The sequence below is a fragment of the Seriola dumerili genome, unplaced genomic scaffold, assembly GCF_002260705.1.
Source record: "Seriola dumerili isolate Sdu_G_001 unplaced genomic scaffold, Sdu_1.0 BDQW01000874.1, whole genome shotgun sequence".
NCBI lineage: Eukaryota > Metazoa > Chordata > Actinopteri > Carangiformes > Carangidae > Seriola > Seriola dumerili.
The window spans coordinates 605,283-748,477 of NW_019175129.1; the positions used below are offsets into that span (position 1 = coordinate 605,283).

The following is a 143,195-nucleotide window of genomic DNA, read 5'->3' on the forward strand; positions in this document are numbered from 1 at the left end:
CAGTGATACTTATCTTTGAAACTCTTCTCTGGCCCAAGCCCCATCACTGCACACAAGTTTGATGCAAATCAGTTCAATACTTTATGTGTAATCCTGCTGACACGGGTGAAACCGTGACTTCCTTGGCAGAGGTAAAAATGCTATTGGATACAAGGTTAGGAGAGTGTTGTAGATCTCTATAGTAAATCCAGCGTTTGAAGGATGAGTCACTATGCATCTTGATCTTAAGCAGCCAAATTTACTACTAAATATTTGTCTGTTTTTGGCTTTTGCACCTAACATATTACTTCTACAGATTAGATTAGATTAGATTAGATTCATACTTTATATGTCATTGCACAGAGTACACGTACTAAGACAACGAAATGCATTAGTATCTAACCAGAAGTGCAAAAAGAGCAGTTAAAGTGCAAGTGTGTGCTTTACAGGTATGTAAGGTAGAGGTGTGCATAGTAAAAGTGGAGATGTGCATATGTAGGGTACAATAAATTACACTTGAATTACATAGTTGAACTACAATGATGAGGTAGCGAATTACAATGATGAGGTAGCGGGAATAAATACAGTGAGTGCTAGACAATGAGTAGAGATGGTTCAGAACAGTTCAGTGCAAGGTTAGGTGGCTGAGGGGGTTGGTGTGGCAGTCACAGTCTCTGGAAGCATGCACACATGCTACATATAACAGAGCATACAGCTACTGCAGTTTATGTCCTTGTGCAGGGTATATATGTTATTGTTATGGTGATCACACAGCCTCTGCCTCTGTGGTTCTGAATTTAAAGTCTAAAAGCCGTGTAGGTGTTGCAGATTGGGGGGGGGGGGGTAGCTGGTTTGAGTGATAACCAATGTGGTGTAACTGCAGCTCACCTTCAAGCTGAGAGTCTTAATCAACCATCGACAGGCAGTTTGAGTGATAAGTTGGAGTGATTGTCAGAGCCGCACCCATGAGGCAGGCAGAGAAAGGTGCAGTGACGCGTGAAGCAGACATGCTTCGCTAGTGCATTAATAGTTAATGTTCTAATTGGGGAAAATGAGACAGTGTGATTCAGCCGGTCTATCACAACCTATCTTTCCTTGTCTCTGTCTGTTTTCCTCTGTGCTGTGGGCTCATGCCCATCCTCTCTCTGGGCTGTCGACTGATTCAGCAGAAAGACAAGGCGGTATTTGTGGTCATGTAGAGTGCAGACACCACAATGGCAGATGGCCCATTCTCTGCTGCTATATATTACACACTCGGGGATGTCTTAAAGGGAGGAGATGCTAATGAATTAAGCATACCCAGTATCAAAGGGTGGCCACTCAGCGAGAGCATCAAATTAATGAATTCATATTTTTATTTTTGCAGTTATTGTTATGTTTTTGTCCCTCGTTTTAGACACTTTATGGACTGAAGGTAATTGTGAGTTACAGTCCTAAATCAAAGCTCACTAGGTCTCCTGTGTATTTATGCACTTGTGCAAGTTGAAGGTTATTCACAGAGCACAATTTCATACAAATGCAATTCAAAGTGAAACGGTATATAAAATATGAACAGGTCAGCATGAGGAAAAGATGAATCAAGGTGAATTGTGTCAGAAGCCTCACAAACACACTGGTCTGAACCAGACACTCAATCTGTGTGCTCTTGGAAATGTAGATACCACAACACTTCCTCTTCGGTTTATCAGCCTTCTGCTAATATCTATACACAACCGAGTGAGACTTTGGTATAACTCACAACAAGCACCTTTTTTTTTTTTCTTTTTTTTTTTTTACACATTGGGAATATTTTTTTCTCCATTCCATAAAAATGAAAGTACCAGAACATAAATTGTAAACTTTACATAAGAGGAGACGTGCAATAGTAAAATGATGACATTCAGAAAGAGCATAAAGAAGTGGTGATAATCAGAGTGGGCCTAGACATCTGCTTCTCATCTGTATCTCAGGATGAAAACCATTAAAAGCGTCCAGGGTATCTTGTAAATGCATGTGCTGATATATACGGACATGCATGTGATTTCCTCTCCCTCAATATAACAGCGACCCTGAGGGAATAAAAGAGAGAAAGAAATACAATTTTCTGGGCAAGAGATGCTCTGCATCTGCAGCATGTAGCCGTCATGAACAAGTTTAAGTCTTTAACAGGCAAAATTGTTCACCGCTTTGCTGTTACTTATCATGAAGCTGTTTGCAGCAACTGAAACAAGACACAAGAAAGTCCCCCCAATATACCATCAGCTTTAAAGGCTGTCAGTTCCTGTAGTCTTTGCAGTAAAATAAAACTGGCTGTAGCAGACTGAATAACTGAGATGCAGTCACATCTCTGAAAAAAAAAGGGAGAGCTGATACCTCATTAGCTGCTGAAAGCCACTGACTTCCAGAGATTGAGCCATCACCAACCTTTCTCCCTTTATAAATGCTTAGATTACAAGTTAAATTTAACACAAATTTTGTAATGGAAACATAAACATACATACATACTCAGCAGTGACAAGGACTGCAGTAGTCTAAACTGAGGAGCAAAGGATGCTGATGGTAAAGAAATATATGTTTTCTTATTTCTTAATAGCGTAAACTGTGCAGAAGACAGACAGGCAGTGTGACACACAGACACAGCTCACCCTCCCTCTGTTATGTTTAAAATATGAATGAGATGAAGGTCTGGCCGTCCTATATATGTGCGCACGCACACACATACACACACACACACAAACAGAGAGAGAGAGACACACAGACATACAGTCACTCAGTCTGCAGCAGAGGCCAGCCTTTACAAGATGTGTGGCTCTATCTTTGCGTTTCAGTTATTTTGGGGAGAATTGAAATGTGGGAGTACTAAGCTCAGTAAAGGCTGGCAAAAGACATGGACACATTAACATAGCATAACACAAACACTCACTCTGACTTATTTTCTTTGTCCATATTTGCTCATTCTCTCTGCCTCCTACTTACTTTTTGCATGTTGTTATATTTGTGTGTGTGTGTGCGTGTGTATTTTCCTGCTTTTGGTTCCACATCTGGAGGCCATTACCTCTGGGCTGGGATGTGGGGGAGGCGGGGCTGGGCTGGCTGTGCAGTGAGGTCATTGTGTCGTCGTGGCGATGCAGAGGAACAATGATGCTGTTGTCTCCAACGACAACCAACCAACGTAGCTGACACCAGAATTAAGGGGTTGGGGGTGGCAGCATTTTAGGGGAGTGAAGACAGAAGGGAGAGAGAGGAGATAAAATACATAATGTTTTCAAGAAGTAGAATAACCTTAAAGTCAGGAAGTGTGATTTGTAATGACAGTGTGAGCAGCCAACATAATGATGTGATTGGTGTAAATCCAGGTCAAACAGACGCTCTCAGAGAGGCCAGATATAAGTCATCGACTGGCTGTAAATTCAGACAGCTGCAAAACTGAGCCGGGTTTCATAAGCTTTATGTTACCTCAACTCCAAACAGGTCATGGTCTATAACCTGCATGTGCCCACATTAAAGATGCAGCGGTGTGTTGTAATGACGGTGGGATCCCGAGTGAAACAGCACAGTTTTTATTTTAGTATCATGAGGGTGAACCTCAACTAAACCTATGGTATGTTCAAATAGTGCTGAAGGTTTTATCCAACAGAATGTGTCGGACAAAAGAATGAAAAACTTCATTCACAGTAGGCTACTACAACATTACACAGGTAGCAAAACCTGCTGTTGTATGTTCAGACTATACCGACAGTAACAATGAAAAACGCATGCTAATGTCAAATGATGAACCTCCAAGAAATCATAACGAACTTAACCCCAGCGTGAATCGTTTGTTCTGGCCATTTCAGGGCAGCGCAACAAGCTCTAAACACAACACGACATTGACATATTATCCTATACAATTGTTGTGGTGAGCAAACGTTTGCCCATTTTTACATCCAGCAGAAACAAAGCAACATTAGTACTGATTTGTAAATTGGGTCTCTCGCCACCTAATGAATGTAAATTTAATATTCTCTTTCCTTTTAGCTCTGTTTTGCTCTCAACTCCGGACACATCAGCTCCTTAAGACACTAAATGCCTCACTATGTTCACCAGCTAGTTGCTCATTTAGTCTGTGTGCCCTTTGGTGCTGGGCTAACAAGACCTCCAACCTAAAAAAACGTGACTTGTCCCGGCCCTCTGGTACGACACGGGTTTCCTGAATCAGCGCCCCTACAGCTGCAGAAGATATGCTACAGATAAACCATTTTAATTCCAATGTTTTGCTGGCCCATCCCAACCTCCTCCTTACGTGGACTTTTTCGCCTGACTTCCTCCTTTGCTCACGCTGTAACTACAATGGCCTCTATAGGACTTTGTCGCTTGAATGTCAACATGTCAGTTTGGGGCTTTTGCTGAAAAGACTGATGCTGTCTAACATGAACCTCTAGAGGTCGCCTAACATTAAAATGTAACTATGGGTTGTAATACACTGCTTGTGCTTGGGGTTTTTTTGTGGGAGGGCAGTCTCTGCTGGGCAGAGTCACTAGACCTTTTTGGCTGAAAACAGCTGGCTGCTGCATCTGGAAAAGATACTGGAACAGCGAGGGTGAACCAAAACAGTGAAGTTGTGGGTCATAAAACCAAAAATAATCAGCTTATAGATGCTTAAACGGTCCGTAAACTGAGGGAATCTGTAGAATCAGGGATTAATTCTCTGTGGGTTTTTTCCGTATGAGTAACATTATTCACAGTCCTTTGGTGCATTGTTTTTTTTCAAAATTTTGATTAGTGCAGCTTTAAACAGTGTAATAGTGGTTTACCTCATCACACGATAATTTATAGAACACGAGTGCTGCACTGAAAAATATCAAAAGACTCATACACCAGAATAATAAGTTAGTCTCGCAATACGGCAAATGTGTAGCTGAAGGGTTAAATGCCCAAACAGCTGTTAGCAATAACTCAAATTCTGAAGAATAAACTGCTGAATGGATCTCATCTGACAGGTGTTAAATAAGACTGTTAAAGACAAATTAGAAACGTGCATCATATGCTGTTTGTTCTACTTTTGTTTGCATTGTACAGGACTTGTCGCAATCTTATACATGCAGTATGTGTTTATTTTAAAAAAAGACTATACTAGAATATACCACTCATATAAAATATCCAATAAGTAAAAACAGAAATAAATACTTCTTAAGAAGTTTCTCTATAATTTTGGCTCTGCACTTTAAAACGAAATTGAAGAGTAAAAGATATTTTTACTGTTCATGCACAAAAACCGCAAAACTCCAGAGAAGTGCAGCAAATAAAAACGTCAGCACTCCTGAATCGATGAATCTGCAAGAGACCTGTCTGTGTGCATTCGCTTGGAAACAATATGATAACACAAGTCAAGTCACCAAATGTGGTTGACTTGACAGTTAACAGCTCCCTAATGCCGCTACGCATAAAAAAAAAAAAAAAAAAAAAAAACCCTGTAAATGTTTAATAGTTCACATGCAGATATAGAAGCTATAGCTGACGGCTGAATATTCAAGTCCTGCAGCTGCACAGTGCCTTTACAGGACAGATACTCTCCAGCTGCACTTATTTATTTTACACTTTTTTCTCTCGGAGTAACGCAGTGGCTGTTGTGTCTGTGTCTGTGTGTGTGTGTGTGTGTGAGTGTGTGTGTGTTACATGCTTCTGTATTCCCCAAAGACTTGGCCGGGACTGCTGCTGCTGTTTCTCCTTATAAGGACGTCTGCTTGTGGAAGGAGGGATGGAGGAAAAGGAGAGAGAGAGAAAGGAGGAAAGGGGGGCAAAAGAAAGTGGGATGAAGAAATGGATAGATAGGAGGAGGGACAGGTGGAGTGGAGATGAGCAGGAATGGGGCCATGGGAAGTGAAGATGAGATGAAAGGAGATGAGAGCACAAGGAAGGGTAGAAAAGAAGGGGTGGAAAGAGGGACATAAAAGGAGGGATGGTGGGCAGAAATGCACCATGGAAGAGAGGTAGGAAAGGAAATGAAAGAGAGAACAAGAAGATACATGAAGGGGGAAAGAAAGGAGGGAGGAGAGGAAAAAATATTGGATATGGAAAAAGATATGCCACAAAGGAGAGAAGGAAGAGGAAGAGGGGTAAGGAAAAAAAAAGATTGGATGTAGGAAAAGAGAGAGTGAAAGAGAGGAGGAAAAGAAGTAAAGAAAAGGGGTGTAAGAGAGGAAAGAGAAGGTGAATGGATGGGACCCAGGTGAACCTAGAGAGTTAAAACAGGGAGGAAAGAAAATTAGGACACAGGTAACAGTGACCCATTTACTCAAACTCTGCTTTTATCTGTGTGTGTGTGTGTGTGTGTGTGTGTGTGTGTGTGTGTGTGTGTGTGTGTGTGTGTGTGTGTGTGTGTGTGTGTGTGTGTGTGTGTGTGAAGTTGTGTCGTGCCTTTTTAAGTGATGCCTTTGCGGTTTGTATTTCCACTGACGTTCATCTGCATATATCAATTCACAAAGTGACACAATTATCTTCCTCTTTCTATTCTTCCTCTCTCCTGATCCTTCTGAGGCGTCTGTTGACTTGACTTTGAAAGGCTCTGGAATAAATGTATGACCAGAGTGACCAGAAATAGAACCCGGAGAGTCAGCGGTAGGATTGTTTGTGTGTGGGCGGCATCATTGCCTGATGTGGTCTCTTAGAATTTTTTATTGAAACATTCGCAGTATCTTTAAATGCCTGTAACACGCACCGTGCAGGTTTTTGGCAAAGATATTGCGTGACCCCGACCATGAGCAGTGCATGTGTCTGTTTTCAGCCTGCAGTGCAGTGGTGGCCTGTGATTGGTTTGTTAGCAGCAGAAACAGCGCATAGTTACAGCAATAGCTCTAATAGCAGCAGCTATTCTTTAACCTTAATTACATATGGGTGAAGGCCAGTGATTTCACACACACCAACCCACAATGAATTCCCAAAACAAGGTTTCGTTTAAAGGTGTAAAACTGTCATTTTAATTTTCTATTATTGCTTAAAGAAGATTTGTGGTTGAGGAATGCAATTACATTACATCATTAGTGTCCAAAGCTCATGGAAGTATTCTTTGTCCCTGAGTTTAGACTTAATATTGTGACCAGTTTTCCAGTTGTGAGACAATGGAAACGCAGCCCAGAGAAGACATTATGGCTTAATTGATTAGCTTGTGTATCACAGTCCTGAAGATGCTTTCAAAAGAAATTTCAGATGTCACCAAACATCATAAGTAGCCATTAATATCAGTGAAAGTGTAAAAGAAAATGCAGTTACTGAGAGAGACAAAGTTTTTCTAGTATAGATTTTCAAGTAATTTTTACCTTCCATGTCAACGTTTATTTTAGATGATGCTCTGAACTGAGCGATCAATGTTTATGATAGGACCAGTGTGTATATTGATCTACTGATTTCTCTCAGTAATAGAAAGGAAAGAAGAGTAGAGAAGAAGAAAAAGTAAAGTTATTGGACAGAACATAAATATCAATGCAAAAGGAATGATTCGCTCTTCAAGCTGTTAATGTTCGATTTCTCTGTGTCTCCTCTTTTCTTCAGAACCCTCAGCTTTCAGATATGACAGATTACTCCTCTGCTTCCCTTTTCCTTACTTCTGCTTTTTATTTTGCTCTTCTTCTTTCTTTCTCTCTCATTCCTTTTTCTCTCTCCCTCTCTTCTCACCCACCCCCCACCCCTCACTACCTTCATGCCATGGCTCCTCTCTTCCTCCCCTTCCTCTTCTCTCTCTCTCTCTCTCTCTCTCAGCTGCTCCTCCCAGCTGTTTAATCACACATGGCTCATGCCTAAAAAAGAGAGGGAGGGAGGGGACAAATGGGAGGAGAGACAGGGAGCGCAAAAGAAAGAGTGGGTGATAGAGACGGAGAGAGAGAGAGAGAGAGAGAGAGAGAGAAAATGCGAGCAGCGGGCTGAGTGTGAGGCACATGGCCAGTGAATGAGAGATCTTTGCTTCCTCTCAGCGCGAGCTCCTTCTCCCACTGTCTCCTCTCTGTGGTTGGATTACTGCTGAGGAAGAACCTCATCTGGATACTCCTCCTCCTCCTCCTCCTCTTCTTCTCCTTCTCTTCCCTCTCTCCTCTGCTTTCCTCCCCTTCTCTTATCTCTCACTGAGGGACTCCGGCTCTCCGTCCTTCCCAGATCTCACCTCTCGTTCTCCTTTCACCCCCCACCCCCCCCTCTCCCCTGCTTCCCCCCTCAGGATGTCGTGTGAGGAGGCTCAGCTCCACAAAGAGAGGCTGCAGGCCTTGGCGGTAAGTCCAAGTGTGCTCTAACTGTCTGCTTTTTACGATCCGCTCATCTCTCCATGTTTCTGTCAACCGTCTGTCTGTTTGTCCTGCCGTCCGTTTGTCTGCGAGGGCTTTCGTGGCCGCCCTTGTCTCACCTTGACTTCATGTCTTTCTGTCAGTTGCAGCGCAATATCCCACCTAACTTTGTGGCACCTCAGAGTTACTGCTACTCTGTCCGTCTTACTCTCTTTCTCTCTCTCTCTCTCTCATTCTCTCTCGCTCTCTCTGCCTCGTCACATGACTCATTCATGTCCCATTCAGGTCAATTCAAACACACGTAGTGGGCGGGAAAACAGTATCTGCCTGTCTTTTTGTCTCTTTGCGCCAAACCAAAGTTCAAGTTTGTTTGACACATGAATTCATATGACGCAAACGCACCAGCAGAGGTGCTCAGCGTCACGGTGACCCCCCACCCCACCTCCCACCCCGGGCTGAAACATCAATACAAAAGAGCAGCGGTTATGGTTTTTCTTCAGCAAAATAACTTTATTACGTGTGAACCTAAACAGAAGCTGAACAGTCACCATTACAGCCAGTGTCCAGTGTGTATTTCTACATTTTCACATACGTAGTCATCTGCTTCTGTGGTGCGAGGCTAAATGCTAACCAAGGTAACAAAAGCTAAAATAAACATAAATCGTAATGTGCCTTCTGTCTTGCACCGCTGCTGTATTTGTCTCGCTGTTCATGTTTCATTTTATTCCATTAGCTTTTTTTTTTCTTTCTTTCTTTTTTTTTCTGGGGAAACCAACTCAGAGGAAAGTTGGTGGAAAATCAGCGATGTTTTTCTTCTTCTTCTTCTTCTTCTTCTTCTTGGCCAGATGTCTAAGGTTTCTTAGGTGTATCTGCTTTCCAGAGTAGAAAGATCGCAGCTGAGATGTGGTGTAGTTTGTGTTTCGATACTCGCTGTTATGTTTCATGATCAGGGAGGCATCTGTTCAAGTGTTTGGCTCGGTGCTGATAGGACTTAAGAGCAATATTGAGACCAGGGTTCACTGCCTGGGACTAAATTTGGCGCCAGCAAGGAACCACAGCATACCACACACACTCAACGCTCGATGCACAGAGGCACAGAAACACACACACATTCATACGCACAAGTGGTGGTGGTGGTGGTGGTGGGGGGGACAGCAGCAGCAGCAGATGGAGAAACTATTTTGGCCACGTTGAAACATGGCAGCCATACCAGGCTGCATGAACCAGTCAGGCACTTAAGTAAAGAAAGAGAGTGGAGGAAGTTCTCACGACATGAACAGAGAAGAACAAGCATTTCTGCCCCTTGCATCATTATTTCGTGTTTATTTGGTAAAACAATAGAAATTGACTGATTATGTTATCTTGTAAATGAGTTTGGGTTTGAGGCCAAGAAAAACTGAAACTTCAATCTGGGAAAGCTGCAGAATATTCTGTTGGCAGCCGTGGTCAATTTTACCTAATCATTACAAAGAGTGCTCTATGTGGTCTAATTCTATCCTTAAGTATTATTAAACATCCTACTGTAAGTACCAAGAGCTTTGACACGGAATAAGGTCAGCCATTCAATACAAGTATCATTTAAGCCTTTTCGTCTCGTCCAAATGAGCATCTGTCTTGTCTCAGCTGAGTGTGTGTGTGTGTGTGTGTGTGTGTGTGTATGTGTGTGTGTGCACTATATCAAAGACAATAACAGCACTAATAGCTTTTAAGCCCTACCAGGCACTTAAATATAGAAGGGTTAGCTACTATTACAGTAATAGTACTAACAACCCTGTGAGGCGGCTAAGCACCCTGTAAGAGACAGACACAGACACCACCAAGCAATGCATGTCCACTGTAAATACAGACGCTGGACAAAGTTTCCCAGAGTGTCTCAAGAGGGGCAGGGGGAAGGATTTTATAGCAACCTCTTCTGATGAGCGTTTTCTAATCTGGTGGTGGTTTCAGCAAAAAGCTAAAAGACCGACACCAAACCCTTTAAAAGTGGAGACAGCTGATATCTGACGTTTTCAGTGAGCTTTACTGAACCCCTGCGGAGAGGCGCACAGTGCATATGCACACACATTGACACGCTGTCTCCGGTCTGCAGCTGACATGTTAATGATTTCATCAATAATTGATACTCTGAGATTTCATTGTCATCACCATCAGTGACTGACTTCATCAATACTTTAGCAGATCTCCTGCCAAATTGAAAGCTTCCTCTAAAATCAGAGGCAAGTGTTCCACCAGTCTTTTTCTTCGGCCGAGCCGCCTGAGCACACAGCTCCTCGGTCTGGGTCTGACGCTGATTTGGATTAACATGTACTGTAATTTGGATCTAAAGCTTGGGCTCTTTGGCATGCTTTATCTTTTGAGACAGCACTAAAATCACTAAAAAGGGAGCAGACAGCTGTCATTATAATGTTCATTTACCGAAGCGACAGGTCTGTGTGCTGTATGGCTCATGAATAAAGCATGGCGCTAATGGCTGTGATTCACCAGGCCTTTATTGTAGCAAGGACGGCATACCTATCTGCTCCATCACAGCAGCTGGACTGAGACAGTGTAGAGAGAAATTACAGAATTTGACTCAGGACATTTGAGTCTTATTTAGAAATTGTTCAAAACACATTATAAAAGTAGTAGGGCTTTCAGAGAGCCCACAACTCCATGAAGGCAATGTCAAACAACATTCACCAGACTTCAGAGAAGAAAATTCCAATTCATAGTTAATGATCTGAATCTGCCACAAAATTCAATGGGTTCTTCCCTGGCCCATACTCCATCCCTCCACAAAGTTCAGTGCAAATAGGTTCAGTGTTTTTTGTGTAATCCTGACACAGTTGAAAACATAACCTCTTTGGCAGAGGAAATGATTTACTTCAAGTTTCAATTGTCAATATGTATGCTCTGACCAAAAAAATAAAGGCTGATTATCTTGAAGGCAAGTCATGAATTTTAATACATTTCTTAAGATGAGCTCATGATTTAAGAATGTATGTTTTAAGGTGTTCATGTACAACAGTTTACAGCTATTTTTGCTTGCCAGGTATCATCTACATTACTTTCTAAGTGGAAAAAATGTTCTGGCTAACATGGTTCTCTTTTGAGCTTCATCAGATGTAGTGCCATGCAAACTGGAAAAATGTGTTACTGATTGATTTATTATCTACATTCTACCTCGGAGCATTATCAATCACAACAAAGGACATTTGCCAATGTTTAATCTAAGAGTTGATTAGTCAATTGGCTCATTTGTCTGCCGCAAATACAAACAGGCAAAGATTCCCACAGTCTGATAGTGATTACGGCCTGTCAGATGCCAGCGGTGCTGGTTTCCGTGGTAACTAATTGGTCAGATTAGGGAATAGTTGTGATGTCATGTTGTTAAATCCAGACCTGTAATTGGTATATTATTAACATGTAATTATAGCAGTCGGATGGAGTGCAGCCTGGTGAGGGTTCCCCAAAAAAACTGATTATGCGTGTGTGTGTTTGTGTGTGTTTGTGTGTGTGTGTGTGAGAGTGTGTGTGTGTGTGTGTACGTGAGCACGTGCATATGTCCGAGTGTTTTTCTAAATGCGTGTGTGTTCACCAAAGCTCTGCATGTGGTTTTAAGATCAGCCAATGAATGGTTAGTGTTTCATCTTCCTAATTAGCTGTTGCCTGTGTGGCCTGTCAACCACAAGCGGCATGGCAAAATGTGTGCGTGCGTGTCTGTATGTGTGTGTATGTGTGTGTGATATGTTTACACAGATGACTTCAGCCCTTTGGACTCTTAGCTGCCCCCCCAACACACATTCAAACACACACAAGGCCGCAGATTGTCTGGGGCCGAGTCTAAGGGGAATTAGGAAGTGGTGCTTGAGGATTGAGATGATGGTGGTGTGTGTGTGTGTGTGTGTGTTTCTCTGCCTGTGGGAAAGACAGAGAATGAGGAACTTATGGCTGCTAGCTCTAGGAACTAGACAGAGACTGTCAGGGACCGGAGTTTTTTGATATGTTATTGCAAAAAGATCTTCAGCTCAAAATCTAAATCTCTTTACCTATTGTCTCTCTTGCTGCCTTATGAAACAACTCTGCATGACTAATGTGCAGTTATGAATCACTTTATCTCCTGGATTGGACCACAGATTGATCTGTAGGTGAGCTCTGCGATGTATTCTGTGTAAGCCAGGGTTGTCCTGGAAGCTGGACGGTCTTCTGGATCCACTTTGTGACGTCTAACAGAGTGAGCGTGGCAGGGGGAAGGTGAGGGGGTCGCTGTAAGCTAGACCTTGGCATACGCTGAGATTTGTGACTGTGGCATGCAGTGGAGGGCCGGGGGTAATGGGCTGCGTTAAGAGAGGTAAATAGTGTTGGGGGCTGGGCTGCCCGCAGGCGTGTGCAGTTTCAGCCTGTGAAGTTTGCTCTTAGATCAACTTATTGGCAGCTCTGAACCCTCGAAAACAACATAGAAAATATTAATTGAGGTTGCGAAAATGTAGTCAAGTGTTTTTCTCCCGGCTGTGCCCTACTGCTAATAACTTTAGCCTGTGATCACATTTTTAAAACACTTGCACCTTTTCCTGTTACTTACATTTTTCCACTGTGCTTACAGCATCACATCCAAGTCATGGGGCTCACACTGTGCCAATACAAAAGCAATTCACACATTTTGCATGTCATCAAGGAACGATGCAGTTCTTAGTTTCCCAGTAAATCATTTGTTACAGATTTGACTTTTTTCATTTGCTTTTATTTGCAGCAGTTTTATCTTAACTATGTAACTGTGATTAGCTAAACTGCTGCAAACTGTGTTGCAGAGCAACAAGAATATCTTAAAATAATCTCTGTAGGAGATTGTTTGTACCTGTGTCAGGTATTTGCTCCCAATCATCTGACTAACACATGGTTTTCACATGTTCTGTGTGAGTCGAGACGTAACACAACTTTCCAGGCTTGTATAAGTGCAGCTACATCAGATCTTTCTCACCTATAGAACAGATGTTTATTAACATTTGATCTGAGAAGACAAAAGTGGTTGTCAGATTCCCCCCATCTGTTCCATTAAATTGGAAATACTGGCTATACAGTCAGCACGGAGGCACAGCTGTTCGTCAGTGATAAGTCACTGAATCACTGCGTCAGTTTCAGTGTATGTTGAGGTCTGACTGTCCACATGTGATTGCTCAATAGGTCTACTGAATGAGTGCCTCAGGTTTTGGCAGAGTGGGTGTTGCAAACTACCAACAGAGCGGATTGGATCTTTGGATAGGTGGCCCAGGGAGGCTTAGTTTATGGACTTAAGCAGTTTATGGGGGTGGGGAGCATGCTTGGGGCAAAGTCATTTTGAGGGGGAAGGGGTTGTGTGTGTGTGTATGTGTGTGTGTATGCGGTTTGTTGGGAAGCAGGGGGTCTGGGGCACGCCAGGCATTACATGCCGGCTAAAATTAGCAGCAGCTGTCTTGGACCCACTGGACATTCTGGCGTGTTTGCATGTGTGTCTGTGTGTACATGCTTCTGTGTGCAAGTGTGGGGTGATGTTAACAGAGACTTGAGATAGGAGAGGCTGGAATGCAGCTCTAGTGGGCACTGCTGGTTTTAAAATTATTTTCATGACATCTGAGCTTAATTGGATAGTGAACAATGCAGAGTGACAGGACAGAGAAATACTTGGGAGGGCAGAGAGAGTGACATGCAGCAAAGGTCATTTTAGCAGCTACAGCTATGAATGCAACAGAATATTAGTCTCATTACTTACCTAATGACAGATGCACTCTGGGTTACTGGTAGCAGCGCATCGCTTGTTGACTCCAGAAGCAGGCGTCGGGAGGAGTTAAAAAAAACCCTTCCGTGTTTTGTTTCCCATGTTTTCTTCATCGTGTGTCTCTCCATTCAAATACAGAGACGCACGATGAAGAAAACATGGTGCATGCTCTTGTCTCTCCCCTTGATGGACATGATGAGTGTAGTCGCCACCTGCTGCCATCGCATGACAACGGCATGCAAGACATCTGAGCGATGTGCTAAGTTTGCATTTATCGACACCATCGCCGGCTAAGGAGTCACCAAGTTACAGCTTATGCACCTCTCTTCACCTACGGACTAACAAATTAGCATATACAAAAAACACTGATAGCGAAAAACACAGACCTGCAGGTGCTTATTACAATTAATTACTCTAATCTAGACAAAAAATGTTAAAAAAAATCCCTCAGCCTGAAGTAACATCTTAAAAATAGATTGTTTTGTGATAAGTATTGGCTCACGGTTTTGATAGTTTCGCTCACAGCAGAATCAGACCCATGACATTTAAGCCACAGGTCCAATTCAGTCTCTGTTCTCTAAGCGTTCAGGTATGGCCGCTCGCTGAATGGAAGATGATCTTCACTGCGAGATGTCTCCGCTGGGTGTGTGTGTGTCGGCATGTGCAGAATGTGACTCATCCGATCCGTAGCCCACTTCTGTTCACAATCTAAGCATCAGCAGGACTTTGAATCTAACAGAGTTACATCACCGCTTTACCGCATTATAATCCTGTCTGTGTGACCTCATGCTGGGTGTGTGTGTTTGTGTGTGTGTGTTGATGTGGAGCAGTAGTGCTGGATGTAAATTAAGTTCACAGTCAATCAACTTCGTACCTCTCCACTTATTCACACCAAAATGAAAGGAAAATGGCCAGTATTTGGTTTTTAAATGTGTACTATACATGTACGTATAACTACATGTAGTTAACCATCTTCTTCTTTGTTTTTAGACTCACCCTTTCCTTTCTATCAAACTTTCTTTACTTATATTCTGTTGGTTTACCTCCTGTGTTTCTCTTTTTAAGGGCTGACAACATCATACAAATCTACTACAGGACACCACCCAAACACTGAAGGGTCACTTCTATTAGGGTTAGGAGTGACATCAGACGTTGACTTTTACCCCCCCTTAAATTGAATCTTTTCTGGATGCTGAATACCACAGAAGAAGAATGAGAGTTCATTGTGCTAAACTGAAGTTTATAGGAACTGTAATTAGACGCTGTAAGTTTTGACCTCTTCTCCTCTGCCAAAAATCTTTAACCCTGTAGGATGAGAGGTTACTAAATTCTGTCCATGTGACTCGCGTTACAAACAAACCAGCAACAGTGTGACAAAGTAAGAGACCATACTGAACACAGACTTCTGCATTAGTGTTCTGCTTCTTGGATGGTATCAGCAGTAGTGGGAAAAGTGATGCCTTCTGTAATAAAAAGCTTGAGCGGTAAGCCAAGTGGGGCCAAACACTCGAGTGAGTCAGAGTGTGGGAAGTCATGAGTGTGTCACCAAGAATGTCAACATATTTTCCTGAGGAGGAGGATGTTTTTTCAAGGAGAAAATGCAGCGAACAGAGCGCGGTGCAGGGTCTCTCCTCCTATCAGGTCAACTGTACCAGAGCCGGGATTCATGTCATCTTTATTAACTTATAAGTTTCTGCCTCATTCAAGGCTTTTAATCCCGTCGTCTCAGACACTGACATTCCCTCCGGCTAATGAGTGCCCAGGGTCTGCTGTGAATGTTTGGACTGAGAAGTGTTAGTCAACCTTATGAACTGATCACTCTTTCAGAGGAACTCTGTGACCCCAGGGAGCTGACTAGTTGCACACTAAGACTCTTGGCACTGAACAGTCATCTAATGGTTGGAGTGTCGGTGAGTTAGACTGTGTTCAGGCACACATTAGCACTACTACAGCAATGCGATGGATGCCGTCGTAGTGCTAATCTGGCAATTGTGCTCCTGCTAAAGGTTAATTGATGCCAAGACAGCGCACAGTGGGTTTTTGTCGCTGGAGGCAGGATCGTACAACTCTAGAAAGTTTTCACAGCAGCAATAATTGTCTTCTCCATCTCTGCACTTGTGAGATGAAAGGTGAAGTGGAACAGCGCCGAAAAATACACCACAAGGTACAAGTACCTCAAGTGTACTGTACCTCTGTTTGGATGAGCAGCATTTGACTGGCCAGTGCAGTGCAGGAGAATTAGAGCCAAAGTAAACTTTTTCTTTTTTTTGGGCCAAAATACCCTCCGTTTGTTTGGTTTTTTTTTTCCACATCCCTCTTTGCCCGCCCTCCCTTTGCACTGCCTCATGAAATGAATGAGGAGTCTGTGTTATTGGAGGAGTGTAATTTGCCACAGAGCTATTGTCAGTCTGACAGGGCTTTCAGGCGAAGCCACTGATAATGTAAAGTACACAATATTTACAACACTTTAAACAGAGCATTGCTGTGGATGAATATGTCCGTTCTATTTCTGGAATGTGACAGAAAGCAAATGGTAACCAGACAGTCTTTGATGGGAAGATGTCAAGCATCTGTCTGTGTGTGTATGTGATTCAGCGCAGTCAAGGATTCTCCAGCACAGAATACACGCAACTTATCTGTGTGTACACATTTGTGCCTCTGAGTGTATTTACCTTTGTGTGCTTCTGTCGATTTGCGCTCTATTTGTGCGCGCGCGCGCGCGCGCGTGTGTGTGTGTGTGTGTGTTTTGGCCATTCCTCGACCACATGTCCTAACATTCCCTGACATCTGGTGACCATACCTCTGCTCAGGCTCTCTGACTGTACTCAGCAAGCCATGGGAACTGCTGCTGTGTAGGTTGCTGCGGTGTATGTGTGTGTGTGTGTGTGTGTGTGTGTGTGTGTGTGTGTGTGTGTGTGTGAGACGCAAAGAGAGAGAGAGCGAGAGATGACCTCAGGATCGGTGCAGATGTTTCCACAGCACTGTGTGCAACTTTGTGATGATTTCTCCCAACAAGCCTGATGAAGTGGAGTTGTTCTGTCCAGTTCTGTCCTTGTTTTTCTTTATTTTTTAAAAAAAGACAAGATCTCTGCACCAAAATGTTTTGTCCGCTCACCACACACGACCAGTGCTATAATTTTCTGGTGAGGACAGTCTGTTCCGGTAGAAAGTGAAAACAACAATGTGCAGAAACGAAATGAATGCAGTTACTTCACAAATAGTGATTGTGTACAAATCCTTCAACCCAAACTTGATGATTTGCCCTTCAATTTTCACCTCTTATCCTCGAACAACTATTTTATTCTATTCTGTTATGTTTTGATTCTGTGCCATTCATTACAGCTCCCTTCCTTTCTACTCTATATTCAGCTCCCTTTATTCTATTCCCTCGTCTCTCTTCACTCAATTTTGCTCTCTTTGAGACATTAATTCACATTTTTGGGGGTTTTTCCCTCATGGTTATATATTTAGCAAACAGGAAACGAACGTCCCAGAAATCCCCTCTCTGCTCCCGCTGAGAGAGAGAGAGAGAGAGAGAGAGAGAGAAGGGGAGAGAGATGAAGTCACATACACATCTCGTGCCCTTGAGCCCTAGACAGGGTTGTCGTGGGATCTGCTTTGTTTATATTCCCATGCATTTTCATGAAAGTAAATTCAAAGACAGTGCCTCCACATCGCCTCTCTATGTTCTGTATTTTTTGTCCTTCTCACTGTCCGCCCAACCCCGGCCTCCGTCCATCAGCCTCATTCATCTCCAACATGAAGTTAAGGACTGTTCTCCCCACCTCAGGTTCAATCTCAGTGCCATTTAGAGACTTCAAGGCCTAATCCCCGCTCTTTCGATAGCCTGTAGACCCTAACCCCTCTCAACCCTCGATAAGCCCTGACCTCTGACCCCTCTATTACTTCACTTCCTTCCTGCATGCACCCGGGGATAATTTTTCTCCCTGCCTCTCCAGAAGGAGAAGTTGAGTGGTACTTAAGTTGACAGCGTAGTGCGGATTTGCCGTTCCGCCGATAATTTTTATGTTTGGTCTTGATGTAGATATTTGTGTGGCGTTGGAGCCTGTTTACATCTGTTTACTTCTAATGTCCCACATTTGACATCTGTAATGTTGAAACCATACACTGAGGAAAATCTTGATTCCATGATATCACCCAACCAGTAGACTACACAAGACTGTATCATTTTAATGGAGTTGGATGATATACTAATGTACATAAGAAGCTATTAAGTGTCTGCTCAATTGAATGAGTGAATATCTTAAATGCCCCGCAGGGATCTCGTCTCGCAGATAATAAAACTTTAAGTCAATACAACAGCAAGCGTTAGTGCTCCCCATTCCAATTAAAAAAATGATAATAATAATAATAATAATAATAATGAAACTTGACTTTTAAATGACCTGTTATGAGTGGATAATAAATTTTCATCTCCTGTTTCTTTTCTTCTTCTTCTTCTTCTTTTTTTCGTCTCTCAGGAGAAGCGAAAACGGCAAGCTGAAATCGAAGACAAAAGAAGCCAGCTCGATGACCTGGTGCTACAGCTACAACATCTCAAGGTGGGTTTGCTTGCTTGAAAAACATTCTTGGTTGAGGGAAAAAAAATAAGTATCCTAACAATATTCTGTGTTGGTGAGAGGCAAGAAACCGCCATTTAGCCAGAGGAGGATGCTGGCCTGTAGCTGACCCTGATCTCTGACTTCTCTGTGGAATTTTATCAATAAAATGCTTTCACAAAAATAAAAACCATGTCAGCAAAGCAGCGGCGCATAGTTTGTTGTGTAAGGTAATTGACCAGTTGTTTCCTCTGAGAACCAGCCTGCTCTCTGCTCTTTCTCACGCTGTTTAACAGACTTTTCCATTTCCTGTTGAGCTCTGACAACAACCACTCCGAGCTGAACTCTTAAAGAGAAGGTGTGGAGCTTTCGCTAGTCATCAAACACCACCAAATAACCAATTTTACCGAACTGTCAGAGGTAAAATTGACTATAACTTGAGGAGACCAGTCCATAGCAGAAAACAATAGTTAGGGTTAACTTGGCTCTTAAATCGTCGTGATGTTTACGTGCTCCCAGGCTCAGATCAACGCCTCCTTTTTGAGAGGCTTGGATCATGCAGCACCAGAGGTCCTTATCAAATCTCTGGGCTCCAGTCTCCATTTCCTCTCCCAGGCCACTACGTCTCTGGAGATCAGACTACAAAGCCCGCTTCATGCTGCCTGGCTGTGTGGCACTCAGAGGTAATGGCCATTAAATGGGACTGTGTGACCAGATGCTGATTACATCTGGAGTTCAAGCCTGCTGGTGTTGTATGCAAGAAAACTAAACAGAGCAGCACACTGGCTCTGGAGATCAGAAGAGGCTTGATTTTTTTTTTTTTTTTTTTTTTTTAGATGGAGCAAAGCACTGACATCTTCAGGTTAGGATGGGTTGAGATATTTTTTGCTCTTTTTCATTTTTCCCTGAGGAGCATGGAAAATACACAGAATAGATGCAACTGGAATTAAATGGCTCTGCCAGCCAGTCAAGTTGCAGTGTTTTGTGAGGTCACAGTGACCTTGACCTTTGAGCTTTGGCCACCAAATTCTAATCAATTCATCCTTGAGTCCAAGTGGACATTTATGCCAAAGAAGATAATGCCTCCAGCTGGTGCTGAGGCATGACAAGCAGACCCCCTGACATTTTTCATAATAAATGAAGGAGATTTTTCTGGCAGACTCTTGAGTTTGCGCTAACCACACACCAGGTGGGTCACCCAGGTGGCCTAGTGGTCAAGGCCTCGACCATGAACCATGACATCCCTGGTCCAGCGGGGCACCACTGTTGCATTCGTAAAGTCCCCTTATTTCCTGTCATCTCTCTACTTCCAGCGATCTATCCGTTCATCCATAAAAGCACAAAATCAAATCATTAAAAACTGGACTATTGCCTGAATTATTATGAGTCAATAGTCCAGAGTAATAAAAAAACAAAAAAACAGTCATTTATGTGTATGAAAAAGCTGCATGTCCTTAGTTATTATAACCGCTGGCTTCCCTGTGGGTTTCTGCAATGCGGCACTGATTCAACAAAACAACACCGGCTAATAGTCCACAATGTAGTTCCTGCAGTAGACTGAAATGTCAGCAGTTAATGTCATGTGTAATTTGTTATAGTTATAATTTCCCATGCAGGTAGAGAGAAAAGAAATCAGACACTAGCAGGATGAAATGCAGCAGTACATTCTAGACACACACACAACTAAACAATACAAAATGATAAAACTTTTCAGGTTCAAATTCATGCAGTGCTGGGTCAGTTACACTAAAGTGCCCAGTAAGACTGAAATTAGTTTTAATGTATTTCTTGGAGCTGGGCCCAGACTGTAGAAATCCGGCCTCAAAGACTGAGATCAAACCCAGGTATAACAGTTGCGTGTCAGCTTAACCTTCATTAAGAACTGTACCGCATTGAACATAATGCTTTAAAGGCAGAACGCACACTGTGCACATGGCTTTAATTAATGTTTCTCTTTTGTCCATATTTCCATAAGTGGGGTTTAAAATGATGGAAAACACCAGTGTGTAGGAGTCAAACTTACTTCATAAAAGATTCATTCATGCTAAGTGTGTGTAAAGGCTCTAATTAGAGGATGGAATGTATTTTTATTGCAAATATTAAAACTGGCTGCCATACATATTTGTAGCGTAATGGGTAAACCCACACAGCCGTTTCCCTACCCACCAGGCATCTGTGCAGCATTTAGGACAGCAGGAGTTTTCAAACAATTCCCTTTGGAGGTGAAGCAACTATACATCACGAATTATATAGTTACAACCATATAGATACTGAAATAGATCTCTTTTAGAGTTCAACTTCTCTTTACCTATTTTTGTTCAACATTTATTCATGTAAACGTTGTAAAAATGCGATGAGGAAACAGAAGTCAAACACTGTCAAAAGCAGAAGCTTTAGCACAGTCTATTTTAAGAGATGTCACATGGCATATCACTGCTCAAAATGTATAGGATGTCTATATCTGGTGTGTGTCCACCTGACAGGGCTGGTCATGTGTTATCTGAACTTGTCCATGACGTCAAGTGACCAGTTTTTCTTTGGTTGAAAGCTTTAAGATTTCTGCTCATATGACTGATGCCTGGAAGCTGTTCAGTTTTTTTTTTTTTTTTTTCTCACAATCTGTCAACAGTTTGTTTCCCCATTTACGCAGCACTTATTATTTGAACATCAAATCTATGTTTACTCGAAACACACTCTTGGCTTACCAAGTGGTAGTGGCTGGCAGTCATCATTAGGGGGTCTGTTTATGTGTGTTTGGATTGGAGGGTTTTTCTGGAAAGAAGAAAACAGTCAGGCCTGTCCCGCTCAGCCAAAGGAAACAGGCCTGCACGCCGGGAGCTCTGAGATGGAAGTTAAGATGGAACGGACCGCTACCTGTCAGCTAGAGAGTGACTAACACATTCATCCGTGCACACGAGTAATCAAACACACATGCATGTACGTGTAAAAGCGGTAGAAGAAAACTGTTCAGGAAGGCACACGAGCCTACTACGTTCAGGGTCAAGGCAAGGAACTGTGTTTAGGAAAAAAAAGAAAGCAGGATTGAGTAGATTAAGAGAGATGAATGGGTGTAACACACACACACACACACACACACACACACATTTGTAAAGCTTTCATGTGAGCTTCATCATTGACTCCATTCATCATCTAACTTTTAACCCTCGCCTGAACTCAACTTAACTTCACCTTTAACCTTAAACTCAGTATCTGACCTTAAACCAACAGTTACCTCACGTCTTAAACGGAGCTTCATCTCCTATCGCTCACATACAGTAACCCACACTGTTTGTAGCCCAGTGGTAGATCAAACAGTAAATATCTGATCACATAATTCAGGCAATGAATAAACAGCTGAAGCAATGTGTAAGCAGCTACTGGCACTGTCCACACTGAATGAAGACAGTCTGTAGACGGAGCAGCTGTAACTTCACCAGCAGCACCTTCCATGTTTTAAATATACTGTAGCTCATTTGGTAGCCGGTTACAGTCACTGTCCCTGCGGCTGTTCAGCTGTTTATTTGTCCTCAGTTGCACTAACTTAGTTAAAACTGCCAACAGGAAATGTAACAGCAAGGATGGGAAATCTAGCTGTGTTAGAACTGTTAAGCTATATATGGCCTCGCAGACTTCAGAACCAGTCAGCTTAACATCCTCAGATTCAGTTATGAAAGTCACATTTCTGATCATGCACAGTCACTTGCGGAGGGTTCTTCTTTTGAATCTTCTCATCACAACGTGGTGCTCATGTGTGGATGCAGTGATCTGTCATCTTACCAAAGGGAAGGTGCGACGGGGAACACTAACCCATGTAAAATACAAACATCCGTGATTGCATTAGATTTCAGGAAAGCATCTTATTCGGGCGAGTTGACAAACAGGTCGCGCAACTTAAGAGACAGCTCCGGCTGACAACTCCGAATATGTGAAGTACGTGATGTATGAGGTTAGCTTGGCTGTGTGGGTGTGCGGCAACCAAACACACACACACACACACACACATAGACACACACAGACACAAACAAACAAATAGCCCAGTTGCCACATTCTGACAGCAGGTGGTAAAAAGCTTTGGAATCATTTCTGTGAGAGAGAGAGTGTGCATGTGCGTGCGTGCGTGCATGTGTGTGTGTGTGTGTGTGTGTGTGTTGGCACTCATACTGTTAATTGTCAGCTCTACGACCAAGAGCCGAGCAACAGTTTGACGGTAAACAGCCAAAGGTGAAGCTAAGTGTTCCCGCTCGACTCTGTTGTGGTAACAAAACAGAGCTCCAGACAGAGACGGACACATTAGCGGCATAAACACACAAGCTCTGGCATTCATCTTTAAAACATTTAAGGAGCCCAGCAGCCCGTGTATCAAGAGACGACTGGTGCTTTCACCCTGTGTGTTCAAATGTGTCTTGGAGACAAAGTTGCAGACAGATCTGCTTTAAAGACAGAAACAGAACAGAAACGGGATAATCTCATGAGTTTCGTTAAAGATCAATGTGCAGAACTAAAAGGCTGCAGTTTGTCTGACTTATCAACATCAGAGTCACATGACAACAGGAAAGAGATACTGGCTGATATTATACTTTATTCCTGTTGCGATGGACAGTTTGATGGCAGCTGGATAGCAGATCTACTTTCTTTTGGTCTCCCCTTTTTCTCATCACATGGCCATGAGATTATTAAAGAGCGTAACACTCGCATACAAGAATTTTCGCATATTGAAGTATAGTTAAAATAAAGTCTAATAGAAAAGCGTAAGTATCCCAACTGAAAGCACAAGGCAGATTCATTGCAATTTAAGAAAAAATGAAATTAATTTGTTAAAGTTCAAATAAAATGCGCAGGAATAAAGAAAAACAGTCGTATTTCTCTTCTGCATGAGAAATCTTTTTCTTTTATGCAGATGTGCAGGTAACAAATTAACTGTATATCATAGTACTCCGGTTTGATTTACCTTAAGTAAAGAGTGTTTAACTATGAGAAACAGCTGAGTTTAGAGTTCAAAACTCTGTACATGTGCAGGTTTACATGTTTATTTATTTGTTGAAGCCGTGCTTGGCAGTCATCTTACAAATTAGTCTCTGTGTGAAGCTCCACTGGCTGTTAATAATTTCTAAAAATACTGCATCACAAAGTGGTTCAGAAAGTCGAGCTATTTGAAGTGTTGCTGTACAGTCTGACTAGTCTGACGAAGTAAATGGTTTTCTTTTATTCCAAAACACGGTGAGAGTCCGTGCACAGACAATGAGAGTGTTATCAATCTTCTCACAAGAAAATGATTGAGCAATCCCCCTGAAATGTCAAAACTATTCCTTTATCTCATCTTCCCCCTGTAAGCACCTGACGTGTCCGTTTTTCCCTCCTCAGTCCAAAGCCATGCGTGAGCGATGGCTCCTCCAGGGAATGGGTGTGGAGGAAGAGGAGGCACGGCGGAAACAGCTGGAACAGGATGAAGAACAAGGGAAGAGGCTGGAAGACATGATACATAGGTAAGGTACATTCACTAACGCAGTTTGGACTTTGTTTAGTCTCCGTGCAGTGTTGCAGGTGTGTGTTGCAGTTGGTTGTAGGGTGTAATCCATTTACAGTACCAGCACGATCGGACTGATACTGACCAGATGCGAGCAGCAAGTTATCACATCTGTTTTTGTTAGCACACATCTGCTTTTCTTTTCCGCACTGTGTTTTTCAGTTTTGACCGAATTGAGATATTTCCTAAAATACCAAACATACCTTCTTCTACTTGGCTTTCTTTCTTTCCTTCCTTCCTTCTTTCCTTCCTTCCAGTCTTCTGTCCAGTCTTCAGTTCTGGCACAGATTTTTACATCCTACCCCACGTGCTCTTAATTAGAAATAGTAAACAACAATGTGACTGCGACCAGGTTTTTCCACCAATAAGAAAAACATTTGATGCCACAAATCAAGAACTGGAACATTTTTAACTGCAAAGTGATGACATGTAGTAGATCGCTATATGCTGCAGCTAAATCAACCTCTGAGAGCATCAACAATAGTATACTTCAGTTACATCAGCCATATTTAAAGCAGCAAACCAGAGTCCCAGTGCAGGGCTCAAATTTTGTGAGGCTACAAATGCCGCTCAACATAAACAAACTGATACTGCACAGTGGTTAAAATGAACACACACACACACACACACACACACATACACTGTAAGTTGAGAAGTGCTCTGGAATCTAGCAGCTCTGTAACCTTAGACCAAAATCTACATTTCTCTTACGCACTAATGTGAAAACAAATACCAAGAGCCACTGTATGGACTGAATACATAACTTCTCTAAAAGCAGATATGACAAGAGCTGACAAGGGAGGAATAACGAAAAGCATAGATCACAAGGAGGAAAAACACGAGGGAGGCATTACAGAAAATAAGAACTGGAGGGAGAGAAGAGGGAAACTCATAAAGCAGAGAGAGAAAGTTGCAAGATATAACATGCAAGTGAACGCAGGTTGGAATTGTTAGAGGAAGAGAGGGATTCGATTCTGTGTGCACTTCCTGCGTTTGTGTCTCTGGGAGGAGCTTCCTGATTCCCATCAAGCATTGCTGTGAGATAGTCACTTATTCCCCGGTGAAGTTGGGGCATGATGAGATCATCGACGCTATGAATAAAGTGCCAGGCAGGTCCTTGCCAGCGTGATGCTTTGCTACAGTCAGCCGTGAGTGTTTTCCGTTGGCAGGGTGTGAAAACTGGGCTGGGCGGCACCTTATTGTCTTCTGTGACACAGAACAAACACTTTAGGTTTAGAATCTTTTTTTAAAGGTGTTAAGGCGTGTTCTGAAGTGAAGACTTATTCAATTTGTGGTTGCAATTTCCTTGATGATTCATGTTTTGTGCACCACATTGAGCTTCCACCTGGAATGAAATGTACTATATAAAATAAGTTTAGCTTGTTTTGCTATTGCTACATAGCCAATGTTAGCATTAACAGCTGTTTACTTACCAGTAAAGGAGAAATGTTGCGAGCTCAGCATCAAACGCTAACGCTGTCTATGTAGCAATAGCAAAACTTACAAATAGCTCCTAAAGTAATGAAAGAGAAAGATGCTGATTTCGCCCTATAATTTATCCATCTACATGATCAGGATGTCCTTGAAAGTTCCTAAAACGCCTGGGGAATTAAAATTAAAGGGGCGAAAAAGAAACGCCTCTAAATAGGATTTTTTCCTCAGTGTATTTTGAGCAAGACAAATCATGAGTACACAGCCTAAAGCAGTAGAAACGCTTGGCACCATGTAGGGGAGAGTAGAAGGAAATCCAACTCCACATAAACTCCTGCATCAGGGAAAACTAATTATTTCAAATATTATTAGTGGAAAAATCTCAGTTGTGGAGTGGAAGATGGAGTGCTGGGAGTAAAGTTAAAACTAATCAGCCAACACGCATTGCAGATTTATTATTTCATACTTTGTGTATTTGAGCGATGGCAATCAGAGCACTCTCAGAAAATTAGGCTCGTGGAGAGGTTTTGGGTCAATTTGGCATCTGTGAGTCAAGCTCACGCTCCACCTCCTCATCTATCAAATCTCTGCATGAAAGACACTTTGTTAGCCAGCAGCTACTGTAACTTATCACCAGCTCTGAAATAACATCAACAGTCGCTGTGGTATAAACAGAACAGCAGTGAATGGTCAAAGAGAGAGCATTGTAGACTCAAAGTACAGTTGTGATTGTGGAGCTGCTTCGTGTGAATCACTTCATTCAGCTGCTGTTGAATAGACTTGTTGTCTGGTAGTCTGTTTCAAAGAGGAGACAGTGCAGTTTGCGGTTTTAATTACTTACAAAAGCAATTAAAACCACAAAGATAACTCTTTACTCTGCTACACTGTCATCTGTTTCAGGTCAGGTTTCACTTTTTTTTTTAGAGTTTAGAGGCTTTAGAGTGGAGCCAAATCCTGCTTTATTCAGCTCCTCAGTGTGTCAACAGACAGGAAGGAGAAAACCAAAGCCTGAAATGAAATAGTCCCCTAGACCAGTGGTTCTCAAAGGGGGCGGGTCCCCTGGGGTACTTGAGGAGGTTTGTAGGGGTCTCCAGCAAAAAGGGGAATAATTAAATTTCACTATAATCCCATCCATAAGTAAGACAGTGACAGCATGTATGACTGTTTTAGTCATGGGTTTCAAACACTCTCTGCAATAAAACATCTAAAAGCAGAAATCTTATCAGATGGGGGATCCTGGGACAATATCTTGTCAAATGGGGGTCTGTGGTCTAATTTGTGTCACTGCCCTAGACAACTGTATGACACCTGAATTAATCAATAAAACTCTGTTTGCACAAAAACAGTTAGTTTCAAAATCACAGTGACCGTCTTACTTTCTGAGTTTCTGTCTGAATCTAGAAGTTGATGGTTGCTTTGTGATACAACGCTCCCTTGTTTTATTTTAGACACAATCCCAAGTAATGGCTTTTTTACGATGTAAGCCAGTCACATATATCTATCAGTCATCATCTTGACAACGAACCACACTCACTCTTCCATGTCATACCCTGAGCTCCTTCTCTCTCCACAGGCCCAACTTCTAGTAAGGATCAGATAACCTGGCATTTTTCCTGCAAGTTTATACATAAGTAGGAGCAATGTTTTTCAGGCAATTACTATCGTGAACCAGGGTCTCAGATGTGTGCTGCAAATCGCTTTAAGAGGAGCTCAGCTGTCTGGGATTAAATTCTCGGGGCTTTTTTCGGGAAACAATCTTCTGGGTAACATAAAGTCACAGAGCACGTGTGTGGGAGTGTAAGGAGTGCCTTCAGTCACACAGATCCTACACTTGAAGACAAAATGATTTTACTAAGTTACAAATTGTCATTCATTTGGGTGTGATGGTATGCTGTGAAGACGGGAGATATTTCCATTTAGATGTTTTTCGACAGGACAGGACGCTGATGGGCAGCTCATGCCCGTCTGTGCACGTGTATGTGTGTGTGTGTGTGTGTGTGTGTGTGTGTGTGTGTGTGTGTGTGTGTGTGTGTGTGCGTGCGTGCATTTCAGGCAGAGGGTGTGGCATCTATATTTACACTCTGTGGGACAACATCCCAGAATATCCTGTAACCCAGGCAACTGGAGTCTTTCCACTACTGATAGGGATAGAGGCAAATAGTTGGGACGAAAGTAGACTCTGCATTATCTGTGTGTGTGCGTGTGTGTGTGTGTGTGTGTGTATAAAGCTCTGAACACAACACCTACTTCCATCTATAAACATTTCTGAAATAGACTCCACTGTTTTGTAAGTAAAAAGCACAGAAGCCCAGACATCTTGTCAGTCCCACTTTTATGGCAGTTAGACTAATAGCACAAGCACTAGCAAACACTTTAATGACAGAAAGTGACAAAGACAAAGCTGCGGCTCTTTCGCAGATGCTTGTATCGTTTCATGCACTGGAGAACACATAAACAGGAGTGACAGACAGAGGAGGAACAGCTGTATCTGTTGATAGAGAGCAGATCTAGTGCAACTGAGCATTAACTGTATCAAGAAAATAAGCAAGAAAGAAAAAGAGTCCCTTCATATTATCCATACAATTATGCAAACCTAATGGAGAACATATTATCAAAAACAAAAAACAAAGAGGACAACAGCGGCGTCTTTGTGTGGTATTGTAAGCGCTGTTGACCTTAAACTGGAAATCATATAAAGTGGGGGTGGGGGTGGTGGGTGGTGGGGGGGCAACAGTGCAATCTTTGTGCAGACTATTTCATACACATACTTAAGGTCATTCAGCCTGGAGAGCACAGGCATAGAAAAGGAAAAAAGAGATGGGAAATAGAGGCAGTTTGTGTGGTAGTTCTCCCTGTTGTAACTCGCTCACAGCGACAGAGCGATGAAGAAAGAGCAGCCATTGTGTGCAGGAGGAGATGCTAACTTTGCAGAGCCTGGAGAACAAACAGACAGAGGGAGACAGAATGAGAGAGTGCGGCGGCAGCAGTGGTAGTTTTACAGATATCCCTATCATTACATGCACAGGCTAAGTAAACAGAGAGAGAGAGAGAGAGAGAGAGAGAGAGAGAGAGAGGGATACAGCGGGGCAATGTGGCACTGACCCGACCTGTGTCCACACTGTGCTGCTTTTGGATCATTGCTTGTTTCATAATGCACAGACAGCTCCATGCAGATGCCGCCATTATAGGGGAGCAGTCTGCTTTTTGTCCCGCCACAGCGACAGGACAAGTTTATCAACTCTTCACAGAAGTGTTTTGCAGAGTCTTCATTTTGTTTATTCAGGAATCAGAATGTTTTATTTTATGTAAAACATTTGAGGGAGCTTGATTATATTTTGCAGCAGTGATAAAAAAAAAAACTAGGCTGCTGCAGCAAGATGAAGACATGTATTTCCAAAGCTGTGTACTTAACCACTTTATGTATTATGTTGTTCATAACATACACTGCATGTATTTCACATGTAGTTAACCCCCAGTCAAGTTTTAATTATAGCAGTAGGAACTGTGAGCAGGTCTAAATCCATATACAGTATGTAAGTTACTGATACACTCTGTCCCATACGTTCTGCTCTTATCATTGACCATATATCTTATATTAAAGGAATAGCTTGACATTTTGGGAAGTATGTTTATTAACTTTCTTGCTGAGAGTACAGTGAGAAGACTGATGCCAGCTTGTTAGCTTAGCTTAGCATAAAGACTGGAAACAGGATGAAACAGCGAGCCTGGCTCTTTCCAGTGGTAAGAAAATCTGCTTTCCAGCGCCTCTAAAGCAAATTTATTTAATTTGTACAGAAACCAAAGTGTAAAAACAAGATGCTCTGGTTTTATGGGGAGGGATTTTATGCGTCTTGGCCAGGCAGAGTTCTTGGAGTTTGGCTGGTTGCCTAGCAACCTCTAGGCTAACTTTTTCCCCCCATCTCCACTTTTCATGCTAAACTAAGCTAACCTGCTGCTGGCGGTTTAGCTCCATATTTCCTGCGCAGACATGAGAGTGGTGTCGATCTTCTCATCTAATTCTCGGCAGACAAACGAGCATATTTCACAAAATGTCAAACTATTCCTTTAACTTTGTTAGCAGCACATAGTTACGGGATCTCCCTTCTTTTCCTATGTGTGTGCTGACACTGTTATTCTTAATTTCCCTTGAGTCCTGCTCTGATCTTATTTCTACAGGGGATCAATAACTTTTCATCCTATCTCTTCGAACTATCAATCAATTACCAGACCAGAATACCTCTTAGTTACAATCTGTGCTGACAAATGGAGTCTGTAAGATACATGAGGACCAGCAGGAAGTCTGACTACAGCAAACTATACTTATTGCAACCAGCCCATTGAAGTGCCCTGGATCGTGTTACATAACGTTCTAAGAATATTTGTCTTCGCAGTGGCAGTATGAGAGCACATAGTTTTTAATTGAGCTAGAAAAGTGCAGTGCAGTTCAGCTGTGTACCGATGGAAAGTCTACCTGCCCTTGTTTCTGAGTTAATCAACATTTCAGAAACTTTTTTTTAGCTTGAACCAAATGCATGTGCAGTGGAAACAAACCGGAGACGACTAAACTGCTTCAAAGTCCAAAATTAGTCCCAGAACGCATGTGACAAAGTTCAGACCAGAGACCGTGTTAGGATGGACTGGACAACCACGTGTCATGTTGGACGTTTACTGTATCAGATCAAGCTCAGCCTCCTGTTTTCTTTTTAGTCTCAGTTTGAAATGTAGGTACTCGGTTTGTGTTTCCAGAAGTCATTAACATCCTACATTTGGTATCTATCCTGATGTCAAAACAAATCTTTTCAGGCAAAACAGGTTGTGTATACAGAGGAATGAGAAAGCACTGTACTCCGTCACGGCCGTTTGCTTGAACAAAACACAAATGTCTCATCATTCCCTCGGGACACTGGAGTGTTTATGATCTGGCTTTTATCCGTATAATCCCTGCTTTTGTGTTGAGTCTTCTCATTTAAGCCAGTTTAAATGAGACTGTCAAAAAAGACATGAACTAACACTAATTATTTTGGCTAAAGGACAGTGAATTGTTAAACCTTGAGTGTATTTAGTGTGCAGCTATTTCAGTTGTTTAATCAAGAGCAAACACCAAACATGGTGAAAGCTGGTGTTGGAGACTCTCTCTGTTTCATATCGTTGTAAACTGGATATCTTTGGATTTAGGACTGTTGGTCGACATCATGAGGACATAATCTTTAGCTCTCAGAAACTGCAACAGTGTGTGCACTTTTCATAAACTTAACTATCAAACTATTAAACATAACTAAGTAATTAAGTGGAAATAAAATATTAATTGAGAATACAGTCCTATATCTCAAGGATTGAGCTGGGATTCTAAGACAGGTCTTCTATCAATCAGAAACTGTTATTGTATTGTTATTCAAACCCACTGACTGTGTGTCTAGTGAAGGGACGTGGTGTTAATAACACATTCAAAGTGCTAGTTTACCTGCATAAGAGCACATAATAGCAGAGTTGAAACATAGCAAAGTGCTAGTACTGCTGACCATCTACTCACATTTGTAGTTTACTTATTTGATCTTAAATAAATTATAGCTTATGCAATGTTTTTTCACCACCACCTGTAATAGAGAGCTTTGGCTGTATAGATTAGTAACTGGGCCTGTCATTATGCCCACACCACAACCTGTAATTTGTCTTTGTGTAGACTTTAAACTCTAAACAATGGGGCAGATGATGAAGACCTTGGGCTGATATAAATAATGTATGTTTAGTTCTGTGTGTGAATTTTAGCCAAGGACTGTTAATCCCTCATGACAAAAGTAGGAAGCAACACAGAAGTGTATGAGTTACAGCCACTGTATCTGACTGTGTGAGCAGGGTATAAAAAAAGATCATAACTTGAGGCCAAATATAATGTGAGAAAGAGAAGTGGGGTGGGTGATGTACACTACGCCTACAACTCCTCTGAGTGATGTGAATTTAATTTGTTAAATGAACATGGGCGAACAGCAGGTGCAGGTACAGCAGGTGCTCCTTATCTGCTTTTATGCTAATATATGTCACTCTTCACATCTTGTTTGTGATCTGGAAAACAGAAAAGAACAGCACAGGAAACAGGAAGAAGCAGAGTATAAGGGACAGAGTGGAGCTGGACATGATGCAGCTTTGATAAGATGAAATGGAAAACAGAAATGTTAGTAAGGACTTTGATAGATAGAGGCGAATGTTACGTTTTATGTAACAACTGAAATATATATTTGTTATAAAATCATTACTTTAATGTGTAATGACACTGTCAATGGCTGCCTGAAATTGTGGAGTGTCCCTGCCTTTAGTCTGGTCTCCAGAAGGTGAAAGCCAGCTCTGTCAGATTGAGGTCAGGTGATTGATTTGGTCAGTCGAGGATATTCTTCAGACTGAAAAGTTCTTTGGTTACTTTGGCCGCATGTGTTGGAGCCTTGTCCTGCTGAATGATGAAATGTCGTCCAGTGAGTTTTGATGAGCTGGGCTGGTGACTCCTCTGAGAATATGGTCATGAAGTTTCCCCTTGATTGTTATACGCCCACATCCTGGAGAGCATGCATTCTTGACTTGCTTTGTGGTCATAAAGGCTTTTTTTTTTTTTTTTTTTCATTCATCATCCGTAAGACGAACCCAGCTGATGAATTTGGGAAAGCAACTGCATTTTATATCTCTCTGTTAGATTTTCTTATTATTATTATTCTTATCTTCTTCACTTTCATCATCACCTCCTCATACTGACAACTCCACATTAATCTAAATGGCATCCCTCAACTCTTGAGTCACGTGGGAGCTGTTTTGTGCCTGAACTGATGCTGAACTGACACACAGCTGGCCAAGAAATATTTCGTTGCCAAGCATCCAATTACTTCTTAACCTAATTGAAGCATCTCACTCCGCTTCTTTCATTATCTCAAATTAAAGCTGACACTTTTACACACTCCGTTATTTCATTTAGCTTGAAGAACAAAAAATGTGTAACTGTTCAAATACTTACAGTCTGGACTGTAGATTATTTCATCCTCAAAATGTCAGGAGAAGAACTTTACCTAGAAAGCAACTTTGCTACATTCACACACAACACACACAGTAAAATGTTTAAAAACACTCTTCTTTATGGTGCGGTTAGACCGTCTTCCTCCATTATACCCTCAGTCTGTCATTGCTGTTGCTTTTGTCTGTCTCTGTATCACTGACAGACTTTGTGCACGTGGACTCATGTTCATACACGCGCACACACACACACACACACACACACACACACACACACACATACACACACACATTCACCACACATTAAACCAGATGTCTGCTCCATCTCCTCCTCCTCCTCCTCCTCCTCCTGTATGATGTGGAAAGCAGTTGCTGCCCACCCAGTTGTATCCATGGCGACTGTCCTGCGGTTGGTTGACAGGGCGGGACAGTGACATCACTGGTCTCTTTCAGGATTGCCACAGAGATAGCAACACAGCCAGGCAAGGAAGTAAAAGAAAAGGCAGAGATAATGAGGAGAGGAAAGGAGGGACAGCATGAGGTCATGGCCCCATCTCAACACACACACAATACACACATCCGAAAGCCACATATCCTACTCTGCAACCAGGAAAACAAGTCTAGACTTCTTTGGTGTGTATTTATGATCCGTACAGCTGTTTATATACAGTATATACAGTATAGTATAGTATATCTATATAGTTTATCTATATAGTATATCTTCTATTGATATTGTATGTTCTTGTATTTCAATAATGAACTACTTCAAATGAACTTAACGCATGCATTCCAGTGTTTTAACAGCGCGACAGGTCATTTAAAAAGCAGTTGCATCATGTTACTTGTTCTCTGTCTGTGCTCACGGTTTGGTCATGTTTGAGGTTTGATCACTAGAGGGTGCCAGACACAAGCATGAGCAGTGTGTTAACCTTTCTCACCGTAAGAGGGTAGACGCAGTCAAAGATACACTAAATCTAAACCCAATCACGTAGTCTTCTAGTACATGCTAACCCCAAGCCTTTAGAGGTTTTACAAAGCTAATGATGGTCTGGATTTGTTGAGAAGCATTGATCCACATTTGGAATAATTTTTTGGGTTTAGTTTCTTCAAGATTGCATTTTATCCTGTAATACAAATAGTATATTATTTGTGTACTTTAGATGTTCAGCTATTTGCCTTCACACTTTGATTCCTACCTTCCTTACTTCCCCTGTCCGTATCCATTTCATACTTACACTTTCTACCTGGTCAATATTTTTTACAGTGGATGAACTCATTAGGTACCACAGACACAGTATGAGTCCTTACAGAAGTATAGCAGTGATATTAGAGTGCCTTTTTATTGGCAATGACAGATCATATTCATAGAGAAAGATTTCAATTTATGATAAGACAATTTATTTCAGTGTTATAAACTATTGGCAAGGATTTATGCGCAATAGATGCCAAGCCTAACCCTAAAATTTGCCTTGTAGGATGCTCCTAACAATACTGCAACTAAAGGAGTAATGGAATAGGATGAAATACCTGCATCCTCCTCCGGTCACAGATCTTGCTTCTCGACCATTTTTGCAAGACCTCATGCAGCTCACAGGAAGCAGAAGTAAAATCCATTTCCCGTCAGAAAGGGAAAAGAAGGAAATGAGATAGGGAGGAGCAGGGGTGGGTAGCGGCGCGGGAGGGAGCGGTGTACAGACATCTGCTGTGCTTAGAAAAGACATAAAACAAGACACGAGTGAGGGATCTTTAATCTACAACCACAGCTACTGACAAACATTGTACAGTTAGTGTGTCAGTTTGTGTGTCCAGTGTCAGTGTGAGCACGACAGGGATGGGACTAATTAATTCTCAAAGGTTTCATGTATTTGGGGACTTCTTCTTTTTTTTTAAACTGTGCACATCTCTTCTCTCTGCCAGCGAACTGACAGTTAGCAGGCTTCAAGTTCATTCAAAAGATATATTTGTAACAATGACTAACGTCTCATAACTGTCTGCAAACCACTCATCTTTTGTGGAGCAGTTTATACTACGACAGAGGAGCTTAAATAAAAGTGGATGATGCAACGCAGCTAATAAGCTACAGCAGCTTCTTCCTGTCCAGCTGTCAGTTCCATCGGAGGTCAGCACAAGCAGCTTGCTCTTGGTCAAGTGTGTGTGTTTAAGACTTGAAAAATGAAGCTGCCAGACACAGGCACTAGCCTCAGCTCTAGTCGGCCTGCTATACCGCTAATGGCTTTTTCTGCAGAGTGTGCTGAGACTCGCTGCTGCAGTTTGGTTGGTAGTTAACACAAACGCTTGTACGTAGCCTACAACTTGATATTTTGGATGGATAATGAAGCATAATTTGCTTTACTTATGTCCTTCCGCACATCCAGTTAGCATGTCCTGCACTCTTTTGTCCTGAAACATGCGAAATGCGTAATACTCAAAAACCCCATAACTTTATAGGTCCAGACCCAGAACTCAGACATCTAATCTTGCTGCGAAATGATTCTGAACTATGTCAGTGTTTTATTTGAAAGTAGTACTTTCACGAGAATATTTAGTGTTGGTGTGAATGTAATCATTGAAATCCTTCAAACCAATGATGGATGTGCCCTGCCCATCACTCTCACCTTTCTTCCTCTTCCGTGTTTATCTATCGCCATGCTGATGTGTCCATTGCAGGGCACGTTTCCCTTTCATTCTGTTGACAGACGGAGTGTGTGGCATCGCGTGTTTACATGAGGGAATTTTACAACATCGCTGTAAAAAAAATTCTTGTCTAGAATAGTCTACAAATAAAGGTCAAGTAGTCTACTTAGATAAACTGATTGCACATTGTGCTGCAGTCCTTGCAACTCATTCTGAGGTTGGGTAATTGTTTCTCATGCCAACAAGGCTAGGGTTAAATATAGGATGTACAGTCCAGCATTACTATACTTAAAAATAACTACTACAGTCATTACTCCTAGACCACAAAAGGCACTCAGATATAAAGTTGGAGAAGATTCTTAAAAGTTATTCAAAGAAAAGATAAGATTGCGAAAAGCAACAGTGTAAGTATCGTGGTTATAATAAGTGACCTTCACCTGCATAATACCACCTACAGTTTACTATAGGTATAAACAAAATACATTTTTCATTAAGCAGCTGAGTTGCGATCACATTCCAGTCCAACATGAGCTTGGTGTGCTGTATTATATTGGACAATACACTCTGATAAGATGCTGGCTGTCTTCAGAATGGACAGTAGTTTTATAATAGCTGTACTGCATGTTGCTATATTTGTTACATTTGTGCTGTAGCAAAGACAATAGACTGTTGTTTTTGAATACACAGACCCTTGATTTCAAATAACTCCGAATGACCCCGAACTGTGCTGATTATTATGATCCAGACAATGGCTTGAGGGTCTTAACTGGTCTTATGTTTTTGTTCAATATTCAGATGTGAATAGGCTTTCACATGTAAGTACTGCGTGATTACATTCAGCAAAGACAAACAAGAGTGACAGATGCAGCAAACAAAAGATTTACTTCTCGCTGCATCTGAACCAATACCACAACCTCTACTGCAATCTGCATGCAAACAATATACAAGATAGCATTCGGCTTTGGTCTGAGAGCATGCATATTAATGCAGATGTGCACTTGGTCCTCAGAGTTATTAAAGCTTTGAAATCAAGTATTTGTAGTGCAGAAGAAGAATCCTGGCTATAACATCCAAACATCACACATGACATGAGTAGAAACACTGGCAGATGGTGACGCGACGAGTGTGAACTGTGTGGATTTGTTTTATTCAAACTTCAGTGATCAGCGCCAAAGCACCAGGTTTTTTTTTTTTCTGGTTTCTTTTTGTTAGCGCCAAACAAATCCAAAAATACACACACACACACACACACACACACACACCCACACACACACACACACACTCACATTCACACTCACACACACACACACACACACACACACACACACATAGATCACTGCTGATATTTTGGAAAATCATCACAGCTGACGGTTGAATTGGGCCTATTCATGCTTAAAACTTGTGCATGCATATTTCTGTCAAGTGCTTCAGATAAATGCCCCCCCCCCCAAAATAGTAAACAGTGCAGTGAGGACAGTGTGTGCTTGTGCTTGTTCATGGTCACTGATACGACGAGTGAACTCTTATTGATTCTTGGCCGCTGTGGGAAGGTCCACTGTTTATGTTATTGTTATGAACCATGATATCTCTTTTACACACACACATGCTCACACACACACACACACACACTGGCGCACAAATTCCTTGTGTCCCAGAGGAGTGTATGTCTGAAGTGTTCTGAGCGCTGGCAGTCAGTGAGGAAGCAACTCTGGTCCTCCTCCCTGGCTGCTTCCTAGTATTGTTGTTACATCCATCTCTTAAATGTCCTCGTGAGCATGAATGTGTGTGATCTTGGATGTGTACACTGGACTATTTTCGGTGCAGTTTTGGGATTGATACTGAAGTCTTGAGACAGACGGACAGAAAAAAATGACGGAATTTGTTGTATGGACGTTTCTAAGTTTCTCTTTAGTAGCAGGGGCGGAAGTAGCAAAATTTCTTATAGAACAAAGTGTTATGACTTTGACCGCCGAGACTATGGTTCTCTATCTGTCACCTACCACCAGTCGACGTTGATCTTTTCAAAACCTTACAATTAGTAATAAAAGTCACAGTGAAGTCATTTCAGTCTGCGGTGGTTAGGTTTGATTATCACTTAAGTTGTCCCTGCAACCAGTCAGCGCCTGATTGCTAACACTGGCTGTGCATTAGGAGTTTTGTTCACTAATAATACATTTAATACAAGTCATTTTGGTATGATGCTTAAAACATAATAAATTGTTATATCTCTCATACTGGAATAAGGTTGAATGGACTACTTGAAATCACACTGAGACTTCAGCTCAGATCAGGATTCAGGTGAATACTTAGTATGGATCACGTAATTCTTCAGGCTCCATGTCAGACTAATTTCACCAAACTCAATCATAATTACGTAAAATATTGTGCAGAACTGCTGAGTTTTATTGCCATAAATGTGCCAAATTCTGTTGTTTTTTTTTAAATAAACAATGAGGCTGGTTCAGCAAATGTTAAAATGTTTTTTCTCCTAACCTCTAAAAGCATTGGTAATTTGTATTAAAGACAGCTCATCATTCTGGACAATATTAAACTGTGGTGCCCAATAAACTATTAGACTGCTGTTGGAGGTTTTTCCATCAGGCAACGCCCCCCTCCCCCCATCTAACTGAAATCTGAGGGCCTGAACCAGGTGGCCTGAGGCATATTTCAACCACATGATATACTGTACAGTAGAGTGTAAGTGCATCAGTCTCCAAGTAATATCCTAGAGCAGAAACAAGTATGAAGGGCATGTATTGTTGTGTATTTTTACTTACACGAAATAACAAAGGGGTTCTCAGACTAGCTAACCACAGATGTCTCTAGTAATACATTTTCAAGTGTAAATATAATGTGAGTCTTTTTATACTTTCAACTTGTTTAGGTTTGAGTTGATTCCCTAACGTTTACCCTCGAGGATTTTTTTTCTGTATGGGGCAGCAATCTTCCCGATTCCAATGTCCTGACAGAGGGTGTTCTCTTACTCTGTTGTGTTTACAGGCTGGAGTCTGAAATCGGTGCACTTGAAAGTGAAGAGTCTCAGATCTCAGCCAAAGAGCAGGTTCTCCGAGAACGTCTGAAAGAGACGGAGCGCTCCATAGAAGACCTGCAGAAGGTACAAGAACATGAACGACTTTGAAAGCTTCTAACTGCTGGCTTTGAAAGAAACACGCTAATATTCAAATCATTCAGCTCCAACTAGTCGGTACTGACATCACTGTTGTGGAGTAGCTAGGCCACCCCCTGCAGGGGGTGTTCAGTTCTTGCAATCTGTTATCAGTTTCTTCTTTCATTACACTATAATTACCTCAGTTTTTTACTCCTTTATAAGTGTAAACAAAAAACTGTGAAGATGTCGTATAGCTCTCTTGCTGCTAATCAAAAACACACACAAGCGTGCTAGATATAAATGACAAAACAGAACTGTTAAGTTTTAATTGCACTGTAAAATCTTAATTAAAAATAAACATGGCAGTCATGTTGCTGCAGATGCTGAATGTTGAGGGGAGTAGCACCAAGGCAGGGTTAGGGTTATAATAATGTTTACTTTTTAACATAACTGGTTATTTTTAAAGCAGTGACAGGAGACTGAATGTAAAAACTTTAAAAGAAGCATCGTTCCCCAAATCAGTGAAAAAAACATTAGATGGTGGTGGTAAATGAGAAAAGACAGAAAGGGATTGTGGTCCTCCAATGCTTTCCACTGAGCAAAGCTCTGAAATGTTATCTCATTTTTGAATATGTCATCATATGTAATACTCATACTTCTAAATAATATATTTTGTGATAGAAAGCCTTTTAATCATTATTATTTTTCAAAAATTCCAAAAAAGATCACTCCACTATGGCTCATATGGATTTTCTCCTGTCTCTCTTTCAGAGTCTGATGACCCAGGATGGAGGTATGAGCAATGACACACACACACACACACACACACTAAAAACGCACACCTCACTGGGATGGTGTCCACCCCTGACTTATTGTTGTTTCCTAGCAATGGGGTCCCTCTCTCTATTTGTGTGTGTGTGTGTGTGTGTGTGTGTGTGTGTGTGTGTGTGTGTGTGTGTGTGTGTGTGTGCGTGTGTGTGGATAATAGTCTCGCTGAGGCAGGAGAGATGCAGGCCAGAGCACGCTCCTGAACCCCCAAACACACACTCAGCCATACCCAACAAATACACCCATAGACATATATGTGCCTGCACACAAACACACACATGCACCTAAAACGCACACACATACACACACAAACCTCGGCTTAGGGAGACTATTGAAGCTAACACACACACAAGGCCATGACTCTGCAGGCTGCAGTCGTTGGCTTTATCCCCCTCTATTCACCAACAAGCCCTGTAAGCCCCTAAAGCTTTGTTCCTGACATCACACGCACACAAACACACACACAAAGCAGTAACAAATACACAAACATACACACACACACGCATACTTCTGCTGCATAAGCATTGAACCTCAGGGGTGCTAGAGTTGCCGTGGACACAGAAACAGAGATGAGGAGAGTTAGGTGGTGTGTGTTTTTGTGTGTATGTGTGTGTGGAACAGGGGCGGGCAGGGTCACTCGGGGGTGTGGTTAGTTTCTCTGTTGGGGGGCTGGGCTGTGTGTGTGTGTGTGTGTGTGTGTGTGTGTGTGTGTGTGTGTGTGTGTGTGTGTGTGTTTTTGTCAGAGTGTGGGTGTGGTTACACATCACTGAGATGTGTGTATGTGTGCGCATGTGTGTGTATCAGCATGTAGCTGATGTTAGAGAGTGTGTGTGTGTGTGTGTGTGTGTGTGTGTGTGTGTGTGTGTGTGTGTATGTGTGTGTGTGTGTGTGTGTGTGTGTGTGTGTGTGTGTGTGTGTGTGTGTGTGCGTGTGACTCTCCCTCTCGGCCTCTAACGTCCCTCTGACCATGTGTCATTTCCCCTCCTGTGCTCCTGCTCACTAGATGCCACCTGCTGCATGTCGGCCCCCCTCTCGGACTGCACGGACCCCGATCCCGACCACCTCGTCCTGGCCACGCAGCCCCAGACCAGCCCACCTGCCTCTGGAGAGCACGCCATACCAAGACCTGGTAAGACAGAGGGAGAAGAGGAGGGTGAGGGACGGGAGAGAAGAGAGAGAGGGAGGGAGGGAGGAAGGGAGGACGGGAATGTTTTGGGCTGCCGCCAAGTTGGATTATAACCACGACAAACTCACGTGCACATGGAGAGCGGATAGGCACAGATGCGCACACGTTTGCACAAAGTTCGGTAAAATCTCATGTGAACTTCAAAAGTTACATCAAAGCTTTCATGTCTAAAGAAACATATGGATGACATATGCTTAAAGATAACAATTTACAGCATAGAATTCAAATTCATTGTTTTTATTAAGAAACAATGCAGATTTATTGTAATTTACTGAAATTAGTATCAATAGGCATTAGTATCAGCTTCAATTTAGATATCAAGTCTTGTTGTTATTGGTATCAGAAGCAGTATCTTAATTTGTAGTGACATGAGTTTAGTATCAGTGTCAACATAACTTTTAGTCTCCATGATAGAATTACTATGTTTTGGTTTTTATTTTAGACTAGTTATACTATCATAACACTGCTATGCTGTAATACTACATTCTTAATGGGTTTAGGATTAGTTATACTGTTACTCCAGATGTTTGTGTTAGTTTCAGTTAGAATTCGTTGAAAGAAAAAGCTAAACGTTATGATAGTGAACGGCTTGTGTTTAGTTTATTATCTTTGTTTCTTTGTATTTGGTTCTGCTGACTTTGCACTGGGGGATAGCTCTACAAAATAAAAGCTCAGCTCTTGCGTCAGTTCCATTTAATAAAACAGTTGTGCTTATGATTGATGTGCAGTAAGTTAATGATTTCACATCAAAAGACAAGTGTATGAACAAAGCAAAACATCACCATTCAGTTAGAATAAAATGATCACACTTTCACAGATTGGTGGTTTATTGAACCTTAGGAAACATCAACATGTTTTCAAAACTGCTTGTTTAGCAGTATAAGTGTTTCAGTGTAATCCTAAGTGACCTAGAAGCACCACAGTTGACTTGAAGTACCATCTATACACATCCTCAGTAAGTTTACATTATGGTGCTTTAAGTTAAAAGTTATAAGTATTCCTAAAGATCATTTTCTGTTGTGCTAAATTGTCAGAGAACAGTGTCCACGTCCTCACGCTTCACTCCCTCCACCTTTTCTTCCCAACACCCCCCACCCTCTCCACTGGACCCTTCCTAACCCTTCACTCGTCCTTTAAACCTTTCTCCCTTCTGCACTCCCCCCCCCCCCCCCCCCCCCCCCGTCTCTTCTCCCATTCACCCCCACCCCACCCCCTCCTCCTAACAGCCATGTTTGCCATGGAGATCAACGTGCAGCATGACCCACAGACCGGCGAGCAGCGCATCCTGTCAGCCAACCGTGTGAGCCCGCTGGATGCAGCGTCACGTGGCATCAAAGTCTATGATGATGGCAGAAAAGTAGTCTACGAGGTCACTTCCTCTGGGGGTGTGTCCACTACCACTGTGGAGAATGGTTGGAGCTCTGCGCAGGTTGACCAGCTGATCCAGCGCGCTGCCAGACCTACTGTGCGAGGAGGAGATGGCGGGAGGGGTCAGGTGACGGTGACCCCAGCTACCCCAGCTACCACAGCTACCCCAGCTACCCCAGCTACCCCAGCTACCCCAGCTACCCCAGCTACCCCAGCTACCCCAGCTGCCCCAGCTGCCCCACAGGCTTACGTTTCCCCAGCAGATGTTGATGATCTGTCCCCACCCTCCTGCGCCCCACCATCCATCCCCTCCAGCCCACCAGCCCAGGTCACCCTCCAGAGGGAAACCCGGCTGGGCATGATGCCCCCCTCTGCTCCTGTCACAACTCAGCCCGTCTCCTCAGCCCACCCAGGCAACGAGCTCACCTCCCCACCTCAAGCCAGTGCAGAGCACCCAGTCACCATGGTGTTCCTTGGCTACCAAGACGTTGAGGACATGAGCGAGAGCAGGCGACTGCTAGGCTTTGACGGCGCCGTGAAGGCCGAGGTGGTTCTGATCGACGAAGACGACGAGAAATCGCTGAGGGAGAAGACGGTCACTGACCTATCCGTCATCGACGGCACGGCGGCTGACCTCGTGTCAGGGCGGCCGGCCACATCTGAGGCCGTCAGCACGGAACTGTCATCTGACGGCCGTGAGCCTGACAGCGCCTCCTCGCCCCCCGCGAATCCTGACGCCAACACGGCCCCCCCACCCGGCCTCACCCCCGCCACAGGTACAGACAAGAGGAAACGCTGCGAGTGCTGCATCCTCATGTGACTGAATCTTCTTCCTCTTCCACCCTTTTATTATTACCCACAACACCCCTCTCTTCTCCTCTGTCTCTGGATGGTTACTAACAGAAGCCCTGCCTTCCTCCTCCTCCTCTGGACGCTGATCGGCTGGCACACACATGCACACTCACACACGCTCTTGTCTGACCTTTGACTTTTTACTCAGTTCCATGATCACCTCTACATCTCTTCTCTTTCGTTACACACTGTGTCAACATTGGAGGCTCTGCCTTCCCGCCTCCCTTCTCCTGCAACAGCACAGTATATTTCACAAATTCAAATCACGATGCAGGAATTAAGCTGTTGTCGTGCTGCTATATTTATGGTGAAATCAGACAGATGGAGGAAATTGATGTTTCTTGTCAAGGAGCTTAAACCAGGTTATATATATATATATATATAGACCTCCTCTCAGTGAGACTCAGTAAGACTTTACGGACAATCAGTCACATTGCCATGCTGTCAAACCAAACAGTGCGTTTGGCTCTAAGGACAATCAACCAGATCACCACCTTTAATAAGCCAGTTTATAAAACATTCAAAAAGACACAGTCTCAGTTATTTTTTTATTTTTTCTATTCAGTCACTTCCAACTTCCTTTTCTCTCAACCCAATGCTCAACCAACCCCCGACCCCCCCTTTTGTCTCCAAACAAACATATATACACTCCACACACCCAACCTATGAACTCAAACAACCCACATACCCCCCCCCCTTCCTTATACAGACTCTCTCTGACCAGGGCGGAGAGGAGGGGACTTGTTGCCTTGGTTTCTTTATGTGCCTCTTCATTCTTCCACATCTTAACAAAAGATAGAGATAATTAGAAGTTTCTATTAGACTTTTATTTCAGTTTGCTGTTGTTATCTGAACATTTTCCTCTCTTTTCTTTTGAAACTTCAAAGGCCATTGAATTGTTGGGATGCCTGTTTCCGTGGGAAACTGAGGTTTTTGACACTGTAGTTTGTAGTAACAGGACTCTCTCACTCTTTCCCTCATCTCTCTCTCTCTCTCTCTCTCTCTCTCTCTCTCTCTCCCTCTCTCTGATGTTTTCTCCATTAACTCCAGCTATTCCACTACTGAGGTCATTTCCTCCTATTCTAGCACTTCCTATCTCAGCAGCCAATAAGAAGCCGTGGAACACCTTTTGGCAGCCAGTAGGATCTATACAGCCAACTTTTCCAATGTGTCTGAAGTCTCTAGAGCACAGGAAGCTAACGGCAGCTTAATGAGTACACTCTGACAGCAAGGGAACACGCATTTCCACCTATGAAAACAAACATGGGTTATACACTAACAGCCTGAGCACAAAGATGTGAATAATGACTATTAACGAGCACTAGCAGATTACTAAATTGCAACTATGACAGCTGCGCTCAAATGAGCTTTTAGACAAAGATTCTGTGCAATTCATGTTCATCTTTCTGTCCATTAAATTCACTTCACTGCTGCAGAAGCCCACCATAGATCCATTGTGCTCTTTACAATTCAAAGAGACTGAAAACACTGCCAGCTCTTGCTATAGTCACCAGCCAGGCCCTCGTTTACAAGGGTGCTACAAATAATGTGGCCTGGGTGTCATTATAACATCAAGTATATAACACTGTAGGTCATTTTCAAGGCTGGTTTTCAGAAAAAAAAAAAAAGCTCTCCAAAGCAATAATCATCCTCATTCTGTGAAATGATAGTGGATGCTCTGGTCTCTTTTGATGTTACATGGAACAGAGAGGATGGCGATGCTCAGTGTGCATCTGTTTGAATTGATTTTTTGAGAGAGTTAGTGACTACACTTTGCCATTGTACGCTACAGAGAGATACCTGTTGTCAGAGTGAGATCAATAAAGTTATAATTGGGCCAGATATGTGGTTGAAGAAGACATTTGCACACTTACGAAGAGGTTAGAGAGGCTCTTCAGATCCAAATAATGTGACTTAGGGGCGTCTTGTGGCTCAGGTGTGTATCAAGTGGCCGTGATGTTCTTGGTTTATTTGGTCTTAATATGATTTATTCACATCATGACAGAAAAAAAATAGAATAAGCAACAGTGAACACTTCACTAACCTAATACAATGAGCATACACTGACCTGAAGAGCCTCAACAACCTTTTTTTCAGAGTGCAGTCTCTTTTCCTTTTTTTTTTCTCCTCAGTTATTTGTTTGACTGCTTCACTGGCCTTGGCCCTCGACTAAAGAACATAACATCTTTTAACACAACATCTATATTGTGTACTAACTCTGGTATTAGTCATAAAAAGAATGAACGACGGAAACAATAATCCTTGGCAACAAATAGCATATTTCCAGCAATGAAAGGTTACTTCCTTACATGGCTCTGCGCACAGCTGTACAATCCCACCTCTAAACTTTCCTGAAAGTGCAGAACTGTAGGTCGGCCCTTCAGACGTACAAGCTTTAGTGTGATCGGCCACTGCTGCTGTCAGTCAGTCCACCTGGCTGTGTGATTGGCCACCACCAGACCCACCCGGGGTCTGATTTCCTGTGTAGATAAAGAATGTAAATATAGTCTATATTCTATTTAGTGATGATTTTATTTTCCACATCTATATAGAGATCTAGAGATAATGCTGATTATTCTGGGTACTAGACATTGTTCTGATGTCCTGCAATGCCATATTACGACTGTATGAGTGCACAAATGAGAGCTTTGTATAGTTTCGTTCTCTTCACTGCTTTGCTGTGTGTAATCTCATGATTAACCCTCAACCCTCCCCCCACCCCACCCCCCACCTAACCCCACGACCCTCACCAATTTCCCTGAACTCTTGGCGACTACTCCCATTCCCAAACATGTTAGGTTCGACCTTAGGGGTATCTGAGGATCTCAAAACATTATGCAGAGACAGCATCTTATTTAACTATGCTGATGGATTTGCACAAGAGCCCAGTAACTACAAATCATGGTCATTTTACACTTTTGCTGACTGTTTTCCTTTCGCATATCCCCAGGCAGCCGTTGCTGTCCATTCAATTAAGTAAAGTGTTAAACTCCACTTGACTTGGCTGACATTCACCTGAAAAATAACCAATGTCCTTTTTCGCAATGGCCATGTTTGCGCATAGTCTGTTCTCATCGTTCAATTTCACTGCTACAAATCTCATGAAAAGAAAAACAACCAAGATGGTCCCTCTAAGCAGTGTTACACACTTATTTTCCCTTGTTAAGTTTATCTGCAGCAAACAGACTGCAAGGTCCATGTCAGGCCGGGGACAATTAATAATGTTGACCTGTTACCTGTTACCCAGATTAGCCAAAAACATATTTATTGCATGACTGTTTGACTATGCAGAGAAGTGTATTCTGGGAAGTGTAGTGTTAGGTTTCCCCCCCACGGTGTGACGCACACAGATGATGTGCAATGAGCAAGGAAGCACTTAGTGTATGTACTTACAAAAGGAAACACAGTTACAATCTCAAAAAAAAAAAAAAAACAGATAAAAAAGGAGAAAAGAGTAAGGCTGAGTTCAAGTTAATGGAGCCTGACCAAGCCAGTTTGCCTGTTTGGATTTGTGTGTGTGTGTGTGTGTGTGTGTGTGTGTGTGTGTGTGTGTGTGTGTGTGTGTGTGTGTGCGTGTGTGTGTGTGCGTGCGTGTGTGTGGGTGTGCGCGGGTGCGTGTGGGTGCGTGATTTTGATGTAATGCAAGGAGCTGTAGGAGAACAACAGACTTGTTGAGTTTACCAGCCCCACTGCCACGTCTGCAGTACTCCTCTGACTATGTAGGGGTCTCTCTTTTTCTCTTTGTCTGCCTGCCCTCATGGTTGTATGGACTGTTAAAACAAAAAGGAGCCATTTTCTCTTGTTCACACCTCTCTCTCTCTCTCTCTCTCTCTTCTTTCTTTATGGTTATGACACCTCACTCCGTCACATTCTCTCTCTCTCTCTCTCTCTCTTCCCCTCTCTCTCTCGCTCTCTGATGTCTGTATCTTCTCTCTATCTTTGGTCAATAAAGCTGAGTTTCTCCAGTGCCCCCCTGCCGTCTCTTGCTTGTTGTTCTTTCCATCTGTCTCTAACATTCACTTTTTCACTGGCTGCTGACAAAGAGATCACAAGCTCATCCTTACTGCATCCCTATCCCTATCTGTTATACTACCCACTGCCACTAACAAGCACACACACATCAAATGAGTTACCACACGCACGGTTTACACTTAAACTTAGGTGAGCGTTTTCAGCAGTCACATAAGAGTTGTTTGTCCAGGTTTTTCATGCAACTTTGTTGAAAGGATGTAAGGGTGAAGATAGGCTCAGCGCAATACACTGTAGGCCAATTAAACTGTTAATTAGGGCAGGTTTTACATTCATGCTATGCCCTCATAGGTTCACTTGCTCAGTTTCAAACCCAAAAAGAGCAATGAACGACAAATCTGGTCAGTTAAAGTCATCAGTCATTGTGAATGTGAAAAAGAGGCGTTTTATTGCACAAACAAACTGGAGTAAGACTAAAACCCCAGTCACAGTGAGTTAAAAATCAGAGCCATGTTTGCACAATTACTGCTTTGATTCACTAAGACCTTCCTTATTGAGCGTATCTTAATATGTAGACAGTATTAGATTCCTAATATTTACCAGATGTATATAGCACATAATGTAATACAAAAACATTAATGAAGTGCAAAAAACTGGCAAAAGAAAGAAGTGTTGTATTTTTCTTTATTATCGTAAAAAATTCAAATTATGAATTTAGATACATATAAATATGGTTGTATGGCCGATCTGGTAACAAATGAGGTGCTCTCACACAAGGATGAGAATGAGATTAAAGCCTTGAAAACAAACCGCAGGTAGTTCATCTCTCAAAATGGGTAAACTGCCACGCGGTATCAGTATTAAAGACCTGAATAAAGGGTGGCTGGATGCATTGCAAAGTATGCTCGTGAAAATATCGCTCTAATATTACTGCTACATTCCTGTAGGGACTCGTACTGTGTCTGCGGCATCTTATGAATTTACACAATGCAAAAGAATATGTATGATGACCATAGCAATGTAAAGGCTGTAAATAATTAAGAAGATATATAGCAGAGGAAGGGGGAGGTAGGGAGGTGGCTGGTGTTGAAGGAAAGAAAGTATGAAGAAAAGGTAGATAAATAGTATCTACAGTAGATGAATATAGTTGGATCAATCTAGACACTCCCATGCCCCTGTTTTGCAGGAGCCCTGGGGCGCCCCCTTGGTACCAATAGCAGGTACTGCGAGAAAATCATGCAACCGTTCACCTACAGTGTCACTGCATGCTCAGTCTTCTGACTTTACTGACACCACTGACAAGTTCACAGCTGACAACAGAGAGGACAAAAAAGACTGGTTGAGGTGGAGAAACCACACTGAGGCACTAACCATCCGTGTAACACTCCCATACATTTAAAAGCACACTGCATGAACATGGAAGTGGTCCCAGTTCTGTTCATGGACACTTCAGGAGCAGCACCCACGTGATAAGCAGTGTAAACACAATACACTAGCTTGTATGACTGGTACGGTACATTATCAAAGTATCCATCTTAAAGGAAAAAAAAGGAGTCATAGAGATTCCTTTTGAATGTAGCAGTTGTGCCACGTCATCTTTCCTTTGATATCTTAAATGACAAACTGGGTGTTTTTGTTCCCCTATAAACTCATGATGTGAGGAGTGCAGCCACACCAACATGACGCACATTACCCCAGAAGACATAACACAGGGTGATAAATGATTATATTAGCGATGTCATGACAATGAGAACAGGACTAGCATTTAGGCCACACATACACACACACACACACACACACACACACACACACACACACACACACACACACACACTCATACACAGGATGGGCGTGTTTTCTGTGTTAATAACCACTGATTGATTTACTTCTAGAAAATAATGGCCTGGTGTCTTTAACAGAAACCATGACTGAAGATAATTATTACACATTCTCACGCATGCACACACACACACACACACACACACACACACACACACACACACACATATGACAGGATGGTAATATGTCATCAAGAGTCGAAAACCTGTCACTATGAGCGTAGATCACAGCATATATGGACTTCCTGTACATACTCATCTATACTCATGTAGTTCAATAAAGGTACAATAGAATCAGAGTACAATAATAAGATGACGTCACAGCCGAGCAAGATTAAACATGACTTTGTGGTTTCTTCCTGTAAGTCAAACTTTACATTCAAAAAGCTGCAGGACATAAACAGTTAAAGCAGAAATTAAGAAACAGACATATTTTTTGAGGTAGTTGAAGAAGATGCTTAAATAATCAGCTTAATTATTAGATAATAATAATAATAAGAAGAAACAACATTACAATTTCCATAGGGTCCTCGCACCCTTTGGTGCTCGGGCCCTAATTATAATAACTTTAGTTATATAGCACTTTTCAAAACAACTGTTTGACAGTGATCCTGAATTTCGACATAAACTGTGCAATAAGAGAGAATAGGTTTAATTCACTACTACCACTGCTAATGCTACTAATACTGTTGCTACTATTACAGCTACTACTAATACCATTCCTATTTCTAATACTGTCACTAGTATTCCTACTACCAGAGCTGGAAGAACAATTCAGATTCTTTAAAAGCAGCAATAACACAATATAAAAATACCCATTAAGAGTACCTAGCATAAGAAAAAGCAATTATTATGCAGGAAGGCCTGTTTTAGAGTGCTATATATTATGTAGGATTATTGGATCATTGTTACTTGTGCGTTAATGTGTGAGCAGCATTCTACTGCTGGGTAGTTTCATCTGTAATATTTTATAAAGTGGTCATTTGTTTGTATTTAATATCAGCAAAGTACCTCGGAACTACAGTTAAACGTAAAAAGTAATAACATAATAGACTTGAAGTATAAAGTGGCATAAAATGGAAAGAGCCTGAGATGTTGCTGCTGCTACTTCGTCCTCAGCTTCTATTTCTACAGGTGCTGCTGCCATTCTACTGCGACTGATACAACAGTAGCAGCATAGTAGTAGAGGTATACAACAGTAATGACATTAGTATTAGCACTAGCAGTAGCAATAGTAAAGTACTACTGGTAGTGCTAGTCACAGCAGTAGTAGTTACAGTAGAAATCTGCTCTGACAGATTCATGTTCACATTTTTCTGTCCTGACATCAGTGTTGTTACTTCAGCTGCAGTGAGTGTGAGTGTCAGGAGGTTGAGGATAATGAAATACGAAATCAGATGAACTTGACTCCTCAAAGTAGAACTGGGTCAGTGAATCAGCTAAGAATAAGTCAAAAAAAGATAAAAATACAGCCAGAGTGCTGTGTCAAGCACATACAAATGATCTTCTTAGATTAAAGAGAATTCTCACTATGATGGAAACTGAATAACAGATTTACAGATTGAAAATCCACCACTAAAGCGTATGTGCAGTCTGTGCAAATAAGGATCATAAGCTTAATCTATCATATGTACAGGTCGTATTTACAGGTCAAATGCATGCTTGCGTCATTAGCTTTTCACAGTGTCAGATTTGCATATGGAAGACAGATGGATTTTCATGTTTTCTCTTCATTTTCAGGATCACATATTCCATCTGTTGGGGTCTATAAACTTTTCAAAACCAGATAACAAGCCAGTGTGGGCTGTTTTTCTTATTTCATAGAAACACAATATTACATGCTCTTTACTTGACAACAATACATTACAATGTTCATAAACAAAGGCAGTGCAAGGTCCGCCCACAGGTACAAATCAATATGAAAGATGATGATCAATACCAAAGATGACAGCAGTAACAATAACTCACATTTTGCTTTATCACAGGCTACAGCCAAACACCAGATGTTACCGTGACAACCACAAATGGCTATCAAGCTCCCATTCCAACCAGACATCCTCACACTGCCATGGTGAGTATAGTGTATCTGTGTGACTGTGTTATATCTAGGGGTGCAATTACTTGTATCCAAAACTTTAAAGTCACGACTACGGACAGGGTAAGAGTTTCTACATGACATTCCTTACATCATGTACTCACATACTTCGGACATCAAACCAGTAAGGGACTACACCAGGGCATTCTCTGCCAGGAAAACTTTCATGATGCAGTTATAAGCAAGACTATCTGTTCACCTTTTAACGGGGATTACAAGTGACACTTTCTATTTTTTGAAAATGGAGTGTGTACTATACGTGTGTCTATTTGTATATGTGTCAGGTCTGACCAATTTTTCTTTTACTTCAATGGGAAAAGTTGTTAAGCACAAATCATGGGAGGAACAAGACGACCACGCTCCTAAGTTAGGACTGGGAGTTCTTCTAATATAGATGTATGTTTGTGATAGCCTACATGTTTTTTTCTTTAATATCGCTATTGCTGTCTACATGTCGGCTGAGTACAGAACATTCAGGCTGATAATTTGAAAATGTGTTTATTCAACTAGGCAAGGTGGGTAGAGGGAAAGTGGACAAAGTCAAGAAACTAAATCCCAAAACAATTCCTGAAAATTCCTGAACATCACACATTGATGACATCCACATTAAAACACCCGAGGGTGGTTTTATCCTTGAGGTAGTAAAGAACTTCATTTGAAAATGTTTTTGCTTTAAGTGAGATAATCATTTGTTTTTTTTCCATCTGGAGTTCAGTTCACAATGAACTGTATGTGCTTCCATGTAGACTGTCTATGTTTGGAATGCTTTCGGTCGCATTGTTTCCTTTCTACAGCTGCATAGTTGTTCTGCAGTGTTGTTCTGAAGTGTACCACTACAGTGTTTCTTTAATATTTCTTATAGCCTATAAGAAATATTAAAGAAAAATTGTAGAGGGACATAAATATATTGTGGGTAAATATACAGTGGGTACCTCTAAGTTATATTACTGTATATTTATGGCACTCAGTAAATTTAATATGGCCTTACTGTACTCACATAGACTGTAACAAGTCTGTGGTACTAAATAGTAAATTCATAGTGACCTTACTGTACTTTGGGATAGGCATTTAAATCTACTATGGTATCAATTTGATGCAGTATTGTATTCCTACAGGGAGTTATATCTGATCATTCAGTGTGGTGGGTTTCAACTTTATGATGACTATGTTATTCCCATATAGTAGATTTTCTATTTTTTATATACCCCCATGTTTTTATGAAGTAGCCTGAAGTAATCCTTAAATTGTACTTAAGTACAGTACTTGGGAAAATGGAGCCTACCTTACCACCGCCGCCTATTCTGGAGTGTTCCGCTTTTGTTTCTCTGAAAACGCCACCTGAGCACATTTGAGAGCGGGGGTGCTAGAGTTGGAGGTGCACAGACAGAGGGGTGGGGAGACAGAGAGGTGGGGTTCAGAACCGAGGGGGCGGGGGCGGGGGGGCAGGTTGGCTGGGCTGCAGTCAGATTGTTTTGCAGCTGAATAAATGAATGAAAGGCAGTACGGAGGTAACCTGATCCGCGCGGGTCAGTCTCATTGTCCTTGGCTGCGGCTCGCTCTGGTGGCTCGCTCTCTGATTGTCTCTGGAACGGGACAGAAAGGACTCCCGGGACCTCGCGAGCCCTGCATTATTCAGCACGCGTGCCTAGAAAAAAAAAGAGAGAGATGGAGAGAGAGTGAGAGAGAGAGGGCAGAGGAAGAGGAGGAGAAAGAGGAGGAGGAGGAGGGAACCGCCGGTTGGAAAAGCTGGCGCGTAAAGGGAGCTCAATGTCATCCCAGTCAGAGGCTGCCGTCACCGTTATTACAACACGAGCATCCGTACCTCTCTCGTCCGTTTATTTCATTTAATGTTCCGCCGGCCTGTGGCTCAGCAGCTGCGGGTACCTCTTCGCCGTGCCCGTTGACGAAGAAGAAGAAGAAGACAAAGAGAAAAGAAGTAAAAGAAGTAGCAGTCAGCAGGTCGGTTACGCCTCTGCCGTTAGAAACTAATCCCGGTTATTAGCCGTTAAATAGTCTGTTGTAAGGAGCTCCCTGGGATTTACTACGCATCTTTCTTCACAAAGGTAGACTGAATCAAAAAGCATTGCTAAAAACATAACAGAGATGTATTTTAACGGAAGTTAGAGGGTGTGGGTGTGTGTGTGTGTGTGTGTGTGTGTGTGTGTGTGTGTGTCAGTTGTGCTCCATTGGACTTTATTTGCATGGTAACTGTGCTATTAGTTAAGTGTGTGTGCGTGCTTCTCTCTTTGTGAATGTGTTCTGGCTAATAGAAACAGAGCCTGTAATTACACTGATTGGCTTTAAAGTGGGGAGGACACTGGATACTGCACCTTCCTGTCCCGAGAGAGAGAGAGGCGTTCAAAGGAGGTCAGTGGACCAGACTGCTGCAGTAGTCTCTACTCCTCTCTCTCTGCCTCTCTGTGCTCCTCCTCCTCCTCTGCATCACTTTAACCTAGATATAGGAATGACCTTAACCTGGTTTTCATCATCCTCATATTGAATAGCTTGGCAGAGCCTCAGAGACGGTCTTGTTGTTGCTCCTTCTTGCCATATTCCTCACTCAAATCATTATGATGCTGTTTAACTGGATTTTCTCACACTGATTTTGTCCACTCTAGTTAGCCCTATTTTGGTTGTCATAATGGCTCATTATCTAGTAGCTATACATTTAAAATGCCTAGTAAGCTGTGGTAGTATTTCATAGACTGACATACAGTTAACATACTGCTGCTCTTGTAAAAACCCTTCATAAAACCTCAACAAAGGTCAACACAGTTTCAGCCATGTCCCTGCCAATAAGCACTCATTGGTTGCACTATGGGTGCTAACTGTATATATATATGAACTTTTTAAAAAGGTGGTTAAAAGCGAAGGCAGTCACAAATGTGCTGGCGTGTCACAGAGTAGCAGCCGATCAAACCAAAGAGAGATCTGGCACACGTTCAGAACAAACCACCTGAAGCCAGACTTCATTTGTTTGCTCTAGATTTTCATGTGGTGCTGAATTTTTGATCTTTTTCTTTGCCTGTAGCTGTTGCCAGGCAACTTGATTTTTTTTTGATAGCAGAGTTTAACATTGTTCATGTTCAACTCAGGATGGGCATTTCCATGCTGAAAGTAATCAGCTGCTTGGTGTTTTATTGTCCTCTTGCTACTGGATAAACACATCAGAAGTGCTTTTTTTAATTAAGACAAATTATCTTAATTAGAGGTTAAATGTGACTATCTTTAACATCAGTCCATTGTGACCACTTATCCTAAACATTCACATTCATAGTATGGAAATATTATGGTTAAATATCCTCATCGAATACTGTTTTTTGTTAAAAATGAATCTTAAAGCTGTTGTCAAAATAACCTTAGATTAAGAAGCTGCTGGGGAAAAAACTACTCGACTCAGTTTCAATCTTGCTCATTGATTTTACTTAACTGTAGACTTACTGACGTTTTGCTTGAGTGCAGCTGACCAGTCCTATACAGAAGAGGCAATGAAGACTCCAGAGATCAAGCATTTCTCTTTGAACAGTCTTGCAGTGTTCCTTTCCAGCTCGTCTTGGACAACTTTAATTTATTTTGCATCCATTTTACACTGCAGTGCCCATAAGGCAGGCAAACACAGCCACCTGGCAAGAGGAAGCAAAGAGCAAAAGGCGACATTAAATCAGTCTAAAAAAAGCAGCTTCAGATCAGTTTTCATCCACAGCTTTTCATTACAGAATGAGAAATTTGATAAGGATTTTTGGAGTATCCACTTGATGCAATAAACCTTATTAGGGAGAAAGAATCCACTGATGAGTTTCTAATTAGATTTGATCAATAAGATTCAAAACTTAGGGGTAAACAAAGTCATGATGGCGGTTTCAGTCTGTTTTTATGGCCCGCTCTCTATTTAGAAAAGCTCATCAGCCTTGTTCGCTGTTTTGTTTGGTCACCATTTGAAATTGCCAGCTGATTCTGGAAATAACGAAGCGAAGAAACAAACTGCCAATTCAGACAGACTGTTTGCCAATACCTCTGCTAGGCCTGGGGACAGAAAAATCACAGCCAGCTCTCTAATTTGATTGGATGGTTGATGACAGGAGGTACCTGCCACATACTGAATGTCCTATTGAGATGGTCAGCGCCTATTAGTGTAGCTCAAGGTTTCTACTGTGTGTGTGTGTCTCATAGAAGTAGATGTTCCATTCCCACCCTCTCAGCAGCATATAGTGTGAGAACATTGACAGGAACAACAAAGTTATCAATGATGTCTTCTTCCTATAAACCACTCCCTCTTCCCAGAAAGCACACACACACACATATGCACACACAAAGCGTATAATCATAGGTTACATAACAGCTGTGTGGTTGATGATGCTAAAGCTTCAGCTGCGCCAAGAGTACACAGGAGGTGGAAATGAGAATGAGATACTGAAGGAGGGGCGGGATGAGAGAGACCGACGTGATGACAAGGGACTGTAGGTACAAGGAGAGATAAAGGGCGGTGCAGGTGTGTGTGTGTGTGTTTGTGTGTGTGTTGGGGGTAGCTTGAGTAATGAATGTAAGGCAAGTGAGGAAAACGTGAGGGAGTAAGGGAGGGAAGGAGGAGGAGGAGGAGGATGCTTGTAGGAAGTCTGTTCAGCCTCACACAACTCGAAGTGCTGTTGACATTAACCGGCCGATGGCCTTTCAATGGCTGATCTGTTGATGGGCCTCCACTGGCTGACTTCCAGGAAGAGAGTGATATTCCACCTTGTGTTACTGGATGAAGTCCCAAACCGAACAGTCAAATCAGCGCTGTTCAGACCGACACTAATGTCACTGATACTCGGTTATGGTATCTTTTGAGTTGTCTCACACTGTGGATGATATACAATATGCCGTCACTAATGTGTGTGTTATCAGCTGACAGTGAGTGGATAACATGAATAGGAAAGAAAACATGTGGCTTGGGTGTTTGTTGTCTGTTGGAAATCATGTGAGTGCCCCTCGAGCCAGCTATTAGACTGAGCCTTGAAAATGATTTATTTAAACAAAGCTTCTTCATGTTTGTGCATGTCTGAAGTAGCTGGAATTTTAAGTATCTTTTTNATAACGAAGCGAAGAAACAAACTGCCAATTCAGACAGACTGTTTGCCAATACCTCTGCTAGGCCTGGGGACAGAAAAATCACAGCCAGCTCTCTAATTTGATTGGATGGTTGATGACAGGAGGTACCTGCCACATACTGAATGTCCTATTGAGATGGTCAGCGCCTATTAGTGTAGCTCAAGGTTTCTACTGTGTGTGTGTGTCTCATAGAAGTAGATGTTCCATTCCCACCCTCTCAGCAGCATATAGTGTGAGAACATTGACAGGAACAACAAAGTTATCAATGATGTCTTCTTCCTATAAACCACTCCCTCTTCCCAGAAAGCACACACACACACATATGCACACACAAAGCGTATAATCATAGGTTACATAACAGCTGTGTGGTTGATGATGCTAAAGCTTCAGCTGCGCCAAGAGTACACAGGAGGTGGAAATGAGAATGAGATACTGAAGGAGGGGCGGGATGAGAGAGACCGACGTGATGACAAGGGACTGTAGGTACAAGGAGAGATAAAGGGCGGTGCAGGTGTGTGTGTGTGTGTTTGTGTGTGTGTTGGGGGTAGCTTGAGTAATGAATGTAAGGCAAGTGAGGAAAACGTGAGGGAGTAAGGGAGGGAAGGAGGAGGAGGAGGAGGATGCTTGTAGGAAGTCTGTTCAGCCTCACACAACTCGAAGTGCTGTTGACATTAACCGGCCGATGGCCTTTCAATGGCTGATCTGTTGATGGGCCTCCACTGGCTGACTTCCAGGAAGAGAGTGATATTCCACCTTGTGTTACTGGATGAAGTCCCAAACCGAACAGTCAAATCAGCGCTGTTCAGACCGACACTAATGTCACTGATACTCGGTTATGGTATCTTTTGAGTTGTCTCACACTGTGGATGATATACAATATGCCGTCACTAATGTGTGTGTTATCAGCTGACAGTGAGTGGATAACATGAATAGGAAAGAAAACATGTGGCTTGGGTGTTTGTTGTCTGTTGGAAATCATGTGAGTGCCCCTCGAGCCAGCTATTAGACTGAGCCTTGAAAATGATTTATTTAAACAAAGCTTCTTCATGTTTGTGCATGTCTGAAGTAGCTGGAATTTTAAGTATCTTTTTTGGGGGGGGTTGGGGGGTGACACTTTGTGGCTATTTTTGTTTGGCCCATGGGAGTGGATGACAGCCCAAAGAGATGAAGGGACACAGTGGTGTCTGTGTGTTTCTGGTTTATTTCTCGTAACTGCTTTGATCATACGGTGAAAAGAGGTCACCTTGACACAGTGAGAAAAAGAGCATATTTGAAAAGATGAAGGCACTTTTGCTTTTAATCTTAAACCGTGACAAGTTTTGGGTCTGTCAAACTGAAGCCAATCGTCATGTAATAAGAAAAAGAATTGCACAATAATGGATTTCACTTCAGTTGCAAGTGCTGTGATTCAGTATCAGGCTAGAGATGGCTTTGGCATAGGTTTGGTATTGGCTGATAATAAGACTGAACACCCATTTTGTTTCCACTTATTATTCAGTCTAACGTGTTTATGATGGCTGTTTTCTGTTTAGGAGTGGGAATTCAACCAATCAGGAGTCATTGATTTTTGTAGCAGCAATTATCTCAAGTCAGTCAAGTCACTCAAAGAAATGTGCTAATATACTGTATAGTTTCCTCAGTCTCATCCACGCCAAGCTTTGTTTGCAATGGCACAGGAAGATGACTTCTTCATACTGAATCCTGACAAATTGGCTCAGTTGTTTCTGCAAGTGGAGATACGCCAAACCAAACTATCTGATAAAAATCTGAGATGTCGGCATCAATTCAGACATCTGGAGCCAAGCTTAGTTTGGTATAGTTAAGGTCAAGATCAATGTCAGCTGACCTTCGTCTCCGCCCAGTTTATAATAATACGAAGAAACCAGAGAATTTACTGCCATATCACTTTGAAATTGACAAAGAAAGAAAAATGTTTGAATGAAGCACTTAACAAGGTCAATGAGTCATTTTTTTGTTACATTCCATCAGAGAAAAATATTTTGTCCACTGTTTTGGTATTTTCTGTTCCAGAGAGGAAGAGAACTGGAGGGATGCAGGAAATGCAACAATACAACCCAGTCATGTGATGGCCACCATTACACAGGCTCCGCCACCCACTATTGTCGATAACATCCACCGACTATTGTTGTACTGTGCAACAGAAGTCATTCATTTAACACAAAGCAAAGCACAAACCACCTGCTTGCACAAATACTGTGTTTACAACAAACGTGCACACATAGACAATAAAAATACAGGGAACAGGACATAATTTTTTTTAAAACTGCCTTTGAACAAAAATGTTCGAATTTTTTAAACAGTGTTGATTGGCTCATACGTCCCTGACAGGAGCAGAGATAGCCGAATTGCATTCATATTTATCCATGCCAGAATTCACAGTAAACAAGAAACTTAAAGTCAGCAGGGGGGTTGACCTTTAATGTCAGGGCTTCATCTCACAGCACAGTGCTGTGTTTTGAGGGTGAAAAGCTGCAGAAGTCTCTTTATCACATTCCAGCTTCAGACAGGAATGTTAGTATGCCATTTGAGCTTTTAGGTGTTACAGAATGTGTGAGGGGGGCTGGGGTCCCGTCGTCTGTGTGTTTTCTTAATCTCGTGAGAGCTGAGCAGTGGACCCTCAAAGTCAGGGCGTTTTTAGGAAGTGATGTCACTTTTCTATTTTAGGGTTCAGATTTTGATGTATGCTTGAGATTCAATCATCTGGTTTTGCACTGTGGGAAATGACACATCTATCAAAGAATCGAGGACATGATCTATAAAATTTTATCTACTTTTAGTTGCTGCTGCTTCAAGGAAACTCTGTAAGGAGTGCATGTGTCTTATATTTCCTTTAGGATGGGGCAGACAGATTTGTTGGCAGTGGTGTAGGATTGAAAAAAAAACAGGCCTGCACAGATCTCTAGTGAGCAACTCTCACTTTTTCCCACTGTAAAAACTCACTCTACTCAGTACCTGCTGCTGTCATGATGCCAGTTATTCAGGGATATTCCTGAGGGCTGCTTTGAGGCTGTTTAGAGAGTCAGTAACTGAATCAGACCTAGTTAAGATAGCTGGAGTGAAAGAGAGAACGCCAGAGCAGTAAATAAAAGCACTTCATCATGAAATAACTCCTGGAATGTACTGACCATGGCAGACTGTGTAGCGGGAGTTTGAGGGGAGTTTTCCTTTAAGGTTAGCTAAAGGTTAGGACTTGAATTTTGGATTAATCTCAAAGCTTGCAGAGGTTAAGTGATAAGGGTTAGTTTTGCAGCTAGTCTTTGTTATTGGTTTTGTAAAGATTTGATGATCTGCATTTGAGGGATTCAGTGGGAAAGAACCAGTTGGGACATTTTGTTTCAGGGGTAACATGTACACAAGCATCACAGTTCTGGTATAAATGCACTGATAAATGAGAAATACTGTAATTTTCAGGCTCAGACATGTTTGCAGTTGAAAGCTGTTTTCTTCCTGTGTGAAGCCTCCTTCCTCTGTCTAAATACTGCAGGCTAATGAGCTGGTTTCCGGAAATAGAAAGGTGATTAACACACTGCTCCTCACAGTGTGAGGCAGAGCAGAGCGAGTTAATGCCATAAGCTATCACTGGGAAGAGGTTCACTCTCTTAGGACAACAGTTTTAAAAGGCTCATGGTTGGATATAACATAAAGCTATAGGTCTTTCATAATTTTTTTCATGCTGCTGAGGCTGGGTCAGCTTTAGCCATGCAGTATCAAAATGTGCAGACAGGATGCTATTTGTAGAAACAGTGCAAGTCGCAATCTGTTACATGATCAATCAATTCGTGCAAAAGAAGAGTGCGCTGGTGATGGATAATAAGGTCAGACACAATTCCTGATAAGTTCACCACGGTAACAGTGTTGTCAGTCATTTTAGTGACATAGTTTGATTATTAAGACTAGCTGTCTGTGTTTCTTTGTGTTTAACGGAATATTTAACAGCTATAAAGTGTTTTAGATCTGGTATACAATGTAAATGTGCTGTATTTGACAAATTATGGTACTCGCTTAGCAACATGTAGTGATTACCTAGCTCGCTAGCTTGCTTGTGTGTGTTTTGGTACGCGTGTCAAGCTTTCTAAACATAGCTAGCAGTTATCCCAGTGAGTGTTAAAATAATCTAATCTGTCTCCACTTTTTCACTCAAACAAAGCATTTAAGGCCATGCTAACATTAGACTGCTCATATGAATTAAATGTAGGATGGCAGCAGTATAGCCTTTACATGGTATTACATGGTATGAAAATTGACGGTTATCATACTGTGTACATTTGCTTATTACCGGTATTGAAAACATTTTTTAACCGAAAAGGGAATCTCGCCTGCTCGTGTACATCTGCTTTACTCCTCTACTGCCTCTCAGACTCTGAAACACATGTAGCAGAGAAAAGTGTGACTAATATCACCAATTTCCATCTCCCAAAAAAGAAATTTCAAAAATGCAGCTTGGGAGGATTTTGGATTTCCCAAAAAACAAACATTGAGTTGTCCTGGAGGACAGATATCCAGTTTGCAGAAAATGTGGACTCAAAGTGGTTGCATTGGATGAAACATATGTTAGGTCATCTTAAGAACACCATCCCTCCATGCAGATCAAAGTATGTGTTCCGTTTATACCTTTACCTAGTAAAAAAAACATCTAAACATTGATCGTAAAACACGCTATCGAAATAAATTTCCACGTCTGGGTTTTTTGTCAGTTAACAGACACACACTGTCCCGATCTGACCCCATAAAGAAACACACACACACACACAAACAAACTTTCCCGGCTCCGGGGGCTGACATAAGTGAGTGTGTGTGCAGACAGGATCGGTCTGGTTGCACTGTTGTGCACCTACAGCAGTGGAAACTATTTTTATAATCGCTTAGAGCACTTGTGACAACATGTATCACTATTTTCAAGATATTTACAAACCAATTAATCCATCAAGTAATGGAGAAAAAAATCAGCTGATTCACCATAATGAAAATAGTCATTATTTGCAGTTGGATACAAAAGAGTTTCAGAGTTTGTTCAACCAAACCAAAAAAAGCTTTCACTTTAGCTTCTCTGACCACTTATCTTCATTTTATTTAGTACACATCGGCTGTTAGCCGGTTAGCCTCACTGTGTGGTCTCTGCAGTGAGAGTCCTGTGGGACAAAATGGTCTGATTCATGCTGGGAAAGGATTAGAATTATATGCTCAGTGGCTTTTTCTTTACACACCCTACACACACACACACACACACACACACACACACTACCACATCCTTGAAATGCTGAGACTCAGCCATCCATGTGTCCCCTCCACCTCTAGTGAAGACTTTTTCCTTCATATCTGTCCTCAGCTTTTCTACACAAACATGGATTCTGACTGTCTGGTTCTATAGAGGCTCATGTTAGTTTGGTCTTAGATCACTGAAAGTGTGTTAAAGGTTCCAAACTCTAGCAATAACAGAGAAGACTTGTAGGATAGTGTATTGAAATGGTTCTTGTCATTGAATCGTCACATTCACTGTGTGTTTGTGTGTGTGATATGATATGATATGATATGAAACAAATGGAATGATAGCTGACAGCATGTACTGTGTCCTGCTAGATTAACAACAGGAGAGAGGTGGACTGTTACATAACCAGAGAGGGGGAAAGGAAGGAAAAGGAACAGTTTTTTAAAAAGAAAATTGGCAATGTGTCCGGAATTTCTGGAAAAGATTTGATTGAGACATTTTGTAAGTGGAAAATTATTGATAACATGACAGAGAGAGTGGCCACGTAAACTGCAGATAAAGATGTACCTCTGATCCTTTTTAAAATAATTACAAATAGGGATATTTTCAAATAACAATAAGTAACATCCTGTGAAATTATATGTATTTGGCTGTGTTTAATACACACAGCTTTGTAGGGCCACTCTAATATCTCACCATATTCCTCCTGATTAAAGATGTCTGGTCCGTTTTGTTGATTAGATGATAATCAAATTAACTTAATCTTCATGACTTTATACTGTAGCTGTTCATTGGTTCCTGCTGGAAGTCTATAAATGACTTATAATATGATTATTTGTAATCAATAATTTGTGTTATATGATTGATGCCTTTGCTTACACATAGCTGTGTATAGGTAGTATAATGCACAGAAAACGGTAATTATTGCCAAATAAAGCAGTCCAGGGTGATCAGCGCGACCTCTACTTTGGAAAGGGGTCTTAAACACAGCTCATTGTACATTAACCGTCACATAATACACACACAGCGCACCACTTAAAAATGGGCAGCCAGCCCAGCAAAGCACCGTTTGTTTTACTTTCACAGTGTGAAATATTATTGTACACACAGATCTAGGCTCCAGTAAAAAAAAAAAAACGAAATACAGCCGTTGCCTTTTCAGCTCAACATATAAGTAATAATGGATGGTTGTTCAGTGTTCCTGCTTGTCTGTGTTTTGTCCCAGTTAGTCCTGCACTTGTGCTGGGAGTGTTAATCTGTGCTCTCTGTGCTGTGCTTGAAGAGCCTGTGTACACAAGTGGTCACACTCTCTGACTACAGACCTTTCTGGTTAAGAAGAGCCCTCCGTGTGTGTGTGTGTGTGTGTGTGTGTGTGTGTGTGTGTGTGTGGGTGTGTGTGTGTGTGTGTGTGTGTGAGTGTATGAGTGTAGCATTAGTATTCACCCTGGAGAGTCTCAGTGAAGCGCTAGTTGGGCCTTTTGTTGTTCCTCCATGAAGAGGTCTTAGGGGGTCTGGGTTGTGTGTGAGTGGTGTCATGAGAGGCTTCGAAAGGGACACAAATAGCTGCCATGAGTCCAGACATGCAGTGCATTCCTCTGAAACACTCAAACCTCAAAAGGCACCTTAAAATGATTTCAGTCTGGTTGTTGATTCAAGCTCTCTGGCAATGGGTAGGTGAAAATTGCCTTCAATTATATTGTTTTGTGCTGCAATATCTGTCTGTGTATGTAGCAGGGTGGAGATGCACAGTAGACACACACACTAGCCTTATTATACTAATCTGTCTTAAACAAGGATGGAGATTGCTTTATTGATTCTGTTTGGTTTGGCTGTGAACAGTTAACTCCCCAGAAGTCCATGTGTGGGTTTGTGGTCATTCCTTTAATGCTGCAAACAGCTAACAGCTTAAATATTTAAATTTAAAGTGTGAAAAACCATGTGTTTTAATCTTTTTGTTTTAACGGAGCTGATCTGGTTGTTGTATTCCAGACTATTCATTTTGCCAAATGTTGACCCTAGTGAACTTTGCAGCATGCTGCCCGCTCTCTGTGTTTCTGTGTGCGTCTTGCGCAGGTGGCCTCTAGTTTTTGGTGTATTTCCTGTGTTGAGAGCCATTTCCGTGGATACAAGTTAGCGCAGCTTCCTGGTTTCCTGTTTGGATAACCTGTGAGTTGTGATAGGCTTTTATCCAATCAGTTGCTTCTTTTACTTTGCAGCATCATTTGTTTTAATTTCTTAAAAAGTGTTAGCGCTTTTATTTTTGTCATCACTATCTTCATCGTCCAGTAAGACTCAAATGTTTTTGACATGAGTGAGATTGAGACTGAAGAATTTAAGAGGGCGTCACCCTTCACTGAAGGCTCTGTTGGACTCAGCAGTCGGCAGCTTTTATGTGAAAGGCTGTGCTTTTGATAGCATTTCATAGCCTGGAAAAAAACCCACATATTGCAGATAGTTGAATTTGCTGGAGACAGATATTGTATCAGTTATGTGGTACAATAGAGGATTGACACTTTTCTCCTCAACTCAGTTATCATTATGGACCCTTCCTTCCTGTTCTGGAAATGTTATATACCCACCAAGATCGTTTTTTTAAATACATTTGCTGTGATAAATGGACCATGCTGCTACAGAATTATGCTTCATTTTATCTGTGGAACTTCTAGTTGCTAATGAGGGTCAGGAGAAGGGTTGTTACGTTGGTATTGTGCATATTTGATTGGGCTAAATCAATGCTGAAGTGCTGGTTTGTTTTGAATATGAGACACACACTCTTTAGACTTGAAAGGTGAAAAGTTGCTCTTTCATGGAGGAAAGCATAATCTCTTCTCTCAGTCTCTTTGTATGTGTGGTGTGTACAAAACTCTCTTATCAACAGAATATGTCTAAATCCATGGCCTCCCTTAGGATGGTGAGCAGTTTATATCTGTCATCTTTGATTAACATAAGCAAGCTTAGTTGCAAGCAACAGTCATAGCTGGCCCACCTCATCCTACAGGTGTAGTAGTCTGTCATAGAGAGACGGACCAATGAGATTTAAGAGAGAAGATGGGATTTGGTTTGAAAGCTGATATCACAAAATTAAGCTCTTTTCTCATATTTTTGGACTCTTAAAAGCTTTCAGGGTGGCAGCATGGTGCAGCAGAATCTTTTGGGTGCTCACTTTACCATTCATTTTAAAGAGTTCCCTCCTCATGTACTACATAGCGTCCTGCTTCTCTCCAAAATTTGTCATGAACATGAACACAAGACACCATTGAAATATTGTCTCTGTGTCTTTAAACATGTTTGTGTTTGACTAGTGATGCCTCACATTTAAATTGATACACATACACACAGATGGAGACACAAACTGTATACCCTGGAGCCACGCAGGACATGACCTAATTACTAAAAGAGCACATTTACATGTTTATTTCATTTTTTTCTGTTCGTACCCTTGGAAACACCTTGGTTTCATACAGTATGTGAAAAACTTTGCACTTTTGTTTGCCTGCATGTGCATCTTGTGTATGTTACGGTTGAACATTAGTGTCTTTCTGGCATGCTGCCATTGTTAAGTGTGTCATTTGCTGTGTTTCCGATCAATCATGATCAACTTCCATGACATAAGACTGCTCTGGGCACTACTCTTTATTGGCTCAATAGTGTTGACCCACATATATATTCACACATAAACAGACGCACATGAATAATCGGTCACATATACTCCTGCCGCCCCCCTCATTCCCCCTCTCTTTCTCCGACAATATCTCTTTTCATCGTTTACACTTTGTCCAGTGCTGAACTCTTTAGTCATTAGCTCTTCCGTCAGTAAATCCCCAGCACTGGTGTAATGACCATCACACGCCTCGCTGTGTGTTACATGCCACCCGGGAATTGAACAGTCCAGTGCATATGCAATAATTGGGTTACTGTCCCAATTTTCTGTGACCGACTTCTCTTCATCATATGGCTCAGAGTTATTTCTAGCCTGGGAACTCACTAAGAACTTGTAATTTGTTATTTCAAACGAGGACAATTGAATTGACAATTGAAACAGGAGTATAAAGATTTGACTTGTGTGGCACAGCTCACATTTAATTTTGTTGTTTTGTTTTGGTGTTTTTTTGCATCATAGTCAATGATGTTATCTAGAGAAATTCACAGTTAGATGAGGAGGGACAGCTGCCGTCTGTTACACTCTTGACAGGACGCACAGCTAATAATGGGCAAATGTGGCTTCCTTTGCGGCTACAAAGAAGGATAACCTCTCTGACCTCTGGACCACCCTGCCCGTCTCCAAATGCTACAAAGATTTCAATCAATTTTCTGTTAGGTACAAAATGACATGAGCATTACACCTTAAGTTAAAAGATTGATGGTTCGTACATGTCATCGAGAAGACCCACAAAGTCTGTTTAACTTTTATTTCTTTGCACAGTTTTGAAAAAGCAGTTCATAAAGTGATATTTCAGCTCTCATATTCAAGGAAGCACTAATTAGTAGTGCTGGTGCTTTCTGTGACCAGTGTATGTCAAGGTCCCTCCATGTGTTCAACATCTAGTTCAGCTTCTTGTCATCGACACCAGGTCAAGTTTTCACAGTATTCTGTTGAATACTTCCATAGAACTGCTTTGTCATTTGCTTATTTGGCTTAAATGAAAAAAATTAATCTCTGAAATGCAGTCTGACATCAGCTTGTGGCACTGTCCTCCATCATTTATCACCTGCCAACACAATATTGCTAATTTGTCTTGTAAATTCGAGGAAAGTGTTTCCAGTTCCATTGCATCTCGATGTAGTGTTTGCATTCAGAGAAAGTGAACCATGACTCAGGTCAGCTCTGGTTTCCACCTGCCTGATCCTGTGACCCAACACACACACACAGTAGCCTTAGTGTGACCGAAGATGTAAAGATTTGGGGGTTTAGTGAAATAATGACACAGATTCAGTTCCTTCTTTGCCTCTCTAAAAGCTCTTTGAATCGCCTTGTGTCTGAAAGGTGCTGTATAAATAAACTTGGCTTGCCTTCCATAAAGTTTTGTTTTTGTCAAAGTGGACAAGCCTCTGAAATAGCAAACCAACATGTCTCCTCCAGAAGCACTAATAATAAAATACTTTGAGGCTTTAGAAGCTTTAGGCAGAATGAGGCAACAGGTTTCATTTCATTTATTTTTTATTAAAAGGTGAATACAACCAGTGTATCAGTCTAACCCTCATATGAGACTGAGTCCTGGTGACAGAAGAAAATGCCGATACTCTCTTATCACCTCCTCCTTTTTCTTCACTCACCATCTCTTCATCATCGCCTCTGTGCCTGCCTCATACCCTCAGTCTCCTCAGTTTTGACAGGGGCTGTGGGTTAAAGGGAAATTGGGCGAGCGACATACGTGTGTAGCGGAGAAAGAGAGGGCTTGGTCATACACAGGAAGGGAGGAGTGGGGAGCCACAGGGTGGATGTTTTTGGTGTGTGTGTATAGGAGAGCCTGCACAGAAGGGGTCTTTGTGGGTTAGGGCATCTGGAGAAACACACACACACACGCGCACGCATACACAGACACACGCTTAGCCCATGACATCACAGCTTACCGAGCAGCCAGCAGGAATGTTACTGAGAAAGGAGAGGCTTTGTGGAGGAGAGGAAAGAGACGGGAGGGGAGGAAAAGGAGGAGATGAAGAGGAGGAAAAGGCTTGGCCAGAGGAAACTCCGGCACTCCCACTATCTGGAACAGGACAGACCAAGGCTGGTCTGAAACAGAGCTAAATGGGAAAACGGATACAGCTTATGAAAAGAAAACATATCTGTATCTGTACGGTAGAATTTATTGTAATATTACAAAACTGAAGGAGGCCAACTTTTGAAAATTACAGGATGGATTTACTGATATCACTAAAATAGACTAATCTTCCGGTCCTTATAAGAGCAACAGGTGAGTACTAACCCTGTGGAGTTGTACAACAGTGTTGTTTAACTTTTTAATGCATTTCTGTGGCATTTCTGTATTATTAAATAGATTATATTTTATTTTGATGAGAAAAAGGGAGAGCAAAATAGTACACAACATACAATAGATAAAACATCATGGTTTTAGTACCATTGCAAAAGATTCTGGTCATGTTTTCTAAATACTTTACCTGATGTGTTTTGCAACCAATTCAACATCCAGACTATATTTTGGTTGTATTGGATTATGTATTAATGTCAAAGTTGAAATCCTGGTGCTGTGTTTGTTCAAATGTTGCAACATAATGTTGAATTGCGCACTTGGGCCTCAAGATACCACTGATTCCTCTGTTTATTCCAGCTGTTAGCCCCCTCCGTCAGTCCACCTGCCTATCTGCTGACACAGCCATCCAGAAACCCACTATGCGTCGAATTATCCGCTTATTTCATTAATCAGTGACATACCATCGCTGTTATTCAGCATCTCCACTCTGTCTTGAGGGGATGAATAGGTATGGGATAGCACTGTTTGGCCTGGGTTCACGATCCAGGCTGTTTAGACATGAGAACACCAGGCTAAAGCAGCAGTGGGCTCCAGTTACTATACAGGATCATATTTAGCCAGGAAACAGAAACAGAAAGCTGACTGCACTGGGTTACACAGGAGCTTAGTGTGTTTGTGGACATATATCATCAGGCTTTCATTTTTGTTTTCGCCATGTGCTCTGACCAGAGTGTGGACTCTAACAGAAGGCTATGACGTGATATTAAAGGCACGCTATCGTTCATGCATGTGTGTGTGAGACAGAGAAACTGAAAGATGGAGCCCGTCAGACATAAAGATAGTTCATTTCCAGTCAGGAAGTATTAGGGTGTACTCTCCTTCTGGTAAATGTGTCCCAGTTTACAAATCCCCTAGCGTCTCAGGCATGCAGCCGAGTGTGTTTGTTTAAAGTGTGTATGTTTATGCGTGTGTGAGTGTGTGTTTGTGTGTGTGTTTGTGATTTTTGTGCATCACAGTCAGAGTGTAAGCATTTCCAGATGTGATGGGAATGGAGAAAGGCGGCGAATGAGACAGCAGTTACACAGAACATAAGACTGTGATACTTATCTGTTTAGACTGACTCATTTTTTTTATTACTGTAGTTCTGATGACTTTCCATTGAATTTATTGATACCCACCCCTTAAAATATTAACCTCAACCCTCCCTCTTACATACCTAACCTTCACTTGTGCAAGGATGATTTTCCCTTTTTCTCCTAAAGTTATGGATCTGAAAAAGAAATCTAAAACTGGTACAATGCATAACAAGACACCATTTACTCACTCCAAGAATAATCCTGACTCAGATCAAATCAACTCAAATATTTGTGTTACAATTAATGTAAGAAACCTAATCCTACCCCTAATCTTATCTTTAAATCCAAATCTCAACCATAAAATGATTTAATCGTCACTGTAATCTTAACCTTACACCCAAAACCTAACCTAATATTTACTTTGTCAACCAAACTGTAGCCAACTTTAAACAAATTCTAAACTTTACACCAAAGTCCTAACCCTAGCATAGCTCTGTGCATTAGCCAGGACTGGTAAATTTGATTTTCCTCAAACGTTCTTCCTTTTTTGGAAAAAACTCAAAACACACACTCACAGCTCGCACATCAAGGTGGTGAGGGTGTGGGCTGTTACGACTAGTAACACTATATTTCACTATTCATCTAAATGTTACGTAGACATTTATATATATTTACATGCTAATAGAGACTTTTCAGGCATTCAAACACATTATGGGCTGTTTGCCTTTTCCCTAGTTACATGATTCTTTCCACACTCCCACACACTAACAAAGGCACTCACACACACACACACACACACACGTTGCTCCTTTAGCTGGGCAAGCAGGGTGCACAGTGTCCCTCATCACAAGTATTAAAGTCCGAGCCTTGAGGACAGCGAGTTATGCGTGGAATGCCAGTTCACCTCAATGAGAGACAGAAACACACACGTGAATACACACCTGCTATACAAATACACACACTTGAAAGAACACAGTTACACTTCCATGCACCACTGCACAGCTACAATCATATACACACTCCATGTGTGTGCGCGTGTATGTGTGTGCAGGAGAATGGCATTGCATATGAGACATTCCTGTACTGTAGTACTGTTTTCCTGAGGCAGAAACAGGATATCCTCCCCCTCTGTTACTGTCCTGCCTGTTGGACACACACACTCCTATACTCACACATTCCTGCACATGCACACACACATACAGTATAAACACAACAGATCAAATTTAACAAAGACAGAAGACCTCGTGTGTAAGTAGAAGTGACGTCTGGTCCTCACATGGTCACTAATATCATTAACTGGGTGAAAAATCATTTGACTTGATGACGGGCAGAGTGAGGGAGAGTGAGAAGAAAACAAAGAAACTGGAGATGAAAGAAGCAGGAGAAAAGAGTCCAGCAGTTACTGTGATATTGCTCCATGTCACTCAGAGTTTGGTTAAACAGAGAAGTACTTTGGTAGCCTGTGTAGCAGTGGCTAACAGTATGATTATGACTCCAAATGAGAAACGCTGTGGTCCTGCACAGCCTCACAGACTAGTCTTGTTAATTGCTATGTCTGTATCGAGGGCCTCTGTCTCTCTGTAGCCATGGTGAAACACGCTGTTTTTTGTTGTTTAACCCAAACAAATTTCAAATACAGAAACTGTAACTAAGACAAAAAAGCAAAATAGGATGAATGTTTTACATAACTGTAACTATATAACTTCAGTAGACTTGAACTGGACATTAATGATGTATTCCTGTAGGAGAATGTGTATAGACTAACAGTAAAAAGTGAGGAATTTGCATGTGACTGACCCAGATGGGTCACCAAAATGCCCTCACAGAATATCTTTTTTTCTCAGTAGAAAAAGGAGGGGAAAATAGGAGGGGGGGGGGGGGGGGGGGGGTGAGACAAGCGGAGGCTTTTTGAGGAGAGGCAGGGTGTTATAATCCACCATGTGATTTCACTGACCACTCTTCCTTCACTTGAACAATCCCATAGAGGAGAGAGGAAGCAAGAGAGGAAGGAATAGATGCAAAAAAAAAAAGGGAGTGGGGATTCAGCAGAAGAAGGGAACTGAAATCTGAAATCAAGCCTTTGTGCAGAAACCTCTTGTCTAGATACCTGACATCAGTAGAAATGTCCATGAATATCACTCAAAAGCAGTCTGGTAGTGTGTCTGAAGCTTGAAGTGTAAGAGGGGGTGAAAAGCCAAGACATCCTCCTTGTGGCTGTGTGTGTTTTAGCTGAACAGTGACCTTATTCACCGAAGTGATCCTCATTAAATCCCCGCACACACACCCACATGTTACAAAGACTGTGGTCAATAGCTCCTCGTGGATGTAAACACATCCTTAGCGTTGAGGTGTAATGAGTACAAGGCAATAAAACAGGAAGCCAGTGGAGTGTTTGTTAGTGGCTCATGCAGAAACAGAAAGGTCAATAAAGTGAGGAGTGTGTGCACATGTGGCCTCCCATGAACGGTGGGTCTGGAATGTGTCAGATAAATGGTTCACAAAGATAGAAGGTCACAGGTTTGATCCCTGCATAGCAATGTGTTTAACAGTGTGTCCTTCAACATGACACCCATCCCCTGTCTATTTCTTGCTTGGATAAATCACATTGTCAATTAAAATGTGACTGCAGTTGATTAATGTAACATCACCATATTGCATTAACTGGTTAATCATAAGGGTGTAACATACTTTCAGTAATGAGTAACTGTTATTCGTCAATATTATAAGTTCATCATCAGCTAAAGTTACCTGGGTTTGTTCATAATATCTGCAGTGTACTGCCATAAGTTGACTGATGTCATTTCAGTTGATTTCCATTTAGAGGGAAATTTTAGTACATTCTAACAAATTTGTCTGGCAGTCACACAATGACTCGACAGGCTCTGTCACTAGCTCACGACTGATGATGTGGCCTTGAGCCAAGCACTTAATCAAGAAACACATCAATGAGCTGCTCAGTGTAAAGCAAATGTGAAGCTCTTAAAACTTAAATATCTTTACAGCTGCAGAATCTGAAGTATCTTGACTGATATTTGTGCAGAATATGTATAATATTAAGGACCATCGGACTCAGGTCCTTAATCAGGAGAAGATTAAAATAAAGAAACTCCTCCTGTCTCCAATTTCTTCTTGTAATGTATTTCACAATTTTTTATTATTTGTCTCCAATGTCAAGTATTCAGCAAACTGATTCATTCACATAAGAGTGAAGGTCTTTAAACAAAGATGCAGTTGTTTTAATACTGTAGAAGATTGTTATGTTTGTGGCCTGTCATAAAGCTGCAGCATGTGAGTTGGTGCCCCCTAGTGGTGGGAATCAGTCAGAACACACTCCTGCTGCAGAGGTTCAACACTGTATTACTGCAATGCAGACAGACAGATATATGTGTGGGATGCGTGTGTGTGTTTAGAGAGATTATAAGATTCTGATCTGTCTGTGCTAAAACTGCTCGTAAATTCCTAATTTGAGAAAAAGTTGTTATTCAATTGATCACGAGTGTGCATCTTCTCCCAACAGTACCTCTGAACCATATGTCTTTTGTTTATTTGTTGGCACAGAAATCGTGGCGGGCAGCCGAGGATGCCAGTGACACAATACCAAGAGAGCGAGCCCTGAAGAGCGTCAGTTTCCAGGAATCGGTCAGCGTTATCACTGACAGGCCCGCAACCATGGAACTAGAGAGCCAGCAGATCCAACATGGCTGCCTCAGCAGCCCCAGTAACCGAGGCCACAGCGCAGCTGGTGTGAAAGTAGAGACTCCTGACAGCGAGGTGGTTCAGGTATGCAGGCTCTCAGAACAAGATTTACAGTTTCTTGTTTTATTTTGATGGAATGGAACAAATATCATCACAGAAAACTTGGACCTGTTTTGGACTGTCACAGTCTCAGAGAATGTTTTTTTTTGTCTGTGTTTCTTTTCTTTTCAGTAATCTGAGCAATATTAGCCTAAACAGAGAGGGATTTCCTTCCTACAGCAAACTAAGTTAATTAGGCAACCATTTTACCCCTTTCTAGAATAGGAGGAGAATTGAATGAAATTTATTGTACAATATATGTCCACAACAGCAGCCTGATTATCTGCTGTGTCTACAGGAGATCTGTTACCTGGACCAAGTGTTAGACGCAGCCTCTGAAACACCCACCAATGGAAACTCGTCTCCATCACACCACACCAAACCAATCAGCATTGATGGAACCTCTCCGTCTGTCTGTGTGTCAACCTCCTCTCCTGCCAATCACCAGCCAATCGTTGTGGAGGGGCAGAGACAAACGACGTTCGTCCACCAGGAGGACTCTGGCGTGAGAACCAACGGGCATGTGCAGGGGGAGGAGTCGGGGCGCAGCAGGGCGAAGTTTGAGCTGAGAGCTTTTCAGGAGGAGAGACGGCCAGCAAAACTCTTCACCCCCGGAGAGGAGCAGCAGGTCAGGGTGACGAGGAGACGACCCTCAGAAGAGGTAAACAGCTGCGAGATAATGTGTCAGACGCAACAGATACAGTATTCACACACATGCTAACATAAACAACACAAAAGTACAGTGTTATTAAGCTTAGTTGTGGTCACATTTTCATCATAGATAAGGAAACAGTAACCACTAGAAACTGTTTTAAAATCAACAAACCTAATTTGAAGAAATAAGTCACTTAGAAAACTAGATAATTTTCAGTCAAGTGACACAGTTATTGGAGTGTAGTTACAGACACTGAAACATGAAACACTAAACATGCATCGATTAAATTAAATTAATATGTAATGAAAAGCTAATCGTGATGGCAGTTTATTGGAGATACTCTTTGTGAATATTCTTACTCATATATTTTTCTGCTGCTCTATTTCCTCTGTCAGGTTCAGGAGTTGGAGCGTGAGCGCCAGGAGCTGATCAGAGATCAGGCTGTGAAGAAAAACCCTGGGATCGCCCAGCGCTGGTGGAACCCTCCTCAGGAGGTAGTTTCCCATTGAACCTCTGTTTTGAATTTGAACTCCATTGCTTCCTGACAACTGATTGACTGGTTCTCTGGTTGGTTCATTGATTCTTTGAAGGTGCCTTTGGAAGCGCAGCTGGACGCAGATCAGCTCGAGTCTCTCAAGAAATACCAGGAGAGAAAACAGCAGAAACAGAATCACACTTATACATACACACAGGTAACACACACACACTTTGACCATGAGGAGATACACCAAAGTTTGTTGTAACATTTCTGCCTGATTTGTCAGTACACACCTCTCATCTCCTAACTTTTTCCTTTGTATTCTGCTTTCCCATCTCTGTTTGCAGCCCCAGGTGTTAGGTCCTCCCACAATGGTGACCTCTGACCCAGAGCTAACCAGGAAGGAGGACATTGTCGAGAAGCAGATCGACTTCTCGTCTGCCAGGAAGCAATTTCTGCAAGGGGAGGGCACCAAGAAGGACATAGCTCCTCAGATATACTCCGCCAAACCCTTCTCGAAATCTATAACCAGGGGCAGCCAGGGGAGCAGTGACATTGTTGCCGAAACCGGAGAGAGCCACGTGACCTGGTCTGATGAAGGAATTGCAGGAGAATTCACGTGTGCGCGAGCTGTAATGACAATCCTGCGTGAGGAGGAGGAAGGGAAGGGTCATTTCCACCCAGCCTTTCACCCAGAGGAGTCTGACTCAGGATTGGACGAGTTATCTGTCCGCTCTCAGGACACTACTGTGTTTAGCTTGGATAATGTTTCCGACAGCGGGGCTTCGCTACCCCCTACCCCATTGCCACTTACCCCTGTGTCACCTCCTACCCCTCAGCCCACCACGCCAGTCAACGGGCAGACCAGTGGCGGTCCAACAGAACACGAGCTGGAGTTCCACGCCGGGGTACTTGTGCAAAATGCCATCCAACATGCCCTTGCAGCTGACAACGGAGAGGAGTGGCAGCCATCTGACCTGAACTCTTCACAGCTCAGCACCCCTGTGTCTCCATCCTCAGCTTCTACAAGTAGCCCAGTGCCAGTCTCCCCTGTGTCTTCCGGTGGAGCTCCGAGTCTCCAATCACCTGTGTCCTCCAGTCCTGCTCTATCCAACCCGTCCCCTCAGCCAGACAGGCGGCCAGAGGTAAGAGTTGTTTTCCAAGAGAAGCCCGCAGAATCACAGCAGACTCAGCAGCAGCAGCAGCAACAACAGCAGCCCTCCAGTCCAGCACAGCAACCACAGCTCCAGACACCTTCTCCACCACCTTCTCAGCCTGTCTCACCTCCACAGAGACCCAAAGATGGAGGCCCCAGGATCAAAATCCAGTCCTCTTACGCCAGAGCGCTCGCTTCCTCAGCCCCGGCTCCAGCTCCAGCTCCAACTCCAGCTTCAGCTGCTGCCTCAGCAGCTCCTGTTTCCAGGCCAACCCCAGTTTACCGTCCCCCTTCTCCTCCAAGCCCGGAGAAACAGGAGTTCAGCTACTTCAGTAAATACTCAGAGGCAGCTGAACTTCGTAGCACAGCAGCAGCAACACGAAGTCCCGAGGCAGAGGCAGCCAGCGGCCCATTCCGCCTGCGCTCCAAGAAGCAGCGAACCTTGTCCATGATTGAGGAGGAGATCCGAGCAGCTCAGCAGAGGGAGGAGGAGCTGAAGAAACAGAGGGAGGCGCAGCCTGTTGTTATTGTCCGCCCCAGCCACACTTCCAGCAGCAGTCATGGGCCTGTGAGGACAGGGATGCGGCAATCCACCATTTCCGCAGCAGATAAGATGAAGAGTAACAGCCTGCCAACTAGACTCACACTGTCAGCGAAGACAGCACCAGGTTAGCGTGTTTCTCATTGATCCTTGTATGAGACACCTGGTACAAGATTGTTGTTAATATCTCAAGAACTTTAGGATGGACTGCCATGAAATTTGGTTCAGACATTAATGTTTCCCTCAAGATGAAATGTAATAACTTTGTTGATTCCCTGACTTTTTCATCTGGCGCCATCACTACATCAAAGTTTTCATTGTCAAATACACCAAAATACCTACAAAACAAATGGCAGTCATTAATATTATTAGTTGCATCTATGTTTGAAAAATGAAATGTGTACCAGTTATACAAAGATGAGCTCCAGTAAGCCACCCATGCTTGGTGTGATCATGCCAGCTCAACAAACGTGTCTAACTCTGTGTTTTTTTTTTTTGTGATTTGCAGGAAAGATTGAGAAGATTCGACCTGCACCACCCGTCTCACCCTCACCCTCAGAGGGAGCCCTGTCTGATGCCGGCAGTGAGGACTCAGGAGGATCACGACCCAAAAACTTCATGCAGACGCTTATGGAAGACTATGAAACACACAAGGTGAAAAGGAGGGAGAAAATGGAGGACAACAGTGTAAGTATTAAACCCTGGAGAGGATAAATTGGCAGAGATGTGAATGAGAGAATGGAAGGATTGTTTTCCATGTTGTATAACAAAAAGTAATTCGAAACTGTCAACAACATAACACAGGAAATAAAAAAAAATATTGGTTGGGGCACAGGTAGTCCTAAAAATGAAAAAATGATATTGCTACCCCCAAAAAAATATAAATAAATACAATGACATTTGTTGAGTTCTCGTTGAACATCTGACTGCAGAAGACACGAAACAAAGAGTAAAAGTAGCACAAAGGTGACCACAGCTTACCAGACAATACTGGACTCTGTTGAGGTTCATTTGGTTTGGTCACATCACTGTGGTTGAATGCCTCCATCCATGATTCGTTGGCATGAGCAAATACTGTACAACACTAAAGGGACTTTCCCAGTCTGGAGCAGGACATGGAATAGAAAGTAAGTCACAGACGCTGGGGGATTTCTGTCCTTACTCAATTTTTTTTTTTCTTTTTTTTTTTTTCCTTTTTTTTTTTTTTTAATCTGAATAGATCTTTTAATGCTCAGTATTAAGAAAGAGGTCTCTCTTGAGAGGAAATATTGTATTTTGGCAAAATAAACAGTCAAAATAAAAGGTCTACAAAAGATAAAAATAATTTTTCACAAAAGGTAATTGTCATGAACTTAGCTCAGGATTGTAAGGACCCAAATGCACGACTCGGCTCGGTTGAATCAACAAAACAAGGTTTTATTGCAAGCAATGGTCAGTACACAGAAAGGCAGTCAAACCAGGCAAAGGTATCCAAAACGTGAGGCAAAAGGCAAGGTCGAAAAACAAGCAAGGTTCAAAACACAAGAAAGCTATGACTGTGACTGTGACTATGACGCTGGAACGTAATCTGTGAGAATCGACGAACTGGCGACAAGACAAGACACAAAGGGGAATAAATGCGGGATTGATTGGGAGTGATTAGACACAGGTGCGGGAGACACAATCAGGGATCAGGTGCACACAGATGAGGAGGGGGCAGGGCAGAGACACGGGTGAGTGCTCACAAAATAAAACAGGAAGACCAGACATGAAACATGAGGGAGAAAATAAAATTAACCGAAAGCATGACAGTAATTGAAAAAATGTTACATTTTACATAATCAGAAAATGATCAGAGCTTCATGTCTCCCATGTTTAACCTATTCATTGAGAAATCATATAATGCAAAAAACACAAAACAAACATATTATTCATGTTATTGCCTTCATTTGTTTTCAAGATATTTAACTGAATGTATCTTGAACTGATCATTTTGCAGCAGGCAGTGTTCTCGCTGATGTTGTTGCCAATGTTGTTATTGTTTATCCATGATGACATCACATGTGTTGACTTTGTGTACTGTTGCCTCTCTCCTGCCGGTCGGTCAGTATGCCCGTTTGTTGCTGGCCAACGAGGTAACCACTGAGGTACCTGTCACACCCCAAACCTGTTCACTCCGTTAAACTGCCATTACTGACAGACCTGGGTCAGACTCACCTGAAATCTCTTATTGTAAACAAATACATACCTGTGTATATTTTAGACTGTTTCCAGTCTGTACAGTTTAAGAAGTACTTACATGCCATGATAGTTTTTTTTAGAAACATTAGAAATTTTTTTTTAATACTGAATAAACTGTTTATTCAGGGTGATCTGAATAGGATGTTAAAGCAAAGCCCTTTTTCATGAGGTTTACTTCAGTTCAACTAAGAGAGAAGAGAAAGTTCCCAAAGACATTCGAGTCACAGATGAGTGGAGATTTTCACTTTCTTGTTTTCCATTAACTGTGCACTGCATTGTAGATGAGTCAACAGTAAAACACACAAACTGTGACATGTCACTCAGTCTTCCAGACATGAAACTGGTGCAGAAATTATACATGGGAATGTATTACTTTGTTTGAACCCATAGACTAGGCAGTTTCTGAGAAAGAAACCTAAAAAGTTTTTGATCTGGTCCCAGGTCTGCTTGTGGTCTCACTGCTTTATTGTTCTGCTCTGTGGTGTTGGTGCTGCATGTGCTTGTCCATTGATTTGATGTGACCTTTGATTCCCCCCCCATGCACATTTATGTTCTATATATCTAATATATAAAGTACCAATTAAAACAACTTAATTCCAAATAAAATATGTGCACTACTTTAAAAGATTGTAAACTAGCGAATTATATTATATGAATCATGATGGGCTTCAATATAAAGGTAACAGAAGATTTTGAATGTACTGATTTGGTGGATGTGTGTGTTGTGATTGTCAACATAAGGTCAATTTACATCAGTGTTTCCATTTACAACTACATAACTGGGCTTAGTTTTATGAAAATTATTTAGCGTCTATCATTTTCTATCATCATCATCACTGCAGCCATTATGTCAGACCTCAACAGCACACATCTACCCACAATCCACTTCAACTTCAACCTGTTCTTTACATTACCCTGTGTGAAGATGGGTTTATGTGTTTGTATGTGTGTGTGTGTGTGTGTGTGTGTGTGTGTGTGTGTGTGTGTGTGTGTGTGTGTGTGTGTGTGTTAGGCATGTGTGTGTGAGATGGAGAGTGATCGGAAACATAAATTATGGAACAGTTGTGGTGTGTGAGCATGAATCTTTCCCTGTAATGGAGTAAAATGACCTTTGTTTTTACTGTCAAATGGTGCAGGTGCGCTTCATTTGCTCAAATGTAGCTCAAGGTCGTTTGTCATGAAACCTTTACTGCAGGATGGTTTAACCAAGCGCTCCCTCAGCGTTTGACATACACTGCATGTCATATTAAAGTCACTGTGATGTGTGTTTTTTTGTGATTGTGTTCCCTTGAGCTGGGAAAAAGCATGGGTTTTATCAACTGTTTGCTCACGCCACAATGAATGTGCTTCCATCTGATTGGTTGTTTTGTATTTGTCAGGTTCTGGAGGCCACTCGTGTCACCAGGAGGAAAAGCGACATGGCGCTGAAGTGGGAAGCCGGCATCTACGCAAATGAAGAAGGGGAGGAAGAAGAGGAGGAGGAAGAGGAGGAAGAAGAAGAGGAGGAGGAGTAAACAGCTCATTTCAGAGACAGTTAAGGGACTGAGGAGAAAGAGGAGGAGGAAGAGACTGAAGGAAAAACAAACAGGAGGAGAAAGGACAAAGAAAGGAAACAGTATTTATTTTACTAATAGTATTCTGATAATCACATGACCCTGCATCAAGTTGTGATTTTTGGACCTGAGGATTGAGGACGGAACAGTATGTTAAAAGACTGAGTATGTGAGAGACATTTGAAGTGTTGCGTGAGTTTGAAGAAAAGAAAAAAGGTCAGCGATGCAAGAGACACTTTGAAAGGGTTTTATGGTGGATTATGAGCGTTCTGCAGAAGTTTGTTTGGAATAGAAGGTTTTTACTAGTTGGTAGACGCTGAATGACTTAAATATTCATAGGATTTTTCACTTATCTGCAATATTATTGTGGAAATATGGGCTGAGATCTAAAGATTTTATTTTAAAAGGTTGCCTGAGACTTGATGATGATGATTTTGGCAATATGTGCTTGAGAATAACCCCAGTCATCTTCAAAATGTGTGGCAAGGGTTTGATTACAAACAGGAAAAAAAGATGCTTAAGACAAGCAGGTGTATGCAGAGTGACTATTGAGAAACTTCTGACTGAAAGTTGTGCTAGAAAGGAGAAAGATCGAGGCCTAATCACGCACTCAGACATGTTTTCTATAATTTCAGAGTAATCTTTACTGCAGGGAGGCTGTGATGTTTTTCAGGGTTTTAACCTAATGGGACTCGAAGCATCACTTTCAGAACCCGTGAAGTTTTATCTTCCGCATCCTGCAGTGCCACAGTACACCACAGTACAGCTATAACAGACAGACAACATGTTGGCTGGAGCTTTAGCATCCCTTTCAAGCATCTGTGTTAAATCTTAAGTGCCGACCTGAGGGTCAGCGTCCTTGAATCATTAAATGCTAGAGAGGAAATCTGCATAACTAGCATCAAGGTGCAACTCTGCCTTAGACCTGTCAGTAATTGTTGAATGCACGATATGTATGATGTATCTTATCTTCTTCTATCCTGTATTACTACAGTTCCAGTAGACTTTAGAGAAAATAAGCAACCACATTAGATAGTCTGTCTACAAAACACTATTCTTCAGTGACTTCACAGATGGGAGGAGACAGAGGGGGGGAGAGGGAGGCTAACTGCAGGTCATGTTTGTGTCACTTCAGTCAGTGTGTGTGTATTAATGAAAGGGCTGGGTCAGGGGTTTTATATTCTAAAAATCATTTATTTTACCTTTGCTGGCTACGCCGCTTTGTTGACCTGTGCTTTCTGATGTAAGCAGTTGTTTCATGTATTATACTGAGGTAGGACTGTGTATTTGATATATGAACATGTATGTTGAGATTCCATTGGGGCAACTGCCGTCTATCTACTATACCTTGCTAGTTGAGGATAAAGTTTGATGAAAAATATTGAAAAAGCCTTTTATAAAAAGTTGTTATACCAAAACAGAATGTTGTTACTTAGAGAAAATACAGTCAGCCTAAGCTCTTAGGTCTGTTTAAAAAGTACTGATTGTGTGCATGGCATTACACTCCTTTTCCTAACCTGAAAACAAGCACACAACAAGCAGCAAAAAGAAGGCAACTGACTATCAGTGCTACAAGCTGAACAGACTTCTGTTCATCTTTACGTCACTAACATACTGTAAGTTGGGGTTGTCTGTTTTTTTACTGAATATATTGTGAGCTTTGATTTTGCAAGATGATGTGATTTTCTGTTTCGTTAAATTACAGGCGTTTACAGGCCTCTGTGATTTTGACAATACTGTTGACCGTCCAGGTGTAGAAAACAAGGTTCAGCTTCAACATGAAAACACCAAACACGTTGCAAACACAGTCAGAATAATCCCTTGCGCCTACAGGACTGTCTTGAAATTAGAACTGAAAGTAGAAATGTGTCAGCATGACTGTAGATACAGTATTCCTGAACCACTTTAACTGAAAAGTAGCTAAATTATTATACCTTTTAGTCTTTATTTTGAAGCCTTTGAGATTTTATCCAGCATTAGGATATCAGGAGGTTGTTTTCTGTAAACCAAAGGTTACAGTTTTGATCACCAGTGTGTCCTGTTCAAGTGTCCTTCAGCTCACACACTGAATAAAATCCTCAGATAAATGCCTGAAACACAAATGTACACTGAGGTAGACTTGCACAAAAGATGAAAAGAAACTGCGGGACACATACTAACCCTTGACGATAATTAATCTGTATTGTATTTGTTAGGACAGCCCCAGCATGAGGTCAAATACCTCTTGGCTGGAAATGCAGTGCCAGCAACTGCACCAACCAGAAGTTAAAACCAAGGACTTCTGCCTCTGTGATGTGCCCATTTCCCCGCGGAAACAGAAAAAAACTCAATGACTCAATAGAATCCTCCTTGTTCTTGTTTTTATACACTTTTAATAATATATAAAATGAAAAAAAGTATTTAAAGGACTAGTGTCCCTTTTTATGAGCTTGAGAAATGTAAACGTGTCATTGACAGAGGTACTGTGTCACTGATACTGATTGGAGATTCATTTTGCCACAAGACTTAAGGGACAAATGAAAAAGTCAGTTGGGACAAAAACTTTCTTTCTTTTTTTTCCAGACATGAGGAACATGATTTGAAGCGATCAGACAATATTAAAAGCACTTGTCATACTGGTATATATGATTTCCTGGTGAGAAAGTCATCGAGCTTCAACAGACACAGATCCTTTGTGATGAATGATTGTCTTACAGTGGCCTATCCTGGATGCCATCTGAGCATCTGCTCTATCTAAGCTTTATTCACAGCACAATTTGAGTTTTCATTAACAGAGGCAAAGTTTACTGCAGCAGCACATTGTAAAACTGTGTTATTGCACACAAACACACTCACGCTGTCCTCATGTATGCTTCAAAGCACACAATTAAACCCCCCAAACCTGAGTTCTCATTAAATAATACTCTTGAAAAGGTAACAGACATCATGCACACTCAGAGGAGTTATAATTGTGTGATTTATTATTATTATTATTATTATTATGATGATGATGATTATTATAATAATTGTTATTATTATTTGTTGTTTGACTTGATGGTGCAGAGATGATTTATTTATCATTTGAAATGCTGTTAGCTTGTTTTCACCCTGCAGAAGCGCCTGAGCTTCAGTGCGGGGGCTCATACTGTCTGTGTGTGACAAAGCAATCTTATCATACAGTATATAACCTCTGTCCCTATGTTAACCACTTGTATGCTCATACTCTGCTTTGTTATTTTATAGCACATGTAAGGCTCACAGTTATACACCTACTATACATATTATGAATATTTTCTCATTAAAAACAAAACAGGTAGATGTTGGATTACTGAGTGGTTCATTTACACATGCTTTCACTTTGAAACTAACACGATGTACCTGGCACTAATGCCCTTCACTGTTTGTCATGTGATAACACATGGGTAAGCAGCATCTAAACGATGAAAGCAAATTCTGGTTTAGTGCAATGAAGTGCTTCTGTAATGACTTTTTTTCAGCTTAAACTTCAGGTGGATCATCCAGAAGTGTAATGCATTCATTTGAGAAAAAAAAAATCTGCTGTTTTTCTGAAAAAGAGATGATTTCAGAAATCTCTTTAATTCAGAAAAACAGGATTTTCTCAAAGAACTTTAAAGATTTTGAGATGATCTCTTTAATTCAGAAAAACAGCAGGAATTTATTTTTCTCATGAAAACTTTTCTCAGGATTCTGAGATAATGAATGACTTTTTTTCTCAAGTGAATGCATTACACTTCCATAGGATCATCCATAATTTTAAGCCATTTCCAGCAGCACTGACACCATTATGACATTATTTTGACCATTGCCCTTCTATGTTAGAGCTTAGCAATGTGTTTTTAACTATTAAAACCAACCTGTAAAAACTACAAAATGGTATTAATTTGTGCTTTCTTTGCAGTGAAAAGTAAAAATACGTCTTAACTGGTGACTATATTGACGTGGGAACACTTACTCCAATTGAAAATGAAAATGCTCCAGTGGTTGAGTGTGGCAGGTGGTTTCCCAAATTTCAGACATACACAAGTTTCAGTTCACGCCTTTTTTTTTAACGGGCTATGTGTGAGCACATGAGGGGGAGGAAGTGGGCGTGGCAGGAGGCTTATCTTCTTCGGTGTTGCATCTGGTTTAACACATCCTGTACTAATGCAGAAAGACTAAGTAGTGGTCAAAAAATGCCTTCTATATTTCTCCACTGTTAGTCCGATTTCGGCTCTTAAGTTTTAGTGGAGGACGCCATTTTTCTTTGAATAACCTAAAAGTAGAAATCATGGTGATGCCGAGCTTGTGTCAGACTGCCTTCACGGTGCTCCGTCAGGTAGAGCCGATTATCGTGCTCGAGGAGCTGGGCAGCACTCTCTTCGACACCGCCCTGCAGATGGTAGTCAAGGACCGGAGTGCCAACGCCACCTACCCCGATATCTCCAGGGAGGCCAGCCAGCAGAGAGCCATGACGGACTTCTTCATGACCTACAACCTCATCATCCGGCTGGTCCCGATCATTCCTGCGCTGTTCCTTGCCAAGTTGAGCGACCGCGGCAGGAGGAAAGCTCCCATCGTGGTGCCCCTGATTGGTTACGTGCTGTCCAGGCTCGCCCTTCTCCTGGTGGTCATCTTCCGTATGCCGGTGGAGGTGATGTTCGGCGCGGGGGTCGTTTTCGGGCTCTCCGGCGGGTTCTGCGCCTACTGGCCCGGTGTGATGACGCTGGCGTCGCTCGGCTCCACGGCAACTGACCGGTCCAAGGTCAGTGTTTAGTTTTCGGAGAAATTAAAATGTAATTTACAGCATCATTATCTGCCATTATCTGTTGAGTTTAGTCATGAATTATTTTCTAAAATGTGATAGAGCATACACTGTGTTCATCACAGGAGAAAAGCAAATCACAGTCCTCACAGTGTTGCTGCATGTTTGAACTGCTCTGAACATATTTGTTCAGAGCAGTTCAGTGTTGCAGTGTCCTAACGATGGCTACGTCAGATAAAGATGACAGAAGGTTCTTTATTAGAGTATCCATGATCTTATCTTAGTCCGTGTTTGAAGTTTTAGAGAAAAAGATTCTTTTCTTTTTAAATATCTGCTGTGTTTACCACGACCAAACTCCATCACTGCCTAAAAACATTCGCTGTCCAACTTGAGAAAACATGTTGAGGGTTTTCACTTTTGTGTAATTCAGATAAACTTTTAAACAGACAGCTTGTAGTAGTTGCCGTTTTTTATGCGTGTGGTTGGTCAAATGACCTATGGCCATTTCTACAGGCTTTGTATCATTTTCTATAATCTTTTTATTCTACAGGTTCTACAGTCAGTCGTTCAGTAGGTTGTTTCTGTGGAACAACACAACAATGTGTTCACATAAAAAATGTACTTTTTTATTTTAAAAGAAATTACTCCAGTACTTTGACTCAAGTAAAAATGTGACTGAACCACTTATGCTTGTATTGGAGTAATGTTTGATCAGGAGTGTCTGTGCTTTGACTCAAATCAATAGTGGAATAACGGAGCTGTGACCTTCGTCCGCCTCTGAATATCTTGCCACCTGAATGACTAGACAAACTGTTCTCATTATTCACTGATTTCTGCAACTCTTCCTTCAACTGGAGCACACACAAGTGTTCACAAACGTTGAGTTCTTGTATAGAATTATTGCCAGTTTTCTGTAAATACAGTATGACAATATTGGGGGGGTTGGAAACCGGCACAGCCTCTATCATGTTCAGTGCTGTAATGTTTTTACACGGTAGTATTCCTACTGTTACTTTTACTTTTAAGGACTGTATATTTTTTCAGTACTTTATATATACATTGTGTTATATAAAAGACTTGGTGAAACTGTGTAACATCTAATACTGCCACATCATTCATGCCCCTGACAAATGTACATACATCTTTGGCCTAGAATAACCGAAAAAACACCACAAACCCATACATACATACAAAAATAGAAAAACAGCAACATTAAACAACAAAGTTAGTTTCCTTAAAGTTGAGATAACTAAATTCTAACTTTTAAAAGAAACGGTATGTGTTCATGTCCCGTGCAGGTGATGATGAGGGTGGAGCTGCTGTATGGGACAGCAGGTCTGGTGGGCAGCCTGGTGTCGGGTCATCTGTTCCAGCTCTACAGCTCCAGTCTGGGACATGGGATCGTCCTGCTCATTGTGAGCATACTGCTGCACCTGCTCTGCCTCATATTCTCCATAGCTCTGCTGCAGGTCAGTGTGTGTATGTGTGTGTGTGTGTGTGTGTGTGTGTGTGTGTGTGTAATGTTACAGAGTTTTGATTGTTGTGTCATGATTGTTTTAATTGTTGTGTCCCTATAAGCTAAGGCTGCACCATAAATTGGTTTGTTTATCGATATTCAAGCTTGAAATATTGTCTGCCCCACATTTTTAACTTTTCAGCCCCAGATTAATTACTATTATTTTGCTGAGCAGTATATAGCTCATGCAGATGTTAAATGTGTGTGTGTGTCTAAATTAAAGGTGAAACAAGTTTCCAACAACGAGCCTGATGAGAACTGCCACGCCCTTTCTCAAACCTCTGACAATGCCGCTGTTGTCGAGCCTCCTGCTGGGATAAACGTGGTGAACGTGGTTCTGCTGTTCTTGGCTGCCATCCTGTACAACTTTGCAGTGGGTGGAGCCATAGAGATACTGGGTGTCTTTGTGTTGAAAGAGCCGCTCAGCTGGAGCGCCACTCAGGTGACATTCTGCTCTATTTGCATGCATTATGTGTGCTTTTTTTTGTACAGTTTAGTGTATATTTATTTCTTCCGTCAAACTGATTTTGTCTCACTTTTCATTTTCCTTTTTTTCTTTCCTTCACTGTCTCCTTTTATCTTTTCCCGTCTTTCTCTCTTCCTCCAGGTTGGTTATGGGAACGCAGCAGGCTGCGTGATTTTCCTCACCAGTTTCCTCGGTGTCATCCTGTTCCGTCGCTGCTTCAGCGACGTCATGCTCATCCTGATCGGCATGCTGTCGTTCGCCTCTGGAATCTACTTCATGTCCTTCGTCACGACAACCTGCATGTTTTACCTTGGTGAGGCTGAGCATCCACACTGAGCCACGCTTTGTGAAGGATCATGATTAATGTACAATTCAACCTGAAAAAAATTCATGCTATGTTGTCTACACGCTGTTTTGTGTCATACTCTCTGAAGAAGGCCACCTGCGTATGCACCATTTTCTTTCTCTTAACAAAATACAACAGAAGCATTATCTATCATCCTTTCCTTAACAATTGTCCCATTCTGCTGTAACATCAGGTTAAATATTGGATTAATAACACTGCTGCTTTTTTAACTTAACACATTTTTTACTTAAATATTTCAAGCAGGGTTATGCGATCATCCTAAAGGCAAAATCATTTGGGGGACTGAAATAGAACTACAAATAACTTATTATCGATAACAAATTAAAATAGGAAATTAATAAAAAACCCAAAGATACATCATATACCTTGATATGAAACCACAGAAAAGGAATCTATTCTATTAAATGATTAACTGATTAATTGAGTAATCATTTCAACACTGGTGAAAAGTGAAACTTAACATAATTGATGCGGCACCAGTTTTAGATGTGTATATCAAAAAACAAATAAGTGGAGCCATCTTTTCTCCCTTGTTGTGTGATGTGTGAGTAGTAGTCATAGTCAGCCATATTGTTGTTGTGACAGATAGAGTTGCCCCGCAAAAATAAAAACATCTCCTTCACAGTCTTTCACATGTGGCCTGGTGGTTTAACAGGTTGTTCTTTAAATAAAATATGAGGTTTAGTTTTTATTTCCCACCAGAACAGCAGGCACTCTGTCTGCTCTGTTGTTTTTTTTCTTTCTTTTTTTTTATTCAGCAAAAGTAAGAAAGGGAATCAGAATACCTACTATCTGTGTTAAAAGTCAACCATTACTGACCTTACATTTAACACGAACAGGACTAGCAGGATTGTATCAGCTGGCTCCACATCTGACACATGTAGGTCATCAGTACAGATAAATAAAAATAGGAACCAAAATAAGGAACTGACAGTGAGTATAAGTCATAAACATCCTAATCTTCATCCAACACTATACTACACCAGAGAGCTCCATAGATTTTCTGTGTTAAAGCTGGAGTGTGGGACTTGTACATATAAATGAACATCCCATTACATTCAAGCCCTTGCCAAACAAGTTCACACGATGCTGATTAAGGTAAATCTCTCTGTATTTCGTGGTGAGATTGCCGTGCTGTAGCAGTGGTAACAATGCCTTTTATCTCAACCAGCCAATGACTGGGTTGCCAGAGCAACCACAGTGATGGAGAAGGGGTAGGCTACAGCAGTACGGACAATCATGGATTACCATTGGTGTGGCTTTTCCTCGTTAGAGAGTGCTGCGTGTGTAATTACTCTCACTGCCAGGACAGGCAGGCTGCTAATAGACAGTACCAGTTATAATGTTTGCTCTTATTGTGTACTTACTGTGTTGTGGTAGTTGTTTACACTATATTTACACACTATTACTGTAACACAAAAGACTGATTGTTTGGATAACATAGATGAGATATGAAAAAGTAGCCACAGCTCTTTCAGACACACAAACCTGCCGAATATGGAAAATTGTGGCTAAAAGGGACGAACAAAATTAGGTAAAATTATTCATTATTCATTTCTCTGCAGCTCGCTCACTCAACCTGTTTGCTCTCATCCCGATGCCCACGATCAGATCTCTACTCTCACAGCAGGTTCCAGCATCCTCATGTGGTGAGTATGCAACCTGTGTGTGTGTGTGTGTGTGTGTGTGTGTGTGTGTGTGTGTGTGTGTGTAGCACCACAGATGAGTAATAAATAAATAAAAATAGTAGGGATAATAGAACAGTTAAAGCAATTACATAAATAGTAGTATTATACTGCTGATGGTTCCATCACATTGATATGTCTTTGAAAGTGAGAAATGTTGATCATTTTTTTCAATACATTACATGTATGGATTTATAACATACAGCTGGAATATTAAAGGGTCAGTTCATCTAAATTACAAAACAAAACCAACATATTTTCTCACTTACCTCTAGATTTTTTTAAATGGAGAAAGTAATTTCAAAAATGTTCACATTGAAGTCTGTGGATGATCCAGAGTAAGCAGGACTCCACTAAATGTCATTTTTCAATGCAACAAACACCATAAACAAAAGTATATCAACCTTCACAATATAGAGGTGGAGGCGGAAACGGACAAATTAACGTGGCAAAATAAAACCCTAACTATACGTGTGGCCACATATCGCCACGGGTAAGGGACAAAATTTGGGTTAATTTACACTTTAGATATAAATAAAATAAAAGTGAAAATACATGCTATTAAGGCTTGTTACTGGAACAAATATTTACATACTGCAGTATTTATAATACTGATGGTATCAAAGATAAAAGAGAAATGCAGGATTCAGATTATGTCAAAGGGAGGCGGAAGTTGTGAGAGCGGGATTACAGCATGATATTTCCTGAAAGTTGAGTTTGCATTCTGAAGATCAATGACAGGTCAGAAAAAAAACTCAATGGTCCTCTTACATTGTTAGGAGTAGCTGTGTGATGGAACATGTGTTCTTATATGTTGCCTAGCAGATAAAAAAAAATAATTTAGAAATTATGTGTGGTTTTTATGACATTTTTGAAGCCTTACTATACTATGACGTTTTTATGACATTTTTGAAGCCTTACTATACTATGATGTTTTTGTGACATTTTTGATGCCTTACATACTATGACGTTTTTATGACATTTTTGATGCCTTACTATACTATGACGTTTTTATGACATTTTTGATGCCTTAATATACTATGACGTTTTTATGACATTTTTGTACTATGNCTATGACGTTTTTATGACATTTTTGATGCCTTACTATACTATGACGTTTTTATGACATTTTTGATGCCTTAATATACTATGACGTTTTTGATGCCTTACTATACTATGACGTTTTTATGACATTTTTGATGCTTTACTATACTATGACGTTCTGATAACGTTTTTGATGCCTTACTATACTATGATGTTTAAAGAGTCATTTCTGCCACAACAAGTCAGCATGTCATGCTTCCTCTCTCTGACACATTTACTCATGATTAGGACCAGGGTTATTCATTATCAGGGATTTTCCTTGTTTGTTTGCTTTGATGTGATGTCTGCTCGAGAAGTCAGTGCAATGCAAACACACACACCAGCAACACCAACCCTTTTCCTGTCCACACACACATACCAAAAAATTAAAGATTAAAAAATATACTGTACCATGCAAATGTTTAAGGTGCAAAACATAAAATGAAGATGCTTTCAAAATGGTATGAATCGTTTTTATTTATCAACCAACATCACACAAAGTGCAGTAAACAGAAAAAAAACTAAATCATATCAATATTTGGTGTGACCAGTGACAAGTGCCTTGTATTTGAAACAGTACCAGTTCTCCTCAGTGCACTTGCACAAAGTTTTTCAAAGGTACTTGGCAGGTAGGTTGCTCAAAGCATCTTGGAGAACTTGCAACAGTTCTGTGCAATGGTAGCTGAATGATTGCATTCAAGGAATATGAAAAAAAAAACTGGAAAAATAAGAAAACAAACAGGAGCAACTGCATTAGGGAAAATGCATGCATACTTTTTTTCTTTGTTAATTTATTACATGTTTCTCAAAACGTTGAACCGTTCCTTTAAGAAGAACTTACTCAGATTCACTTCTCTCTCCTTTAACCTATCTGTCCTCTTTCCTTCCCATCAGGCACCACTCTCACCTCCCTGCAGCTGGCCCTGAAGTTTGCTGGTCTGGCTTACATCCCTGCCTTTACTAAGATCTATCAGAGAACCCTGGACTGGTTCCCAGGCTTTGTCTTCATGCTCTCCAGCATCTTTACCGTACTGGGAATGATACCCATCAGGTACTGTTTTTATCCAGCTTCAGATCTGTATATTAGTTTTAGTAGGCACCACTAAAAAAGAGTGAAAAACTGAACATAGAAAATACTTGTTACTGTGATAAAACTTAATTTGGACTTGACCCACACATTCTCACTCACACACTTTCCCCTTTTTCCTCCCTCCAGTATCGTCGGCTGCAGATCACCACAGAGGCGACAGTACGAAAGGATTTAGTGAGACTGAGCAGCAGTGAGTTAGCACTGGTATGACACAGATGGGAAGTGAAACATGGAGTTAGCAAGACTATAACTGTAGACGCTGCAGTAAAGGGGCTCCTGCACTTAAGCTGTTACAGGAGGAACAAACAGAAGTCGTATGTTTACATGAGCATTTTATGATACAGCCATTATATAAGGCCTGTGTGGACAGATGACTCGCCCCGACAGGTGGCACTGCATGAAAATATCTCAAACCAGTCTGACAAGAAGATATGAAAATTGAAACTGTTGAACTTTTCAACCGAGTTGCAAGCAAATGACATCAGCCAGTGGATTTCATCAACCAGTGACGTGTCCACAACAATATGCCCATGGTGATTTCAACATAATGTACTAACTGCAATAACTTTTCAGGGAATGTGTCAGACATGAAAAGTCCCTTATGAGCACTGCTGAAAATAAAGAAAGATTTGATTTCATGCATTTAATCACATTTGCTTTTGTGAACCAGCTCAAGATACAGGATCACATTATTTCATTAATAAATATTTTATATATTTGGTTCAGTTCTGACACCTATAACAAAGCCTTGCAGGGATTTCAGGGATTTTCATACACATTACTTGGAAGTTAAATTTCCAGTTGCCACCGCGCCTGCCGTTGTAGTATATGTAATCTTATGAGATTTTAAATATCAGACATCAGAAGGTCATATTCCATTGTGATTGCAGATTTTGTTTTCTTCTTAGTTTACACTTTGTTGTTAATTGTAGTTTTGGTTACTAGTAGTGAGAGTGTGGCCAAAAATCAATTGTTGTGACCAAATCAGGATCAAAATCTGCTGCTGGGTGGCGTTAGTGTTTCTGTACTTGAGGAAGGTTTACAGACCTGTTGACACACTCTGTTTGTTAATTTACTTGCAGAGTTATTTGCGTTGTGGTTCCAATTACCAGTCACCGGAAAAAAATCATCTGAAGGTCCCTCATACTGACTTATCTTCAAAAAACTAAGGTCTGGATAAATTGTCTAGAATTAAAATATATGCACTTTATGGTATGTGGCGCGCAACACAACTTCGAAACCTGCAGGTCAGGACATGCTGACAGAGCGAAGGAAATATCTGTTTTAAAATGACATTCGTGTTTTTATGATTTTTTTCACTTGTGATATTATTTTATACTGTGATATCTCCTTTTAATTTTGCATTTGGTTGTAAAGCACTTTAAACTGCTCTAACCTATATGAAAGGTACTATACAGTTTGATAATGTGTTACTTTTGCTGTTAGCAGCCAAATTGTCTGTGCATTAAATTATCACTGTATATTTTAAAAAGTCAGAAACAAAACAATGAAATTGTCATGTTGAAATGTCATATTTTGTAATAACTACAGATGGATTTAATAAATATTTTATAACTAGAGTAGTTATACCTGAAGTGACCTTGTCGCCCTGTGAAGAGGTTTGGTAATCTCAGCATGTCTTGTCATCTTGTTTTATGATTTTTAAAGGTAGAGCTGAAGGGAAGAAGGCAGCCTGCAGTATCATTATTTCGACTTAATGAATTCATTTATTATTGCATTTTTACATGTTATGTGACACTTTAAAAAGCACATATACAAAAGGATTGCTGTCAGTGTTATTACACATAAGGTACATTTTATCATCAATCTACAGTTATGTTGTATAAAAGTATAGTTTCTGTTGTTTTTAAATAAATATTCCTCAAAACATTTTTGTTTTGAGATCTCTAATTTGATTTTGTCTGTATGAAAGTAACTGAATGCAATGTATCATGAAATTCACTTTAATTCTGCAAATAAAGAATTTAAAATGTATTTTTTAATGATTAGTATTGCAATTAAAGACTCTTATCTAAACCTTCTAGATCCATGTTTTTGTTACATCTTTGTAAGGGCATTATTACTATACATGCTTTCATCAAATAATTACTTTTTTTTGCAGTCACAATACATTTTAATTTGCGAAAACATACAATGTTACAGAAGAAACAAGAAAAATCAGACCAGAGCAGGAAAATATCAAATGAATTCTTTCTTTTTATTATTGGTCCGATATATCCAAAAAATCATTTGAGGTAAAGATAAATTGCATCAAAAACAACATCAATATACAAGCTTATTTATAATTACAACAAGATGTTATTCACATCCAAATGTACAATAAGGACTCTGAACGTAAACAGTACACACTGGGGAGGAACAGAAATAAAAAGACTGAAGCTTGAGATTCACACGCTCATAAGTCGTCTGACTTTCTACCTTTCGTACAGGTTTGATTGGTCAGGTTCTTCCTGTCCTGCAAATCAGATTCTCACTTCATGTGTGAATGTTCGTGAGGAAGACAGGAGGAAAAGACGGGGACATTTGGCTTAGAAATATTTGATTTGTACATTAAAGAAAAACAAAACACCCCCCAACACACACACACACACACATACACACACACACAAAAAAACAAACAAAAAAAAAAAACACAATTCTCCCCGTTTTATAGGCTTGTACATTGGTAGCTATCATAGTCGTCCCTGTTTGCTGAGTTAACCTGAATTAGCTGTGCAGGCAATGCCTTCTTAATATTACAGAATATTACGAACTGAAATAAAAAATATGTCTCAACCAAATTTAGTTTTTGTTCAATTTTTTTTTTTTAGCAGACTTTTCTGCCAGGGGGGTGGAGCTACGTATATAGTGCAACAATAAATCAGCAGGCACACAGTATAAGATGGGGCTTTTACAATGGCTATGAATAAGGAGAAGTAAATTCATTTGAGAACTGTCATCAGGGTTCCAATGAGCATCAAAAATAAAAATAACATTTTTCATACCTCATATTTTGGTTATGCAAGACTTGCATTGTTACCACAAATCTCCAAAACTCCTTCTAAAATGTATTAATCTTCACATACTCAGTGGAACCCCAACAATGATCTTCTTATCATACAAAAATAGACTCAGCTGTACCGTATATAATTCAGCTGTACATTGGAGTATATTGAATATACAGAATATTGCCATTAGAGCAAAAAGAAATTTCAGTCAAGTCTGAGTGACCTCAGAACTTGTGCATGCTCAAGGTCAGGTCACTTGATCAGGTCAGTACTGTTACTTCATTTACACCAGAGAGCAAGAAAGTCTACAGATGCACCGATGCCTTTTATTTTTTAAATCACTGCCCCGATAGCAACGATTCACAGTGCTCAGCTGTTAACAATCAGCAAGCCGATCAAGAAAACAAAACAGATCTACAAAGAAAAGAGTGAGTGAGTTATTCTATTATTATATATTTTTTTTTCTTTCTTTTTTTAAAAGTTTTATCATGTTTGCTACATTTCCCGTTCCTCAGTTCTTTATCAAGTCAATATAATAAAATGTACCTGGATTACAGTGAACAGTTTGTTTTTGCTGGAAAGATGTAGAAATCGTGTCAGATGCCCTCTGCTGTCTCATTTCTCATGGTCACCAGTGCAGTATGAAATGGTGAACGGATTTTGGAATGTAAAACTTTCAGTCTGATATAATCAATCTGCTTTAAAAGGCGCACTGTGGTTTTCTTGTAAACACACACATTTCTGTTTACATTTTTCTTACCAAAATCCTTTCTGTGTTTCCTTGAGATACAAACAAATCAGGCATCTGCTCACAAAAACACTGCTCCACAGCACCACTAGTGGTCAAAAACTCTACAAGGGTACCTTTAACTTTGCTTCGTTTCAGTGCATTACCTTAAAATATCCTTAGTTGTGGTGCTTGTTTTGATAACTTGTGACATTGAACATAAGAAGGATGTAAAATGAGCAAAACCCTATATTATAGAGTAACTGTGCTTTTAAAGAAGTGGTTAAAGGATAAAAATGGAGGTCTTCTTCTACAGTATACGTGAAACACTTCCTACGCTGGCTCTTCATACAGGATTCTAATATTTTGGTATTCTGATATACAAATACAGGAATTTAGCCTTTTAGCATCAGTGCATCCATAGTACTGTCTGCTGTGGCTGCCTAAACACTGGACCACAGCTATTCTTCCTGCTCCGGCTAACTGGCTGCATTCAGCACGCACAATTAAAAATATAATATTCTTCATGAATCACTTCCCTGATTTCTGGCAGTAAGAGGAAGCAGTAGCTTCATGCTTTGAGAGCTCAAGGGGAATGACGGACATAAAAAAAAAAAAAAAAAAAAAAAAAAACTGACAAAGAACTAAAACAAGCAGACGCAGTCACTTCATCTCATCGCCGTCTTACAGCACTCGCATTTGGCTACACTGAGAGCAGCCTCAGTAAAGTGGCATCAGCGCAAAAATGAAGAGGCCTCCAAAAATGATCAGATAATAGGGCACCATTTAAAAAGAAAGAAAACAAAAGGAGATTTGTATGTTTTAAAGAAGCATTAAAAAAGCTGAGATTATTGTAATTTTGCTACGTCACTGCCCCATATCAGCACCTTTCTAAAAATGCTGTCAATAAATAAAAGAACACTAAAAAAAACTCTTCTTCAAACAGAAGTGATTAACACATCTGACTGAAAAATAAATGTTTCCCCCTTTTTATGAGGCTACAAAATGTGATATCTGTGCCACAAATTCATTTATTTTCGCTACTTTATGCTGAATGTAATGATGTAGCGATACAGCTGAGGACAGTGAGGGGGGGGGGGGATAAAAACGCTTTAAGTTTTTATATATGGGAGGGAATAATGCTAAACTCAGCAATGCCACTAATGACATTACTGTCAACCTACAGTAACTCTCTGGATGTTCAAAAGCCATCTTAGTAAAAAAAAAAGCGGTCACTAAATAAAAGAGGGTTCAGCAACAATTTGAGCCACAAATCTTTTTTTTTTTTTTTTTTTAAATAGAGGAAACCAGTGTGACGCAAAAAAAGCTCTTGGTCATACATGCTGCTGCTACACCCTTAAAATGTTTCCCATGAGTCACAGCTAAGCAGACGAGGTCAGAGGCTTCAACAGAACCAAACTGCAAAGCTTATGTCCACATTTCTGAGTCATTTAGATTCATACTAGGAGAAATAAATTGTTTACTTAAAAGAAGTAGCATTAACTTTTAAACTAGAGGCTGTACCACTCAAAATGTAGTTTTTAAAAATATCTGGCTCTGGCCCGAGAAGCGTTCAGAAAACTCTTTTTAGCACCACTTTATCCAATTCCTCAGGTGTTTACATGAAACAGCAGATATTCCACAGAAGAAGAAAATATGAACAGGAAAAGACATGACGGAAAAGTGCTGTTTGTTTCTCTGTAAGCCAGCAACGTCAACATTTTTAAGCACTGAAGATGAACTTTTCTTAAAACAAGATATAATTCTATTAATGGGGCGTGATAAAGCCATGTGTTCCCGATGTTTTTGTTTCAGAGATATGATGTAAATGAGAGTCACTGAGGCAGATTACGGCAAGAAAATAACATTTGACTCGAAAACATTCTTCAAAAGCATTGACACCTGATTGTTTTCACTTGCTTAAAGAGAATAAAGTAAAGTGTACCGATACAGTCTTCACCTTCCACTCCCTCTGTGTGTTTTTCATTGGGTAAATCTGCCCGGTGAGCCATTTAGCATCCCCAGCTGAGTTAAAGCCTTTTCCTTCTAGAAGAGAGCTGAAGTCGCGACAGCAAGTACATTTGGTAGCACACTGTTCAGCCACCAGTTGCAAAAGGATGAAAGCTATTAGCAGTTTGACCACCAGATGGCGCTGCTGCATTGCACTCAAAACACTAAAGTATAACCAAATCAGGCTCGACATTCAACTCAGACACCCACACCTGTGCCGTCACCGTCAAATGCAGCTTTGCCTCGTTGTCTACTTATCTGTTAAGGTGTGGAGCAAAAATAGCCCAAAAAAAAAGTTTAAAGTTTCCCTTTGTCGAACTAACAGAGGCTTCTCTACTGAGGTCGCTGCGCCGCCTGCAGGGACACGTCGTGAACCTCTGATGCCACAGCAAATTCAAGTCTCTGTAAGCTGATTTTTCTTAGTAACAATGGTTTGCAGAAGGAAATTAGGAAAACTGTAAAGCTTATGAAGTTTTGGAAAATGGGTCAACAGTAATTACAAATACAAGATTTTATGGGCTAAAACATGCACAAAAAAAAATTATGAGACGGTTGTTAAGTATAAAATATTGGTTTCTTATTTACAGCCAATATGATGCCTTTAAGAGATGAAAAAGTCTCGTTTCAGTGGAGAGTTTTGCCGTCTACCGTTTTCACTGGCTTTCACAACCTGACAGGGAAAGAAATCTTGGGGATGCTCCAAATAGTTTTACTTTAATTTAAGATACTTCGCACCCACTCAAAATTTCTGTATCTGCCTTTAAAAACTGTTTTCTGCAAGGCTGAAGAGTTATCCTTCACATTTGGCTCAACGTGAACATGGAGAGAACAGAAAGAAAAAGCGCCTCTCTGAGACCGCAGTTAAATAAACACAAATAGCATTGGCAACCGACTGTTAATTGGAAATATGAAGTAGAAAAAGTCAATAAGAACAATGACAAAAAAAAAAAAAAAAAAAGTCTGTACATAGTAGGTCTCTCCTCTTTCGCTGCTGTCCTTGAACGCACCGTTCATTACCTCTTTTGCAGGTCAGATCGTGGAGAGAGAGACGACTCCCCCTCTGTACAATCATCTGAAGAGAGAACAGGGGCAAAAGTCCAGCAGTTTCAGTCTGCTGCCCAGGTTGGTCCTTTTCCTTGGCATGAGTGTGAGTGTGTTACAGAGAGGGAGAGAGAGAGAGAGAGAGAGAGATAAGGGCCAGAGACATGAGGTGATGTTTCAGTTCGTCTCGCTCGTTTTGTCCTCAGTCTGTTTGTCCTGGAGGAGAGTTATGAGCGACTCCCACGCTGCCTGGCACTAGACAGGGAGGAGATGGGCGAAGAGTCAGTCGATGGAGGGAAAGAATGAGGTGAGAGGGAAAGACAGAGAGAGGCAGAGGCAACTTCATGCATTTGTTTTACATTTTGTTTTCAGCTTTACATTCAAGTAAAGCATTTCTATCGTTTCTGACTTTTGTGTTTCAAAGTGGCTCGTTTGATGGGTAAGATAAGTCTGGGAGAGTGAGTGAAAAAGCAGCTCTTGTTTATCCCTAAATGTCCCCACTTAGGCGCCCTTGAGCAAAGCATTTAACTCCTCTCTGCTTCAGTGGATCACACTGCTGTTGTACTGGGCAGCTTCCATGTGAGAGGGAGTATATCTGCGTGCTTCTGCTAGAGAGCATTCATCTTCAGCGAATCCACCCTGGATAAATAAAGGTCAACAAGAGCTCAGCTAGTGCTCTGTTGGATCTGGTCCCAAAGCTCAGCTGGCTACAGATGCTAGATTATTTAAGAGTATTGACTTGTTACTATGTGTTTACTATGGATCTGTCGCCTGAAACAAAATAATCTTATTGACAATGATTAGGGCTGGGCATCAGACATCAATACTTTTTAAATTCTATCTGCAGAACTGAGTATTGAAAACATTTCTTAAGGTTGAATAATAATGCGTTTAATGTCACGTTGGAACAATTATCAGAAATGTGGCTTTTGTTCAATTGATATTTATATAGAAATATCTTTAAACCGTCCAAAAACATATCAGTATCAATATATTTTGAAAGATACTCAGCCCTAACGATGACTAACTTCTACACTGACACTCTTCTATTTTTAGTGTTATTGTGGGAAACATGGAAACCTGCATCTTCTTTGTCATAATTTGTTTATTGGTGGGTGTGAGGGCTCTAAATTCTTCTATGTGTGAATACATTTTAACACAATAACACCCAACACCCCAAAGTCCATGTTTTTGCAGTGTTTTCAAGTCATTGCATGAGTGCTTTACAGCAGCCAGCGTACCTTTTCATAGTAGTTGATGTTTTTGTCGGCCATGCCGGTGAGAAGCTGTTTGAAGTCTTGTCTCTTGTTGCTCTGCCAGCGCTCCCAGTCCGCCTTCAGGTCAGCGTTGAAACATTCCACTTTGTCCTGGCATTTCTCTACTTCCATTGGTATCTACAGCGAGGCAGAGAAAACTACAGCTACAGGGGGGTTTGAAGGGACATAATACGAGACTACATTTTATAGGACTAGACTCACAGGTGAGGGGAGGGGGGGTGATCTGGGTGGTGCATTAGTTTTGGAGGGGAGGGTGGTATCAGAGAATTGAATTGAAGTGATAGATGGATGGATTTTTGTACAGGTAGATCCAACAATTGTCCCTTTAATTCCAGGGCATACCAGCTGCACTTTGAAATGAAAATAACGTGGTGAATAATTAACTGTCTGGTTGAAATACTTGTATTTAAAATAGTTAAATGCTACAGCACATGCTTTCAACAGTGACATTTTAAGGATTGAGAGTAACACCATGAAGTTAACCTTGGCAAAGTACCGACACCCCCAGGAAATGTGAACAGTGAACGCAGCAAAATTTGAAGGCTTCCACATGTGAGGGGAGGATGCTTACAGGCGTTCTGTCCTCCTGTTTGCGCAATACGGCTGCTTCTAGTCGCCCCTCGTACTCCGCCTGGCTCTGGTCCCGCTTCCTCAAAACATTCTGCAATATCCAAACGGCAAACAATGTAGCGTTACTACGGCTTTTACTGATCCTGTAATTATTTCCAAGAGACAACTTATGAAAAAATATTAACAGAGAGAGAAATGCTGAATCAGGGGCTTGGTGAGGACAGGACATGACACATGTAGAATCTAAGATGATACTTCCTTCATTCAGGGTCAGAGGTGACTAAGCAGGATAAAGGATCAATTTTGAAACAGTCTGTGTTTTTGAGTGTGCAGCTGTGGTTCAGGAGGTAGAGCAGGGTTGTCCGCTGATTACAAGGTCGGTGGTTCGATCCCCGGCTCCTCCAGGCCGCATGTCCAAGTATCCTCGTGCAAGACACTGAACCCCTACATTGCCTCTGGTGGCTGTTCTATCAGTGTATGAATGTGGCAAGTATCGTGAAGCGCTTTGAATGGTCAGTAAGACTAGAAAAGCGCTATATGAGTCCATTTACTTATTTCATTGCACCAAGAACCTTTTAACATTTAGAAATAATATTAACACCAAGGACTTATTAACAGTTAACAGAACATTATAACCTCACAAATGTCAATCTCAAACCGCATTTTCCCGTAACAAGTCATACGTTTGATCTACTTTTAATGACTCTGTTTGGCTTTCAGTTCCGAGGCGACCACCCTCTCTCACCTTCATGGACTCTATGTAGAGGACGTACTCTCTGAGCACTGGCAGAAAGTCCTGGCTCATGTTGTCACTCAGCTCCTCCAGCGCTCCGCAGCACGTTGTCACGCTGCCGGCCACGCCCTCCAGGGGGCGCCGCAGCTCCTCCTCTGACCCCGCCCAGCTGGAGTACACAGTGCCGTACTCTCGCAGTTCTGTTAGGTACTCTGGGAAAAACATAAAGAAAAGTAGAGTTACGGCCTTCGTTCCTCTACACAATTCAGTTTCTGCTGACTTTTTCATGCTTCATAATGACCTGTGGATGAAGACACTGCTGCACTGGGAATCAGATCACAGCAGAACCTTCTCTCTTTCCTCACAGGCGATACTGAGGGATTGTCATGTTCCACTGCAAAATCTATATTTGTAAATTACACATGAGAGAGGCTGATGGCCAAACACCAGGCTGCTGAGTCGGGCATGCATGGCATTTGCTTTTTCACACATTCCGTGTCAGCTCATAGGCCTTTATTATCTACAGTCCCCCTCCCTGAGATTCCATCTTATCTCCTTCAATATTGAAACAAGGACTTTTCCTTTACGCTCCAGATTTTCAGGCCACAGACTGCAACACATTTAAAATCCGAACAGACGGTGACAGTGAGGATTTCACACGGCAGAATCACTTGTCATCACTTTTAGGACTGTAGTCATCAGCCATGCAGCCTCAAGGCCCAAAGGTCAGTCGGTTTTTCTCCAAACAAACACTACAGCAGTGCAAAAGTCAATACTGCAGATAAACTGGTACAGGCTAGTGTTAGCCACCTTGCTAAAGACCGAACCATTTCATGACATACACACAAGTGCAGTGTAGCATGTACAAATAGCTGCCAGTACGTAAGAGTATGAGCAGGTCTACTTGAGGCCACGCTGCAGGCAGCACAAACCACTGTTTCTAAATGTTGTTTCCTGGTGCCTGAAATATGGGTTTGGATAAATTGCACAATGAAGAAGTGGTCAGCTGTCTGACCAGTGAAGATGCTTACAGCTCAGGGCCGGTGTGCAAAGTTCTGCCAGACCGAGGCCACATTTGCATAATAATAGAGTTGGTAAATGTGAGATCAAACAGAAAAGCAACTGGTAAATAGAAAAGCAAAATGTTACTTTTCTCTTTAAAACCTGTCATTTTGAAATTTATTTTGTATTTAATTCTATTTTCAAAGTGATTTCCAAATTGATTCCCAAGTCCCGCTATTAAGAAATCTAGTTTTTAAATCATGTGTTTATTGGCTGCATTATGTAATGTCAACCTACGCTGCCCTAATTTTCTGTTTTGCAAAATCTCTTATGAATGTCTCCATTATTGCCAAATGCAACAATGAAGAAATTAACTTGTAAGCATTTGCAACACTGCTCGGTCCTCCGTACATTAAAACCAATGTTAAAAACCTCAGATCGACGTCATGTCCGAAGTCGAGTGAAAGCTCTGAGACCTCAACCACCGTAGAGACACAGGCATGAATTTATATCCCCAGCCTCCTCCATCGGTGCGATACCTGACTGCTCTTTGAGGATCCTCTGAGCGATGCGGTCGATGGTTCCCAGTTTCTGGCTGAAGGTGTCCAGGTACTCTCCCATGGCGCAGAATTCGGCCGGCCGCGCCCGCAGCTTGTAGCCTCCGGCCACGTGCTTCACCGACTCGCCCACTTTGGTCAGCAGGGCGAGACCCTGACGCTTGTTCAGGTCCTGCAGACAAACAGTGACAACAGCAACACACAATGATGTCAACTGTCACCTGTATGATGAGAAAATCCCACAGCTGCTTCTACTCTACTTTATTACCTTCAGTGCTTTATCACCAGTTTTACATGGTAGATCTTTATACTGTTCTTGTGTGGTTATGCTCTACTTCCTTTTTCTGAGTCCAATTATTTTACTGCTGCAAGAACCTAATTTCACCACAGGGATCAATAAAGTCTTGTCTTCTGTCTCAGCTACTGACTGATGGCAGAAATGGAGCGCGCAGACACACACACAGACACACACACACACACACACAGACACACACAGACACACACACACACACACACACACAAAGTTAGGAAGCAGAGGCTCTGCATTTTACTGGAAGATCACTGCTGAGATTAAGTGTTTTGATTTGCTTTAAACATGCATCTGTATTCATATTTATTTTATATTCTTCTTTTTGCATTTTACCATGATATATTCATAGATCAGTGGGACTACTTTCCTCTGTGGATTACACTAATTGATTTACTGAACTCTCTGTGCTGATGGCTGTTTATTAAGAGTTCTGGGTGACGGAAATTAAACCATTTCAAACCAAAAACCAACAGCTACACGGCCTGTGGCAGCAGATGTTTGTGGCAACACGGAGCCAGCAGTACGAGGAGAAGTTGAGCAACTCAAAATACTCAAAGTAAAATAAAAGTGTTGTTGTTAAGGGGTGGAGGAGTGATCTTAAGTGATCCTAAAATCTTATAAAAGAACAAAATGAAAATAATGAAAATTAGATGAAAGGTTCACAAAAAGGCCTGTGGAGAAAAAAAGTGAACTTCCCATCCTTGTGCTGTCTCACCTTGGCAGACAGGAAAGCGTTTAGATGCGGGTTGAAGGAGAGGACGGGATGGTCTGCAACTCGTTTCAAGAACTTGTCTAGAGCTTTCATCCTTGTCTCCACGAACTCCTCCGAGAAACGGTCCACCACGCCCTTCATCACAAACTTCTCTGGCAGCGGCTGGAGACAAGGAGAGACGGAAGAGGAGCAGGAGGAGGAGGAGGAGGAGGAGGAGGAGGAGAAGCAGAGCAGAGAGTACAAATGAAGCATCTCTCATTGGAAAACAGGGCAGTAGGCTGCGCCGTGCCTCATTTGACCTACTGGGATGAGGTGGGTCGGCTGGCTGTCTTCCAACTTGATCCTCAGCCAGTCAAAGTCTTGGTAGCGACGTCGCACGCAGTATTCTGGCAAGTCAAACTCTATCCGTGATGTCTGAAGAAAAACACACACACACACACACACACACACACTTGTTGTGTTACCAGGGAGGATACAGTTTATAAATGACACAATAAAAGTCCAATTCTCATCCTTCATTTATCAAAACCCTGAAGAGGGACCCACATGTATTTACCTTCTGTAACTGGGGGTTCATTGTGTGTTTCTGTCGACTGAGGAAACATTAAGCCAAGTTAAGTCCAAGTGCAGTGTGTGGACAATAATAAAAAAAACTGAGGTGCTCCCTACTTTTGAAAAAAAACAAGTTACATTGTGTGAAATGGCTTGATAGGTTTTTTTGACAGGTTTTTTAAGTCAGTAGCAGTGAATTACATTTGCATGATTCTCATAAGATGATTTATGATTGGTAATTTAAGATTAGTTCATTGCATATATATAAGTTGATAAATGTATGTACAGCAGAATTCATATCTACACATTAGACTATAGCGTTACCACATCTCTGCTCATCTCAGCCCATTACTAGATTACTGTTCATGCTTGACCCTGAAATACAGCTGACACTGCGGATATGCACGCAAACACACACACTCACTCTCATGCTCTCACTTAACACTTTGTGTTCATACTGGGGATGTGATATTTGTCGAAGGCCTCTGAGCTGAGGCAACACAGTGGTGCACATAGCAGCTGTCATTTGTAACGGTGCAAGGCTACATTACGTTTGAGTATCCTCTTGTACCCCAAGCTGCTGCTCTACACTGACCAAAATAGAAAAACTAAGACACCAAGGACTTTAATATTACAACCACAGCTATACATATTGTACAAGAGCAGATCAAAAGAATTAAAGAGCTTCTAGATTGTAATTGACCATCATGATTTTCTTCTGTGGTTTGATCCATTTCATGCATGAACAGGTTGTAAAGGTCGGGCTGAATTATTGGGGAGACTATTTTTCTAAAATTTGAATAGTTCAAAAGTAAAAGTGACCATTTGACAATTATGTTGTGGCTGCATTACATATTTTTAGGCACTGTGGGCATAGAATTTGGTCTGTAAGTAAACAGCTGTTAATGCTATCGCTGGCTATGTAGCAATGGCAAAAGTTACAAATAGCTCCTTTAAATATGAATTAAAATCAAGCACAAAAGACACAAATATGGATGTTGTGAAAAAGAAATGAGATGATGTCTGTTCGTCAGCTGCCACTTGACTCTGGGATATCAAACTATGATGAACTTACCTCTCTGCGCGGGGGGGGGGGGGGGGGTTGTGTAAAGATATTGACTGCGTGCTTTTTAGGAAAACTGATTGCAGTAACATTATGTATACACGATTGGCAGGTGGGCTAAAACATGCAAAACAACCACTATGATCCCAGTAGACTGAGGATTAATGCGGTCTCTCTTGTCCAGAGGACAGACTGTTATCATGACAATAGCAGACCTTGGTGGACACTCTGTAGGTGATGTAGGTCTCCATGGTGGACACGTGTTTCTTTGGGTCGTCCACTGTGACAAAAAGGTCACGGGTTTCCATGGATGCGTAAGGGTCCCGGGCGTCTGCTTCCAGGTCATCGTCCAGCTGCAGCCTGTTGAACAGCGAGGACGCCGAGGCAGGACTCGACGTCTCCACCGGCGTGCCGTTGGTCAACACCGCTTCCTGCATGGACACATATGACACCATGGTGACATCAAATTCGGATGCTGCAGCGGGAAAAGCTGCAAACAAAGAGCTGATAGATTGATGCTGACGGTGATGCAGTTGTTTCTCTCTGTCAATGGAGCTCTTGTTGAGGCTGCTGCTGCTGCTGCATACATACCCTGCATCATCTGACACTACTCTCATCCTTCTAATTGAATGATGGACGAGAGGAGAGAAATGGAGCATTTGTGGAATGGGGATAAATGTCCACAGTCTTTATACAGAAAATGTGTGAGAACCACTGCTAGTTACACCAGCTGTAGGATACCAAAAGACCAAATTTATCTCATTTTGAAAGAAACTGACATTGTTTTTGCCATTAACAGATGATGAATGAGGTATTTTAGAGGTAAGCTTTCCTGTGAAGTGCCCTTCATGACATCCACTTGTTTTCTGGACAAAGAGATGTTTGTTCCACCTATCAATCAGTATCTGGGTCTACAAAAACACATCTCCAGGCTTCACCCACACACAGCAAGGGTGCTCAAAAAAAAGGTATAAAAATGCAAATAATTGGAAAGTCTTTAAATGAAGAGACAACTTGTGGATCTAGACATTGCTATTTCTTCTTCGTGATGTTATTTAAATCTCATTTCCAAAGTCCAAATGACATAAAAAGGCACATTACTACAATAGAAAGTAAGTGTAAAAACATAATGATTTTATGATGTATTCATATATTACTGCACATTCAGAAGGGATTCATTAGACCAGCAGCAGAGACAACAGGAAACAGAATGTTGAATATAAACATTGACAAAAATGTAAACACTGCAACAGGACGGTAGGGAAGACACTGAGGCAGCAGATCTGCATCATCGAAACTGGTTGAAAATCAAGCTACTCTATCAACCCGCACCGAGAGGTTTGTCTTCATCTGAATTCCTGGCATCTCACACCTCTCGCCATTCGCTAATGTCCTCTGAGGCCACGGCCTGCCTCACACAAGGAAGGAACTACTTTCTTCCTGAAACAGGTTAAGGTGCATGTGGGAAAGCAGATTTGCTAATGTTCAACCTTATTCACTTTTTCTGCCACACACACTTTTTTTTTTTTCCTAGGCAAGTGCACAACTTTCCAATTCAATCAGTGTCAAGAAAAGTGTTACAGCTCTCTCTCTCCTCTCTCACTCCGTCACATACACACCCTACAACCGCACACACTGACCACACACACATTTTCGTCACACCACTCTCTCTCTCTCTCTCTCTCTCTCTCTCTGCTTTACTCACAGAAACACACACACACACACAGGGTGCTGACTTTGTAAGTGCTCTTTTTACACTGTGGTGCTAACCTGCACTGATAATCACAGTTCAGATAATTGCATTGCGTTGCATCACTACATCACTGTGAATGAACAACCAGGCCACCGCAACACAGCCACGCTCAGACAGACACTGAGGGGGAATCTGAAAATATAACGCTGGGAGAGGCAGATCTGTTTTTAATACACAGCACAGCTGGGAGATGTATGAATTTAATCATAGGTATTGTGATACGGGAATGGATATAATGTGGGGTTACGCTCATTGTAAAACCAAAAGGGCTTAAATGTTGCAAAAATCATCTGAATTTATTTTAATCAAAGAAAATATCTCTAAATGTTAAATCTGCAAATGGATCCACTCAGCATAAAAATACAGCTACATACAATCATGGTATATATATGCCAGATTTTCATTCTAACAAGTTCTTTATGTTTTTCATGAATCAAATTACAACTCCTTCCAAAAAAAATCCACCCACGGCTCTGCATTCATGCCAAAAACTAATCACTTGTTTACTTCTTACCTCTTTGGTGGAGATAGTACGCAAGTGAATTCTTAGAGACTTCACATTTTTAATTTGCATGATGAGTCTTGGATTTTGCCTCAGGTTGGCCCTGGGTGTTCATGAATGAAAATAAAAATATTTTGAAAAAGTAAGTACCATACTCTTACCTTGCAAAATGGCCTTATTGGAAGGACAATGGGGGATTATAGCATGAACTATTGGCAATAATTAACTGCAATATTAACGTGGTTGCTAAGGTTGTAATTTCTAGGTAAAACAGCAGCAGGAGGACTCAAAGCGTTGTCATTTGTTTGCGCTGTCTATCTTTGTTTGCACAGTACTACTGAGCTTGTTATGATGTCAAGTCCCTTTATGGAAGTGGAATGAGGGGAGTCTGTTTTCTGACCAAAACGTGTAAACTGGAGTCAGTACAGTGCAGCACGCAATTTAAATGGTGTAATGGTGGAGACACATTACTCATAGTGGCACCTTTTGAGTGTTTAAGTGTGATTTTTTTCTGCAATGGTAAGATAATTCTATCCTTTTGTTTTTCTTTTCTTTAGGGTTAGGGTTAGCCCTAACCCTGTAATAAAAAGTAAGACCCTTTATAAGTTACAGTTAGCTCAGGTATGAGATTTATTTTTCATCCAGTGATTCAGTGGCAAACAAGTTCAAGTCTAACCTCCAGTCATGTGCAGGAAACCTTCAAAGCATTTTTTTTTTTTTGAAAGGCGTTAATTTGGGTTCTTTCCCGTTTTCTCTATTAAACTTCCATCAGTTTGCTATTACTTGCTTGATGGATTTAAACGCTGGTGCCAGCCTGACAGCATGTTAGTTAATGTTGTATAGTTGGGTTTAACCGTCCTCTCTCCATCCCCTAGTTGCTTTCATACCGCCGAACCGTAGTCAGTACAGCCCCAGCAGACCCTACCTTGTCCCCTCCAACGTTGACGGTGACATCTGGCCCCGGGGAGAGCGGCTCCTCGGCGGCGGACAGCGGGTGGAGGATCTCCGTGATGGGCTTCTGTCCCGAGCTGGCCAGGCCTCTCGGAGCGCCGACACTCATCCTGCGGGAGGCGGGAAGACGTGGCCGGGTATTGGGGGTAACAGCTGTCCGGTTCTCCGCGGCTGATACGGTGAGCGGAGACGGAGTCAGTGTGTCTTCAGATGAGATGTTACATCCGCTGGCTGGTCGTAACTGTCAGCTGACTCTCACTGCGCAGCTGCGGAGGTTAAACCCCAAGAACCCGGATGTAAACATACGCGTCACGTGACAACAATGAAACTCTAAAGATCGTCTACTGACACGATCAGGGAACTGTTAACCCTACTCATTTTTTTTACCAAGTTTATTAATATCACACATAAAAACGAAAAATTACATTGTAACACCATCTTAAACAACAGCCATTATGAATAAAATACGAATAAAAAACTAGTTACAAGCTTTGTTTCCAGAGCTTTCAACAATTTGTTATGATTGAAAGACTCATTTGAGATCTTACTGTCAAGCTATCTCCGTGACAACTGAGAACACTGCATCTGCCGATGAAGATCATGAGATGTAGCTGAAAAAATAGCAAGATATTAGGCCTAAGTAGACCATAAGATTTTTATTCATTTATTTATTTGTCAGTTGCACAGTCAGTTATGGTAAAATGTGAGCTTTATTTATGCTCTTAAATAAATACCTTCAGGTGGTTGGTTGAGCATAACTTAAAGTTTGAGAAACAATTTATGGTAAAGTTTTTTTGGTTTTTGTTTTGTTTTTTGGGCGGGGTGGAGGGGGGCATTTATTCCCATGCGCAAGCATATTTTCTTCTGACATCTGGACTGAACTGGACGTTTTGAGAGCTCATATTGCAGCAAGGCTGTTCACATGTTTTGGTTACCGGAAAAAGAAGCAGAGTGAGACATCGTCTTTCTAACCCTCCTAAAAACCGGTACTAGGTAACGAGGTAAAATGCGACGGAGAGTCCGCACACAATCGGCAGTTTTATCGTTATTTTAAACTTTCAGCTGCTGTTACATTGATGTACCTCAGTAAGTACTGTGTTACATATCCACCTCAGGTTTCAGTTATATTCATCATTCAGGGGGGCTTTTATCGTTGTCCGTTAAGTGCATGTAGCCGGGCGGAAGGAAACAGACAAATAAAACTTAGATAAACCACTAATAGAAACCTCTCAGTAGTTTGTTGTCTTCAACAGCGTCTTGCTACCTGCGCCGCCATGACTGCTAATCCTCCAGGACAAGGTAATTATTTATTTTTGGGCTAAACGATACTGGAATGGAAGTTCTTTGTCTTTATCAGTCAGTCTGTAGCCACCCCTGACTCCAGGGGCGGAACTACAAGCTCTGTGTCCCCTGAAGGCATCACAGCCTCTCTAGTTCCTCTCTCAACACTGACCCTCAATAGACACTTTACAACTTCACATCTCATCTCAGTGCTTTCAAGATTTGATGCATGAAAGATAAAGTAAATATGTAGTTGGTGTAAAAACTGTGGGGTAAAACTACTGTTAAAGTCTATATATCTAAAAGAAAAACTCTCAAAATTGAGTACCGATTCTCATTTTATATTACTAATCCTCAGTTAGCTTCTACTTCACTATTTCTTTTGACATTACATGAATCAAATTATGTAAGATATTCTGTGGCCCACTTTTGCTTTCACTTCTCGACCTCATCTAATTGTTTTTTCCACTCAGCCTTCCCAAACAAAACACGCGTGGCGATCCTGGCTGAGCTGGAGAAGGAGAGGAGGCGGCTGATGCAGAGTCAGTCCATGAACACTCCTGGGGCCAGGTACGGAACAGTATATAGCCATGGATGATAACAGGAGTTTTATGTCAGTCAAAACCTTGCAGAAACCTTTTTATGAGGGGAATTTAACTACTGATATAGTATGTTAAATATACATACTAATATAGTAAACAGTTAACTCAGCTGATATGAACAAACTTTGAGAGGTTAATATTATAGATATCTCTTTGCCCTCTTACACTGTAGCATCCCACTGTCCAGGCCAAGTCTGAAGGAGTTCAGGGACAACGCGGAACAGCAGCACATCGCTGCTCAGCAGAAGGCCGCCCTGCAGGTGAGACTAACAGAAATACAAATGCTGCTTCACAGCATCACAAGCACCTCACTAAATTAATATTAGAGGTTTTGTCACACTACTGTTATTAGTTAAAAAATTAACCTGCACTTAAGTTACCCATTCTCATTCTAAATATGTATTTCTTATGTTGATTATTATGTGGTCTTATTCAATTGTGGTTTGAATACCAGCTTGATACCAGTTACCAGCATGAATTCAGGTCTGAAAATAACTATTTTTATAAATGAGGTGTCATGGCAACATGAAGCATCTTACAAAATGAAGCCCAGTAACTGAAAGGTTATATGTTGCTTGATTAATCTTAACAAAAAGCAGAATGTGAAAAAAGCTAACTGCATTCAGCATAAAAACACAGATTCTTGTACAAATGAAACAAAGAAGAAATAAAGTGTGTCTTCTCTTGCAGCACGCACACACACACTCATCGGGCTTCTTCATCACTCAGGACTCCTCATTTGGAAACCTCATCCTCCCCGTCCTTCCACGCCTGGAGCCCGAGTCATGACCTTTCACCCCTGATCTTCCTCCTTGCTGCCTGGGACAAAGCTTTGAAATACGTGCACATCAGATCCCTGTCTCTCCCAGTTTCCTCTTTTAAGTCTGTGATTAATAGACAGTTGTTTGTCATCTTGTAAACAATCTCAGGGGAAAGTGAATCCATCATTTTTACATTTTCCAGACTAACAAGCTGGCTGCTGATTTTAGGAAAGCTTTCCAAACAGTCAGATTAGAGATTCCAGATCACTATGAAACATCCTGTCAACCAGGGATTAAAGGTGAACTCTAGATAAATACTGTAAATGTTATCCTGCTCTGCTGGCTATCACATGGATTTCCATAAAATGTACATTTTGTCAGGTTTTTTTACATTTGTAATTGATTTGTATTAATATTCGGATAATAAAATTGTTACATTCAATTGTAATAGCGCTGAATTTCAGCTTTCATTTTTTCAAATATAAAAAAAGAGAGCAGGATAGATAGCCTAAATAAATAGAAAAATGTGGCTGTTTTTTATCAATGATTTAAAATGACTCATGCTCAGTGTAAATGTGAACAGGGCTCTGCTCTGAGATGAGCCACAGGCTCCACTTGAATGCCTTCAATTGGCTTTTTTATACCATGCCCTGTTAATGAACAAAGACACATTGACTTGTTTAACTCCTAATACTCTGTTTTTGGTGGTTTATTGTAAAACAGTGGTCAGCAGCACACAAAACAACACACACCAGAATAAATACTGTATATTACCATGCATAAAAAACATTTTTTGAGTCACTGAACCTTGAATACTAAGCACAAGTTCCTCACTAGATCAAACTATTTACTGCAACCAATTCATTATAAACTGGTTTGAGTGACTGTTAGAGATCGCTTCGTGACGATGCTGCAGTGAAAATGAACCATGCTGGAACTTTGTTATGAATTCTGAGTTGTTCTAATTGCAATATAAAATAATGGTTCTGGTGACAGTCATACAGGACCTAAGACCACAAGCTTATTCTTTCCAGTCACAATTTTTCACGGCTGTTTCACAACTATACAAGAAGAAATCGTCTGGACAGGAGGCAGAAAGACCTTCAGTATTTCCACACCCACAGTAGTAGAAATGTGGCCAGCATGTAATGCAGCCACATGATAGGATAAGAAGTACATGAGATGATGAAAATGCTGGTACAAAAAAAATAAATAAATTACAGCAACCATGCGATATAACTCCTGGAATAAGCTGAGCATCACAGACTAAGATGGCACAGTATCTAACAGTACAAGAGGAGAATCCAAGGATGGGCCTTTCTCTGACCTGGTGATTTATGTTTGTGTTGGATTTTCTTTTAATTTGTACAAGACTGTGCATCGTAGGCCTCCGATTCAGTCACAGGGAGTCAGTCCGCCAAATACCTGTAACTATTTGTCACTTTGACACAATTGGCAGCAGTTCTCCTTTCGCCTTCATCGTTTTGATCTTGGCCTTAATGGTGTCATCCATCGCCTGTCGACAGCGGTGAGCATAATGCGCCAGCGTCTCCTCCTTCTCATCCCATGGTGCCAACGCATGAAACACCTCCGGAGCGGCCAGGCTGAGCTCGGCTATGGCCGCCGTGCGCGAGATCGTGTTGCGGTCCACCCCGACCCGGTCAAAGGCCACCTTCATGGAGACGCTGCGCCGAAACTCTTGCAGGGCGGCCATGTAGCGTGCTATCACACCCACCACATTTTTCACTGGAGAGGAGAGATACAGGGAAGAGTTCAATGAAAGAGACACATCAGAATATTAGTGCAAAATTTAGTCTCAATCATACATTATACTCTACGAGTCCTTATGACCCCAGTATGACACTGGTGTCAGTGTTACAGTGTTGTACATTTTCTTTGCTGTGTTATGTCCTTACTCCTGACTCTGGTGTTTTCTCCTTCCCGGCTCCTCTTGCTCCTCAGGGTCCTGTGATGCTCCAGAGGGTGAAGCTCCATTTCCTCGAAAGAGTCAAATAGTGTTGGCGAATCAAACCCTGCCACTTCGTCAGAGGAGGTCATGTTCGAACTTCCCGGGTCCGTCTGATTAGAGCAACGAGGCCACCTCTTCTCTAGAGTTAGAAATAGAAAAGAAGAGTAATGCATGTGTATAGGATTATTATTGGGAGTATATAGAAAATCATTTGTCAGTTGAGTTTAAATTTTTATTTTGTTTCCATTTTGATTTTGGTACTCATGCACTTCCACAGATTTCATGAAGATGTTTAATGTACTAATTTCCTGTTTACTGATTAGTATAATGATTTATTTAACTTCTTTTACCCCTATTGTTGTACTTTATCACAATTTTTTTTCTTACTGTTTGCATCTATTTTTGTATTTTCAACACTAATATGTGAGACAACATTTTTGCATGAAAGATACCACATAAAAATGAGCCTTGTGCCAACAAACTCCTGCTATTATTTTGAAAGCACACTGTAGGTGAATTTTCAAACCAAGCTCTACCTGGCCGCAGTCTGTCCTGCAGGAAGTCACAGATGAGTTCGGCTTTCTTAGTGAGTTCATGCTGCAGCAGCTCTTTGTCCTGCTTCAGACTGGAGATCATCTCTGTCATCTGCAGGTTACGGCTGCGTTCTGCACACAGTAACGCTCGCAGTCTCTCCAGCTCACTCTGGCTGCCTGCAGCTTTACACAAAGAATGACACAAATACAGCAGTAAACACAAGGACGCCAGAATACACACACACACACACACACACACACACACACACACACACACTGAGTAAGAATCAGTTTTCCTCGATTCAGGCACATCTGATGTCGGCCCTATATGATTTTCCAGGCCACTACAATCTGTACCTGCAGTCCTCTGTGTAGACTCTGTGATGGAGCTGCATCTCTCGGCTTGCTCTGCAGTCCCTCTCGTGCAGCTGCCTCCAACCAGCAGCTCCAGCTCTGGGTCCACTGACCCCTCACAGGCCAGATTGTGCCCATGCTGGGGCTGAGGGCAGGGTGGGAGTGGTTTGTTGGGCAACTGTATGCGAGTGAACTGAGAGTGTGTGCTTGTTGCCTGACAAGCCTGTGAAAAGTTGACAGCATCTGTCTCTGCCAACCCCATGCTAGCAACAGTGTCATAATCCTCTGCTGAGGTCGCTTCCTGCTTGACCTTTTTCCCCGCCGCCCCTCCTCCCGGTGCACAGTCTCTTTTTCTGGATGGGCGGGGCTCGTAGTCGCCATCCTCATCTGTGGCTGATGAATCACATCCAGCGATGTCAAACAGTCGGCTGCTGAACTCCTCCCCTTCTGATGCGGCTTCGCTGCAGGAGAGGTCACATGATGTCCTCGCTGCCACCTGAAAGGTAAGAAAGCCCACACAGGCTTTCACTAACATCACCTGAGAGCTCAGTGTAAATGAGTGTGAAACTTAAAGGGACATTCCTCCAATTTTGCATATGAAGTTCAGTTTACTCTGCTTGGGGAATACTGCTCAGCCTTTTTTTAAAGGCACAACATACCATGCTTCATGTATGGTATGTTTTGACACATTTTACATTTATGAAACAAATTGAAGCTCCTGCGATTTGGATATTGCACTTGGACATTACAATTATCCGCTTTGTGTCCACATTGTGATGTATTTCCTGTTGAAACAGAATGGTCTATACTTCACCTTATTTGGAGGACGGCCTCCAACAAACCTCTGTCCCTGGCCTGTCCCGGTATTCATTGAGCCTGCGCAGCTTTTGCTGTGGTCAGTGAGGGGCCAGTGGTAGGCGTGTCCGGCGCCACAGCCCCAAATGGCAACAGGGACCGTGCTGCTATGGGGACCGGGTTCTGGTGTCAGTAGATTAACATAAGAACCCCGGGTGAGGTGCTGCAGGCTGGGGATGAGGTTGCAGATGGTGCCGTGGCTGTGAGCCCAGCGGACGAGTTTACACAGACTGTCAGAGGTGGTCTGAACCAGGTCAGACATGTTAGAAACCTAGAGCAGAGAGAGAAAGGATAAAGTGTCTACAGCTGCTTGATACTTACTGTATGTTCAGGGTCAAGAGAAGATTTCTCAAGTTACAACTGCTTATTTTTAGGCTGCGGACAATTAGGCTATGTGGCCCAGAACTAAATAAATTCATGGTTTTCAGAACCAGACCTTCTGTGTTTTACTTTATTTTTTACTTTATGCATTTTTACAAAGGCTTAACATTGCCATGGAATCGGCAAAAAATTCTCAAATCTTTGTGTGTTGAATACAGGTCAGGGATGATTTGTATTTAAGTTTGTTTATTTATTCATGTTTTAAATTGTTTCATGTTTATATTTTTTGCATACACATTTAGTGGGTTTTAGACAGTACGCTTGTCCATAAAAGAATGTGCAATTAACTTGTAGCTCTTGTTTTACTTTAATTGAGACAAATGTATCCAGATTTGAAGGGCTCTTTTACTGTTAGGCTTTTGGTGTTGTCTCTTTGGTATGGATGCACAGGCGGGTTGAGGACCTGCTGAAGTTACTTTTGTAATTCAAGGCCTGCAATAGTTGCATGTTAGTCTTTCCATACTGTCAGTATTGGATTCTTAAATTCAATGTAGAATAGTTAGTGTAGATGAACGTGAAGGCAAGAAAAAAAAATCAACAAAATAAAGTGAACAATGATTAACATCACAATAATACAAATTTAGTCAGAAAACATTAAACATTGAAACATCTATATTTTTTTCTAAATATTTCTTTCTCTTTCTCTCTCTCTCTATCACGCATGTGCAAGCAGTGAACTGTACATGCTGTAACTCTCACTGTAAACTACAATCAAACCATCAGCGAGGACAAATCGTTCATCATCAGACATGTCTCTCATTTCCACAGGCAAACCCTAAGTCATCGGGGCACAAGAACAAAGCCCCTGCAGCCCATTTACATGTCTCATATTTACCTTCTTTTAATATTACAAATTAAAACCTTTCAGCTGTGAAGTCAAGGCAGGTTTCACATCATCACATCGTCCTCCTTCGTCCTTTATGAGTCTTCAAACTGAGACAATTATTGATGTCGTTGTGACGCGCATAATGTTTGATAAAATATCATGAATATCACATCATATGTCCAGCAGCTGTTTAATTATAACATTCTTTGTCTGGAAGGTTTAACATCACCAGAATCAAACATGAAGGTCGCTTTACTGCCATCAGCTGGACAGGAGGAGCAACTGCTGCCTCCCCCCTCACTGTGTGATGTACACTGACCTCTAGTGGTTGTGATGGAGAAATGCCCAATAAATATTATATTATATCATACCTTTGTATTCAATAAAACAGGAAATCTCAGGAGAACAAGTCTGTATAAAGGTTTGGCATTTACCCTGCATATTTTGAGGGAAAAGACAAAAAATAAAATTCAATTTACTAACATATAACTCCCTCATTGTTTTTTTTTTTTTAAATCCAGAAATTGCAGTATATGCAGCTGGAACTGCATTATGAAGTTTCTTTTCTGTCAGTCTTAGAGCATGTTTTTGAGTACACAATGTACATGCAGACAGTTTTCACATTCGTCTGCTGAAGGGGGAAAGTTTCTCTGTGCTCACTTTAAATCTGAGTGTACATACCAGACGATTGTGTGACATCATAACAGCTTTTAAAGCCACTCATAGCCCAATATGCAACTTACACATGTGATATGGTAATGTAAAACCTCCAGTGCACATAAATTGAGAATGGACTTTTCATAAGGGTAGGAAACATCTTGTGTTCAGACGTCATAATTTTGGAAAGGAAACATATTAGCATATTTATAGATTCTGGATTTTTCAATGAGGAGGAAGAAGCAAATGTGGTATTGCAAGTAAGAATTTATAAATAGTTCATTGAACCCTTTTCAGTTCAGTACAAATTAGGATCTTTGACCATACTGACACTTGAATGAATTTAATCTTCAAATGGGTCACTTCATTTGTGAGATAGTTACTGAAGGAAAGGAAAATCTAAATATAAACATGTATTAATCCCTCTGTCACTTGTAGGCTAATAAAAGTGTGTGTATCCTTTCCTTAAGTTACCTTTGCAGTTTACTTATAAGACTCTTACTTTGTAATATGTGAGTTGGATTTGCACTTGGGTAATGTAGCCCATCCAGTATTATGTTAAAGTCATTCCTTTAATTAATGTTATAGTAATCAAATGATAAACTTCTATGGGAAGAAATGAGGACATTTATTTCTAAGACCATATGCTTATTAAAGATGCATAGACACATAATTAGAGATCTCCTTCAGTTATATTTTATGACATACATAAATACTCTGCTTTGCATAACAATTTGGGTATTGTGGTTTTAGTTTACCTACATCTACTCCTTCTTCCTTATTGAGAAATCCAGAATCTGGGAATATGAAACTATTTCAGAAGTTAAACAGCTGGAAACAAGTGTCCTCTACCTCACGGAAGGGTCTACTCTCAGTATGTACATATGAAGTTTCAAGTTTCCTTATCATACTCCTATAAATTGCATATTGGACCATGACTATAATATTCAGATTAAAGGAGAGCACAAAGAAACTTTCCCTTCTTGCTCACTTCAAACTGCTAATACATGGGGATATAATTAATTACGACTTAGCTGCTGGTTTTGCGGCACATACAAAGATTGTCTATCCAGGCGATGACCTTATGTAACAGGACGATATAAGAACAACTCTGATGGGCCTTTAAAATGTGGTCAATGTGAGATTTTTCCATGTATGAGTTCAGTGACTTGACTGAACTTGCTGCTGGCTCCACCCTCCATTACTCAGCCAGTCTACTACGTGTTAGGACTGGTGCCTTTAACTTCCAAGCATCTCGGGGAGAGGACGAAAAAGTAGAACTTTACCCCGGCCCTTATCTGGAGCAGTAAACCAGCCGCTCAGCCGTCGCAAGTTCGTCAATTTGAAACTTTAACCGGCGTCTTCTCCTGCAGAGAAACTCTCCTGTAAAAGGCAAGTTTCATCTGCATTTTCCGACTTGGATTAAGTTCTGTATGGAAACAAATGATATTTGAACCCGCAGAGAGGAGCGGAGAGAGAGGAGGTGGGTGTCGGATACAAGACATTGTGTTTCTGTTCTTGTTCTTTTATACACGGATCTCGGATACCAGGCCTGTTTGTTAACAAAAAGTGGGGCAAAAAAGTGGAGAAAAATCTTTTTTGCTGTCGCTGCTGCCGCTGCGTGAACTAAATCTCATTCAAGTTCCACAGAGATCTTAAAGGTTTAATCCGGAAAGAAAAAACAAGTTTCTTGAGCGAAAAACAGGACACAGACACAGAAAAACACACAAGAAACACAAGTGATATTAAAGTTATGGCGTTGAAGGCCAGAGTGTTGTACGACTTCCACTCTGAAAACCCAGGGGAGATCTCCATAACAGAGAATGAGCTGGTGACTCTGTTCAGCGAGGAGGAGCTGGAGGGCTGGCTGGAGGGGGAGAACAGCAAGGGGCAGGCTGGCCTCTTCCCTGCCTCCTATGTGGAGATCATCAAGGACCACATCACCTCCAACACTAACAACAATGGCTTCTCCTCGCCCAAAAAAGCCATGCCACCTACCCAGACCTCCTTCGCATCCTCTGACTCCCAGTGTCAGAGAGGACTTGGGGCCAGTAGCAGTGGTAGTGGAGGAGGCAGCTTCCACACCAGTCAGGGCAGCGATGACGACTGGGACGACGACTGGGATGACAGCTCTCCTGCTACCGACGCACCTCAGAGTCTTGGTAGCACTCCCCCTATGTACCCGGTGACCACCTCCTTGCCTTCGCGGCGTGGGAGTGCCCCGCAGCATCAGCAGCATGCCAAGAGCTCGGCCACGGTGGGGAGGAACCTCAACAGGTTCTCCACCTTCGTCAAGTCCGGAGGGGAGGCCTTCCTGCTCGGTGAGGCCTCTGCGTTTGTTAAGGATGGGGACAGGATCTGTGTGGTGATGGGGAAGCACGGGCCTGAGTGGCAGGATGATCCGTACCCGTTCACCTGCACCATTGACGACCCCACCAAGCAGACCAAGTTCAAAGGCATGAAGAGCTACATGTCCTACGGCCTGACCCCGACGCACACAAATGTACAAGTCAACCGCAGGTACAAGCTCTCCTCCTCCTCTTCCCTCTCTAGGAGCTTATTTCCTCACCGGATCCTCCAGCCCCCATACTCTTAAAATGAATGTTTCATTCCTGTGGCCACAGTTTTCCCCACAAAATAGCAAAAACAGAGTCAATTGGACTTTTGCCCGCTGGAGTCCTCAGAAATCTCCACTTTCCGCTCTAAGATTCCCTCTGCACCTTTCAAATTGTTTTCCTGTCTGTAGGTCTGTCGTTTCAAATCAACATTTACTCACTTACATCTCAGTTTCCACTTGGCCCCGCTGAGAAAACGTTCTGCGTTTCCCTTTCCTCCTTCTTTTCCTCTCATTTCCCTGCCATTTACCTCACTTCCTAATCTCCCAAATTCCCTCTAACCCTTTCATGACCCCCCCCCCCCCCCCGCCCCCCCCCCCCCCTCCCCCCCCCCCCCCCCCCCCCCCCCCCCCCCCCCCCCCCCCCTTCTTCCTCCATCCCTGCAGGTACAAACACTTTGACTGGCTGTACGCTCGCCTTGTGGAGCGTTTCCCCGTCATCTCAGTGCCCCACCTGCCAGAGAAACAGGCCACCGGACGCTTCGAGGAGGACTTCATCTCCAAGAGGAGGAAGGGTCTGATCTGGTGGATGAACCACATGATCAGCCACCCTGTGTTGGCGCGTTGTGATGTTTTCCAGCATTTCCTAACATGCGGAGCAGATGAAAAAGCATGGAAACAGGGCAAGAGGAAGGCGGAGAGGGACGAGCTGGTCGGTGCCAATTTCTTCCTTACGATCAGGTAGGGGTGTGGGTTTGAATCCTTGATCAGACTCTTTGTTTTCATTACAAACTTATATAATTAGAATAAAAAGCATTGCATGTTTGAATAAACTCAATTTAACAGATGTTTCCAGCTGTGACTTCCACACCCTATAATATAACGAGTAACTGTTGTGGACTTGAATTTCAGAAATGTTTAATTGATTTGAAACACCAGGCTTGAGTGTGTTGACACTTGCAGAAGTCACAGTGTTCACCGGCCATCAGCAGCCCTCACATACAGATGTCTGTTGTAGATAAGCGTAGAGGCCGACATCTACGCAGTTACCAGCAGAAAATAGAGCAGAATACAGTGCTGCTACAGCCCAGATGAGGTCATCACCCAGTCACCTTCTTAATCTTATCATGGCCACCATCTTATCATATAGTGGTTGTCATCACTATGACATGCTTGCACTACATTTATAACCCAGTACTGAGTGCATTAAGGTCTGGTGCATTTGCAGGAGATCATAAAAGGCATGCTGGGAAATGTAAGTAATCAACTAGCTGAAGTAGGGGTATAAAGATGTGGCTGGTTGAGGCATAGAGTGTATACGAAAACAATAAAATTACAGCACTTAACATAATGTTCCAAATGTTGCATATTGATGATGAACAAAGGGATCAACGGAATAACAAGAACACTCAACATTATAATGCGTTCCTTTTTAACTGTCCTGCAGAAAAAAACTACCTTTTTGAAGCTTTGAATGTCATAATTTCGTTTCGTTGTGTCAATGACGTAGAAATCAAGTTTGTGGTGTTTGATTACATCATAGTTTATTTGTCCACCCACTTTATAACGGTATAAAAGTAACCACTGAGTATATTTGCCCTCCAAAAAAGACGCTGTTATCAGTTTTCCTTGTTTCAGTAGGCTGTAAGTAAAGGCTTTCATTACTGGGAGTGTCTGATTGTGAAAGAGAGATAACCAGAACAGAAGAATAATCTGCTCTCACTTGTTTGTGTAAAAAAAAAAAATGATGTAATGTGTGACTTTCAAAAGAAAACCACAAGGTCTAAACAGACTGTTTCTCCCCCTCACATTTCTCCCTCAGCACGCCTGCTGTCCCTCTGGACCTCCAGGAAGTGGAGAGCAAAATCGAAGGCTTCAAGACCTTCACCAAGAGGATGGACGAGAACATCGTTGTCGTGAACACCACCATCAACGAGTTCGCCCGCAAACAGATAACAGGGTTCAAGAAGGAGTATCAGAAAGTGGGACAGTCCTTCAAACTCCTGGCTCAGTCATTCGAGCTGGACCAGCAGGCCTACTCAGCGGGCCTGAACAAGGCCATTGCCTACACTGGAGAGGCCTATGAGGCGATAGGAGAATATTTTGCTGAGCAGCCACGCCAGGACCTGGATCCCATTTCTGACCTGCTGGACCTCTACAGAGGACATCTGGCCAATTTTCCTGACATCATCCATGTACAGAAAGGTGGGAAAGTGTGTGTGTGTGTGTGTGTGTGTGTGTGTGTGTGTGTGTGTGTGTGTGTGTGTGTGTGTGTGTGTGTGCAAGCAGTGACAGTAGCACAAAAAATGCATTAAACTCCCACATGCTTGCAAGAAATCAATCAGATGCGGGACCTAGCATACTCCTCTTCACAGGGAAGTTAGCTTCAAGTGGAGGTGGTAGGGACTGAGTGGTCAGGACTCTTGCTCATGGATGCCTCTGTAGGGTGGAGGGTTGCAGACATGAAGGGTTTGAATCTAGGCCTCTCGCCATCAGTTCCCATGCAGCAGTAAAATTCTGTGAAACAAGAGACTCACAGTTGTATTTATTTAACTTGCACTAAAAAAAAAAAATTAATGATGCTTCTAAAAGCCATCCAGCCCGCAGCCTCCCTATCTATTAATCATGTCAATATAAAGGCAGAGAATATACAAAGACCCAGATTCTGACTGTTTCCTAACCAAGGGCAACATCTGTTTTCAGTTACGGAACTGCAGTGTCAATCTGGGTCGAAAACTGAAACCCATGGTCAGTCCATTGTAACGCTCTGGGTACTGTGAGAGCTTGTACTCGTTCATTTGCAAACACACAGAAACACACACTCACACAGTCATGTACAAAGGACTTGCAGAGGAGTTAGCTTGTTAGTTCCCTGCAGGTTGGGAGGAGGGAGTTGCTCCTGGCACACAAAGTCCTGACGTTTGCCAAACCTAGAGGCACTGTTTCTATAGTCCACTGAGCTCTGTTCTCTAGATACAATCACAGCTCTGAACTATGGAAACACTGCTTGAATCCCAATGGTCTCTGAGAATGACATGACTTCACCCACTTTCTGATTGACAAATAACACTTTGTTTAATGCCCCCCCAAAGAGCACAAACATCTAAGAACATGAACATCTCCATCACTTCTGGTACACTGAAACACACTGTTCCTACTATAAATTTGGACTAAAAAACCTTTCTGGACTTGCATAATATGGGTTTCTGTGGAACATGATCTCATGGGAAAATTGTGTTGATTTGTATTTTTACTATAAGTAACATGATGAAAACTCATCACGACTTCATCTTAATTGTGAAAACTGACCCCGAACGTCACCAAACTGATCTCATGGAATTCAAAGTAATGTCACATGATAATGCATCATTTCTGCTGTCATAGGATATTATACAAAGCATTGTCATCATTATTCTTGCGTATAGTAGGATGTTCATTTCAGAAAACCTTAGTTACTTGTGCTATATGAGAAAACAAATGTGATTCTGGGTAGGGAGGGGAACAGCAATCTTTCTTCTGTCTGTTTTTTTATTTCAAAAACACAGATTGTATCCCAACGAAAAAAAAGAAAAGAAATATACTTGGATCCTCACCCAAAGCTAATCATTAGTTAGCCCAACTCGCTGCCAAATTCCCTTGAAATCTGTCAAAAAGTAGATATCCTGATTCGTGCCACTTAAAGAAAAAGACCAAAATCATATTGTGACTAAATGATTGCAAGTGCATTGATAAACAAGTTTACAAAATTACACAAAGGGAATCGTTGCCTCAGATTTCAGTCCAGGCTGAAAGCACAGACTCTGAGTAATCCACCACTGCTGTCATAGCAGAGCCTGCTGAGTAACACCCATGAACACATCCCCACAATGCAAACTCTGCACTGCTGTCATAGTTGTAAAATAGCTATCTTTAACACAAGATGGCCCATTTAGTCACAGTTTCCATAACAGTTGATTTGGTGAAGGGCCGTCATTAAGAGAAGGCTTAGCTTTTTTCTAACATAATAAACAACTGGGGGTTTATTGCACTCTTTTGACTCAGCACATCAAATGAAACTAGACTCCAGAAGACATTAACCTTCATTCTTCTCTCAGCAGCTCTACATTCCACAAATATCCATCTATCTCACAGAGGACCGAACTATTTCTCCAGTAACAACCCAATTGCTCTGGCACGGCAACATCTCGGCGCATAAAAGCTAGAAAACAGCCGCTGGGACACCTAAGACGGACAGCTTTGTTGACCTAAATGTCCCTGTACAGTATCGTCCATCTTTGCTAGTTCTGTCTGTGAGGTCCAAGGTCTACATCTGATTTGAATGAGCGGAGATTCCTGGGCCTCATGTCCTGTGTTGCCCTGGGACTGCAGGAATGCAAAATGGAGCGGTTTCAGGATTAGTTTCCCCTCCTCCTCTTTTCTTCTCCCTCTTTTCCTCCTTCCTCCTGGTGGTTGAAGAGAAGAAGGAAGAAGAAGAGGGGAGGGGTGTGTGTGTGTGTGTGTGTGTGTGTGAGAACGTGGTGTGTGAGGGGGGCTCAGATAGCTACAGAGCTGTACAAGTTTCCCACCAGCCAACGGTACAGGAGTTCAGATTACAGCTCCATAATCATCTTGGCAGCAAGGAGAGCAAAGTCCAAGTTGATTTCAGTTCACTAGTGTGCTTGTGCCGGTATGTGTGTTTTCCATGTGTGTGTAAGATGGAGAGAGAAATCTAGAAAGAGAGAAGGTTGATGAGGTGAGGAAGGAGAGTTGTACCAGGCTACATGCTGGCTCGTCATTTCCTTCACATGCTGCGATGTCAGAGAGCGTCATACTGTGTTCCTCTTCATCTGTTTTTCATAGGTAATGTCTGTCCTAGCTGTACTTCCTCCGAAAGTTTAGTCACATTAACTAGATGTTCTGAGTCATATCGAGGCGTTGGGAAACTTCAGGCAAACTGGGAAAAAAATTGCAATAATCAGCTCTTTTATGTATGAAAAAAATGACACTTGTTCAGCTTGGAGAATTTAGAGGTCAAATCTTCCTCTTCTTACTTTTTAATAGTAGGTTTTACAAGCTTATTATTTGGGTTAAAAAAAACTTTGCCTTTTACCCTTTTCATTTCCTCTTTCCTTTGAATCTCTTCTCAATTCCTGATGTCACTTGTGGGCTAGCTGCTAGCTAGCTGTGAATGCTCTCTCATTGAACATTGCTTTCATCTGTATTTCAGAAAAAGTGATTGCACTTTACTCTCCATACTGTAAGATAAATGAATATAGATCTGCAGCCCTTCATATTCAATTTTAAACCCTTCATAACAACAATTTACAACAAAGCCAACAACAGTTTATTTGTTAGCATTCAAATAGCGGTAGCCAGCCCAGAAATGTGCTTATTATACGTCATAGGCCTTTTTCACAGAAGATACTTCATTCGCAGTAGAGAAGCACCCTATGACGGTCAAAATGTCTGCTGTAAAAACTGTCCATCTGTTTTAACCGTTCCCCCCATGTTGATCCACACTTGCTTCTTACATCTCTCAACTTTTTAGGTAAATTTGCCGTCCTCCAAAAAATGTTTCTTCAAGAAATGGTTTGACACATATGCTTATTCACTGTCTTGCAGAGAGTTAGACGAGCGCATTGATACCATTCATGTCTATAATAAAGCCGCAGCCAGCAGACGGTTAGCTTAGCTTAGCATAAAGACTGGAAGGTGGAACAGCTAGCCTGATCCTGTCGAAAGGTAACAAATTCCCCTACCAGCACTTCCAAAGCTTAAAGAGTCAGGCCTTGTGCTATATGTTAAATTCTTACAAAAAACAAACATGAATAACAATATTAAATCAGTTTTTGAATTTTGCCATCCCTGTCCAGACAAACAGTGAGAACTACTTGTTACTGCAAGGTTATATTTCAAGGCTGCATTTTTAGTTTTTTCCTCATCACAATGTCGAAGTGATTTTGAAGTAGGTTTTTTTCACCTAAAAGAAATCATGAGGTCTAATTTATTTGTACACATTGTACACCTGCCACACTTTTTCAGTCTTCTCCTTCTCTTTCCCTCCTTCCTTCCCTCCCCCCTTCCAGGTGCACTGACCAAGGTGAAAGACTGTCCAAAGCAGGAAGGTGAGCTCCACAACCGCTGCAACATTATTTCCTGCGCCACGCTGGCGGAGATTCAACACTTCCACCGCACACGTGTACGGGACTTCCGCTCGCAGATGCAGCATCACCTCCATCAGCAGATCAGCTTCTTCCAGAAGATCACAGCCAAGCTGGAGGATGCGCTTCAGAGATATGACGATGGCCAGTAGGAAGAGAGGGAGAAGCTGGACTACAGAGGCCATTAAGAAGTGGGGGGAGGCCTGAAGAGGGAAGCAGACAGGGTTGATTGATGGATTCATCCTGTAGTAATGGAGAACATCTTAGCGACCTGTAAGAGAGAAAACCTTTGAGACTTGTGTTGTCATGGATTCTGGGCATGGTATGAGTGTTGGCAGAAATATACCACTCTGTAGATAAATATAGGCCACTGCACTGTGGAATGATGACAACTTCTTGTATTATCTGGACAGCTCTGATGAATGTACCAGTAACAGGGATTTTACTGGCGCTCCAGGCACGTCTTGCATCTCAGCAGGACTGCAGATATTAAAAACAGCTGCTCTATATATGACGGGGCTGCCTCTCGTTTCCTGGTTTGAGGGCCTCACTACTTCATGGAAACCCTCCATCCGGGAACACGGTAACCCAACACAACGTACACAGATATGAAATTTCCTAAATTGCTTAAACTGGATCTTTTAATGATCGAAGAATCCGTTATCGCTAAACGTCATTGTTTTTACTTGAATTACCTGTTCAGTATTGGTTTTGATGGAACGTGACAAAATTTGATCGTTTGTGAATATGGACAGAGGCAAAGTGGGCATATTCTACTCTGCTGATTCAGTTTAGTTGTTAGATTTTTATTACAGCTTGAAATTTGAACTACTTCTGATGTCTAACATCTCTCATACAACTCAGATGGTCTGTCACATCTTTACTACATTGAAGTCTCAAACCCAGTGTTGTTCGTGCCTTGCCGGACGTAAAACAATAGTGGATTGAGTTCAGCCTGGTCTTATTTTTCTGACTGACTGACTGCTTGTTCTGAGAAGTCCCCAGTTCTTCTTTTTTTCTTTGGGATGTTTGACTGAAATCATCTGTCTTTTTGCTTTCCCTCAGTCAGAGGTCAGAGGTCAGGCGCAGGGCACAGATACTTCAGTGTTTCCTGGCGTGGAAGCTTTGAACCCATGTCTTCCAGTTTAAAGCCACTGTGTGTTGACTTTTTATGTGATTATAGTACATTTTAAATTCTTCTGCAGACATAAATTTTTTATAACAAATGTCAGACAATCATGGTGAAAAATGTGGGCAGTCACTGTCTAGCTTTTAGCCCATTTATGTCAGTCTCGCTTAGGTGGATCGGCGGCAGATGTTGTTCTCTCCTCTACCACAGTGTCTTTTTTTTTAATATAAACTTCCACTTGGGGGCGCCAAAGTCAGAAATATTTTGTCTACATATAGTGGCTTTAAGTTTGGTTTCTTTACTCTTTATGCTAGCCTGCTACTTCAAAACATTTTTTTAAACCAATCAGTAACCAAAATAAGCACACAGAACTGTTTGTTGTGAGTCCCCAGTTGATTACAGTATTTTTGTGGTTAAAGTATACCACTCTCTCTCTGTGGTAATGAATAAAAATAAAAAATACCTACAGCCAGAAACTTTTTGAATAAAAGCTGATAAAAGCTTAATATAATCAGCAAGGGGGCCCAAGATGAGCACTTATCAGACAGCCAGAGGGATGTTCATGATGTGGTAAATTTAGCCAATATGCTCCCAAAGGATAAAGGAAAGAAACAGATATTGATCGATAATTGAGATAATAAACTGAATGCATTTCAATGGTTTACACTGTAAACATATCTAGTGCTGTCAGTTTTCCACTCACATAGTATTTCTGATAAATGTTTCAATCGCAGGTGTGACATGACATTCCTTTCCTGGGAGATTATTTTAAACATTTATAATAGTGGGAGCCACCAGCCTGGTTGTCATAATTTACTATGATGAAAATGTTTCTTAACACTTTTGATGTAACAGTGGGACAGCATTTCAGTAAATACATGAAAGTAGAATGTGTTTCAATCATTTAAATCCACACAGGCTTATTGTTGACTGTTTTCCTGAAATATAACTTATAGTTTCACTTGGCCTGTTTTGTGTCTTTAATTAAGTCTTTTTGTGATTAGTAATATTTTGCTTATATTCCAGGATATTCTTTATTTTTTGCTGTCACATGTAAATGCCATAAACACTGTTAACCAAAATCAGAAAAAGCCCTGTTCTGATTAAGAAACATCCTGATTTGCTATTAAAACCCAGAACACCACAGACTATTGCTAACATTTCTAACTTCTAAAGTTAGAAATGTTACTAACTTTCTAACTTTCTAACTTCTAAATTTATTTATGTTTATTAATTTGTGTAAGAATAAATGACAAAATCCACATACAGTGTTGTATTTAAAAGGTTATTACACTAGACAATAAAATTAAAAACACAGTGTCACTAAGGGCATGACAGTGCCACACAAATCCTGCTGCAGTAGACTTCAGATCAAGTTTGAGTACTAATGTCATATCAATCTGCAATGGAGAAGAGCTTAACGTCCGTCAGGTCATAAAATCACTTTCTCACTTTGTTGTTAAAAAGCCTGGAGTGCCATCTCTCCATACTTTGTACAAATTATTCTAGAAATATGATTTTTGTTGAAGTTCGGCCAGTGTGAAAGAAATGTGTTCTATATTCTGTGTTGTCAGTGCAATGAGAAGCATGTTATCACTTGTTTTTACTGCGTAGGCAGCAGCAGTCCGATCCCTGATATCTGACACCAGAGTTCACAGACTGCAGGTCAGGTTACCGCAGCCGCAGGCCCTCCATTATTTAGACTTGCCTCTTTGTCATCTCCTCTTTGTTTGCATTTTCTTATTCTTTTGTCTTTGACTGTTGCATGGCTCCGCTGGCTGAAGCCTCCTTATGCAAGTTACATACAACCTAGAGGTGGGTTTATGTAACCGTCACACATTTGTTGGTTGTACTGATTTCTTTGTTTTTAGATACTCAGCTTGTAACGTTCATTGTCAGTCAGCAGATGGACAGCTTGTTGCTGTTGGTCTTTAAGAGCGCAAAAAACAATATACGAAAGGAGGATTTTGGATCCTCTGTCTTAGTTGCATTTATGTGTTTTAGTTGAACACACACAAGTCTTTATGAAATATCTTTATTAAAAATAAATCTTTCACAGTGCATGGCAAACATATGCAGGCATAAAAAGGAGTTGAAGTCAATCCACAACTGAGAAAGTTACCTATGTCTTCACATCTTACTATGAATTGTTAATAGTGTACAGCCTATCAGAAACAGTTATGTGAGGACTCGCAGCCTTGAGCTGCAACAAAATCACACAAAGAAAATGGAAAAGTGCAGAATAGTGAAGTGACACCAGTACATGTGCGAGTGGTAAATGTTATAAAAAATAGTTTGGACTTTGAAGCTTACAGCACCTTCAGTTGCATGTACAAACAACATTATCTACATTGTCTACCAGCTGACATTCAAGGTTTTGAAGAAGTAACACATCAGCTCTTTACAGTTAAAAGTTACAATATTGTAAGTGAGAAATGTCAGGTACCAGCTATTCTACGAACTCACATTTGATCTAACTCGAAATTCAGCGACATTAAACCTGACAATTTATAGTAACTGCCGTAAACCTCAATCTATGTTTCACTTCTGTGTTCAGCAACGGTTCCACAAATATAATGCTATCTTCAGCCATAGAGAAGTTAAAACTATGTAGTCTTCTCAGGAATCACTACAAGACTACGGTTACAAAAAAATTATTTTTGCATAAGGGAACTAGTGGCGGTTGTTCTCATGTCATGCCATGGCAGAAACTGAAATACCTTGAAATGACAAAAGCAAACATCAGCCTAAGTAGCAATAATGGACTGTGTTTCCTTTGAATAATGTCTTACACCTCCTACACAGCTGGGTAATGTCTTACAAATGAAACAGCACTACATCAAAAATGTGTTCAGTTCAGGTTGGTTCATTGAAATGACTTAATTTATATTTTCTACAAACAATTTCTACAAATGTGCACAATTTGCTCTTTTATAAAAAGTTCATAGTAGATCAGATGTACCTTATGACCACAAATGTCCCCTAGAGAGTAGACATGTGCCATGTATAGCCTTCACACCAAGAATACACCTCTAAGGCACAGTTCTTCTTTGAATTACCTCCATCAAACCCAGTACTGGTTGTCTTTAAGAGTTGTAGTAGGGGATGTAGATCCCACAGAGGTCTTGAATCCTGCTGTAACAGCTTGGAGTGCATTACCACATGTTACATTATCTCTTTCAATACCTATGCCACCTCTAATATTCCCATCGCCACCTGCTCCATCAGCTTCAAATGGCCCCCAGAAGGTCATCCCAGGGGCCAGACTCCTCCTCCTGGGACTTAGGGGTATCCGCGGTGAGGTAGGGCAGCTTGCAGGGCCAAGAGGGGTGACTACCACAGATGGCATCGCCACACTCCGCTCTGGCCGGCCCAGGTAAGGGCTGCCCTCGGTGGGTAGCTGCACTGCAGCGAGCTCCTGGATGAGCCGCATACGGGCCTTCTCCTTTCGGTGGCGGAACACCAGAATCAAACTCACGAGAATAATGATGAGGAGCAAACAGGCCAGCAGTGGCAGGATAATGAGGAGGGGGTCGGAGGCAGGGCGAGGGAGGACCTCCACGTGAACCAGGTGGGTGTCAGGAGGGTTAGCCGGACCGTGATTGTTTAAGATAGAAGGAGGGTGCGGTTGTGGAGCGTGGCTGTGACCCCCTCCAGCTCCCTCTGGACCACTCCCTGATCTTCCTCCATGACTCCCACCGCGTGTGTGGTTCCCCCAGCGACCGTGAGGCCTCAACCTGTGCTGTGTCCTGTTGTGGTTTTTATGTGACAAAATGTGGGGGTGCAAACCCTCCTCAACCCTGCTGTGCGTTGTGGATCCCCCTCGTCCACCTCCTCTTCCTCCTCCAGTAGTAGTCCTATTATGTGTCGGTAGACGGGTTGTGGTGTGTTCGCGACTTGCACCATCTGCTTTAGTTACAGCACCCAGACCGTGATGCATCTGGTGGTGGGGTAAGATGGTAAAATGAAGCTCACCCTTCGCTGGTTGGACATTACCAGCCCTCACCAGGAAGATGAAAGAATCATTGAGAGGTCTGGCGGGGGTGTGGCCTCGAGCTGTTGTGGGCACTGATTTGTTATCATGGAACTGGTTGTCACCATCACTGAGAGTCTCCTCGATGGCGACTCGGCCTTGCACCACATCTCTGAACGTAAAAGACTTCAGGACCTCGGATGCTTGGTTAGGGTCATAGGTTATCTACATAAATGCACACACAGGCACAGACACACAGCAGAGGAGAGAGTAAACTGAAATTAGATGGTAAGAGTGTAAAGTCATAAACCACTATGGTTATTGAAGTGATCCATTGTATACTGTTCTGAATGGGGTAATCACCTTGTAAACATGCATGTTTTTGGCACTGGTAGTGAGGAAATTTATTAGAAAAACCACCTTGCCTAAAATCTGATATTAAAAATTGTGAAAACCACAAATATGACTAATTTATTTTCGTAAATTCTAATTGCTAGCTAACTAGCGAGCAGCCATTTTGGTGTGACGTCATTGCCTACGTAACGGGGTTGGTTGGGTGCGTTGGCCAGTGAAGACAGTGAAGCATTTCTGAACCGAGTTAAACTGGAAATGGAGGGATTAATAACGTTATCTATCTCTCTGTCTAACCCAAACCCATCCATAGGTACATAGTTACTAGAACTAGTTTTTATAGTCATCTGTCATGAAGTGGCGTTATTGCAGTCCAGGACCAAAAGAGGGCTCCAGTACAATCTGCATAGTATCTAAAATACGTAAATTTCAGTAAAAGGCGAAACATTTCCTTATGCATAAATATATTATTCTGCCTACTGTCGCTACTATTGGTTCATATTGCTGAATTATTATTGTTATGGTTGGTCATGAATAAAACCAGTGCAGTAGCGAGCAGGCAGAGCGGACATCGGTCAATCAAAAATGCGTATTTTGTTGTGAGCCAATTCCGGTGTGGTTAAAAAAAACAAACAAAAAAAAAAAACAAGTCAGGTCTCCAGCGGTTTCCTGGGTGGACGGTCAGACACTTTAGGTTGAAAAAAGTAAGAATTGCTCCAAAAGTTAATTATTGTGCGTTTATGTTGGTTCGTGGTGGGTACGATATTTTTTTTTTAATTTGCCACTACACATGTGTGACGGCTTTTCGGCAGTCGGGCCATGTGAAGGAAAAGCTAGCAAAAAAACTTTATTGCACGCATTGCAAGAAGAAACAAGATAATGGTGAGGAAGATAACGGAACTTTGGATAACGTCTGTGGATTATAACGTTTGGAGTATAATGTCTGGAGTGTCTGAAGTTACCGACTATTGGAAACGGAGTTACGTAAGAAATATTTCTTAGGAAGTTTGTATCAGCTGTGACCTCTTGCTGAGGCATGTACCATGTATGGTGTGGAATGACGTGAGTTTTAGGTGAATACTTTCAGGCCCGAGTATTTTTAATGGTTGTGGTTTTAATTTCTGACAGTCATTTGGGCTGCTATATTGTACAGCCCAACTCTCATCAGTTGATGCTGCAGAGATGCTATGGAAATCTTTAGGCTAGGTGACGTGCGTCGGACTGTGTGTCAGGGTGAGGGGACATCAGGTGTTCATGAGTGCTGCTGTTTGGAGTGAAAGAAGTGTTCAGTGAGAGCTAGAGAGACTCTCACAGAGACTTTGTGGAACTTTATTGCAGTCAATAATGATGTTCATCTCAAACAGATACCAGTACCTGCCGACTTATGTGGGTTGCTACCTGTCTCTTCCCTGCCTGGCTAGCGCGGTTTAGCGCCCTTTCCCTACGGAGGACTGATGCCTCTGCACCGCTGTTGTCAGAGTTTGTAGGCCGGTCAGTAGAGTACATATTATAGGCGGTGAAATTGAAAACAGACGGAGCAACTTCAGGCTTTAGTCTGTTGGTCCGGCGAACAACTAGTTTGACCGACTCAAAGATCTTGTCCTCTAGGTAATCTTCATCCAAAAAATGTTCACTGCAAACCCTGGAGTTAGTGCCCATCGGTGGGCTCTCTCTCTTCAGTGCCGCCAACCAGCGCAGCAGGACTGCTCTTCGTTTCAGCGGCAGTTTATGAAAATGGACAGTTTTGTCCTTGGCTTTAACTCTGTAAAACTCATTTTTACATCCAGGAGCGATACAATAGTGGCCTCCCTTTTGTCTTCTCCTGTCCTGTGGCTCCTCAGTCTCCATCCTTTCACTATCTTCAACTATTTCACTGCCTCAACCGCCAAGCCAACCAACCCCGTGACGTCACAGGTTATAGTGCTGCAAGATGGCGCCACTCTTGCTACGAAAGATGTAACGGATCTTATATTTTCTCTTATATGTTTACATTTGTCATATTTGTTATAAAATTGTTGATTAGAGTGGAAATCCATTTAGTAAATCACGTTAACTTGATTGACTGCTTCATTTCCACTTTAAACTTTCAACCAGAGAGAATTATATGTAAATATTATATCTAAATGAATATGAAAAACAGCTGCATCTTCCTTGAAACCTTATCAAAAGATTACCATGAACAGTTTTACCTTGACCAGTTTTCCATGTTTTGGTGGAGACAGAACCTCAAAGACCGGGTCAGCTCGAGTGATTCTCGCCAGTTCAGAGGCATCGATCATGGCTTTCCCCAATTTCACGGCGATACCACTGGGTACTCTGACCGGCTCCCTCAGGTAGATCAGAGGCCGCACAGTTACCTTCACTGTCTGTGCTGTTACATTTCCGTAATCAACACCAGATGACGAGGCTGACACAGAGATTTGGAAGCTATCCTCTGATTCGCTCAGATCAGTCATGTGATAGACAACGCGACCGAACTGCAGGTCCTCGTGGCTGAAGGTCATGACCTCCTGGTCGTCAATAGCGATGCGTCCGTGGCGAGGGTGTGTGGCGACCGTGTAGGTGATCTTGGCCCGGCTACGACCATTGGTTTGAGCTGCCAGCTGGTTGGTTGTGAGGACCACAGCACTCCTGCCTTGAACCAATGACAGGCCAGTGTTGTTCACCATGGAGACAGAAGGCTTAATCACCTCCAAACTAAACAGTTTGTAGAGTGGACGGTGATAACCGTCGGTTACATTGAAGTAGAAAACTCCTGTCAAGGGCTCACCCTGATGGAGGGAACAGAGGAATCAGAATATATTCATATCTCAAGCTGGTTTAACATCTCCACAAGTTCATTTTCACACCACACAAAATTTAATGGAAATCAAGGGCTACCTGATATTAAATACAATTTGAAATCTATGATCTAATTGACTTTAAGATACATCCATTTCCGTGTCACCAATTTTTGAGACAAGACTTTGGTGACAAATGATGTAGTGGGGAATTAACAAAAAGTGGATTTCAAAGCCCATATGTGTAGCATTTGAAGGCGTTTGTCTTTGGCGACCCCTGGAGGCAGTATCAAGCCACACAGTGACAGACTGCTGCTTTCTCTACAAGCAGAATAATGACATCAGAATAATTTGATGCTATATACTGAGCTGTATAGTCTCCATCATGCAGAGTCACTCTTCACCTGCTGTATAAAGTGAAGCCGGCCATGGTTGACATCATACTGGGTGAAAGAGGTCACCGGCTCTGGTCTTTCCCCCAGTGTCAGGTAGCCGTTGTTGGGCTTACTGATCACGAGGTAGTGCAGCTCCTCTGGAGGGGTGTCATGATCCTCAACCTGGACATGTAGATTGTCAAAGATTATATTTTATAAGACTGTTTGAAAAGAAAATGTCACCAAAAGTTAAACACTGATACTCAAATATTGTTGTTAGTTTAATAAATCTCAGAAGGTAAAACAGTGTGTTCATACAAAAATCTTTTTTATGAGTTCAACAAATAGTGTAAAAATGCCTGCTGACATTTACACCCATTCACTTTTCACTGGCTCACCTGCAGATAGTCTGGACCAAACACAACTCTCTCTCCGACTACCACCTTCATACTCGGGGCTCTGCTCCTGATGAGTGGCGGCTGGTCATTGACTGGTGTCACTGTGATGTTGAACATCTCCGTCACTGCCAGGCTGTCTTTGACTCTGTGATGAGACACTGTGTCTAATGACGAAAAGGAGGATGATGAAGCTGAATAGAGACGGGAAAAGGAGGAGGAGGAAGAGGAGGAATCCGAGGACAAAGCAGAAGAGGAAGATGAGGGGGGGAGATCCAAAGGAGCCACCCAAGCCCGGAAAGTGAAGCTGTCGGTCGTCGTCTCAGAGTCGTCGTGGATGTACATAATGCCAAGTTTATTCAGGGTGATCTGTGAGAAATCTGGTTGATCTCTGGGGAAGGATAAATATTAGAAGACAATAGTTTAAAAAAAGTTTAAACAAAGTTTGTTTAAATAAATTATCCAGAAAGTTAATTTCCAAAAGGATCATTCTGGATATTTTTTACTTTACTCTAATTATATGTATATATACTTATTGGTAGAAATGTTGTCTAAATATTTCTGTCTGCAATGCCTCTTTTATATGTTTAAAAATACAATATAGGGGAGACCGGATATGGTTGTAACATGGGGAGAGCTGTAACACCACCAATTCCACCAAACTGTGATAATACAGGAATCATATGGTTATTTCAGTGTTTACCCACTTCCTGATCCCACATGGTGGTTGTCATGGCTGGAAACAGGCACATGCAGATTCTACAGAGAAGAAACTGATTTTAAAGTAAGAAAGTAATTGTTTTGACCAAGACTATATTTTGTTTAGTACTTATACTATTGCAGGTAAATTCATATGACTTGTATTAGATTAGACTACCACGGTACTGGGGTAAGGTTGTAACAAAGGAACACCATATAGTTGACATCAACTCATGAGGTCCGTGATATTTTTGCAGAAGTTTGAATTGGTGCCATTTGTAGTAAACACATATGGATACTTTTGCTTGTACTTTGATGAGAACTCTACCTCAAAAATTCAGTGAGTTCCAGGTGCTGAAGCAAAAAGTGTTACAACCATACCCAGTCTCCCCTATATTATTTTGGGCGATAAATAAAAATGGATAGAGGCAGGTGCGTCATTCTGTGGAGAAAAGACAAATTTCAATGTTTTGTGGTTTCCTGGCCATATATAGAGACACCAAGAAATGAGCCCAGCACCTGGTGAGGTTATGTCCTCGGATAGACAGAGCCCCGTGACGTGGCAGAGAAATCACACGGTATAGGATGTGATGGTCTTTCCGTCGGGGCTCTGGAACTTTCCCCAGGAGATTGGAGGCATCGAGTTTAGACCTGTCAATCGTGACCCTGCCTCCCTCTGCCACCACAGCACCTGAATGATAGAGGCAAACAGTGTGCTTGTATATTCTTCCTCATGAAAGAGAAGAGTAGATTCAGTGTGAATAAGATGGCTTTATCTTCCCAGAATGCATTCTACTTTAGCTGGAGATTCTGAAAATGGCAAAATATGCTGCTGTTTTCACAAGTTAAAACAATTCTGTAAATGCAAGAGATCTGAAACCTAAGGGAACCCTGACTGTTTTTTCCACCTGTACAAAGATTATCCTGGGAAAACCTTTTTTCACCTGTTCGTAAGTTATAAACACAAGGAAGAAAACTGTTTAGATCTGATTTTAACAGTACAGTACCTGCGTTGTTTAGTAGTCTGGTCTTGTGTTGAGGGTGGTCATGATGTTCGTTGGCCTGGTAGGAGATTAAGAAGGTGAAGGTGTGTGGAGGAAGGAAAGCGGGAGGAGAGGACACAGTGAAAGAGAAATAGTCTGCAGCCGACCATCCCACTGACTCCGGCTTGTTCTGATGGTAAAGGATGACTCCATCATTCACCTGAGAGACAATGACATGAAGAAATCTGTAAATAACAGGTTGCCTTTGGTGCAGAGACAGACAAACTACCATCTCATTTTGCATTCTGTGCATATGCATGCAGTATATAAACCTCCTACCATGCTTTGTGTGAATGTAGAAATGTTTTGTGTAGAGTTGTCAGGCATACGTCTGACCAGACGGCCAAGTTTAGGAGGAGCAGTCACTGTAAACACCACAGAGTGGTTTCTTCTGATATCGCTGACGTCATTGGTTACCACCTGAAGCTCCTGCTCAGAGATTGGTGTCACCGAGCCTTTAAAGGTAACAAAGACACAATGAGAGGAGGCAGTGAATATCCCTGATTGACTGTGGTATCTGTGGACATCTCCCTGCTTGCAAACTGCCACAAAAGGACAGACTAAGACGTGAAATTAATGAATGCATAGGCAAGTGAGTGGCTTTTTGGGGAATTTTTAGAAGCATTTTAAAACATATCATCCTCCAGGAATGATTTACCCAACAAATACTTCACCCTCCTTTGAGCTGTATGTGGTATCAGCTTGGGACAATCAGGGTAATTAGTTTAAACTGGTGTGCAGACATGACTGCAAACAATACAAATTGCATTAATCTTAAAGGGGCATGGTTTTCTGCCTGTGGCATGTGGTGGCAATTGTCGCTTGGCAAACACTTCAGCCATTATTGTGTTTACAATACAAGAGGTTATAATACGCCCTCTGAGCAGCATTACTTCTTCATGGCAGACTGGACGCTACAGTGACTTGTTATCAGGGAGTGACAAGGCAGGCCGGCCGGGGCTGGCTGGTTAGCATGCTAACTTCAGTAGAAGAAAAGAAATGATAGAAATAGAAAGGTTTCCTCTTCAGTTTTCATTTGATAAATAACCAAGTGGAGTAAGGTGAAGCAACAAAGAATACCCTTAGTCCCCTAAATAATCTCATGATCCTGGAGGACCTCCAGGGATTTGAGCCAGGATGTTTTATTGTAGCTGAGTGAGCTGTTGTACCTGGATACACCTCCATTGGATGGTTTTTGTGCATGGTGAGGACCAGAGAGTGGGCTGTCGTGCTGAAGATTTGACGAGGGGCGAAGTTAACACCATCGTTCACCTGGAAGTGAAAGCCACCCGACGATGCACCTACACAAGAAGAGAGCCCGCAAAGTTCATTCTTTCTTCCAACCATTCTTTTGTTTATTCCAGACTCATCTTTTACCCAACAGGCCCCATAAAAATGACACATTTCAGTACAAAATACGCTCTACCTTCATCTAAAAACTAACTTTAATCTGCCCAGCTTCTGCTCAGCTCACCACTGTGCACAAACACCAGCTGTCCACTTTGTATGTAATTCTGGGTGAAGTTCAGGATGTGTCTGGAGGGGGCGCTCTTCAGGGCCAGGTGGCCGTTGCTGGGTGGTGTGACAACAAACTCCAGCCCCTCAGACGGTGTGTCAGAGTCCTCTGCACTGAGATCATTTGTACTGATTTCTGTCACCGAACCCACCCACACCTGAGGAAACAAGAGGAAAGATGGAAAGAAAGGACAGGAAGGCTATTAAACTTAGCTATTAAAAGATTAGTTGGACATTTTCAGCAACATGCTTATTTGCTTTTTTGCAGAGAGTTAGTTAAGAACATTGATACCACTCTCATGTCTGTACACTAAATATGAAGCCACAACATAGAGCTAGAGCCAGGAAAAAAAAAAAAAAAATTTGATAAGAAAGAGAATTGTGAACACGTGGTATTGTTAATTATCAGCAAGAATATAAAATGATACCCATAAATTTGCTAACTAATAATATAGACAGTACAGTATATCATGTCTGTTTCAGCATAATTGCCTGTTTCCCTGAGAAATCCTTTGAAATAAAACAAGACCCTCTTAGTGATTTTGTGATTTCAGAAGTCCGTTCACTTCCCACCTTCAGACCCCGGTTGGTTGTAACGACAGGAGTCTCATCATTGACGGGTGTGACACTGATGTGAACGGTGCAGGGCAGGCTGTGCTTCCTGATTTCTGTCTGATTGGCCACAATGGTGAAGTTATCTCTCTGTGTGTCGCTGCCATCGTGGATATAGGAGATGTACTCACGTTCCACCTGGAAAAAAAGTGTGTGGAGATTCACGTATAAAGATTGATTCTAACATGGCACTATGTATCATCTTTCAGAGATGTGTCTGATTCAATTTAAAAAAAAAAAAGACACTGTGTGTGATTTCTAAATAATTGTGAGGCTAAAAGTTCCTTCTCTTGAGATACACTTTTGGAAAAACGTTTAAGTTTTTTTAACATATAAAATACATATTGTGTGCTCAGTCAAACCTCAGTATGTGTGAAAGCAGTGATGGGCATCCCCGGTATCCGGCTGTGCTCCAAGTGTCCGTGTCGTGGTGGATCGATGACTTGATACAGGAAGTTCATGTCTGAGAAGTGATGATTGGCGACCTTGATTATGTCACAAGTCAACGGCAGGGATGACCCCTCATCCAGGGTCAAGTCAGACACCTGCAGAAACAACCAACAGAAGAAAGTTCTTACTGACTGTTTTTTTTGGTGGGTCACTTGGATCTCCTGGTATGTCGACTGACAAATCAGTGAATTTCTTTCCATTTTCATGCAACTGTTGCCTTTTATCTAAGTTCATCCAACATGTAGATATAGATGCTGTACCTGTAGAGGGAGCAGGATAGGAATGATATCGATCTCCAGCCTGATAGGTCCGACCTTTGTGACCCCGTTGGTTGCCTCCAACAGAACAGAGTCGTTGGTGCTTCCTGTGGACTGCTGATGGTAGACGATCGATCCCTGGTTCAGGTCGTCCTGGGTGAAGGAGGTTGTCTGCTGCTCTCTGATGCCCTGCAGGAAGGAACAGAGAGGACAGACCCATCACATGCTTTTTCTGTGCGACTCTTTTGACACTTAAATGCTGAAGTGTACAACTTGTGGCCACGAGGACATTCTAGTTAAACTAAACGTTTATCACTTTTTTTTTTAAAACATAAAGCTCCAAAAAAAAAATTTTATTTTACAGTCAAATAACGAATATGAAAAGGGGTCACTTGCAGTGACAAACACCTCAGTTATCTCCCATCTCTGCATTCCTCTTTTTGGTTTTGGAACAGACAGTCCCTTGTTTTCTGCATCAGGACAACAAAAGCGCTCCAATGAATCCACACTTAGCTGTAAAGTTGGCTGTACCTGATAGAGGTGCTGCTGTTCTCCATTGTTGTTCAGGTGCTTGTTGATATGGGAGAACCTCTGAAGAAAACCCAGGGTGGGAGGACTTTGGACAGTAAAAATGATCTCTGAGGGCAGGCTGTCCTCGTGGACCACCTGGTGAAAAGAAAACTTAAGAACATATTTGCAAATACAATGGAAATATGCCAGGTTCATTATTACAGGCCTCATTATTAAACAACAGGAAGATGATACAGTATGTACTGTAGAAGATGTGAAGGACAAACCGTACATGCGGAACTATAACAACAGGAATAAACTATAAACCAACAGTGGGTGACCTGTATGGAACAATATACATATCAAATGGACACTATCGATAAAATCTGTTCTGTCTGTTTGGATCTGGAAAATCTACATTAAAGGAAGTCAAAGTGGAGCTGTCATTTTCAGCTCAAGTATTTAAAAATCATTCAAGGAGACTCAGTTTATGACTTGTTGTGTTAACTTGAAAAATGTTACGTACACAAAAAGCCCACATAGGCTAGACCCTGATATACTGTCCAGTCCTAGATGTGAACGACTTATATGCAACAACTAGAGTCTAGAAAGTGAGTTTTGAAAGCCTGTATATCTCAATCTGTTAAAGTAATTAGTGGGTGAATCTTTTACTGTGTTATGATTATTGACTTGCCTCTAAATGTTCTCTGCTTATGGAGACATTCTGTCCTTCTGCCACCACCACTGGACGGTTGCTTATGACCGTTGGTGGCCTCTGATGGCTCTCCAGGAATATTTTTACCGGCACTCCGATGTCCAGATGCACCTCCCTCCTCCCTCTGTCCGGTTGCCTCTCTGTGCTTTTCTCCCTTGCTCTTGCCGTCACATTAAACCAATCTGACAATTCATGGCTGCCATCGTGAAGATATGCCAGGCGCCCTGCCACCAGGTCCCGCTGGGTGAATATTGAAATTGCATCTGCTTCTTTTACAGCATCTTGATCTCCATCATTAAAGCAGAGCACACCGTGTTTAGGTGGAAGGAAGACCTCGAATGTCACTTCCTGTGGGTCTCGTATGTCAAGGTTGCTGAAGACACTGAGGTTAGCGGAGGTCAGGGTGGTGATTCCACCTCGCTGGACCATGAGGCCTGTGTTGTTCTCCACCTGCAAGTAAGGATCCTGGGCCATCACCTGTAACAGCCAGTTACACAACAGAGACAGAAAATAATAATAACAGCAGTCAGTGAATACATAACATCATAGGCTTACTTCTTTTGACACTCATATGCCTTTTGATATTTAATTACTAGCTTAACCATCACATGCACAATTTAAACTGCTGGTGAATAACATGAAAATATAAATTTGGCACAATCACAACTTGAAGACTTAATGTTCATTGTAGTACAACAGTTGAAAATTAGCCACTTGGCTAACACCGGAAATGTTTACAGTGATGCTGACTGTTTCACCAGAAAAGTATAAATAAATGAATAAATCCATAAAATGCATTAAATGTGAAGACATTATAATCACCTCAAGCAGTGTGGAAACATAATGTTTGCCATCTGATACGAAAAGCACAAAACGTCCGAAACTCACTCCTCTGTGGACAAACAATACTTTTTTCTGAGAGAAGAGAGGAGAAGAGAAGAGGAGATGATGAAAGGAAAGGAGAAAAGAATCAGCATGGTTAAAATGAATAAATACATTTAACTAAAATCTTAGTCCAGCAGAGTATCCATCATGGAAAATTTAAAATGCAGAAATTAAAACAAATCAAATGAAGAAATACATTTAAATGCAATACACATTGATATTTGTATTTCCTTTTTATGTCATAATTAAATGAAAAACATACTGTATTACAAGGACAATAACTTTGTTTTCTGTGTTGTGATTTGATTTAATGTGGCATGGAAAACTCATGTTATAATGAAAAATAATGTATTCCATTATTAAAGACAAAAAGCTAAATAACTGTCCTTTTAACAAATGTTTTTCATTGAATTAAGTAACAGTAAATGCATACAGATGCATTGTTTTTGCACACTTATTAAGAGACACAAGGGGGTCATTGATGTCATGACACTGGATCTGAATAGTAAAACAGCAAATATATACTGTATATCTTTAATTTAGTGATTCTAAATATTCTAGCACCTGGATGATGGAGAATCTCAGATAAATCGTGCTCACCTGCTCAAGGTCCCGCTGTGTGAACTCGTACAGCTTGTGACCGGGGTCACTGGCCAGGACCAGCTCTCCCATGGGAATCCCCCTCCGTGTGTACACCAACCAGTTGTCCTCAAAGTCAGAATCATCGTCCCGGTAGCGAAGGTCGTTCAACGTCACCAACCTCTGGCCATCACGGGCCACATGGAAAACTTTGTCAACGACCCTGACAGGTCTCTGATCATTGACAAGCTGCACGGAGATATTAAAGGTGTGTTCGGCTGTGTTTCTATCCTCCTTCTTGCTGGTGTGTTTATGCGGTTTATAAACCACGATTTGAAACGTAAAAGAATCCTGTTTGGTCTCGCTGTCATCATGAACATACATAATCCTCTCCTCCATGATATCCTGATTTGTGAAGCTTACAATGTTGTCATTAATGGACGTTGAGTTGGAGAGATTGATCTTTCTGATCTGCCCATGCTTGGGGCTCACCGTGATGCTGTACTGGACCTCTCGGTTACTTGCTGTCTGAGTGAACAAGATGTCTTTGGTAATGACTTTACTCCCTCCTTCCAGTATCGAAAGGCCTTTGTTTACAATGGTGAAGGCTGTTGACTCAGTTTTTATGTTGATTCTGAAGTCGTAACTTGTCGAGTTGGCGTGTGTTGAAAATACCTGAAAGCTTAATGTGTCTCTTGTGTCATCGAGTAGCCTGTTGAGCAGCTCGTACTTCAGCAAACCATTTGTAATATTCTTCTGGCTGAAGGTTGAGTTCTTTTGTAGAACTTTGTCGTCGAGGAACAGCTGACCTTTCTTTGGTACTGTACGGAGCCTGAAAAAGAGGTTGCTCTCATTGAGTTTGACACCCTTTGAAACTACATGGAGGTCCTCAGGAGTGACAACAGCCGACTGAACACCACTGACCTCCATCTTGCTTCGTGTGACCTTGAAGTGGATCCAGCGAACCACAATAGGGAAAATAACCTCCTCGGTAGCAAGTGAATTGATGCTGATTTTACATTTGAACTGATCAGTGACATTGTTCTGAGTCTGAAGGCCATGGTAAGTGCTGAGGTATCGGATCCGTTCTTTTTCTAAAAGTTTCTGAGAGAACGAGGTTGTAAGTTTCCAGTCGCCACTTGAGTGCAGCCGCTGGAGCTCACCATATCGTGGTGGCTCTGTTATGTCGTATCGGATTTCTGCTGCCTGATCAGCCACATTTACTTGTACTGCGAGATGGTTGGTGGTGATGATGGAAGCCTCGCCTTGGTTCACCTCCAGTCCGGTTTTATTCACCAGTTTGTGTTCGAGTGCCACCGCCATGATCCGCAAAACTACTGTGTTGCTTAACTGTAGAAAGAATAGGGAAGAAGGAAACACCAGAGGTGAGGTGAGGAAGATGAATGAAGAAGAACAAAGAGATGAGAGTAAACAGCAGATAAGGTTAGAAAAGTGTGAGAAAGGGAAACAAGAGATGATGTGAGACAATAAAGGAGAGGAGACCAAGCAAGTGAAGAAAGATGAAAGAAAAGGACACGAGAAGAGGAAGCAAAGGATGAGACAAGGCAACATTATAAGCGGAGAGGTAATAGGATAAAGAGACTCATTGAAAAAGCAAGCCATATATTTCCATTAATCAAGGTCTTGACACTGATAGTTCACTGCTATAACTGGCATAATGGCAACAGATACCTGCAAGTCTCCATAGGTTTATTCCACTTTGGGAAAGATAACATTACGTACCTTCTGCCCGTCGCTGACCCTGAGTGGCAGCCTCGAGGTGGAAACCCCAGTGTGGACAAAGTTGATCTTACCATCCTCCAGATCATGTAGGGAGAACAAGTTAATGGCCCTGGAAGATATATAAAACCCTGTTAACTTCCATGTTCTGTTCTGTTTTAATAGCTGCTGCGTCAACAAGTCTTTGTTCTGTCAAAACCTTTTTCAGGCATCTTTTGTTTTCTGTCTCTGTTCTTACATATACACACACAGCCACTTCCCTAATAGACTTCAATGACTGCTTTTAAGAAGACTTTTGAGGCACTGTAAAGCCTCACAAGCCATAGCAACAACCTGCCGGGGTAATCCTGGTGCTCAAGGTGTCCAGCCTCAGTGTTGAGGTTTCCAAGGGAGCTGAACACCAGCTCTACAGGACTGCTGTCCGGGTCTGACACTCTCAGCACATCTGTTGTTAGCTGGGGACATTGTGGGTGTATTAGTATTTTCATTTTATTATGCTTAATTAACACAAATATTCATACCAACCATCATTCCACTGTGCCTACCTGTCGTTTTGACTTCTTGAGCAGGGTAAAAAGGTTTCCCTCTGGGAGGCTGAGCACAGGGGCATCATTAACAGGACTGATGCTAATATCAAACCGGTGAAGACGGTTGCTCCTCAGAAACACAGGAAGCTCCTTTTTATTGTTGGAGAAGGCTGAAAACATGAAAAAGTCACTCTGGTCCTCTGACCCACTGTGAACGTACATCACCCGGCCCTGCCATAGGTCAAGCATACTGAAAGTCCGGTCCTTCTCCTCGGTTCCTAATGTGATAGTTCTTTCTTGCCCCTCATCGAGCATCCCATCAGGATCTGGTCTGAGGTCCAGCCGGAGCTGGCCGTGAACAGGCTGCTCCTCAATGCGGAACATCAACTGGGAAGGATGGATGCCCAATTTCCGAAAATCCAGATTCACCTGGAAGGGAGTACAAATAGGAACAGATTAATACTACATCGCTCCATATTATTTTTACTGTTATAAAAGAAACCTGTCAAATGACTCAAAGTAAAAACTAGAAGACCAGGTCAGCAGGAGACAATAAGTCCTACCTTCATGTGTTTGGGCTCCAGTGGTGCTCGGCCTCCTTCTGCTACCTCTAGCGTTCTCAGCAGTAAAAAGTTAGGGTTCTTCTTACTGTTGCTAATTGGTTGTGAGGTTGTAAAATCTAACTCAGGACGGTCTGTTGGGCTGATGGTGGTCGCTGTCACAAGGGCTTGCCCCGTCTTACAACCTACAGTGATGTCCTTGGTGATGGCAGCATGAGGGAGACCCGTTCTTTGAGTGTTCACCCTAATTTCTCGGAGGCAGCCTTTAAAGGAGCCTCCTCCTCCAGACGAGGCAGAGAACAACCCAGCTCGCCGTGCCTCTCCCAGAGCTTCTTCGTTCAGCCCTCCCAGGAGGAGAGGCCCTTTGAGCTGGATGACTTGGAGCTCCAGACTCAGGTCAGCCTTGATTAACTCCTTGTCTACCTTCAGGTGGATGCTGTGGGGTAGCAGGTGCAGCTGGATGGGGTACCAGGTGTGGTTGCTGTGAACATGTGTTAGAGAACGCAGCTCAGTTTTACTCCCCTCTCCATTTCCTATTGTTGCCACCAGGTAACCATCTATGATCTCTATGGCTACAAACTCTCCCTGGTTGCCAGAGCTGTACAGGATAATGCCATCTTCTTCTCTTGCAGAGGGGTGAAGTTCACATTCAAACAGTCCCTCCTGTGGCACCTCCCATGGTGGGAGTGAGATGAAGGCTTTGGAGCTGAAAAAACTGACCGGATCTTCTTCTGTCGCAGAAAGCTGCGGACTACAGCCCAGTGACACCTCATGGATGCTCTTGTACCCAGAATATGGCCTTAGACTGGACAGCAGGTTATGTTCATTGAACACAAGTTCATCCACACAGCCTCTAAACCCCGTGGAGGTGTTGAGAAGGTATGGATGATCCAGACCAGCTGCTCCGCCAACAAAGAGTCCATCCTCCACACTGAGCTCCAGATCTGGTCCTGGCATACGGAGGCTAGTGTGAGAATTTCGATCCACGGTCATGGTGACATTATGGCGGTCGTGGGTCAGCTCCATAGAGTGCCACCCCAGGTCACTAAGTTGGATGCCCTTTTCTGAGCGTAGTGAACGCTCACCTGAACCCAGGTCTAGGCGTGCCTAAGGGATGAAGGAGGAGGCAAGGAGGGAAGGGGTGAGGAAAGGAGGGATAATAGGTGACAACCAAGAGGTATGAAATTAAACTCTCTTATTTCTGTTTCTATGCTCAGACCATAATTTGAGGGACAAAAAGTGACAATAAAAGCAAAAACTGTTAAACGTAGACATGGTGACTACATCTTGAGTGTATAAATTTTAAAACAAAATCAAGGGAGCTATTAGCTGTAGATTAAATAATTATTCCACAAAGAAATATATCACGAGTAGCTCCCTTGCCTTGTACTTAGAGCTTTCATTAAACTATTGTGGTCTTCTCTCTTAACCT

The 143,195-nt window shown here is 41.7% G+C and overlaps 7 protein-coding genes across 10 annotated transcripts in view; 4 read left to right on the forward strand and 3 right to left on the reverse strand.

Moving 5' to 3' along the window:
* Positions 1-7,887: 7,887 nt before the first annotated feature.
* Positions 7,888-81,337, forward strand: LOC111237464 (A-kinase anchor protein 2-like). Of its 3 annotated transcripts, XM_022766569.1 has the most exons (15): positions 7,888-8,195; positions 18,420-18,500; positions 23,859-23,980; positions 38,077-38,191; positions 38,957-38,978; positions 40,017-40,142; positions 50,212-50,297; positions 71,201-71,422; positions 71,736-72,098; positions 72,488-72,586; positions 72,683-72,784; positions 72,918-74,394; positions 74,776-74,954; positions 76,355-76,393; positions 77,867-81,337. In XM_022766569.1, the coding sequence occupies exons 1-15, from the start codon at positions 8,145-8,147 to the stop codon at positions 77,999-78,001; spliced, it is 3,219 nt and encodes a 1,072-aa protein (XP_022622290.1). In that variant the 5' UTR covers positions 7,888-8,144; the 3' UTR covers positions 78,002-81,337. The 3 variants fall into 3 exon arrangements, with proteins under 3 accessions (XP_022622290.1, XP_022622291.1, XP_022622292.1); XM_022766570.1 differs by lacking the exon at positions 76,355-76,393; XM_022766571.1 differs by lacking the exons at positions 7,888-8,195; positions 18,420-18,500; positions 23,859-23,980; ... (1 more) ...; positions 38,957-38,978; positions 40,017-40,142 and adding an exon at positions 42,304-42,343.
* Positions 81,338-82,166: 829 nt separating this feature from the next.
* slc46a2 (solute carrier family 46 member 2) lies at positions 82,167-89,635 on the forward strand. Its single transcript, XM_022766578.1, has 7 exons — positions 82,167-82,781; positions 84,080-84,250; positions 84,521-84,739; positions 84,905-85,076; positions 86,696-86,779; positions 88,793-88,949; positions 89,115-89,635. The coding sequence occupies exons 1-7, from the start codon at positions 82,308-82,310 to the stop codon at positions 89,161-89,163; spliced, it is 1,326 nt and encodes a 441-aa protein (XP_022622299.1). The 5' UTR covers positions 82,167-82,307; the 3' UTR covers positions 89,164-89,635.
* A 6,081-nt stretch (positions 89,636-95,716) lies between these two features.
* Positions 95,717-105,910, reverse strand: snx30 (sorting nexin family member 30). Its single transcript, XM_022766579.1, has 9 exons — positions 105,731-105,910; positions 102,766-102,981; positions 101,239-101,349; positions 100,939-101,097; positions 99,896-100,085; positions 98,367-98,566; positions 97,623-97,712; positions 97,016-97,168; positions 95,717-96,029 (listed from the first exon to the last, which is right to left on the reverse strand). The coding sequence occupies exons 1-9, from the start codon at positions 105,863-105,865 to the stop codon at positions 95,952-95,954; spliced, it is 1,332 nt and encodes a 443-aa protein (XP_022622300.1). The 5' UTR covers positions 105,866-105,910; the 3' UTR covers positions 95,717-95,951.
* Positions 105,911-106,739: 829 nt separating this feature from the next.
* inip (INTS3 and NABP interacting protein) lies at positions 106,740-108,848 on the forward strand. 2 transcript variants are annotated; one of them, XM_022766595.1, is made up of 5 exons: positions 106,740-106,842; positions 107,010-107,055; positions 107,511-107,607; positions 107,812-107,899; positions 108,330-108,848. In XM_022766595.1, exons 2-5 carry the CDS (start codon positions 107,031-107,033, stop codon positions 108,426-108,428), a joined length of 309 nt encoding a protein of 102 aa, XP_022622316.1. In that variant the 5' UTR covers positions 106,740-106,842; positions 107,010-107,030; the 3' UTR covers positions 108,429-108,848. The 2 variants fall into 2 exon arrangements, with proteins under 2 accessions (XP_022622316.1, XP_022622315.1); XM_022766594.1 differs by having other exon boundaries at positions 106,740-107,055.
* An 87-nt stretch (positions 108,849-108,935) lies between these two features.
* Positions 108,936-112,373, reverse strand: kiaa1958 (KIAA1958 ortholog). The gene is made up of 5 exons (XM_022766606.1): positions 112,071-112,373; positions 111,260-111,752; positions 110,906-111,085; positions 110,317-110,508; positions 108,936-110,146 (listed from the first exon to the last, which is right to left on the reverse strand). Exons 1-5 carry the CDS (start codon positions 112,371-112,373, stop codon positions 109,839-109,841), a joined length of 1,476 nt encoding a protein of 491 aa, XP_022622327.1. The 3' UTR covers positions 108,936-109,838.
* Positions 112,374-115,248: 2,875 nt separating this feature from the next.
* LOC111237480 (sorting nexin-18-like) lies at positions 115,249-124,759 on the forward strand. Its single transcript, XM_022766598.1, has 4 exons — positions 115,249-116,495; positions 116,977-117,270; positions 118,352-118,734; positions 122,595-124,759. Exons 1-4 carry the CDS (start codon positions 115,729-115,731, stop codon positions 122,819-122,821), a joined length of 1,671 nt encoding a protein of 556 aa, XP_022622319.1. The 5' UTR covers positions 115,249-115,728; the 3' UTR covers positions 122,822-124,759.
* Positions 124,760-126,862: 2,103 nt separating this feature from the next.
* The window catches only part of LOC111237490 (chondroitin sulfate proteoglycan 4-like), a 19,275-nt gene continuing 2,942 nt past the window's right edge, over positions 126,863-143,195 (reverse strand). The window contains exons 3-23 of the mRNA XM_022766607.1: positions 141,767-142,870; positions 141,222-141,632; positions 141,010-141,131; positions 140,680-140,788; positions 138,958-140,286; positions 138,295-138,387; positions 137,452-137,949; positions 136,779-136,913; positions 136,251-136,436; positions 135,903-136,085; positions 135,502-135,678; positions 134,888-135,086; positions 134,583-134,714; positions 133,693-133,868; positions 133,378-133,573; positions 132,890-133,061; positions 131,916-132,062; positions 131,675-131,807; positions 131,307-131,459; positions 130,312-130,893; positions 126,863-127,996 (exon numbers count right to left, since the gene is read on the reverse strand). Coding sequence (XP_022622328.1) covers positions 126,863-127,996; positions 130,312-130,893; positions 131,307-131,459; positions 131,675-131,807; positions 131,916-132,062; positions 132,890-133,061; positions 133,378-133,573; positions 133,693-133,868; positions 134,583-134,714; positions 134,888-135,086; positions 135,502-135,678; positions 135,903-136,085; positions 136,251-136,436; positions 136,779-136,913; positions 137,452-137,949; positions 138,295-138,387; positions 138,958-140,286; positions 140,680-140,788; positions 141,010-141,131; positions 141,222-141,632; positions 141,767-142,870 — 7,371 coding nt within the window. The remainder of the gene's footprint in view (positions 127,997-130,311; positions 130,894-131,306; positions 131,460-131,674; positions 131,808-131,915; positions 132,063-132,889; positions 133,062-133,377; positions 133,574-133,692; positions 133,869-134,582; positions 134,715-134,887; positions 135,087-135,501; positions 135,679-135,902; positions 136,086-136,250; positions 136,437-136,778; positions 136,914-137,451; positions 137,950-138,294; positions 138,388-138,957; positions 140,287-140,679; positions 140,789-141,009; positions 141,132-141,221; positions 141,633-141,766; positions 142,871-143,195) is intronic.

Coding starts and splice junctions, on each gene's coding strand:
- inip (XM_022766594.1), top strand. CDS start 107,031: ATGACTGCTAATCCTCCAGGACAAG. Junction 107,608..107,811: donor ATGAACACTCCTGGGGCCAG/GTACGGAACAGT, acceptor CTTACACTGTAG/CATCCCACTGTCCAGGCCAA. Junction 107,900..108,329: donor AGCAGAAGGCCGCCCTGCAG/GTGAGACTAACA, acceptor CTTCTCTTGCAG/CACGCACACACACACTCATC.
- snx30 (XM_022766579.1), bottom strand. CDS start 105,865: ATGAGTGTCGGCGCTCCGAGAGGCCTGGCCAGCTCGGGACAGAAGCCC. Junction 101,350..102,765: donor CCTACAGAGTGTCCACCAAG/GTCTGCTATTGT, acceptor GTTTTTCTTCAG/ACATCACGGATAGAGTTTGA. Junction 96,030..97,015: donor ACATCAACTACTATGAAAAG/GTACGCTGGCTG, acceptor CTCCCTGTCTAG/TGCCAGGCAGCGTGGGAGTC.
- kiaa1958 (XM_022766606.1), bottom strand. CDS start 112,373: ATGTCTGACCTGGTTCAGACCACCTCTGACAGTCTGTGTAAACTCGTC. Junction 111,753..112,070: donor GAGGCCGTCCTCCAAATAAG/GTGAAGTATAGA, acceptor CTTACCTTTCAG/GTGGCAGCGAGGACATCATG. Junction 110,509..110,905: donor GCAGGACAGACTGCGGCCAG/GTAGAGCTTGGT, acceptor TTCTAACTCTAG/AGAAGAGGTGGCCTCGTTGC.
- slc46a2 (XM_022766578.1), top strand. CDS start 82,308: ATGGTGATGCCGAGCTTGTGTCAGACTGCCTTCACGGTGCTCCGTCAG. Junction 82,782..84,079: donor CGGCAACTGACCGGTCCAAG/GTCAGTGTTTAG, acceptor TGTCCCGTGCAG/GTGATGATGAGGGTGGAGCT. Junction 84,251..84,520: donor TCTCCATAGCTCTGCTGCAG/GTCAGTGTGTGT, acceptor TCTAAATTAAAG/GTGAAACAAGTTTCCAACAA.
- LOC111237480 (XM_022766598.1), top strand. CDS start 115,729: ATGGCGTTGAAGGCCAGAGTGTTGTACGACTTCCACTCTGAAAACCCA. Junction 116,496..116,976: donor AATGTACAAGTCAACCGCAG/GTACAAGCTCTC, acceptor CCATCCCTGCAG/GTACAAACACTTTGACTGGC. Junction 117,271..118,351: donor AATTTCTTCCTTACGATCAG/GTAGGGGTGTGG, acceptor TTTCTCCCTCAG/CACGCCTGCTGTCCCTCTGG.
- LOC111237464 (XM_022766569.1), top strand. CDS start 8,145: ATGTCGTGTGAGGAGGCTCAGCTCCACAAAGAGAGGCTGCAGGCCTTG. Junction 18,501..23,858: donor TACAGCTACAACATCTCAAG/GTGGGTTTGCTT, acceptor TTCCCTCCTCAG/TCCAAAGCCATGCGTGAGCG. Junction 72,099..72,487: donor GGAGACGACCCTCAGAAGAG/GTAAACAGCTGC, acceptor TTCCTCTGTCAG/GTTCAGGAGTTGGAGCGTGA.